The sequence below is a fragment of the Anomaloglossus baeobatrachus genome, chromosome 9, assembly GCF_048569485.1.
Source record: "Anomaloglossus baeobatrachus isolate aAnoBae1 chromosome 9, aAnoBae1.hap1, whole genome shotgun sequence".
In the NCBI taxonomy this organism is placed as follows: Eukaryota; Metazoa; Chordata; class Amphibia; order Anura; family Aromobatidae; genus Anomaloglossus; species Anomaloglossus baeobatrachus.
In genome coordinates, this window is record NC_134361.1 from 83,498,035 (window position 1) to 83,642,213 (window position 144,179).

At 48.1% G+C, this 144,179-nt stretch overlaps 1 protein-coding gene across 3 annotated transcripts; it reads left to right on the top strand.

Annotated features, from left to right (window-relative positions):
• The first annotated feature begins 33,758 nt into the window (after positions 1-33,758).
• LOC142251235 (LHFPL tetraspan subfamily member 1 protein-like) lies at positions 33,759-101,694 on the top strand. 3 transcript variants are annotated; one of them, XM_075323851.1, is made up of 6 exons: positions 33,759-33,965; positions 39,169-39,358; positions 43,503-44,177; positions 89,165-89,263; positions 92,837-92,944; positions 100,856-101,694. In XM_075323851.1, exons 3-6 carry the CDS (start codon positions 43,796-43,798, stop codon positions 100,972-100,974), a joined length of 708 nt encoding a protein of 235 aa, XP_075179966.1. In that variant the 5' UTR covers positions 33,759-33,965; positions 39,169-39,358; positions 43,503-43,795; the 3' UTR covers positions 100,975-101,694. The 3 variants fall into 3 exon arrangements, with proteins under 3 accessions (XP_075179966.1, XP_075179965.1, XP_075179967.1); XM_075323850.1 differs by lacking the exon at positions 39,169-39,358; XM_075323852.1 differs by lacking the exons at positions 39,169-39,358; positions 92,837-92,944 and having other exon boundaries at positions 33,777-33,965.
• Positions 101,695-144,179: the final 42,485 nt, after the last annotated feature.

Genomic DNA, 144,179 nt, shown 5'->3' on the forward strand with positions numbered 1-144,179 from the left:
AGGAGCAGGCAGAAAACAAACAGTTCGGGGCCTGTTGTCAGGAGCTGGAGGCTTGACCCTGGTTCTTAAGAAAAAGAAGGGAAATCCCAGGGTTCGCGGGGAGTGCAGCAGGCACCCGTGACCTGTTCCACAGCCCAGGAGCTGCATTGCTTATGTCGTCTTGTTACTGCCGGCGCCCTCACCATCGCGCCCCCAGCGCTGTCAGCGTCCGAGAGACTATCACCATAATCATCCTCCCTGGGGCCTAGCTCTACCTGTGGAGAGCTACAACACCCGAGCTGCGTCACCATCCGTTCCAGCACCCGCAGCAGCGTCCGATATTGGCCATACACCACAGGTGGCATCACGAACAACTACCCCCATCATCCCCATCCCCCTGCTTTATTGACACCGCCGGGGTCACGGAACCGCGCAAGGCCACCGTGTGACGCCCTGGGCAAGCCAGGGGTCACAGGTCATCACACCGCCACACCCTACATCCCAGTTAGGAACACCAAAGCTACTCAAATCCTTGTTGCCTTCCTCCAGGGGCTGATGTTCACACCAGGGGGTGGGCCAGGCGGTTGGCTCCGCCCACCGAGGAGTACACAGCCCTGAAGGCGGGAGGAACCAGTCAGTCTAGTTAGGGGAGTGAAGGAGTAAACAGCTAAGTGAAAGTGAAGTGGTAGTGGAGCAAAGAAAAAGAGAGTAAAAGTGAACGTAGAAAGACCTGAAGGTAGTCCAGCTAAGTGCAGGACAGTGTCAGCAAGGTCAGCAACAACGGTGATCGTCTGGAGGGGGACTGCTCGGAGGTTGCTGGAAGGACCACGGACGGGTAGTGGCCCGGCGGTCTGGAGCAGTATACGAAGGACAGTCAGCACCAGGGCAGGGGCCTCTCGGACCCCGGCAAGGCTAGGAGTCGCCATAATTTGCCGAATCCATCAGTGAAGGGGACGTCGATCCCCCAACAACCAAGTCCCGACTGAAGGCAAAAGTCCAACCATTAAGGAGGAACACCGCCACCGCCAGGGCACCAGTTCCTCAGGGCCAGCGTCTGCGGGCAAAGCAGGGCTCCTCCGGCCCATATCCAAGCCGGGGAGCGGGTTACCGGTGGGAACCCATCGCTACCAACACAGAAACACTAGGTGCAGGTCAAAGGGACATCACCGTTACCTACTGGGAGAGCAAGTGCAGCCATCCGTGGGAACCGTCTTTCCAGCCGTGTGGTTTACCGTAAAACTGTGTCAACGTCTCAGGCTGAGTGAGTACCACAGTGCCGCAAGGCACAGCGCTGCCCCCACGTCCCTGCGCCCACCAGGCCCTGCACCTTCCACACCATCACTGGGCCCCGGGATCACCAACCCCTACCCACGGAGGGGCAACACAACACCTGGCTGCTCCGCATCACCACTCCCGTGATCCCCATATTGAGCAGCGGTGGTGCTACAAATCACCACAACCGTGGGTGGTGTCATGGACAATAAACAATCCCCACACCCAACAAACCCCCTTTCACTCACGGGCGAGGAGCGCCGCTAGAGTCCCCGGGATCCGGCCCATCGCTCGAGCCACTGAGCAGCAGCAGGCCGCAGCAGCCGCGGCAGCCGGACCCGAGCAGCAGTGGGAGAGCGCGGCGTCCCCTCCTCCGCACGCGACAACCGCAGCCCGGTAACGAGTAACCCCCGACCCCGTAGGTCCATCACTAGAACTAAGGAAGAAGTGGTGACCTCCAATAAACTGGTTCCTGAATTGGTTTACAAGAGACTTGTGTGTGAATTATGTGACTCCCCATGTCTACTACGAGGATCAGCAACTGAACAGGAAAGAATATTATATGTTTTTGTCAGTGTCGCACTCCCCATTGGAAGCACATACATTGACTGAAGCAGGGGAGTGAGTTACCCTCTGCTGGGATAGGGCTCCCCTCTACGAGTGTACAACCCCTTTAATATAACGTCCATGCCCTTGTGACTCTGATATTTCTGCTCTCTCTGCTCCGGTTCCAGACCTACTTTTGGGCTAAATGTAAATATTGATGCCTTGTCCAGTATTTATAGCCCCAGTACCAGGCTGGCCTGTGCATATAGATGTGCGATCTTGCCTGGGAGTCTTTGCAGGACTTTTACCTCCTCATCTGTAACCATCTGAACTGTTTAGGATCATGTCATCACATCGCTGAGTAATACGCAGTCCGTACTGCAGCGTTGTGTGACCGTACAATAGGCTGAGACGTCATTTCACTATATCCTGGTGTTATCCAACTAAAACACTACTTAGGTAAAGAGACAATGGTAATGCAGTGATGATGGGGGTTATTTGAGGTGGGTGCAGAGAGAAAACCTGATGTGCATTTCATCTGCTCCAGTAATTCAGTGGAAATCACCACAGGATGTTTATAGAGGAATACCGGCGAAAAGGAATGTAAACAGGAGCCGGAGACGTAAACTCTTAGTGTCTTCCAGTACCTGGCACTGTGCGCTGTCAATGGAAGCCGCACTTTACATGTTAGTACGTGGAGTCTCTACTAACTTTCCCATACGTTTCACATAACACCACATAAGATCAGATGAGCTCATGATACTCTGGAGTTTATTAAATTAGATTATAGATTATATGATACCTATTATTACATTATAAAACAATTTATATCCAACCTATGGAATGTGAGTCTGGACATAAAGCTTTTTAGTTGCTACAAATAATATTTCTTGCTATTTGTCTCCCTCTAGTGGTAGGTTTATCTAAGTGCAGGACTAAACCAAAAGCCCTGTACTTAGTTGAAACCCTGTACTTAGATAAACCTAGTGTAAAACACTAAGGTCGTACCAATGAAAGGGCCCTAATAAATGTAGGACTAAATAAAAAACCCTTTAAAACTTATACTTTATTAGTTTATATTTCAAAAACAGGTGTACAAACACAAACAGAGGCAAATAGTATATACATTGAAGAGTACTGCATAAGGGCAATCAGGGGAGCGGCTCTGACCCTGAGAGATAAGCCGCCATATTTATATCATGGCGCGCTAGTCCGGAAGTGTATATCTGGACACTTTGCCCTATTCTGCTGACCCCATAGTGAGGATGCCGCTGATGAACCCCTGAAAAGTAAAGGAAGGGTGGAAATGCGTCAGGCTGTATGCCATTCAGCTGAATATAATTTTCATGTATTACCATTGTCATGCTAGATACAGGGAAGTACCTAGCATCGGGATAAGGGAAGGGAAACCCTGTGACTAGGAAAGGGGAAGATAGTGACCCCTGACCAAACCAACCACTGGGCCCTGGGTTCCCTCACTGCCCTAGGTTTCGCACCTATGCGCCGAGCAGGATACCTTACCCTAGGCTGACCCTGTATGTTGACCCTAGATAGGGAGTTGATGCAATGAGCTCTTCATCAACCCCACTGAACGCTAAAGGACACACAGGGATAACAAACAAGGAAAGGAAACAACAACTTATCTCCAGATGTCTCAGGAAAGGAACTGCAGACAAAAAGAATGAAGCTGACTGCTTGCACTGAAGACTTGTGAAGGGTAGAGGACTTATCACCAGCACTGAGTATGGAGAAATGGGGGTATACATGGACACCAAAAAAGTGGTGATGGAAAGCAGCTAAAAGGGTGAGGAACTCCACAGGGTTCTAAAGGGAAAGGGATTAAATCAAAGCAGAGCAGAGATGTAGGATACGAAATACATCAGGCAAGAATGATAGAAGGTTAGGGAGCAGTTTGCGCAGCCAAACACTGTGACCTTTTATTGCCGGACACCACATCTGTCACCTGTGAACAACCATCTGTCGCGGGTGGAGGAGGGGATGCTGCGATCTCCCACTGCTCGGGTCCGGCTGCCGCTGCTGCGGCTGATGCTGCTCGATGGTGGCTCGAGCAGTGGGCCGGATCCCGGGGACTCGAGCGACGTTCCTCGCCCGTGAGTGAAAAGGGGATTTTGATCGTGGGGGTTTTGATTATTGTCCGTGACGCCACCCATGGTTGTGGTGATATTGGTGACACCACCGCTGCTCTAGACGGGGATCCCGGGAGCGGTGACAGGGAGCAGCTTGGTTGTTATTTCTCCCCTCCGTGGGTAGGGGGGTTGGTTGTCCCGGGGCCCGGTGATGGGATAGGGATGGATGGCAGGCAGGTTACGGGGCCTGGCGAGGTGCAGGGTCGCAGGGGCAGCGCTGTGCCGCACGGCACGGTGGTACTCACTCAGCCAATGATGAGGACACAGTTCTCGGTAAAACACACGGCTGGATGGACGGGTCCCACAGACAGCTGCGGTGTTGTTTTCTCCCGGCAGGTTGATGGTGACTGCCTTTCCCTGCACCTAGATACGGTAGATGGTTCCAATGGGTTCCCACCGGTAACCCGCTCCCGGGCTTGGATATAGGCCGGAGGAGCCCCTTTTTGCCCGCAGGCACTGGCCCTGAGAAACGGTTGCCTTGGCGGTGGCGGTGTCTCCCTCACTTGGTTGGACTGTTGCCTTCTGTCGGGACTTGGCTGTTGGGAAACCCAGGAGGTTCCCTTCACTAATGAATTTGGCAACTTCACGGCGACTCCTAGCCTTGCTGGGGTCCGTAAGCCCCTGCCAGATGGTGCTGACTTCTCTTTGTGTACCGGTCCGGTACCGCCGGGCCACCGCCCGTCCACGGTCCTTACGGTAGACTCCATTCGGTCACTCCTGCAGACGGTCACCACTGTCTGCCAACCTTGCTGCTCCGTCCGGGCCACACACTCGGACTCACTTCAGATTGCTCGACTGCTACTTTACTTCCTCACTCCTGTAACTCCTGAACTAATCTGTCTGTTTTCCCTCCTCCAGGACTGTGAACTCCTCGGTGGGCAGGACCAACCGCCTGGCCCACCCCCTGGTGTGGACATCAGCCCCTGGAGGAAGGCAACAAGGGTTTTGTGTTCTGACTTCGGTGTGCCTGCTGGGAGTGTGGGGTGTGTTGGTGTTGTTCTCTGTGGCCCCTGGCTTGTCCAGGGCGCCACATTCCCCCTTAGTTAAATGCAGACCGTCCGCGGGCTGCCTGTCCATCACCGGTTTTATTTTCACCAACTGAAAAATATGAAAAACGGTAACACACATACAATTATAATAACTTCTTCCCACATCGGGAGGTACTCTTACTTAAACGTTACGGTTACGGCTTCCGCGCTCTCCCACCCAAGGAACCTGGCCCTGATGCTGCCCCTAAGCAAACAGGCAGCACCCCTTGACCCCAGTCCAGCACAAGTTGCCCGAGCGGGTTCTGTCCTTTTCAGGGGACCCACGTCCATGGGGACCCCCTGAAACCCCCAGAGGATTGCCACCGGTTCCGGTGGTGGCTGGGCCCCAGCCTGCTCCACTGCGGACCCTTCCTCCAATCTGCCTCTCCGGAGGCGGTCACGGTAGAAGCCATAAAACATATTTTATTTACATGCCACTAGTTTGTGGTTGCCCTGCTAGTTCTCGGGCCTGTTCATAAGGAGTTCCTTATGTAAAATGGTGAAGGGGGTCCCAACGGGGACCAGTTGCCGGCAACGACCGGTTTCAAGCAGGCTGACAATCAGGTAGCAAATCAGATGACTTCATCGGTAGATTATTCACTTATCATTCATTTTCAAAACGCATTTTTTTTTTAACACACAATGTTCGTGGTCCCAACGGGGACAAGGATTCCACTGCCATCACTCCGACTCTTCTGATGAGGCGGCCCCATCCTCCGCCACCAGCATATCAAACATGCAGTGACATGGCTGCTGTGACAGGGGCGCCTGGTATCCGTTCCCACCGGTGCGCGGGGTGTAGAAAACCACCGGGTCTCCTTCATAGCGGGGACTCTCACTTGCCCCCTCAAACTCAGCAGTGGGTTCGGCGCCGGGGCCGGAGTCATCATCAATTGTTCCTGCGTCAGGCGGGTTGCCGCCAGCTGCCGCAGTCCCCGGGTCCCCGGACCTCGGCACATCAGGCTCTACTGCTGTAGCACGGTGCAGCAGATCAGGTCGACCAACACTGGGGTGCGCCATAGGCAATGGCAGTGACGATACAAAAGCCGAAACTGGACCGGGCCCCCCAGCCGCAGTGGCCGGTCCCTGTGGGACATGGAAGCGTTGGTCGCCCGTCGGCTCCATCACGCCGGCTCCCATCGCATACATCGGGACAATCGCAACCAGCGCTTCCACCTCGCTGGTCCACTGCTCCATCATCTGGAAGATCTGACGCTGTTGACGTTGGTTAAATTCAACTACTCTGGCCCTTATCTACGCTACAGTCCCGGGCTCGGGCACGGAACCTGGTGCAATCACTGCCAGGGCCTCCAACACATTTTCGCTAAGGGGCCTCAGCTCCGGTGGCTCCTGGGGACGCAGTCCAGGGCTGCCCCGGGCGTCTGCAGCCGTTCGGTCCGCTTGGGCGGACGGGCAGGGTACTGCTACCGGTTGGACAGGTAGCGGGCCTAGTGGCGGGGCGGCAGCGACTAACGCGGGTAGTGGGGGAGGCAGCAGGGTGATCGGGTGTAGGCCGGGCCCCTCAGCCGCGATGACCGACCCACTAGGGGTACAGGGGCGTGGGTCTCTTACCCGTTCCTCCAACTCTTCCTCCACCTCGCATCCTCGCATGGCAGCCACCACTTCCGCCATGTCGGCCTCCCACTCCTCCAGGAGGAGCTGCATGCGGGCCTGCAGACGATGATTCAGCGGGGCGGTCCGCTCCTCCACCCACGCCGCTGTGCCAGGCGCGGGGGTTTCGTCATTGTTAGTTGGAGCGGACATCTTAGCAATCGTGCTTTCCAGGAACTAGCAACAAGATGGCCGCAGGGTCCTGGCGTCCCTGCTTTTATAGCTGCGCTCACATGCGGCCAGCCGCCATTTCATCCCCTTTAGCCTCTTTCCGGCTTCTCCTCTATCGGGGCGGGGCTTAGGCCTTCGCGCCTTCACTACTCGAGGAGATGCTCGAGTGGGAACTCTTTGCGCCCAAGATGGCGGCTTTCAAATTTTTCGGCCGGACACCTCCGGCGGTCACACAAGGCGCACTTCCACCAGTCGGTAGAACGGTAGGATCCTGTTCGTGACGCCAAGTTGTCGCGGGCGGAGGAGGGGATGCTGCGATCTCCCACTACTCGAGTCCGGCTGCCGCTGCTGCGGCTGCTGCTGCTCGGTGGTGGCTCGAGCGGTGGGCTGGATCCCGGGGACTCGAGCGGCGTTCCTCGCCCGTGAGTGAAAAGGGGATTTTGATCGTGGGGGTTTTGATTATTGTCCGTGACGCCACCCACGGTTGTGGTGATATTGGTGACACCACCGCTGCTCTAGACGGGGATCCCGGGAGCGGTGACAGGGAGCAGCTTGGTTGTTATTTCTCCCCTCCGTGGGTAGGGGGTTGGTTGTCCCGGGGCCTGGTGATGGGGTAGGGATGGATGGCAGGAAGGTTATGGGGCCTGGCGAGGTGCAGGGTCGCAGGGGCAGCGCTGTGCCGCACGGCACGGTGGTACTGACTCAGCCAATGATGAGGACACAGTTCTCGGTAAAACACACAGCTGGATGGACGGGTCCCACAGACGGCTGCGGTGTTGTTTTCTCCCGGCAGGTTGATGGTGACTGCCTTTCCCTGCACCTAGATACGGTAGATGGTTCCAATGGGTTCCCACCGGTAACCAGCTCCCGGGCTTGGATATAGGCCGGAGGAGCCCCTTTTTGGCCGCAGGCGCTGGCCCTGAGAAACGGTTGCCTTGGCGGTGGCGGTGTCTCCCTCGCTTGGACTGTTGCCTTCTGTCGGGACTTGGCTGTTGGGAAACCCAGGAGGTTCCCTTCACTAACGAATTTGGCAACTTCACGGCGACTCCTAGCCTTGCCGGGGTCCGTAAGCCCCTGCCAGATGGTGCTGACTTCTCTTTGTGTACCGGTCCGGTACCGCCGGGCCACCGCCCGTCCACGGTCCTTACGGTAGACTCCAATCGGTCACTCCTGCAGCCAGACGGTCACCACCGTCTGCCAACCTTGCTGCTCCGTCCGGGCCACACACCCGGACTCACTTCAGATTGCTCGACTGCTACTTTACTTCCTCACTCCTGTAACTCCTGAACTAATCTGCCTGTTTTCCTGCCTCCAGTTCTGTGAACTCCTCGGTGGGTGGGACCAACCGCCTGGCCCACCCCCTGGTGTGGACATCAGCCCCTGGAGGAAGGCAACAAGGGTTTTGTGTTCTGACTTCGGTGTGCCTGCTGGGAGTGTGGGGTGTGTTGGTGTTGTTCTCTATGGCCCCTGGCTTGTCCAGGGCGCCACACATCCATGTGGGCTATCATGCTAGAAATGTTTTACACATAAAGCCACACAATGTAAGACATTTACCCTGATTTATTATGATGCATGGTTCATTTTATCCTGTATGAAGGACTTGTAAGGGCATTTCCATGATACCTGTGTGTTGTGTATATTATTGTTTTAGCAGCAGCTATCAGAAATGCCTGTATATTAGTTGAGCAAACCCAATAGAGTACATAAAACTATCTAATGGGCATTAGCTATATCTGTGATTGAATTCATATTCTAGTAAATTTTCTTTTACTCGCTAAAGTCTGGCGTAATCTAGAGTATACAGGGACAGCTGTCAAGCAGCGGGGGTGTCATCTTACAATTTTAGGGGGCCATCATCCGTGGATAGGTAGGGGAATACTGTGTATATATATATATATATATATATATATTTATATTTTTAGAGTTCAGTGCCCCTCCCACTATCCTTTTACATCTCTATAGGACTCGTTTAACCCACAAATACCAGAAATTCATGTACAATTGGAGCCAACCTCCGTGGGTGGGGATTATCTCTGAGGGTCAGAGCACTTTCCTGACTGTCCTTCTGGACTACTTCTCTATGTATACTATTTGCATCTATGTTTGTGTTCGTACAGCTGTTTTTAATACATAAACTAATAAAGTATACATTTTAAAAAGTTTTTCTTTTAGTCCTACATTTACAAGGACCTTTCGTTGGCACCACTGTAGTATTTTGCATTAGGTTTATCTAAGTACAGGTTTCAGCTAAGTCTAAGTACAGAATAATTTGTACAATAATTTTGAAGTTTAATTCTAAGGGGTACTTTGCACGCTGCGACATCGCTACCCGATTGTAGCAATGCCGAGCGCGATAGTCCCCGCCCCCGTCACAGATGCGATATCTTGTGATAGCTGCCGTAGCGAACATTATCTGTCCTGCGACGTCGCTCTGGCTGGCGAATCGCCTCCTTCCTAAGGGTGCGGGTCGGGCAGCGTCACAGCGACGTCACACGTCAGGCGGCCAATAAAAGCAGAGGGGCGGAGATGAGCGGGAGATAAACATCCCGCCCACCTCCTTCCTTCCTCATTGCAGGCGGGACGCAGGTAAGGAGATGTTTCTCGCTCCTGCGGCTTCATACACAGCGATGTGTGCTGCCACAGGAACGAGGAACAACATCGTACCTGTCGCTGCAGCAATATTATGGAAATGACCGACACTACACAGATCACTAATTTTCGACGCTCTTGCGATCGTTTATCGGCTTCTAGGCTTTACACGTTGCGACGTCGTTACCGGCGCCGGATGTGCGTCACTTTCGATTTGACCCCAACGATATCGCAGTAGCGACGTCGCAACGTTCAAAGTACCCCTAAGTAGAAGTTAAGTGACCTTGCATACTGTTTGCTTTACGCATCTTGTATGGATTGAGTAAACTTCCCTGTGTGTAAGTGTGGCGCCCCTGAGGCTTCCGTCGCCACAGGTCATTGCACCCCATCCAGCGGTGTGATGCCCCATTCTGGGAGAGGAAGAGAGTGAACTCCGGTCCCCTGGTAAATCCACACTACACCCATTGCTAGGAACACACTGGGACCAGGGAAAGTGGCAGACAACCCTCCCATGCTGCATGCTGGGAGGGGTCGTAAGACCCATCCCTGCTCCTATAGGGTAGAACAGGGCTACTGGGGAGGTGGGAGGAGCCATCTGAGAGCAGATAGAGTAAGGAAGGTCAAGTTAGTAGCAGTCTACCTCAGGGAGTGAGAGAGTGAGGAGCCAGCATGTAGTTGAAGAAGGAGAACGAGAGAAAGTGGGGAAGGAGGAGGAGGCCTGCTGGAGGCAGGCAAGGAGGAGAAGAAGTAACGGAAAGAAAGCTCCAAGTCAGTCAGGAGCTGAAAGGAAAGAAAGAGACGCTTCCTGGTGAAGATCCTGGGGCTCAGAGGGTCCAGGTGACACCACGCAGAGAACAGAAAGGGTCCCAGGGCCACGGGTAGTCCTAGAGGTACCACGGGTAGTTGTAGAGCTGCGGTGGCCTGCTCCACAAGAACATCAGTGGAGGGATCAAGCTGCAACAGGGGACGGTCCCTAGAAACCGGAGGAGTGCAAAATCATCTCCAAACAGTAAAAACCGAGGCCCAGGGAATGTTGTAAACTCCCCGGGCCACAGCCCACAGCAGTACCCCCAGAAAAGGGATAATCAGCCGACAGGTGACTCCCCAGCCTGGAGGCTGTTGTGGAGGCCAAGCCAGGTTCAACCTACCAAGGCAAGGCTAAGGAAGACAGCAGAAGATAGAGACACTTAAGGGAAGGGTACCGGCTTTTACTCTCTGAATCACCCAGATACGGCGGAGGTCCCTGACAGTGGTCCCAGCAGTCCAAGGGTCCCTGCAAGACTGTGACAAGAATTGTGAGTAAAGAACTTGAAACTGTACCCTTGAAGTCGCCTCTGTTACTTCAGCTGCATAGACACTCACAAGCACCAACTGTGCCCCGGGGCATTGCTCCACCTGTGGGGAGTAGTACCACCATTGCTGCCATATCATCCCCCGGAGGCCTCATACAGCAGTGGCGGCCTATTAGCCGCATACCACAGGTGGCGTCACGAACACAATCTTTATTCACCAAGCCACATATTCCACTGACACCCACCAGGGCCACGGAGCCGGGCCCAGCCACCACTGACTATCACCGGACTAGTCCGGCCCGGCACCGGGTGTCCCATAGCCCTGGGGTGGGCGAGTCATAAGGGAGCAATAACAATTTATCTGGCCATTATATGTCTTGTATCCTGCTTTTTTTTATCAGTTTTCCCCTCTGCAGGCTCTAGTTCTTAATTTGCAATCGACTCTGAGCTGTGGGGTGGAGACCAGCTAGTGTGATCTCCTACATACCCAGCACAACACACAGAGAGATGGTTTCCTGCTCTTTTTTTCCTTCTTTTTTTTTTTTAGACAGATGCAGCTGTAGCATGAAGGATATCATATAGCAATACTGGTCTGTCTGAATACAAATCCTGGGTGAAGTAAAAGACTTGTTAGAAAGTTCAAAACAATCTCTTTGTCTCTCCCTCTGCCTGTTTCTTCCCTTTGCTCCTCGCTCCTGCTTCCCTGTACAGTACAACACAGATAATCCAGAAGGCTGACCGGGGTGTGGTTACATAGCCACATAGTAACCAAGTCTCCCACATTGACCTTTGAAGGGACCCCTGGGAAATCCAGATGGGGGCGTGGCCTCCCTCTCCACTCACTCCACTCCACTTGCGGAGGCAGGCACAGAGGGGAGGAAGCAGTGAACCAGTCAGTCAGTGAAGCTCAGGGAGAGCAGTCGCAAGGAGGGAACCTGGAGGCTGTCACTAGTCAGACACCGCAGGTGCAGTGGTTGCTGGCGGGGGAGAACGGTCACCTGGTAGTGCCACCCGAAACCCACCTAAGGCCGGAGTGCAGAGAGGTGGCTGAGTACGGGGACTGCCAGGCGAGGACCAGGCCCGCACGGGGTTACAGGTCCCCAGAGCAGGGGCCCATTCAGTTGGCCTGCTCAACCTGCAGGTGGGGTACTTCATACCATTTACCAAAACACCACAGAGTCTGCAGCCACATAGCAATGAGAGGGCCCATAGATCACAAGAGGCAAGCAGCCGGAGTGACCTGGTCCAGGCTACAAGCAAACGGGCCGAAAAAGGGGAGAACAGGCGGAAGCAACTTCCCTGGGTGACCCCGTAGGACTACAAGTCTGGGTCACCACAAAAACACGTGGGCTAGGAAGGCGAGTCAGCAGCCACTCCCTAAGTCAGCCTGAAGGAGCCTGGTTCCCACTTGGAGTATCACAGCATCGCCCGGGTTACTCACCCCTGCCACCTGAAGTGAGTAAAAACCCTGAAAGACATTCCTGCTGTGCGTGTGAGTTCTTCTGCGACCTGTGGTACTACACACATCCACCGGGCCCTGGGGCCAGCCTGACTCTCGGGAGGCCACCACATCTAACTGCATTCAACATCAGCCCCAGGAATCCCCTAATCTGCAGTGGCGGTCGCCCTGACCGCAATACCGAGAGTGGCGTCACAAATCCTATAGAAGTCAACCTACCTGTGACCAGAAGGACCCAGGATGCGCTGTCCCTGAAGACCCTGAGACGACCTGAAGGTAACGGGGCGACACATAACCTTATAGCTCATGGCGCTTAGTCAAACAAGACAGAGTTGAGTTGCTTTTTTCAGAGTGGATGGTAATTTCAGGATGTGGGGGAGGGGAAGAAGTGGCATATAAGTGCAGAAAAAAGCAGATTTCTCTGATAAGGAAGATTACAAAGTTTCTTATATTCACCTTTATGCAAAGTTAATTGAAAACACACTTTTCAGGAAAACTTAGGACAGACAGACATTGGTATTGCTCTTCCTTAGGGGCACTTTGCACACTACGCCATTGCAAGCCGATGCTGCGATGCCGAGCGCGATAGTCCTTTCTCCCGTCGCAGCTGCGATATCATGGTGATAGCTGCCGTAGCGAACACTATCGCTACGGCAGCTTCACATGCACTCACCTGCCCTGCGACGTCGCTCTGGCTGGCGAACCGCCTCCTTCTTAAGGGGGCGGGTCGTGCGGCGTCATAGTGACGTCACACGACAGACTGCCAACAGAAGCGGAGGGGCGAAGAAGAGCGGGATGTAAACATCCCGCCCACCTCCTTCCTTCCGCATAGCTGGCCGGGACGCAGGTAGGAGATGTTCCTCGCTCCTGCGGCTTCACACACACAGCGATGTGTGCTGCTGCAGGAACAAGGAACAACATCGTAACATCGGTCTTTCCCAATTCATGGAAATGACCGACACTACACCGATGATACGATTACGAGGCTTTTGTGCTCGTTAATCGTATCAAAAATGCTTTACACACTACGATGTCGAGAACGACGCCGCATGTGCGTCACTTTCGATTTGACCCCACCGACATCGAACCTGCGATGTCGTAGTGTGCAAAGTGCCCCTGAGTGTGTGTAATGCCACAAAGTTGGAGATCATCATTAATGTTTTATTCATGTTATTTGTTCTTGAAATATGCCTTGATGTACAGTTTTATTTTGTAGTTTGCAGCACACACTAATGAATTAACCCCACCACTTAGCTGCCAGATAGTCACGCTAGGTATGAGGAAGTTCCAAGTGAGCCGTGAAAGGGAAGAGAAACAATGCATCTAGGGAGGGGGAGATGGTGACCCCTGACCAAATCTACTGCTAGTCCCTGGGGTCCCTCACCACCCTAGTAGATACCATAGGTTCCGCACCTATGTGCCGAGCCAGATACCTGTCCCTAGGTATCCCTAGTGCTGGGCCCTAAATAGGGAACCGATGGCATGAGATCTTCGTCAACCACACTAAACACTATGGAAGACACAAGCAGGACACAAAGGGGAAAAGCATGAATTCCTTATCACCAGTGGAAGTTCAACAAGTTTTCATCGATACCACAAAGGAATACAAGCCACCTGCTTGCAACCAAGACTTGAATAAACGGAAAAATATTACCAGCACCAGTCTAAGGAAGGAAGGGATATTTAAGCACCACAAGAATGCTGATGATCAGCGAGTGGAAGGCGAGCTCCTGCTGTGTCCAAAAAGGGGAGAGATGAATCCAGCAGAAAAGCTACCTATACCAATGAATCAGACAGCAGGAACAATAGAAAGTCAGGGTGCATTCTGCACAGCCAAACTCTGTGACCTTCTATGGCCAGAAACCACACGACAGTCTGTCACTTGTGACACAGATAGGAAATTACTACGGGAATGGAGTTTAGTTCATAAAATGCAACAACCATGGCTGATGGTTTAGAGTAGTAACAGTGAGGAAGCCACATCAAGGACGTAGGAGAGCAGCTCTCTCCCTATTCCATACCCAGCAGAACTATCTGAAGAAAATGTAGTGCAGTTTCGGTTTCTTTCCCTTGATACGAGGTATTCCTTGTTCCACAGAAGCATCCAAGCGTGCCAGGATTCAGGGAGGCTCCTGTTGTGTAGCCAAGGATGGCCAAGAAGCAAATGATCAAACTGATCACCAACCTACATGTCATGATGAATGAAGGGTACTGGGATCTAGAGACCCATTGGGGTGTGGCCGCCATGCATAAGGGTAGAAGATGTTCCGGGAATAATAGGCCAGTCTTCCAGGTTAAGCAGCAGCTCCTACGGACAGTCCTGGAATATACTCTAGTGCATTCCCATATATTCCCAGTTTGTCCGCCTCTGCTGATGTTAATGATGTCTCTAGAACATGTCTCAAGTAAATGTGTCTCTGTGATGATAAAGTATGTAACCGTCAAGCTTTTGTGCCATCATTGTTGCCTTAAAAGTAAAGTTTACTTTTGTTTAACATCATGCCTGTTGCTTTCTCCTGTTTCCTCCCTACAATCACCATCATGAGGTATGCCACTGACCATCCAACCGTGAGAGAGCAGTAACTAAATAAAAAAACTGACAGCACTTCCAAACAGACAAATGTGAACAGGTGCATACTGAACATGAAATATACTCTAACAAATATATAGCTACACTCTTTTTGGGCATGCATTACTGCTAAGGAAATAAATTTAAAAAGGGACACTTAGAGCATAAAAAGGCCAGTTTCATGTGAGCCCAGCACCAACGTCAAGGCGTATCTCTTTTTTCTTAGTCCCTACCGAATACTTCTACCTGGACTGAAAAAGCCTACAATTCCTTGGGAGGGCAAGAGCCTGCTAATAGAAATTAAAAATAGCCTTAAGCTGCTGGGAAAGGAGTGCTCAGTAACAAGGTATTACCACTGTAATCTAAAATGAAAAAACTGATGGCACTTCCTAACACACAAGTGTGAACAGGTGCATATTGAACATGACACATACTCTAATAAATGTCCAGATAGAAGCAAGTGGACCTGTGAGCAGCCCCATAGGTTATAATGGGTTATAATGTATGCATTTGAATCTACTTTACAGTATACATGTCCTTCTTCATATGATATGATAAAGCTACTGCTGGATGAGTTCCTATCAAATAAAGTAAATCACCTCTGTGGATTATATTGGGAAGTTCTTTGGTGTGAAGTGCAAATAATCAGAGAGCCTTCTACAGTAGCTTAGTAATTGTCTTCTGCCATGTGCTTCCATACAAGACAGAATAATACATTCTATACTGTTAATTTAGAAAAAAATCTGTCAGCAGGCATTTGATTCCTCATCTGAGAGCAGCATAATGTAGGAAAAGAGATCCTGATTCCAACGATGTATCCCTTAGCTTACTAGTTGCAGTAGTTCTGATTAGTGATCAGTGAGCAATAGCATGCTCGGGTGCTCGGTACTCAAAAAGAGCAGGTCAGACGCTCTGGCCGCCTTGGCTTCAATACCTAATTTACCCCTTCCCTCTGGCGACTTTCCGTTTTTTCTTTTTTTGCTTCTCTTCTTCCAAGAGTCGCAACTTTTTTATTTTTTCCGTCAATTTTGTTTTTTGCGGGACGTTTTACTTTTAAATGAAACCATGAGTTTTACCATATAGTGTACTGAAAACCAGCAAAAAAATTCCAAGTGCGGAAAAATTGCAAAAAAAGTCCAATTGCACAATTTTTTTGGGGTATTTTTTTCCGCCGTATTTACTATATAGTAAAACTGATGTGTACAGTGTGACACCTGAGGTTGGTAATAGCTTGCAGATACCAAACATGTATAGTTTACTTTTATCTAAGGGGTTAAAAAAAATTCAGAAGTTTGTCCAAAATAGTTGTGCACTTTTTGTGCCATTTTCCACGACCCATAGCGTTCTTATTTTTCGTGATACGGGGCTCAGTGATGGCTTACTTTTTGTATCTTGAGCTGACATTTTTAATGGTACCATTTTTGCGCAGATGCTACGGTTTGATCGCCATTGCATTTTGCATAAAATTTGCAATGACCAAAATACGTAATTTTGGCGTTTGGAATTTTTTTGCCGCTACGCCATTTACTGATCGGGTTAATTGATTTTGTATTTTGATAGATCGGGTATTTATGAATGCAGCGATACCAAATATGTGTACATTTTTTTAACTATTTAATTTTCAAAGGGGCGAATGGGGGGTGATTTGAACTTATAGGTTTTTACTTTTTTAAAACTTTTTTTTTACTTTTTTTATTTTACTAGTCCCCCTAGGGGCTATAAGGATCAGCAGTCTGATCGCTTGTTCATTTCTGTTGATCAGAGCTGCACAGCTCTGATCTGTAGAAATGCAGCGTTCCTGTTATAGCTGCTGCTCTGTTGGCTCTAACAGGAACTGTCATGATAGTGACAGGAGTCTTCACATGATCCGTTGCTACCATGGCAACCATTGGCTCCCTGTCATCGCGTCACGGCCACGGGGCCTTCAATGGCAACGGGAATAGGTGATTTCCCCGCTGCAGCCATTTTAATCATGCTGTCACATATTGACAATGTGATCTAAGGGCTTAACAGGCGCAGGTGGACCGCAGATCCACCTGTGCCTGTTAGGTGCACATGTTTGCTGTTCAAATCAGCAGACATGTGCAGGGATCGCAGCCAGCTCACCGCAACAGCCATTGGTGCTTACCCTTTCATGAGTTAGGTCGTACTGGTATGTCCTTGGTCGTAAAGGGGATAATGGAAGTCAATGGGAAATGCGAGTATTTTTCCAGAGGATCTTAAGGAAAAATGCTTGAGTTTTCCATTGACTTCCATTATACTCAGTACTTGAGTTGAGTCCGTCTGAGCGTACGACCTGCTCGTTTTGAGTACTGAGCAACCGACCATGGTAGTGCTCACGCATCACTAGCTGTGACACAATCAAAATTCTTTGATGTATGAAGCAGAGCTGAGAAAGCTAAACCCACTCACACCAGACTCTCTATGTACATAATCTATAGACAGTGAGCTGCTTATCACAGGAAGAGTATGGTCAGACTAGCACACCCGCACTGGTGTAGCTGATGTAGTCCAAGCAATGATAAAGTCCTGGTGCGGCACACAGCTTAATAAGAGACACATCTCTGAAATCTGTGGTTTAATCCCTACAATATACTGACCTCAGATTATATACCAAAAACCTGCTGACAGATTCCCTTTAAAAAAATGTAGTGCCTCCATTATGTCACTTGAAAAACTCTTTTTGATGGTGTGGAAGAGTTATTGATTTTTTTTATTACAGTCATTAAAGTGCTTTCAGTTGAAAGGCAAATGTCGTGCATTCCCGTGCTGCAGCTGACATAATAATGTGCATGTAATTAAATATATGGCATATGATGTATTGACGTTAATATGTAGATAATTAATCTTGTAAAGTAACATTATTCGTTATTACTCATCTTAAACATCAAAATGTCAACATATTTTTCCATCTGTGTCCACATTTAACACCTTAACGACCACCAATACGCCTTTTAACGGCCGTCGTTCAGGGGACTTATGGGGGGCCTGTATATACAGGGGGTGCATATGTAGGTACACAGTGTCTATTCATATTATTTTCTTATTATGGTAAGTGGCTATCTAGACGAGGTTTACTTGGCTCAATGGCCACAGTGGTCACCAGACCTTACCTAGATGGACTTTTTCTTCTGGAGAGCTATCAATGATTAGGTATATTTCAGAAAACCATGCACAATTGATAACATGATTATAATACAACTAAAAGGTGGCCCGATTCTAACGTATCGGGTAGTCTAGAATGTGTATGGAGGTTAGCAGATTGAATAATAAGGTAATGAATGGACTGGATGGGTTAGGTTTAATTTAGTATTCTTATCATTGTTTATTGGTTTTAAAATGACAAACAACAGAAGGAACAGTTTTAATAGATGAGTCTAATGTTTAATGATGTCCATGGCTTGTAATGAAAGAAGGCCATGAACAGTGTAAATGTCGCGGGCGGGGAGGACGCCGTCGCTGCTGCGCTCTCGCTAACGCTCGGGTCCGGCGCTGCTGCGGCTGCTCGGTGGCTCGAGCGGTGGGCCGGATCCGGGGACTCGAGCGGCGCTCCTCGCCCGTGAGTGAAAGGGTGGTTGGTTTGGGGGATTTAGTCCGTGACGCCACCCACGGGTTGTGGTGAAGATGGGTACCACCGCTGCTGGTGGCGGGGATCCCGGGAGCGATGGTGGGGAGCAGCTGGGATGTTGTTTTCCCCCTCCGTAGGTAGGGGTCGGTGGTCCCGTTGCCCGATGGTGAGACGGGGGGGCAGGGTCGGTGAGGTGCAGGGTTGCAGGGACAGCGCGGCGCGGTGCCGGATGGCATGGGTGTACTCACTCAGCAAGAAAGGTACAAAGTCCTCGGTAAACCAAACGGCTGGATGGACGGGTCCTGCAGCCGGCTGCAGTGTCTCTCCCCGGACAGGTGATGGCGGCTGTCTTTCCCTGCACCTTGATGTTCTTCTTCTGACTACTATGGATTCCCAACGGTAGTCCGCTCCCCGGTGTATGGGTACCGGAGGAGCCCGTTTGCCCGCAGGCGCTGGCCCTTGGGTCTCTAGCCTTAGGCGGTAGCTGTATACCCTCACAGTGTGGGCGGTTGCCTTCAATCGGCACTTTTGCTGTTGTGAAACCCTGGGGTTCCAGTCACATTCAGATCTGACTATTGTTGGCGGCTCCAAGCCTGGTTGGGGTCCGATGGCCCTGCCTGTGTGTGCTGGCTTCACTTCGCTCCCCGGTCGGTACCGGCGGGCCGTCGCCCGACCCTGGTGCTACGGTTCCGCGTCGCTCCACCACTCCTGCAGACGGCCACCACCGTCTGCCAACCTTGCTGTCAGTGCCTGGGCCACAAACCCAGACACCCAAGTGTTTACTCCTCTCCCTTCAAACTCCTCAACTGTTCTGTCACTTTTCCCGCCTCCAGGCCTGTGCACTCCTCAGTGGGGGGAGCCAACCGCTTAGCCCCGCCCCACCTGGTGTGGACATCAGACACTGGAGGGAGGCAAGAAGGGTTTTGTGTTTGGCTGGTGTCCCTGTCTAGTGGGGGTGGGGTGTGTGAGTGTTATCTGTGACGACCTGGCTAGGCCAGGGCGCCACATTCCCCCTTAGTGAAATACAGACCGTCCGCGGGCTGCCCGTCCATCACCGGTTTTATTTTTCTTTTCAAAACTGTAAAAACATAAATTAACATGTAAACATTTCAAACATAAGCATTTTTGTTAGGACACTTGAACGTTGCACATATAAACATTTTTAATACAAACGGACGGACGGGTGTCTTCCGCTCTCCCACCCAAGCAACCTAGCCCTGATGCTGCCCCTAAGAAGTAGGCAGCACCCCTTGACCCCAGTCCAGGTTCAGGCTGCCTGAGCGGGAACGGGTACGGTATCTCGCACCCCGCTGTCACTTCAGGGGACCCCACGTCCTTGGGGGACCCCTGACCCCCGGAGGATGGCCACCAGTCCAGGTGGTGTCCGGGCCCCAGCCTGCTCTGCTGCGGGCCCTTCCTCCAATCTGCCTCTCCGGAGGCGGCTCCGACGGAAATCACCCCTCAACTTATTTACAAGCCCACAAGTTCGTGGGTGGCCTGCCAGTTCTCGGCCATGTCCATGAGTAGTCTCTCATGCAGGGGGGTGTAAAAGCACACAGGGTCCCTCCGGGGACAACTTGCCAGCAACGGCCAGAATAATCACATGGACAATCAGATAAAGGTTCACGGTTCATTAAAGTCATTCAATCAAACTGCTGAGGGTCCCAACGGGGGACAACTGCTTGCAACGGCGAACCGCTGCCACTACTTGGGGTTACCATCACCACTCACTTCCTCCGGATCCGCCCTAGGACTGTATGGCGGGGGAGGTGACGGGGGCTGCTCGTGGTCGTCATGGCTCACCCTTCTATGGACATCCAGGGCGAACCAGCCCCTCTCTCCCAGATGTCAGGTATAGGTAACCAATTCTCCCGCACAAAGGTCACGCTCCGGATGGCCCAGAGGCAGCTGACTGTGCACGTCCCGACGGGAGAAGAACGCTTCGACTCCCAGGCAGGGCTCATGAATAAACCCCCATCCTCGCCGGGGGTAGAACTGTTGGACTTGGCCTTCAAAGATCGGGCCCCGAGCTTCAGGAGAGGCCCTCCGGAGAGCGTCCTTTGCTTCTACAGTACGGGCCAGGATTGCAGCCTTCTCCCGGGCCTCTGCCTGTCGTCCCATCAGGTCTAGCCGCCGCTCCCAACATGGCGGCTCCTCCAGCGCGGGGGTTGGGCCCAGCTGGTACCCCCCGATGCGGGCTACGACCGGCACCTTCTGGTTAGGGGGGCACCGCTGTGTCGCGGCCTGCTTTGCTGCCTTGCAGCGGCAACCCTCCGCAGCCTCAGCCAAGGCCTGGAGTTTGGGAGCGGTCAGCGTCACCTTACGGGCTTGAGGCGGGCTACCCTCCACCTCTGTACTGGCCGGGGCCTCTTCAGGTGCGGCCGCCTTCGGGCAGGATGACTCCCTTTGGGAAGCGGGTGCCTTCCAGGGGAGCGGGGTCGGGACTGGCCGGGCAAGTTGTCGTTTGCGGGCAGCACCTGCAGGTGGATCTTTGCAGGCGGGGGTGATGTCATCTGTTGTCGGGTTCAGGAGCAGCTGGCCGGACGACAGGGTGGCGCCGACCAATACGGGCAGCGGGGAACGCAGCTGACTGAGCAACGGCAGACCGGGCCCCTCGGCCGCAGCGACCGGTCCCTCTGGGACACAGGGGCGTGGGTCACTCACCCGCTCCTCCGATTCGGTTTTCGCCTCACGGGCCTGCATGGTCATCACCACTTCCACCATTCCAGCCTCCCATTCTTGCACCAGGAGCTGGAGCCGGGTCTGCCGCCTGCGGCTTAACTGGGCCACCCGAGCCTCCATCCACGCCGCTGTTCCGGGCGTGGGCCTGCTGGACGGGACGGACATCCTACTTGCTCGGCCTCCAGGAATGGGATATCTTGCAGAGTCCTGGCCTCCCCGCTTTCTATAGCCTCGGCTACATCAGGCAGACACACTCTCGCGCCCCCTTGGTACTCTTCAGCACTTCTGTTTGTTGGGGGCGGGGCTTCGCTTTCGCGCCTTCCCTGCTCGGAGAAGACGCTCGAGCGGGAGATTTTCGCGCCAAGATGGCGGCGCTTCAAAATTTTCGGCCGGACACCGCCGGCGGAGATCACAAGGCGCACTTCTACTGGTAAGTAGATGGGTTCAATCCTGTTCGTGACGCCAAGTTGTCGCGGGCAGGGAGGACGCCGTCGCTGCTGCGCTCTCGCTAACGCTCTGGTCCGGCGCTGCTGCGGCTGCTCGGTGGCTCGAGCGGTGGGCCGGATCCGGGGACTCGAGCGGCGCTCCTCGCCCGTGAGTGAAAGGGGTGGTTGGTTTGGGGGATTTAGTCCGTGATGCCACTCACGGGTCGTGGTGAAGATGGGCACCACTGCTGCTGGTGATAGGGATCCCGGGAGCGATGGTGGGGAGCAGCTGGGATGTTGTTTTCCCCCTCCATGGGTAGGGGTCGGTGGTCCCGGGGCCCGATGGTGAGACGGGGAGGCAGGGTCGGTGAGGTGCAGGGTTGCAGGGACAGCGCGGCGCGGTGCCGGATGGCACGGGTGTACTCACTCAGCAAGAAAGGTACAAAGTCCTTGGTAAACCAAACGGCTGGATGGACGGGTCCCGCAGCCGGCTGCAGTGTCTCTCCCCGGACAGGTGATGGCGGCTGTCTTTCCCTGCACCTTGATGTTCTTCTTCTGACTACTATGGATTCCCAACGGTAGTCCGCTCCCCGGTGTATGGTTACCAGAGAAGCCCGTTTGCCCGCAGGCGCTGGTCCTTGGGTCTCTAGCCTTAGGCGGTAGCTGTATACCCTTATGGTGTGGGCGGTTGCCTTCAATCGGGACTTTTGCTGTTGTGAAACCTCTGGGGTTCAAGTCACATTCGGATCTGACTATTGTCGGCGGCTCCAAGCCTGGTTGGGGTCCGATGGCCCTGCCTGTGTGTGCTGGCTTCACTTCGCTCCCCAGTCGGTACCGGCGGGCCTTCGCCCGACCCCGGTCCTACGGTTCCGCGTCGCTCCACCACTCCTGCAGACGGCCACCACCGTCTGCCAACCTTGCTGTCAGTGCCTGGGCCACAAACCCAGACACCCAAGTGTTTACTCCTCTCCCTTCGAACTCCTCAACTGTTCTGTCACTTTTCCCGCCTCCAGGCCTGTGCACTCCTCGGTGGGTGGAGCCAACCGCTTAGCCCCGCCCCACCTGGTGTGGACATCAGACACTGGAGGGAGGCAAGAAGGGTTTTGTGTTTGGCTGGTGTCCCTGTCTAGTGGGGGTGGGGTGTGTGAGTGTTATCTGTGACGACCCGGCTAGGCCAGGGCGCCACATAAAGTGAAGTAAAAATATGCTGATGCTGTGATGTGGCCCAATGCTGGTATGTGGCCCCATCGTGGTGCAGCCACCATCTTGACATGTGCCCCCATCCTGCGGGGTACTGTGTGCGGGGGGCGGAGTGCGGGGGGGGTGGAGCCAAGCGGGGCCATGGCACTGAGGACGTCAGTGCCGGAGACTGCATGGCTGGGGACAGGTGACTATCCAGGTTTGTGTGTGTGTGTTCAGTGTATACATGCGGAGGGTGGAGTGCAGGGGGGGCAGAGCCGAGCGGGGTAATGTGTGTGTGACGCTCTGGACCCCAGGGGTCACAGGTCACTACACAACATCATACACCCCCCTTCCCCGGACAGGTCACACCAGTCACACATTAAACCCTTGTTGCCACCCTCCAGGGTTGATGTCCACACCAGATGGGGCAGAGCCAGGCGGTTGGCCTCACCCACCGAGGAGTTCATAGACCTGGAGGTGGGAAAACACAGTAGTCAGTTGGAGAGTCCCGTTGTGGGCAGTAGTGAGTGAGGAGTGAAAACTGTGGGTATCTGGGTTGCAGCCCAGGCACTTCCAGCAAGGTCGACAGACGGTGGTGGCCGTCTGCAGGAGTTGGTGAAGGTCAGTGGAACCGTAGGAGCGGGATCGGGCAGTGGCCCGCCGATACCAAAACGGGGAGCCGATTGGAACCAAGCACCAGGCAGGGTACTCAGACCCCGACTAGGCTTAAAGCCAACCTTTAGTCAAATTTTTTAATTGCGGTCTGGACCTCAGGGGTTCATTCCCACCCAAGTCCCGATTGAAGGCAACAGCCCACCCGTTCCGGATAAGTGCCACTGTCAAGGGCCAGAGATCCAAAGGACCAGTGTCTGCGGGCAAAAGGGCTCCTCTGACAAGTATACGTCGGGGAGCGGGCTCCCGATGCCCAGGTATTGGAGTCAAGACACAAAACAGAGGTACAGGGAAATGACAGCCACCATCAACCCGTCCAGGGAGAACACCGCAGCTGGCTGCGGGCCCCTGTCCATCCAGCCGTTTGGTTTACCAGAGACTCTGTCCATCTGTGTCTGAGTGAGTACACCAGTGACATCCGGCACCGCGCTACGCTGCACCGCAACACTGCACCATGCGAACCCCATCCTAAGGGAACCCAACCCCCTACCGGGCCCCGGGACCAACCGCCCCTACCCATGGAGGGGTCAACACCTGGGCGAGGAGCGCTGCTCGAGCCCCGGGTCCGGCCCGCTCGAGCCACCGAGAAGGCACTGGATCCCAGCGCGATCTCCCCGAGCAGCCCCCGCGATGGGAAAGCTGGCCCCCGCCCCCGACATGTGCGGGGGTGGAGTGCGGGGGGGGTGGAGCTGAGCGGGGCCATGGCGCTGAGGACATCAGTGCTGGGGACTGCATGGCTGGGAACAGGTGACTGTTCGTGTGTGTGGTCAGTGTATACATGCGGAGGGCGGAGTGTGTGGGGGGTGGAGCCGAGTGGGGTAATGTGTGCGGGGGCGGAGGCGAGCAGTGGGTATGTGTTGGCTGGGTAGCCGATGTGGGCTCCCGGGGGTGCAGTACTCACTGGGGAGTCGGGGCTCCGTGTGGGTGCGGGGAAAAGTGTCGGGGCGTCGTCCTATTGGCCTGTAGTTCGGGCTGTTCAGTTAGCTGAGCCGCTGGTCGCAGGCTCTTTAGCACTCGCGGTGTGGCGACGGTTGTCACTGTAATTACGTCATATTGGAGCAAGACAGACAGACAGAAAAAGGCAATTATATATATAGATTATTATTTAAACTGCCTGTCTCTTTCTGTATGTTCTTTTGCTCAATATAATTGAGTACACCCCCTTTGAAAAGTAATGTTTTATCAATATCTCCTTGAACACAGAACAATTTTCCAAAATTTGACAAGACTGATTTTCATAGAATATTGCTTAACATGTAACATTAACGTAAGGTTGATAATATAACTTTCCTTACAAAATCTTCAGTTTTGCTCAAATATTTGTTGCAAAACTGACAACACCCCACATCCAAAGCACTGCATCTGGTATTTTGTATGAGCTCCAAGAGTTTTAATGATTACACCAAGTCTTCTCGGAATTGAATGAACAAGTTGGTGGCATAGTACAACATCTATCGGTTTCCATTCTTCAAGAATTGACCACTGGTCAGTATGGACAAGAGAATGGGCAGGAGGCAGCAGCTCCCAATGTTCTCCATTGCTGGGGCCTCGTACTGACTGCTAACTTCTGCCCTGTGTCTGCTGTGCTGGGATGAGGCAAGTGATGAAGGCTCAGCTGCAGCATAGGAGCTCAGAGGAGGATCCACCTCACCTGGAGTGTGTGGAATCGGTACTAGAAGTGTTTTCAATGACGACACCATGACTGTGCTGTGATTTTTGTACTGATATACCCTGCTGAAGCCTGAACCATCAGATGGGTGAAAACATTAATTTTTTTCACATATTTTACTATTGCTACTGCTGAATTACTTGTGCACTGTATGTCGGTATTATTTGGGTATTGTATATTGGTATTATTTTGCAGATATTATTTGAGCACTTGTCAAACGGCGTGTTGCTCAAAATATGCCAAGTGTCATGGTGGTATTTGGCACTGTTCTCACCACAGACTCTGATACTCCACACTGTGGTTTCTGTGAGGCTTTTGAGTTGCACAAAGGCTCAGGCGTTGACCAGCTGTGTGCTCATTAATGATTGGGCTGGCAGGGCTTAATCTCTTCTACCCTGCTGGTTACCTCTAGGATCACATGTTATGAGAAACCTATCACAGCTTCACCCCACCTTTTTAAGATGGTGGAAACTGACTTCTTGTGCCGATTATAGCTTTAAGCGATACTGGTCCACGTGCTGTTGTGATCCAGTTGCTGGTGAACTATGGAGTGCCGTTTGGTGTGTTGTGGGAATTCTCTTATCGTCTGTTTATTCCCTCCCTGCTCATTATTTCCTCCTTATCACGTATTGTCTTATACTTCTGTTTGTGATTGCTGTGAGTTAGAATTTTATTATCCCCATTTATCTATTTGTGTGGGTGCAACCACTCCTGTCCCAGTCCTCCCCTGTGGTGGGGAAGAGGGGGTATTAGAGCAGGGATGGCCAGGAGCAGGGCTAGGTTGGCAGTTCAGACCTCTTCACCATCAGAAGTACCTCTGGGATAACAGCTAGGGCCCCCTAGCCTAAGGGCCAGTCTAGGAGCACTGGTCCCTGGTAATTCCTGTATACTTCATAACAGCACTCTATGCATTATTTGGTTTGTAATACTTGGCAACTGTAAATTGGTATTATTTTCAGACTATATATTAATATTATTATTGGGCATTCTATATTGGTATTTGTATAGGTGGTATTATATTGACACGTTGCATTAGTATTATTTGGTTTGCAATATTTGGGCACTGTATACTGGCATTATTTGGTTGGTATTATGTAAGCACTGAATATTGATATACTATTTGGGCACAATTTATCAGTATTTTGTTTGTATTATATAGACACTATAGGTCAGTTTTATTTTGCTAGCATTACGTTTGCACAATAATGTTTATTTTTGCTATTTTTGCAATAATCCTCATGCAAATATTCAATAAGTGTAAATGGTATATACAAGGACTAATATGGAAACCCTATTAAAATCAAAATTTGAAATCAATGATGAGAAAATGAGCGGCGCATACCCTCAACATTCTTCCGCTGTGTCTGCGCTCTGACATGTCAGCACAGCGGAGCGTGATGACATCACTACTGTGCGGTGTGCTGAGATGTGCAGAGTGGCAGAACAGTGGACACGCTGAGGAGACCGGAACAGTGGGGAAAGAAGAAGGAGAAGTGAGTATATGTATTTAATCACAGTGGCCAGACGACTATGGGGGTGCATTAAATGATATGGGAGTTATATGTTACTATATGGAGCAATATTGGGGCTGTATAATGGTATATGGGGGCTGCATAATACTATATGGGGCTGCATGATACTATATGGGGGTTACATTATACTATATGGAGGACTATGAGGGTGCATTAAACTATATGCAAGACTATGGGGAGTGTATTATAATATATTGAGGGCTATGGGGGTGCATTATAATATATGGAAGACTGTGGGGAGTGTATTATAATATATGGAGGTCTATGGGGTGCATTATAATATATGGAGGACTATGGGGGTTGTATTATAATATATTGAGGGCTATGGGGGTGCATTATAATATATGGAAGACTGTGGGGAGTGTATTATAATATATGGAGGTCTATGGGGTGCATTATAATATATGGAGGATTATGGGGGTGTATTATAATATATTGAGGGCTATGGGGGTGCATTATAATATATGGAAGACTGTGGGGAGTGTATTATAATATATGGAGGTCTATGGGGTGCATTATAATATATGGAGGACTATGGGGGGTGTATTATAATATATGGAGGGCTATGGGGGTGCATTATAATATATGGTGGACTATGGGTAGTGTTTTATAATATATGGAGTTTTATGAGATGCATTATATGATATGAAGGACTATGGGGGATGCACTATAATATATGAATGACTATGGGGGTGCATAATATCGGATAATATATCGGGATATCGGAGTATGGGAAAGCTAGGTGCTGAGGTTAAGAGCGAAGTGTCAGCGTAATTATCCTGGAGGGGTGGGGAAGGGGGGGGGCAGGTCCAAATTTTGCACCAGGGCCCATTGAACTCTAGTTACACCACTGAGTGTGACTATGTTAATGTGTCTATATCTGTAGCATAACATATTTCTCCTAAATTTAACTACATTTTGAAAATTGACATAGTCTAGTAAATCTGCTATTCTGGCGTCTGACCAAAGTCAAGAGGATTACTGTATTCACAGATAGAATAGTTTCAAGTATTGCGAGATGCCTTTTTAAAATTGCAAATCTTTCAGCAAAACAAGAGCCAGTGAAGATAGTTAAATCTTCTGTCTCTGAGATGAGATGTATATAAATCTCGTACTCTTCTTCTCAAGTCTTATGAAATATTAAGCAGCTCTTTAAACTTTTAAGCCTTTACGACAATAGTTGTTTGCACAGAGCTAAAATAGATTATCATTCTCAGCCATTAGCGGCAAAATCAATACCTAGAGCTTAACATACTGTGTACTTAGTGCTTTCAGACAGAGAACCAAATCTAACCACTAAGGGGCAGGAAATGTTATGGTTCTGTCAATTGCAAGCTCCTTTGATCCATGTTGACAAAATACAAGCAGTAACTTATATGAATGTTCGTTTTGGGGTTATTAGAATGTTTTCTGGAAAAATGCTTGAGTTTCCCATTGACTTCCATTATGCTCTGTACTTGATCCGGCCTGCTCATTTTGAATACCAAGCACCAGACCATGGTAGTGCTGACTCGTCACTAAAAACTACATTTTTCATCAGCACCTACTTCTCCTCAGTGCTGCAGAACCTCCCCCCTCCTGTGTACTCCGGGCCAGCCACAGCTCTTTGAATTATCACAAAGCTGATATAACTAATATTCACCTTATGCTTTTGCGCACTCTCTGCTCCTGAGCAGTGCCCTTTCTGATAGATTTTATTTTCTGGCATGTACATTAGAATAGACGCAGTGTGGTTTTACACAATTAGCTGGTTTTAGCAAGATTCAACTTTCCTCCCCAATGCTAGTGCAACATTGTGTTTGCTGCCTACTGCATACAGATTAGTGATGTGAAGCTACAAATGCTGCTATGCTGATGCATATGTCAGAAGATAATCATCTGCCATATTCATCATGAGGTTTCACATTATTAAACTTTCAGCAGCAGGCAAAATTCACTGCTCAACTAATTTCAGCCCCTCTATACAGAGCCTGAAGGGTGCTTTACACGCTGCGACATCGCTAGCAATAGAGCAAATGAGCAAATGAGCGTCCAGAACATGCCGCCAACCTCCTTCCTTCCTCATTGCCGGTGGACGCAGATAAGGAGATGTTTGTCGTTCCTGCGGTGTCACACATAGCGATGTGAGCTGCCGCAGGAATGACGAACAACATCGTTCCTGCAGCAGCAACGATATTATGAAAAGGAACGACGTGTCAACGATCGACGATTTTTGACGCTTTTTCAATCATTAATCGTCGCTCCTTGGTGTCACACGCTGCGATGTCGCTTACAGCGCAGGATGGGCGTCACTAACGATGTGACCCCGACGATATATCGTTAGTGATGTCGCAGCGTGTAAAGCACCCTTTATACTACAGTATATCTCTACTCTTATCCCCCTGTATACAGCCTTTCTGCATTATATCTCTTTCCTGTCCCCTCTATATACAGGCCATCCTGCATTATATCACTTGTCTGCCTCCTGTGTATATAGTCCATTCTGCAGTGTATAACTACTTATTGTCTCCTATGTACATTTGATGTTTCCTGCAATAATAGAAACTTACAGTCTAAAAAGATTCCTAGTGCCCAGTATGAAAATTGCAAGACCTAAAATTTTAATTTTTAGTGCAGGTTGTGATCTGAAAAAGAACGCTAAAATATTTTAGAAATACACTTAACACATAAAAATTATTTAAATAATGTCTCATTTTCTGATGATACAATAGCTTTTCCTTAAAAGCCTTTAGAATTTGGTGAACTGGTACGTTATTATTTACTAATAGATAGTACATGTAGAAGGATCAGAGTGAAGCTTCCATCAATGGGTTCAGATTCTTTTTACTTATTATAATAGGTGATACATTTTGATTCAGGGAGAACTTTAAGGGAAGCCTGTCATGTAAAATCCAGTGCTAGTAACCTGCAGGTATGGAGTTAATGTGCAGGTAATGGTGTTCTAAAACTGCCAGGCCACCACGCTGAAAGCCTGGCTACCTGTAAGAAATGAACTTTATTCCTTCCAGCAGCCTTGGGCTTTCAGTAATAGAGTCATGTCCAGAGCAGTTTCAGTCACTGCTCAGTACATCTTGAGTGATAGCTGTAACCACTCCCTGACTGATAGCTGGCTCAGCATTGCATCAGAACAAAGCTGGCTGTCAGTCAGTACCAGGGTGTGGTTACAGCTGCCACTCACTGTATATTGAATGGAGACTGAAAATGCCTCGGGATTCTATTCGGTGACCCTGTGCTATATGATCGGCTTCATTATCCGCTGAGCCACAGCAGGTTCTGTCCCTGTCCATGTGCTGATTATCTTTTACTTTTGTTTCATTCTTTTTCAATCACCAGGTGTTTTCATTTGTTCATTTAGTCTGCTCTATCCCATTGTAGGTGCGGCTATTTTTACCTTCCCTTTACTGGCATGTTTCTAAGTGAATCCTGCTAGGAGTTCCAGCCACACTGCCAAGTGTTTATGCCTGCCAGATAGAGACCAGCTAGGTTTAACCTCTTTGCTGTCACATATACAGTATCTCTACTCCTCCTTTCCCTGCCAATAGATAGGTAGTAGAAGGCTATTCTGTTTTGTTGTCATTACTTCTCCTTTGCCACTGTGTATTTGTCTTTTATGTTTCCTTACCTTGAGCTCTCTTCTATTTCTGCATGTTTTTCCTATTATGAGTTTTAGTTCTGTGTTTAAAGGCCTTTTAGGCACTCAGGTCTGAGTTTTTATCTCCTTGTTTTGCGGTCAGGGTTATTCCAGCTTGTTTAGTAGCTGCTAAGGTCTGCGGGTCTAGAAACGTCAGTCTGTACAGGAACCAGTTGGGCCATCTGAAGTAGTTTAGAGATAGGCCCGGGTTTCCCTTGTCAGAAACCATGTGTGAATAACATTATAACCAGCCCACCCCTTTGTGTGTGCTGAGACGTCATTATGGACACTGTAGAAGTCTTGGCCACACAGCTGTGGTCGCTATCGTTGGAAATGGCAGATATCATTGGTAGTGGCAGAGTTGCACCAACAACATGCACTTTCGTTTAGGGAAATCATATAGTGGAGGGCTACTGCTCTCAGTCCAGATATTGGGTAGTGGAGACCTTCTAGAATGATGCTTAAAGACACTAGACAGGCCCGATGCAAACTTTTTTCTTGCTCAGTTTGATTTTTTTGTGATTTATCTCCCTGGATCTAAGAATGTTAGAGGGAATCTGCCACCACATTTTTGCTTCCCCATCTGAGACCAGCATAATGTATAGACAGAGTCCCTAATTCCAGCGATGTGTCACTTACTGAGCTGTTTGCTGTCATATTGATAAAATCAATGTTTTCTCTGCTGCAGATCTAGCAGTTGTGCAGAGCTCATGAATATGCTGGACTATCTGCAGCACGCCATGTAGTCCTCTAATGATAATCTACTGCTGATTAAACTGTGAATTTATTGAAGCTACACTAAGCAGCCCAGTAAGTTACACATTGCTGGAATCAGGATCTCTCCCTCTACATTATGTTGCTCTCAGATTAGGTGGGAAAAAACTGATGAAAGATTCCCTTAAAGGCTGATGCTTTGTTTCATAGCTTCATTCCTTAGTTGAGGGATGAAAATGCTGTCAATATTCTTAGTGAAGGTGTACTGGTGAGTCCTTTGGGGATAGTTCGCAGACAGCGCATTTAGGATGCTCAGCATAGTGTGCCGGAGGGCTTGCCCCTGAACAAGCTTTTTGTGCATTCTCTCTTTCTGAAAGAGGTTTGCGAGCCACATCCATTTTTTGCCCACTCTCATTGTAGTGACACCCAGAGCCCCCATTACCAGTACAATAACAGCCAAAGCTTTTCCATAGAAAATGACACACCAATCCAGCATACCAGTGGTGAGGAGAGTTTAAGCCGCAATTCTGGGAAATATGCAACTTGTCTCTTCAGTAAGGAAGTAGACAAATTCTAGTCCCTCCTATTGGAAGTAGCAATCCTAAAAGTCAAAAATGACCCTTCAATGAGTCATATGACATAGGATTTATACTAGATCAGAATCTCAATTTGCAGACACAGTGTTTCGGGGTAATTGCCCCACATCAGTGCAAAGTATGAGATCTAGCTGTATGAGAGGCTAAGGGGCACTTTGCACACAACGACATCGCAAGCCGATGCTTGCGATGCCGAGCATGATAGTCCCCGCCCCCGTTGCAGCAGCAATATCTTGTGACAGCAGCCGTAGCGAACATTATCGCTACGGCAGCTTCACATGGACTCACCTGCGTTGCGATGTTGATCTGGCCGGCAACCCGCCTCCTTATTATGGGGGGGGCGGGTCGTGCGGCGTCATAGCAACGTCACACGGCAGGCGGCCAATAGAAGCGGAGGGGCGGAGATGAGCGGGACGTAAACATCCCGCCCACTTCTGTCCTTCCGCATAGCCGGCGTGAGCTGCAGGACACAGGTAGGAGATGTTCACATGTGTGCTGCCGCAGGAGCGAGGAACAGCATCGTACCTGTCGCAGTCACGTAATTATGGAATTCCCAGACACTTCACCGATGATACGATTACGACGATTTTGCGCTCATTAATCATATCATCTAGGATTTACACACTACGATGTCGAGTGCGACGCCGGAAGTGCGTCACTTTCGACATGACCCCTCCGACATCGCACCTGCGATGTCGTAGTGTGCAAAGTGCTCCTAAGACTGGGTCTAAGGGGAACACTATTCTCCTTGTGGAGACTGACACACCAATCCAGCATGCCAGTGAGGAGACTTTGAGTTGCGATACTCCTCTGGGAAATATGCAAATTGTCTCTTCGGTGAGGAAGTAGATGAACTCTAGTGATATTTCCTAGAGGAGCATTGTAGCTTAAAGTCTCCTCACCACTGGCATGCTGGATTGGTGTGTCAGTCTTCGCAAGGGGAATAGCGTTCACTTAGATCCCGTCTTAGCCTCAAATACGGCCAGATCAGATCTCCTACTTTGCACTGACGAGGGGCAATCATCACGTAACACCGTGTCTGCAAATTGAGTTTCTAATCTGGCATAAATCCTAAATCATCTGACAAGGCTCATTAAAGGGTCATTTTTGAGTTTTAGGATTGCTACTATGACGCCCTGGCCTATCAGGTCGTCACAGGGTATTGTGCAATCTGCCCTTCTGTGCAATATCCACCTCCTCCTTGGTTACGGGTCCCCAACTTATGGTGTTGCCAAAAGCAGCTAATCAAAATCCTAGGAACACTCTGCACCACACCCACCAGACGCACCAGTGGATGGTCTGAGTGGAATAGGGTCGCACACTTGGGGGGTTGGTTAAGGGGAGGTCAGGAGAAAGAGAGTGTAGTGTTGGAGGTGAAAGAGAGAAGAGGTCAGGAGCCGGGCTCCTTGGAAGTACTAGGTAGCAGATGTTGGTCTGGGCCTGGTAGGAGCTGGACCCCCGGTCGCAGGGGATCGTGACAAGGGGCACAGCATTGTCGTGAAGGACAGCCGGCAGCCTTGTACCATCACCGGGCAGGGACAAGGGCACGACGGGGTACGTGGACCCTAGGTCAGGGAGTAGCTTCAGGCAACCTGACAATTCACCCAACGAGAACGGAGCCTTCAAGATCCGCTCTCCACCCACACCACAATCGGTGTACTAGCGCAACGAGGGGGATAGGACTTTCCACAAATACGGTCCAAGAAATCCCAAGCGTGAACCCTGAGAGCAAGTTCCCTCAGTTAGCCACACTGGGGAGCGGGACCCGATTAGTTTCAAGTTATAGGGACAAACTAGAAGAGGACAAGGTGCCAAGGGAAAGGTCACAGATCAACAGGCAACACCAGCAGAAACGGGACTCAAACGTGCTCCCCCTCAGCGGCAGCGGTGTCCAGAACTTTGGTTTACTAAGTTGTCGGTGTCAGCTTCATGGACTGAGTGAGTACGCAAGTGACCCTTACCTCCTCAACAGCACGTCCCTCCACCATCGCCGAGTCCCGGGGTATCCCCCCTACCCATGAGGAGGTTGCCCACTCCATCGCCATCGGGTCCTCCCAGCTGCAGCGGTGGTACTCCACTTTACCACACACCATGGGTAGCATCACAAACTCTCAATACACCACCCTCCTGTAAATACCCCCCTTCATTCGAGTGGCTGTGCCACTCCCGTTTCCGGACCCCTCTCGAGCTACCGCGGATCCGGATCCGAGCAGCCCGGCTGCTGACACGGGGGCGGCACACTACCTCCAATAGGTGGCACTAGAGTTGGTCTACTTTCTCCCTGAAGAGACAATTTGATATGAACAAGAATGTTTTAATCTACTGACAACAAAGATCTTAAAATGATAAGGACATCATGCAAAGTGTATAAGGAAGGTGCAGAACTGATGACTAAGCTTTACTTACAAGATTGTGATTAGAGAAGCATGCCTCAATGTTTATTACCTGCAAGGAAGAAGGCTGGTTCCCTGGGGTGAAGATTCGGAAGCACCTTCCAAAATCAGATTTGTAGGTTACTGGATTCTCTTATTATAAACTCCACCTCTCTATGTAAAGTGAATAGACGGCTTCAGGAAAACTCACCAGAAGATCCTGAAGTGTCCAGGATGCCACAGTTCTCCTATCAGCGTGGTAAGAATATTCCTTCACATTCAGAAATTATTCTCCTTTTTTTTTTTTAGAAAATTTGTAAACAGTATATCCAATTAACTCATTGTTGTATGCAGAACAGGCTGAAATACCCAACATAGATAAAGCACCTTGATATATAATTTACAGAAATGTTGCAAAATATAATTTTTCCATTTCAAATCTATTTATTCCATTGCATATTATGTTTTTTTTTTTTTTTTTTTTAAATTGTGATCAATGTAGATGCAATTACCATTATAATCTATACTGCGTAAACGTATGATGTTCTTAGACAGGAAATCCAGGGGGAGCATTGAGTTAAAATAGAAATCAACTAATGGTTTTGGATGAATTTTTTACAAGTAGCTTAAATGCTTCTTTAATGTTTGCTCAATGAGCTAAATCTCATTTTAATAGTGTAAAATCATTAGAATTCTCAGTCGAGTCCTCCGGTATGATAATTGTTATTTTACTAGCGTCACATCATACCATAAAAATATGAGTGAGGAGTTGCAGTCACTTATATAATGCATTGTAATGCAGTACTATGGGATTGTTATGTGTCTATGTTTATTATTCTATATTTATGCACATAAATAATATTTCATTTTTTTGTGAAAAAATAAGAACACTGTGTTTGAGACATCTTTGAGGGTGGGTGCAGATGATTTTGCTCTAAATTGGAGACACTTCAGCAACATTAAAGAATTATATAATTACAACAGCAATCCCCTATTAAAATGTATTTATCGCAATGGCTCCATTTACATGTGGGTGCAACCTTTTAATGATCCTGCAGTGCTGCAAGGAATTTTGTAATAGAGAAATGTCAATAGCAATTACATAATTCACTTATACTCTGCTCACAAAGCAGGTATCTACAGTTAGGTCCAGAAATATTTGGACAGTGACACAATTTTCGCGAGTTGGGCTCTTCATGCCACCACATTGGATTTGAAATGAAATCTCTACAACAGAATTCAAGTGCAGATTGTAACATTTAATTTGAAGGTTTGAACAAAAATATCTGATAGAAATTGTAGGAATTGTACACATTTCTTTACAAACACTCCACATTTTAGGAGGTCAAAAGTAATTGGACAAAAAAACCAAACCCAAACAAAATATTTTTATTTTCAATATTTTGTTGCGAATCTTTTGGAGGCAATCACTGCCTTAAGTCTGGAACCCATGGACATCACCAAACGCTGGGTTTCCTCCTTCTTAATGCTTTGCCAGGCCTTTACAGCCGCAGCCTTCAGGTCTTGCTTGTTTGTGGGTCTTTCCGTCTTAAGTCTGGATTTAAGCAAGTGAAATGCATGCTCAATTGGGTTAAGATCTGGTGATTGACTTGGCCATTGCAGAATGTTCCACTTTTTTGCACTCATGAACTCCTGGGTAGCTTTGGCTGTAAGTATATCCCGGTACACTTCAGAATTCATCCGGCTACTCTTGTCTGCTGTTATGTCATCAATAAACACAAGTGACCCAGTGCCATTGAAAGCCATACATGCCCATGCCATCACGTTGCCTCCACCATGTTTTACAGAGGATGTGGTGTGCCTTGGATCATGTGCCGTTCCCTTTCTTCTCCAAACTTTTTTCTTCCCATCATTCTGGTACAGGTTGATCTTTGTCTCATCTGTCCATAGAATACTTTTCCAGAACTGAGCTGGCTTCATGAGGTGTTTTTCAGCAAATTTAACTCTGGCCTGTCTATTTTTGGAATTGATGAATGGTTTGCATCTAGATGTGAACCCTTTGTATTTACTTTCATGGAATCTTCTCTTTACTGTTGACTTAGAGACAGATACACCTACTTCACTGAGAGTGTTCTGGACTTCAGTTGATGTTGTGAACGGGTTCTTCTTCACCAAAGAAAGTATGCGGCGATCATCCACCACTGTTGTCATCCGTGGACGCCCAGGCCTTTTTGAGTTCCCAAGCTCACCAGTCAATTCCTTTTTTCTCAGAATGTACCCGACTGTTGATTTTGCTACTCCAAGCATGTCTGCTATCTCTCCGATGGATTTTTTCTTTTTTTTCAGCCTCAGGATGTTCTGCTTCACCTCAATTGAGAGTTCCTTAGACCGCATGTTGTCTGGTCACAGCAACAGCTTCCAAATGCAAAACCACACACCTGTAATCAACCAGACCTTTTAACTACTTCATTGATTACAGGTTAGCAAGGGAGACGCCTTCAGAGTTAATTGCAGCCCTTAGAGTCCCTTGTCCAATTACTTTTGGTCCCTTGAAAAAGAGGAGGCTATGCATTACAGAGCTATGATTCCTAAACCCTTTCTCCGATTTGGATGTGAAAACTCTCATATTGCAGCTGGGAGTGTGCACTTTCAGCCCATATTATATATATATATATATATATATATATATATAAAATTGTATTTCTGAACATGTTTTTGTAAACAGCTAAAATAACAAAACTTGTGTCACTGTCCAAATATTTCTGGACCTAACTGTATGTATACATGCAAAAGTTAGTCCTATTAGTAGGAGTTTCTGCATTGATAGACAGGACTACGGTATTGTTGAGAGCACAAAGAATATTGCAGCAAACAAACAAAAAACAAATAGAAGCAAATAAATGTAACTGTCATCGGTTTTTTTTGTGTAATTTAAAGCTATTTTTTCCCCATTTTGTTAAAGAAACATTTCTTGAAAAGATTATTTGATCTATTTTGACACTATTTTGTTTAATTTTCACTTAGTAGTGTGAATTATGTTTCAGTTTGTCAAAGTATTTGATACTTTCTAATTTCCATGTTTCCCCAAAAATAAGACAGGGTCTTATATTAGTTTTTGCTCCAACAGATGCGCTAGGGCTTATTTTCATTATATATATTATATTTTCCCATGAACAACAATCCACATTTATTCTAGAACAAAAAAAAAAATCAACATTTATTTAAATATAATCATGTCATCACATTGTGGAATATAAACATTTTGCATTAATCCTATTACTGGTTCAGATGCACATTTTGTTATCTTATCTGCTAATCTCAGGCCTATAGTGGTGGGTATATACCATATTTACCATCTTTTAAATTACCTGCTTAAATTTACTATTCTCTATGTACTACTAATTTTCCCCCAAAAGAAAGCAGATACCCAGTAAAAAAGAATTGGACTTACCAGATCCCAAACAATTAGAGTTGGCAAGTGAATGGGCTCTCACATACAAATCTGCGTTGCTGTCAGGTCCCCCTGGGTTCTACAGTGGTTGCTCCCCCTGGTAACTGGAATCAGTATCACTCACGCGGAATGATACTGGTACCCAATCAGTTTGTGAGGGCTGCAGTGCAATGCAGCTGGAATGACGAGGGACCTAATAACGATGCAGATCTTTGTGTGAGAGCCCATCTACTATCGGCACTGTAATTGTTTGGGGTCCGGTGAGTGCAATTTTTTTGGTGTGGGGGAGTTGCATGGGGGAAGGGCTTCTTTCTTATGGGGGTGTCTGCTTTCCTTTGAAGATGTCTGTTTTCCTTTTGGGCATCTGCTTTCTTTGATGATGAGTCTTGCTATATTCTTTCACTTTTCTAGTTGCTTGGACACTTCCTTATGGAACCGCTACTAGGGCTTATTTTTGGAGTAGGGCTTATGTTTTAAGTATACCCCCCAAAAAAATAATCCTACTAGGGCTTATTTTCGGGGAATGAGTAGTGAATTGTGAGTACACAAAGTCATGGACGTGACCAAAATAACAGGAACACTTAAAGTCTAAAGTTAATCCAATAAAATAGTTTTATACACAGTAAATTTTTTTAATAAGACACCGGATAATATATAGATTCTGATAATCTGCCTATCATTTTCGGCATAAAATTTCATTACATTGCAGCATAAAGAGGTATAAAGCAGTAATTGGTTTCATGTGAGAGAATTGGCATTTGCCACCATTGGGATGATGCACGTGCAGCAGCATAATGGTATAGTGACAAATAAAACGAGGGTCCCTTCTGCTGCAGGTCTGCGCCATTGCACGCATCATTGAGATAATGAACAGGTGACAACGGATAATTTTTAAATGGCCGTGAAGCCCTATGTGTCTTTTTGTAATTTGGTAGACTTAGGATCTTCTGAGTGTTACTGACGATAAAGAAAGTTGAAGGTAAGGGGTGTGAGCTAATATACTGTGCTATTACCACACCTAAGTTGATGAGGACAACAAAAGCCGTCCCGGGTGTGGTAATGCGTTTCCTTCCAGTTCCCATACCTCCTTTGTTGATGAAGTAACTTGAAACAGAATTAATGATTCTGGGTTTGCTTGGTTTGTGGTAGACAAAACTTTGTAGGTCTGAGTTCTCACCTGCATCGTCACTTCCATTTTTCCGTTCTGTCACAGAAACAGAAAACTGATAGTGATAGAGTACATAATGGGGACTGACCTATAATAGGGTCTATTGAGGTCCTTGTAGGGTCCAGCATTTTGACTCTTCCAATGGAATCTGTTTTGGAGGCTTCTGGCGAAACCTCAGATGCAGATGTGAATTTAACCTAATTCTTGTAAATAAGAACACGAGAATACCATTATTTTCAGGTAAGTAGGTTCTGTACTGAATGTTTCTTACATACCCTTGTTGTGGCAGATCTTGTATATAGCTGCACATTCCCTGCATAGGAATGGCTACATTCAATCTCTCCTAGAGGAAGCTGTATGCTGTAATACATTTAAAGGGGTTGTCCAGGCTTGGGACAAAAGTTTGAAGTCAATGCCACTGCATACACATAACAATGAAAGTTAACTAGCTGGATGATTGCAGTCACTTCTATGCTTGAGAGCTTACTGAATACCATCTTATTTTTTTAATTAAATGGAACCTGTGACCAGATTTGGCAATTATAAGCTGCGGCCACCACCACTGAGCCCTTATATACAGCATTCTTTATAGAAGAGCCCAGGCCGCGATGTATAACGCAAAAAACATTTTTTATTATACTCACCTAAGGGGCGGTCCGGTCCAACGGATATTGCTGCTCTCTGGTCCCGGTGCCTCCTATCTGTGGCGATCGCTGTCCTCCTTCTTCTGAGACCCGTGTGCATAACGTATCCTACGTCATGAACACTAGCTAGCACTGAAGTCCTGCACAGGCGCACTTTCAGATGCTCAGGGCAGATCAAAGTATTGCATTGCGCATGCGCCGGTGGACTTTAACCTTTTCTCGTTCCTGTGCATTACAGTATGTTGATCTGCACTCAACAAGGCAGATCAAAGTGCGCCTGCAAAGGACCAGAGTGTCGGCCTGTATGGATGACTTACGAGCTGAGTAGAATGAGGACAGAGAATGCAGCAAAGAGGAGGCGCCGAACTGGAGAGAGGAGGCGCCAGACTGTAGAGCAGCGACACCCATCGGACCGGACTGCCCCCTAGGTGAGTTTTTTAAAAGTGTTTTTACGCTATACAACATGGCCTGGGCCCTTATATACAGTATTCCAGATTACTCTATAAAAGAGCTCAATGGTGGTGGCCGCAGCTTATAGTCGCCAAATCTGGTGACAAGTTCCCTTTAAAGGGGTTATCCAGGCATGGGACAACAGACATTCTATGTAACTGCAGACTGCTGAATTGTGGCAGCATGTGGTGCGCATTATATTAAGAAACCCTGGTATTTCGCATGCAGGTGGGTGGTCACAAGTCAACTAGACTTCTCTCCATTCACTTCTATTGAGTGATTACAAATATGCCTAGTCTAAATGTGCCCGCAAGTATGCAAATCGAATACATGCTCTCACATGACTTCCAACTATCGTGTGGAATAACGGGAAGTTGTGACAGCATTTACACAGCATGCTGTCCAGATTTGGCAGTCTACAGTAACATAATATGTCTGCAGACTTTCCTCCAAATCCCGGACCACCCCTTTGCTAAAAAATAAGACAATATACAGCTTCCAAGCACAGCATTGACTACATCTTATGTCCAAGCAGTGGGATTGAAGCTTTGTATTATAAAATGTGGCCCCTACTGCTAATGAGCACAGAATATTAGATGTTAAAGCAACGTTTTCTTAAAAGTTGGAGATTTGCTTTAAGCTATGTAAATTAGATAAGTGCTGCACATGAAGATCTAAGAGCATGGTGAATTTTTTATATTTCACTGGAGGTATGCTTTTTTTTATTATTTCAGATCTTTAAACAAAACGTAATAGAAGGTAAAGATAACCCGCAATAAAAGTGAAGAAAAAATATGTAAAGCTTAAATTACTTATGTGGAAAATCAAGAGAAGAATACAAGAAATCTGGGCTATAAAGTGTTCAGCCGAAGAGCTGACATTTGGGTAATAAGGGTTGTGGGCTTCCGACTTGCTAAGAATTCCACTTTGGGACCACTGCTATGTCATAGCAATTTTAACTCTTAAAGGGAACCAACACCAGGTTTTGTCCCTCCTGCCTTGCTTCCTTTTCTGTATTTAAATTCTGCGCCGCCATTACTGCTGTTGGTGGTGCATGCGCATTGCTATTGTGACGTTGTCTTCAATAAAATAACACTGCAATCAGCTCATGTGACAATTATGATCTTTGGCGCCATTTCACTGAGGACACTAGAGATGACTATGAGTAGTGGCGGCGCATGTGCTAATGAAAAAAAAAATTCAATCTGCCCATGCGCCGCTGCCACTGCTCATATTCGCCTCCACAGTGTGTGCCGCCCCAGGAGCGCTGGTCCTGTCCGGGGACGCCACAGTGTAAGGGAAATCTTCCGGCCATGGGTAGGTTAACTTTTATGGGGGTTGTGACGCCACTCTCGGTAATTGCGGTCAAGGGGTGACCGCCACTGCAGTTTAGGGAACGCCTGGGGCTGATGTTAAATGCAGTCAGATGTTGTGGCCTCCCTAGAGTGAGGCTGGCCCCAGGGCCCAGTGTAAGTGTGTAGTACCACAGGTCGCAGAAGAACTCACACACAAGCAGCAATGTCTTTCAGGGTTTTTACTCACTTTCAGATGGTAGCTGTGAGTCAACCCGGACGATGCTACGATGAACCAGGAGGAACCAAGTATCCCTTCGGCTGATGTAGGGGTGACCGCTGACTCAGGAGATTAGGAAAGAAAGGAATGGGCCCATCACCAATTCAATAAAATATATAAAAAAAATTTTTCTTTTATTGGTATCCAATTAAAATAATGTCGGGGAACTCACTGTACAAAAATATATATAGCAGGTGAAACTTTACGCGTTTCGGACGAAAAAATTATCTAAAATCAGAAGAGTCCTTAATCATAAGTTCTTATGATTAAGGACTCTTCTGATTTTAGATAATTTTTTCGTCCGAAACGCGTAAAGTTTCACCTGCTATATATATTTTTGTACAGTGAGTTCCCCGACATTATTTTAATTGGATACCAAGAAAAGAAACATTTTTTTTTTATACTTTATTGAATTGGTGCTGGGCCCATTCCTTTCTTTCCTAATCTCCTGTTACACGCACCGGTATGGACTCGTGCACCTTGGAGGGGAGTATGGACTCTAATAACAGGTGAGCTGGATACACTTTCTGCCTTTCACGTGACTGCTGACTCGCCTTCCTAGCCCTTCTTGTTTTGAGGTGACCCCGACTTGGAGTCTTGCGGGGATCACCCAGGGAAGTCGCAACTGCCGTTCTGCCCTTTCTGGCATGTTTGCGGACAGCGTGGACCAAGGTTAAGACTGCTCCAGGCTCTGTCTTCCTTATGGGCCCCCTCGTTGCTGCTGTAGCTGCGGACTCTTTGTAGGTTGGTGAGGCACATAAAGAGCCCTCACCAGCGGGTTTAGCAGGCCAACTCAATGGGCCCCTGCTCTAGGGACCTGTTTCCCCGTGCGGGCTTGGACTACCGGCAGTCCCCTTACTCAGCCACCTCCTGCTACTGTCCTAGGTGCATTTCAGGCGGCACCACGGGGTAGCCTTTTTCCCCCGCCAGCAGCCACTACAGGTGCAGTGTCTGGCAGGGCCCTGCTCCACTCCTCTGCCCTGCAGATGCGGATCCACCACTCCTACTCCTTCGGCTGCCTCTGCAGAACTCCCTGTCTCCAGTCCCACACCCAGCACTAGCTGGGATGAGAGGGCCACGCCACCTCCCTGGATCCACCCAGGGGTTCCCTCTACAGTGTGTGTTCCTGGTTACTAAGTGTCTGTGTGTCCACACCCTAGTCAGCCTTTGGGATTACCTGGAAGTACTGCCACCAGCATGGTTGCAGTACTCTGTGGTGCCTGACCAGGTCAGGGGCGCCACAAGTGCCTTCAATAACATGGCGCTGGAGATTTCGGTACACGCATGCGCTGATTCTGGCTCCATGTTATTGAATACAGCGTTGCAATAGCAATGTGTATGCGCCACCAACAGCGGTAATGGCGGCGGTGCAAAATGTTTATATAAAAAAGGAGGCAAGGCAGGAGGAGGAATCATTACGAAGGGCCCGACCCATAAAGTCCTACCCCAATGCTCAAGTCTGTGCACAAATTACCGTATTTTTCGGCTTATAAGACGCACTTTTCCTCCCAGAAATTTGGGAGGAAAATGAGGGGTGCATCTTATAATCCAAATGTAGCTTCCAAATGTTCACAGGAGGCAGGGGAGATGCTGCGGGCGCTGTGCTGCAGGCATACTGCAGGCGGCGGGCTGTGCTTTGGGCAGTGAGGCAAGGGTTGCCATTCTGAAAATGTCAGCGGTGCTGGCTTCAAATAATGGAGCCCAGAATCGACGCGTGCGTAGATGGAGGGCTAGGTTCAAGATATCATCTGTGCATTCGCTGCCTCTGGCCCATTGATTCCCTGCACCGGACTTAAGGAAAATGGTGCCTGGAGGTGGCTTCTGGATGCTCCCCCTTCCTCACAGTGCCTGCAGCGAGCATCTAGTACAGCCGCTGCACCGCCCGCAGCATCGTCCTACTCCACCACTGCCCCTGCCTCCTGTGACCCCACTCCACCATCGCAGCCACCTCACCCTCTGGTAAGACAGTACTGGATTAAAGAAAGACCCCGTATTTGCTTTCCTTTTTTTCCTCTAAATTTGGGGTGCGTCTTATAATCCAGGGCGTCTTATAAAATGAAAAGTATGATTTGTCATTTTGGGAAATTTGGACAAGGATTGCTCTGCAATAAAACCTCGGATTTCTCAACTAAAGGTATCATTTTAATCAGCAGCCTAGCGCCATTATGGCACTGCCTCTAATTTATAGGCTAAAACCTGGAGGTTGGTTCCCTTTCAAGAATATTTGAGGGCACTGTGAGGCAGGAGGAGCATCCAGAAGCTGTCGGCAGTGCAGGCTTTAAAGAAATGGCGCTTGGAGTCGGCATGTGTGCAGATGGAGCTCTCGGGTCAATCACATTTGATCCAACTTAATCATTTCAATAGGAAGAAAGGCAGTAAATAGTTAAGTTACACAAGCCAAACAATCCATGGTGATTCCCCTCGGAGTATTAAAAAGAGTATACAGTATATTAGTATGACTGCGCCTATAAAGACTGCACCTGTGCCTAATGTTCCTCTGTGTGACTAAGCAGTCATTTAACCCATTGTCCTTATATTTCCTCTCAACAGGAAGAGTCTGTTACTGGTTACAATAAAACAGTTCATAGGAGAGTGCTGCGAAGAAGATTCCACCAGAGTCTCGAGATTGTGCTGAAGAGGCAACCATCAGCAGGTGAAGAAGACTATTATCAGTTCTTTGCAAATTCTTCAAGACCTGACATTAAGATGAAGAAGCAAAAAAGTGGAACAGAAGCTCGTTGTGTAACACTAAGAACAAGCAAAGACAAATGATTGCGGATCAAGTTCTCTCACAATGCCAAACCTTGTTCGAAGAATCTGAATTGCTAATACAGCTGTGAACGATGGCCAGCAGTCTGACACTACTTGGTGCCCTCTGGGCTCTTCTGTCTTTTCTATCGGCTGCTGCCAGCTGCACCAGTTTCTTCATGCCTTACTGGCTCTACGGCTTCCAAATGGGAAAACCAGTTTCCTTCAGCACCTTCCGGCGGTGTACTTACCCTGCACAGGCTGATGAGAAGAGCTTGGTGATGGTGGAAGAATGCGGAAGATATGCCAGCTTTAGTGCCATTCCAAGTCTATCATGGCAGATCTCTACCCTTGTGACGGGCATTGGTTGCGCTTTACTCCTTTTAGTGTCTTTAGCTGCAGTTCTTGGCTGTTGTATCGGTGACCTCATCTCCAGAATGACCGGTAGAGTCCAAGGAGCTATACAGTTTATTGGAGGTAAGTGAACTGCCTACTATACTTAAATGAGGCAATTCTCTATTGACTGAGTTAATAAATTCCAAGACTAATTTTTAAGCAGGCTATACATATAATTTATACATTATAGGTGTAGGGCTACATATAGACGTAATTTAGCTGATACTAATATGAGGACTGCTAAACATGCAGGTTCAATAATTATAACATTTTTAAGAACAAAAAATTGAAAAAAACTGATGCAAACTTAAATTAAGGCTATGTTCAGATGTAGTATTTTTTTCTATGTTTTTTTATGGAAGTAAGTACCAACAAATCTTGGAGATTTTAGGAATTTCATGCACACCCTTGCAACATTTTTTCACCCATAGAAAGGCAATGAGAAAGTGCAAAAATACTGCAAAAAATGCAGCAAACATGTTTTGTTGCATTTTTGTGGTGTTTTCTTTATTTAACATGTGCAGCAGCTGAAAAACAGCACAAAAACACACCACAAACCACCACATAACCGGAATAAAACTTTTTGAACATTTTCAATATAGTTTTTTTATTCCCAAGTAGTGATGGGTGGATTTGCAGATATCTGGGATCAGTGGGACTAGCCAGACTTAAAAAGAATCGGATCCGACCCGGAATTGATCCTAGATATCTGGCCGGAAGCCAGTCCCCATATAAGTCAATGGGGACCAGAATCTGGGCTTAAAAATAGTGGTAGAAGGGATAGTGAGATTAGCGCAAGCACGCTATACTTACCGAGTCTCCCGCATGGCTGTAGCTGCTTTCGGGCTGCTCTCACTGGACATTTCAGGACCAAATTTGCACCTCCTGGCAGAAAGCGGCATCAAAACGTTTTTTTTTTGCATTTTTGGGTCAAGAGATGCAAATTTGGTGCTGAAATTTTTACACCATATTCATGCACCCAATCTACTCCTCCTGGCAAAAAAACCCACACCACAGCCGCATCATAACGCATGCGGTAGTCATGCATTTTTTTGCCAGAAGGTGTAGATTGTGTACAGGAATATGGTGCTGAAATTTCAGCAACAAATCTGTATCTCTTGGCAAAAAAACCCCCACAGTTTTTTGCCCAGAGATGCAGGTCTGTAAACCAGTAAAGTCAGTGTCCTTTATTTTTAATTTTCCTTTTATTTTTTTTTATTTACGGAGTTGCCGGACCTTGATAAGTAGCCAGAGTTCCCTGAGAATCTGGGTCCGAGTCCGCCACACGGATTCTTTTGAAACTACGCAGATGCGAACTTTTACCATACGGGTCAACCCAGCAATACTCCCAAAAGAGCAGGCTTTGGTTGCAAAATAATAAAACACTGCAAAAATGCTGCATGTGAACATAGCCCAAGTTTCATTCATTAGGTTGATTTTCCTATAGAACAAATTCAGCGTGTATTTGTAGTGGACTCGATGCCAGAAAGCCAAGGGTGATCCTAAGGGGTACTTTGCACACTACGACATCGCAGGTGCGATGTCGGTGGGGTCAAATCGAAAGTGACGCACATCCGGCGTCGCTGTCGACATCGGAGTATGTGAATCCTTTTTACTACGATATATGAGCGCAAAAGCGTCGAAATCGTATGATCGGTGTAGCGTCGGTCATTTCCATAATTTAGGAAGGACCGATGTTACGATGTTGTTCCTCGTTCCTGCGGCACCACACATCGCTGTGTGTGAAGCCGCAGGAGCGAGGAACATCGCCTTACCTGCGTCCCGGCTGCAATGAGGTGGACGGGATGTTTACGTCCCGCTCATCTCCGCCCCCCTGCTTCTATTGGCCGCCTGCCGTGTGACGTCGCTGTGACGCCGCACGACCCGCCCCCTTAGGAAGGAGGCGGGTCGCCGGCCAGAGCGACGTCGCAGGGCAGGTAAGTGCATGTGAAGCTGCCATAGCGATAATGTTCGCTACGGCAGCTATCACAAGATATCGCAGCTGCGACGGGGGCGGGAACTATCACACTCGGCATCGCTACAATCGGCTTCCGATGTTGTAGTGTGCAAAGTACCCCTTAGATTTCTGCTGCAGATTTCAATGAGGCAAAGTCTTGTGACCACTCGAAAAGCATGGAAATCACTTCCAAAAAGTACCATGTCACTTTTTGAAGCGATACCTTTAAAACAATGGGAGGTGGTTTGGGGCATATTTTATAAAAAAAATCCACTAAATAAAAATACTCTTATGCATCATTGATCCTATCAATATAGATCAGTTGCACAAAAAATATTAAGGTGGATGCATCCTATTAAAAAAAAATTACATTTCACATAAGGTTTTTGTACTAATTAATAAGAGGAATGTTAGAGAATGCCTGACGCTATAAAGGTTTTCCCTGTATAGTAATAATATTTTATCATAAAATGCTAACAGCCACCATTAGATGAAATTATACAGCTGCCACTGAACTTATAATAAATGTCTACCATACGCAGACACTACAAAGGGCGATAGAATTTTATCATCGGGAATCTGTCAGCACAAAATGACTGTTCAGACCAAGCACAAGACATTGTAGAAGACATAATGAAAATGCCTCCTCTATTTCTGCTTCAGTCGCTGATGCTGGGTGATGCAGGACCAAAACACTACAGAACAATGACATCTTAAACAGGGAACTAGGGAATAATTTCCTTGCTTTGGTTCCTAACTACTTCCATCTGTGATCCTAGGGTAGCATTGCTCACTAAATAAACCCGAGTCCCTGTCTCCTTCCAAGTAATAATTGCATTTTAATCTGGTCCATACCTTTGCTCAGCATTGGTAGGTCTGCTCTCTTGTCCTATTTGGGACCTCAGCCCATTTACTGACCATTCTACCAACTTACGATTTTGCCCCTTGTGTATTCTTCATTATTCATGGCCTGGCAACCTGACCTTTTCTGCCAGCCTGCTCCACTGGTCAGTGGCTACTTAAAGGACTCTACCCAGAGTGCCGGTGTAACTTTACAGTCTTGCACAGGGGTTAAAGGGTGAAGGCCAGAATTCCCCTGGGACCTGAAAGTTGAAGTAGTAAATACAAAGCCTGTCCATGGAAGCCAAGGACAAAAAACTTTCGTGACACCCTGGCCTATCAGGTCGTGACAGGGTATTGTGCAATCTGCCTTTCTGCACAGTATCCACTCCTCCTTGGTTATGGATCCTGGTCCTTTGACGTTGCTAACAGCTTAGCCAGTCAAGATCCTAGAAACACTTGGCACCGAACCCACCAGACACACCATTGGGGGGCCTGAAGGGAATAGGGCCGCCCATATGGGGGGTTGGTAGGGAGAAGTGTGAAAGTGACAGAGAAGTGAAACAGGAGTGAAAGGAGGAGGTGAAAAGTGACTCTCTGGGAGAGAGAGGTCACTGGTCCAGAGCAGGGATCCTGGAGTTACTAGGTGGCAGACGTTGGTCTGGGCCTAGTAGGAGCTGGAACCCCGGTCGCAGGGGATCGTGTCAAGGGGCACGGACTGCCGAGGAGGGCAGCTGGTGGCCTTGAGCCATCACCGGGCAGGGGCCAGGGCATGACGGGAAATAGCCGGGAAGTAGCTTCACGCGTCCTGGTAATTTACCCGACGGGGGTGAAGACTTCAAGATTCATCCCCAACCCGCTTCAAAATCGGGGTACTAGCGCACCGATGGGATAGGACTTTCCCAAATACAGTCCAAAGAAATTCTACGCATGAACCCTGAGAGCAAAAATTCTGGTTTAGAAGCTGTCGGTGTCATTATTCCAGGATTGAGTGAGTACGCTGAAAAGCCCCTTTTCCTCCACCCAACAGCACCCCAAACACCAACACCCAACGGGCCCCGGGGCACAAACCCCCTACCCATGGAGGGGTTAAACATCCTGCTGCTGCCCCATCGCCACTGGGCTCCCCCAACAGCAGCGGTGGTCTCCTACATTACCACACACCATGGTTGGCGTCACGAACTTTCGATCCCCTTGTAAATATTCCTTTTTTTCTGGCCACACGACCCCCGGGTCCGGAGACCCTTCGAGCCACCGCGTATCCGGATCCGAGCAGCATTGGCTGCTGGCACGGGGGCGGCACACTTTCACGGGACCTTGGACTACTTTAGGCCCCCTTCACACCTCTGTGATAAGAACGCACGTTTTTTCATGGTCCATGTTGAAGGTGCGTTTGGACATCTGTGTGCCATGATTTTCGCAAACGTGTGTTCTCTGTGTGTTATCCGTGATAACACATGGAGATCAGGTAGTTTTTACTCACCTGTTCTAGGCGCTGCTGTCTTTGGCGCTGCTGTCTCTGGTGCTGCTGCTTCCGTGTCTGCAGTGCAGTGAATATGCATTAGCATAATGAGCAGGGGTCGGAAGTGTGTCGCCCAGAGTTATAGGGTACTCGGTCCTGGGCTGTATAACTGGGGAAAATGTCACTTTGGTGGCCATTGTCCGGTTCTGTGCCCTGGGTGCTTTATTTAAATGGGATATATTTACAAGGGAATTAAATGAAAGTTTATCACGTGACGCCACTTGCGGTTTGCGGCTATGTGGATGGAGCCGCCGCTGCACAGTTTTCACTACTGGGGCTGGTGTTAGTGGCAGCCCGGATGTTAGGCCATCCGCAAGCAGGGCCAGGCCCCAGAAGATAGGTGATGTAGATGGGGGTTGAAAGGAAGTAGGACACACAAGGGGTTGCAGTAAGGCGATTTGGTGCGTTTTTGGCTGCGTTTTGGATCTCTGCGTTTTTCTGCGTTTTTCCAATGCATTGCATGGGGGAAAAACACAGAAAAACGCAGGAAAGAATTGACATGTCCATTTTTTTTTTAAGCTCAAAAACGCAGCTTAAAAAAAAAGTTGTGTGCGGACAGCAAAAATGAAAATTCATAGACTCTGCTGGGGAAGCAAAGTCATGCAGTTTTGAGGCCAAAAACGCACCCGAAAAAAGCGCAAAAACGCCGCGAAAAACGCACTGTGTGCACATAGCCTTACTGGTTCCTTTACTTACAGTAAGCTGAAAACTGGTCACCCGAGGCCGGCTGGTCTCAACCGCAGGTCCCCTTAGTCCCAGTGCCGGTTTAGTGACCTGGTGACTTCTTTCCCCTGCACCTGTCTTCAGTTGGTGGGTCCCCGTGGCCTGGAGCGGCTGGGGGTCCCCTCCTGGTAGTCTCTTAAGGGTAGTCCATATGACAGTAGCATGAACCCTGTGGGGTCAAAGTCTCTGGTACTGAACCCCGGTTCTCCCATTGCTACTGTGTCTTGAACTTCAAGGTCAGTGAGGTCCTTGATGGTCCCCTCACTGTGCAGATTTTATCAGATCTGCCTGGAGCGTTTGCCTGATCTAAGATTCTGTAGCCCATTGGTGCGTGGTTCCTGGAGTACTCCAACAGCAACCAACCCCCTGGGCCCTCGGGTCACTGTTCACTCTCGGCAGTCCTTCCTCTCTCCCTGTCACCAACTCACTGACTGACTGTCCACTGTCTGCCCCTCCCACCTGGTCGTCTAGTGGACTGGATTGGCTCCACCTCTAGGTGGCCATCCATTGGTCCAACCCTAGCCTGGTATCAGTCTATGGGGAATTTGGGGAAAAACAGGGATTAACTGGAGTGTTTGGTTGTTACCGACACTGGTCTTTTGGGTCCGTAGGGGGTAGGCCCTGCATCCTGGTGGGGATGCAGTACCTTGTAGCTCCCTGTTGGCTTCAGGGGCGCTACAGAAGCAAGTGACAGCAGCGCCAAAGACAGCAGCGGTGGAGACTGGTGAGTATAGAAAATAATTTTATTTCAAAGGCACGTCTTGTTTCCGGTACGTATCACACGGATCACACCAATGTGTGGTCCGTGTGACATCAGTGGTGTTAGAGAAAAATGAACTTGTCTCCATGCAAAACACACAGACACGCATGTGCACCACATGGACACATCTGTGGAAAAAACACGGATGTGTGCGCAGTCCCATTGATTTTAATGGGTCTACACGTGTTCGTATCTCCGGTACGTATGAAAACGGACGTCATACGTACCAGAATAATGGACATGTGAAGGAGGTTTACATAAAGCATAGAAATGTACAATTTATACTATATACAAGAGTATACTATATTATACTATAAAACTGTATAAGGCTATTTTCACACGTTGTGCTCTCTTGGTAGTAAAGAAACTGCAGCTAAAAAGAAGTGTTGGCTGCGTTTTTGCTGCATTTTTTTCCCAGTTTTCATGTGTGATTTATCTACAATACATGTTTAAATAAAGTTAGTTTTGTTCACCACAAAAGCAGCAAAAACACCATAAAAACTTAGCTGTTGTGTTTTTGCCCTTTCTCATTGCTTTCAATGGTGAAAAAACACTGCAAAATTGCTGCGAAAAAACTCTGAAAAAATTGACATGCTGATCCATTTAAAAACGCAGCAGTTTTCCGTTTCAGTTAGGAAAAAAAAGGAAGTGTGTGTGCATGAGATTTCTGGAACCTCATAGGTTTTTCTGGTGCTGTACACCGTGTGCAGAATTATTAGGCAAGTTGTATTTTAGAGGATTTTTTTTATTATTGATCAACAACTATGTTCTCAATCAACCCAAAAGACTCATAAATATCAAAGCTTAATATTTTTGGAAGTTGGAGTGTTTTTTTTTAGATTTGGCTATCTTAGTTAGATATCTGTTTGTGCAGGTAACTATTACTGTGCAGAATTATTAGGCAACTTAATAAAAATCAAATATATTCCCATCTCACTTGTTTATCTTCACCAGGTAAACAAATATATATGCACAAAGTTTAGAAATTAACATTTCTGACATGCAAAAACAAAACCCCAAAAAATTAGTGACCATCATAGCCACCTTTCTTTATGAAGACACTCGACAGCCGACCATCCATAGATTCTGTCAGTTGCTTGATCTGTTTACTATCAAAATTGAATGCAGCAGCCACCACAGCCTCCCAAACACTGTTCCGAGAGGTGGACTGTTTTCCCTCCCTGTAGATCCCACATTTTATGAGGGACTACAGGTTCTCTATGTGGTTCAGATCAGGTGAACAAGGGCGCCATGTCATTATTTTTTCATCTTTTAGACCTTTACTGGCCAGCCATGCTGTGGAGTAGTTCGATACATGTGATGGAGCATTGTCCTGCATGAAAATCATGTTTTTCTTGAATGATACCGACTTCCTGTACCAATCCTTGTCTTCTAGAAACTGGCAGTAGGTCTGGAGTTGAGCTTCACTCCATCCTCAACCCGAAAAGGTCCCAAAAGTCCATCTTTGATGATGCCAGCCCAAACCAGTACCCCACCTCCACCTTGCTGGCGTCTGAGTCGGAGTGGAGCTCTCTGCCCTTTACTGATCCAGCCTCTGGCCCATTCATCTGGCCCATCAAGAGTCACTCTCATTTCATCAGTCCATAAAACCTTTGAAAAATCAGTCTTAAGATATTTCTTGGCCCAGTCTTGACGTTTTATCCTATGTTTCTTGTTCAAAGGTGGTCGTTTTTCAGCCTTCCTTACCTTGGCCATGTCCCTGAGTATGGCACACCTTGTGCTTTTTGATTCTCCAGTAACATTGCAGCTCTGAAATATGGCCAAACTGGTGGCAAATGGCATCTTGGCAGCTTCACACTTGATTTTCCTCAATTTATGGGCAGTTATTTTGCACCTTTTTTGTCCAACACACTTCTTGCAGCCCTGTTGGCTATTTGCCATGAAATGCTTGTTTGGTGATCACACTTCAAAAGTTTGGCAATTTCAAGACTGCTGCATCCCTCTGCAAGACATCTCACAATTTTGGACTTTTCAGAGCCCGTCAAATCTCTCTTCTGACCCATTTTGCCGAAGGAAAGGAAGTTGCCTAATAATTAAGCACAGCTTATATAGGATGTTGATGTCATTATACCACACCCCTCCTCATTACAGAGATGCACATCACCTGATTTACTTAATTGGTAGTTGGCTCTCAGCCTATACAGCTTGGAGTAGGACAACATGTATAAAAATTATCATGTGATCAAAATACTTATTTGCCTAATAATTCTGTACACAGTGTAAAAAGCAGCTTTTAATTTGCGTAAACTCAAAAAATAAGCTGAAAAAAAACCATTGTTATGGTGCTGAGATTTCTTCAGTTTTATAGCTTTGAAAAAGTAAGGATGGGGCAGTTAAAGCCTTGAATGATAAAAAAAAGTGTTAAAAAATGGAAAAGAAAAAAAAAATATCGTGATCATTGCAAAGGAAACTGAGCGTTTCTGCAATTTTAATTTTAAAAAGTGACATAACATTTTCTAAAATTTTAGCAGCTTTATTTTGCAAAATATATCAAGTGATAAATGAACCCTAAAGTGTCCGATGTGCATGTTTCAGTCTTTTGCATCCAAAAATCCTAATTTATGCTTATGATAATGAGGCTGAATGTGCGACAGTTTAAAATACGTTATAGTGTAACAAGCAAAACTAGGTCACTTACGAAACAGGTCTGGGAGCAATACATTCTCTCAAACATCTTGGCTTGAACTTAGCCTTTCTGTGCTTGGATTATCCTTTGTCAATGTGTAGGTGTACTGTAGAATTTCAAAAGAGGACAAAGAAAATAATAGTGCATTGAATAGCTTGTTCTGGCGCCTAAAAGAACATTTCCATGTATCCGTACAGTACAGTGATTTAATCTGTCCCTGTGGACACTATTCTGTGCGCATTTTTGGAATTGCTTCCTTGCTTATCAAAACCAAAAAGAAGGTAAACCAATACTTTTTGAAGGCTATGAAAATTCCTTTTGCTTGTAACTGGAAAAGCCAAGCTGGCTCCTAAAGCAGGGTTGGAGAATTATTTTTCTTCCAGGGGCTATTTGTATATTTATACCATTATTAGTGACATATAAATGATTAACTTAAAAATGACCCTGCTATATTTCATTAAACATTTAATTAACTTACCCCTAATGTGATCTCTTTGGTGAGGCATCATCAGAATGTTTGGTGATTTTGATGAGGATACTCCTAGCAACTGCTTTTTCAGGTTTGTGTCGGTCAGTCGACTATTTGCGATAAGTTTTGAAAGAATTACTCACGGCAATAAGATGTTCTGGACACAGATGCATATTCACATTCATGTCTCCTCAAAGCAGGAAATTCATCACTGCTCACATAATATTTATAGAGAGGAGGTTTGCAGTATACATCACATAGGAGACACTGAGAGTCAGCTGTATACATCACATAGGAGACACTGAAACTGATATATATCCCATAGGAGACACCGAGACTGCTGTAAACATCACACGGAGACACTGAGGCTGCAGTAAATACACCACATAGGAGACACAGTGAATGCTTTATATACTTCACATATAAGACACTGAGACTGCTGCATTTACATCACATATGAAACACTGTGATTGTTGTATACATCATATAGGAGACACTGATACTGTTGCAAATACATCACATAGGATACACTGTTACTAATATTTGCATCACATAGGATACACTGGAACTGCTGCATACATCACATGGGGGACACTGTGACTGCTGTGTATAAATCGTATTGGAGACACTGTGACTGCTATATACTATATATATAACATAGGATACACTGAGGCTGCTGTGTATACACCACAAAGAAGACACAGTGACTTCTGTATATATATATATATATATATCACATAGGAGGCACTGTGCTGTATATTCATCTCATAGCAGACATAGTGACTGCTGTCTACATCACATAGAAAACACCAAAACTGCTGTAGATACATCACATAAGATACTCCGAGACATTGAAATAAACATCTCATAGGTTACATTGAGACTGCTGTATACATCACATAAAATACCCTTAGGATGCTGTATATATACTTCATAGGAGACACTGTGACTTCTGTATTTACATTACATAGGAGACACTGTGACTGCTGTTTATACATCACATAGCAGACACAATTACTGCTGTATACATCACATAGGAGTCACTAAGACTGCTGTGAATACATCACATAAAATATATTGAGGCTGCTGTATATATACCACATAGGAAATATTGTGGCTACTGTATATACATCATATAGGAGACACTGAGACTTCTGTATATACATCCCATAGGAGACACTGAGATTGCCGTATATACAGTTAGGTCCAGAAATATTTGGACAGTGTCACAAGTTTTGTTATTTTAGCTGTTTGCAAAAATATGTTCAGAAATACAATTATATATATAATATGGGCTGAAAGTGCACACTCCCAGCTGCAATATGAGAGTTTTCACATCCAAATCGGAGAAAGGGTTTAGGAATCATAGCTCTGTAATGCATAGCCTCCTCTTTTTCAAGGGACCAAAAGTAATTGGACAAGGGACTCTAAGGGCTGCAATTAACTCTGAAGGCGTCTCCCTCGTTAACCTGTAATCAATGAAGTAGTTAAAAGGTCTGGGGTTGATTACAGGTGTGTGGTTTTGCATTTGGAAGCTGTTGCTGTGACCAGACAACATGCGGTCTAAGGAACTCTCAATTGAGGTGAAGCAGAACATCCTGAGGCTGAAAAAAAAGAAAAAATCCATCAGAGAGATAGCAGACATGCTTGGGGTAGCAAAATCAACAGTCGGGTACATTCTGAGAAAAAAGGAATTGACTGGTGAGCTTGGGAACTCAAAAAGGCCTGGGCGTCCACGGATGACAACAGTGGTGGATGATCGCCGCATACTTTCTTTGGTGAAGAAGAACCCGTTCACAACATCAACTGAAGTCCAGAACACTCTCAGTGAAGTAGATGTATCTGTCTCTAAGTCAACAGTAAAGAGAAGACTCCATGAAAGTAAATACAAAGGGTTCACATCTAGATGCAAACCATTCATCAATTCCAAAAATAGACAGGCCAGAGTTAAATTTGCTGAAAAACACCTCATGAAGCAAGCTCAGTTCTGGAAAAGTATTCTATGGACAGATGAGACAAAGATCAACCTGTACCAGAATGATGGGAAGAAAAAAGTTTGGAGAAGAAAGGGAACGGCACATGATCCAAGGCACACCACATCCTCTGTAAAACATGGTGGAGGCAACGTGATGGCATGGGCATGCATGGCTTTCAATGGCACTGGGTCACTTGTGTTTATTGATGACATAACAGCAGACAAGAGTAGCCGGATGAATTCTGAAGTGTAACGGGATATACTTTCAGCCCAGATTCGGCCAAATGCCGCAAAGTTGATCGGACGGCGCTTCATAGTACAGATGGACAATGACCCCAAGCATACAGCCAAAGCTACCCAGGAGGAGTTCATGAGTGCAAAAAAGTGGAACATTCTGCAATGGCCAAGTCAATCACCAGATCTTAACCCAATTGAGCATGCATTTCACTTGCTCAAATCCAGACTTAAGACGGAAAGACCCACAAACAAGCAAGACCTGAAGGCTGCGGCTGTAAAGGCCTGGCAAAGCATTAAGAAGGAGGAAACCCAGCGTTTGGTGATGTCCATGGGTTCCAGACTTAAGGCAGTGATTGCCTCCAAAGGATTCGCAACAAAATATTGAAAATAAAAATATTTTGTTTGGGTTTGGTTTATTTGTCCAATTACTTTTGACCTCCTAAAATGTGGAGTGTTTGTAAAGAAATGTGTACAATTCCTACAATTTCTATCAGATATTTTTGTTCAAACCTTCAAATTAAACGTTACAATCTGCACTTGAATTCTGTTGTAGAGGTTTTATTTCAAATCCAATGTGGTGGCATGCAGAGCCCAACTCGCGAAAATTGTGTCACTGTCCAAATATTTCTGGACCTAACTGTATATCACATGGGATACACTGAAACTGCTGAGTACACCACATAGGAGACACTAATATAGCTGTAAATACATGACATAGGAGACCATATAAGTACTGTACAGTGGAACCTTGGTTAACGAGAACAATCCGTTCTGGAGTATGCTTGTTAACCTAAGTTACTCGTTCAGCAAAGCAAGATTTCCCATAGGAAATCATTGCAATGCAGACAATTCGTTCCACAACTTGTTAAACGTCCCATCCTGGTGCCCTATTGTGCCATTCCACACAGATACAAACACGTACAAACACACACAAACATGCACAAACACGCACAAACACACACAAACACACACAAACACACACGCACAAACACAGATTATGCTCACCTTACCTTCCGTTCCCTCGCCGGTCTCCTGGAACTTGCAGTGCGCCCATACAAGACGTGTATCGGGTAACCAAGGCGACCGATGCCGGACCTTCCACTGCCTTTGAGTAGCGCCTGACAGGGGAAGTTCCTCCCTCATCGCGATGGTTACCGGATACACATCCTGTGGAGGGAGAACCTTCCCGTCAGCCACTACTCAAAGGCAGCGCGGTGGCCAATCAGAGGCAAGCGGCTCCTGCCTTTGACGTCAGCGTGCTGAGTGCGGAAGGTCCGGGATCGGTCGCCTTGGTTACCCGATACATGCAAGTTCCAGGAAGCCGGCGAGGGAACGGAAGGTAAGGTGAGCATAATACGTGTGTGTGGATGCGTGCGTGTTTGTTTGTGTGTGTTTGTACATGCTTGTGTGTGTTTGTGTGGACTGCAAGAGCGGGTTAGAGCGCGGTGTATGTACGGAACCGGAAGTGTGTGCGGTGAGTATTTTGCTCGTACAGCAAGGCTTTCTCGTAAACCGACTTACAAATTTACAGAGAGCTTTGCTCGTTAGGCGAAATACTTGCTAACTGGGTTACTCGTTAAGCGAGGTTCCACTGTATATATATATATCACATAGTAGACACAGTGACTGCTGTATACATCACATAGGGGGCACCAAACTGCTGTATATACACCACATAGGAGATACTGTGATTATTGTATTCATTACATAGGGGACATTTAGACTGCTGCATATATCACATAGAACAGAGGTCCCCAACTCCAGTCCTCAAGGCCCACCAACAGTGCAGGTTTTTGGGATTTCCTTAGTATTGCACAGGTGTTAATGTAATTACCTGCCCAGGTGCTGGTTCCAACAGCAGTGCAATGCTAAAGAAATCTTGAAAACATGCACTGTTGGTGGGCCTTGAGGACTGGAGTTGGGGAACCCTGACATAGAAGACACTGCAACTGCTGCTTACATTACATAGGAGCTAACTCCGCTAACAAATTATGTCCTGATGCTGGCACCAGCAAGCGTCGGGACATAATCCAGCATTATGTGTGCTGCAGTGATCACTAATGACTACTGCATGTGTGTACATACAGCTTAAGGAATAATTAAAGAGCCATCAGTTGGAAAAAAAGTGGACAGGAGCCCATGCATCGCAGCCCCTGTGAATCTGCTCGAAAGACAGAGAAAATTAAATATCCGACTCTTTCCTTTAGAGTTATAACCAGTCTCTAGCTTCTACAACTCTTTACTGTTGTGGTATTTATCTTTACCCCCTGCACATGGTAGCTGGGGGATGTGGATAAAATGCTATATACAATGGCAGATTATAAGGATTTTTGTGTTTTGCTGTAGAACTTCTTTAACTGCAAGAGCGGTAACCCTTGATGGCATCAACATTTGTCAGCAGGCACGTATATTGAGCTTGGTAGTCATTGGCTCAATGTGGTGTCAGCTGATTTCTGCTGATGTGTGCTGCCCCCGTGGAAGCAGTCGAGCTGCTCGGATCCGGGTTCACTGTGGCTCGAGGGTCGTCAGACCCGGGGGTCGTGCGGCCACTCAAATATAAGGGGGGGTATTTACAGGGGAGTTGTTGTATAGTTTGTGACGCTACCCGTGGTGTACGGTAATTTGGGGAGTACCACCGCTGCCGTTGGGAGTACCCGGGGTGATGAAGTGGGGCAGCAAGGTGTTGTAACCCTCCACGGGTAGGGGGGATGCCCCGGGACTCTGTGAATGGGTACCGTGGGATGCAGGGGTCACTCTCGTACTCACTCAGTTGATAAGCAGATGCTGACAACCGGGTAAACCAAGTATCTGGGTATCGCTGCTGCTGAGGGGAGCTTGTCCGGGTCCCGTCTCCAATGGTGCTGCCTGGTGATCCGTGACCTGCCTCCTGGCACTTATTTTGACTTCAACTTGATGGTCCGGTAGCATGGAACTATCCGGGCCCCCGCTCCCTACTATGGCTAAGTATGGAAGCTTGCTCTCAGGGCTCAAGCTTGGGATTTTCTGGACCGTTTTGGATTTGGAAAGTCCTATCCCCCTCGTTGCGCTAATGCCCCAATTCTGGAGCGGGTGGGAACAGATCATAAAGGCTCCGTTCTCCTCAGGTAAATTATCGGGTTGCCTGAAGCTACTCCCCGACCTAGGGTCCGTGTACCCCGTCGTGCCTTCGGTCCAGGACCGATGATAGTGCTAAGCTGCCGGCCGTCCTCCTCGACAGGTTCGAGCACCTCGCCACAATCACCTGCGACCGGTGGTCCGACTCCTCTAGGCCCAGACCACCGTCTGCAACCTAGACAGTGACTTCAGGAGTCACCACTCCCGACTTCCTCTGAGCTCCTCACAACTCGAGGGCTACCTCCCAACCTCTCTCCTTCAACTCTCAAAGTCTACTCACTAAACTACACTCCTCACCTCCCCTCCCTGACCCCCCCAGGTGGGCGACTCTATTCTACTCAAGCCGTCCACTGGTGTGTCTGGTGGGTGTGGTGCAGGGTGTATCTAGGATTTGATTTGCTGTTGGAGGCAACACCATTTAGATAGGGACCCAGAACTAAGAGGGAGGCAGAATACTGCACGGAAGGGCAGCTTGTGCAGTACCCTGTGACTACCTGATAGTCCAGGGTCATCACAGATGCCCTTAGCAGTCACAAACTTGCAGATGTGGACATTCACATGCTCTGTTTATTTTAAGGTAGATAAGATGTTTAGTGAACATGTTTTAGGCGTTCAGGGTAACACATATTGAATGTCACTGAAGAATCAGTGAGCCACTATTCTTCATCCTTCCTGAAATTTTTGCCAATAGTCACAGTGCACAAGATAAAGATGCGTGAAAAGATTTACGCTACAATGGTCCATCTTCTACTTTGGTAATCTGTGCCAAACCTATATTCAAAAGAGCAGGGAACCAAAAAAGCAAAACATGTTCATATAAAACTGCACTTTATTGAGAATAATAAAAAATAGATAAAAGGAGAGGAGGGAGGTCACACAACTAACTAAAATCTGAGGTTTTTGTCCACAAAAAATGTGCCAGCTAAACCAATTACATGCACATTGCAGCAATATTCAGAAATCCACAAATCCACAAAAAGTTAGGAATCAATAGTAAATCAGGAAAAAATATTTTGATCAATGGAAATGAAAAAACGGAAAAATATAATGACGTAATAACACAAATGTCCACTAGATGGAGAATATATGAAAGCAGATGATGACATTTTCTCTTAATGCACAAAATATATTGCTATACATCTATAGTAGGATGAACCAGAAGACAAATGAGTAAACATTGATGTTCTTTTTAAATGGTACAATTTTCCCAAAAGTTATTGTACAAATTAGATGGTCATGAAAAACCAAGGCATAAAGGGAAGAAAAGAAAAGATGTCACTGCAAAACACACATATATACACACAAATGTGCATCATGAAGCAATTGCTTACTACCATTCAGGTGAGTAAGTGCTGATGCATAAGGCATATGTAGTATGCAGTGTAGAAGACATCCATTGGCAGATACTTAAGTGTCCATGATGAAGTGGAACAGGGAGATGAAGTGGAAACCTACAGGTCAGATCAAAGGGCAACTGGAGCAGACCATTAGGATCCTCCTCAGAAGGCATTTGAATGCCAGCATCCTGGGTGCCTCTTGTGATTAGTACGCCCCTTTAACATTGTGATACTTTATTTCTGTTCATGTTACAGGGTATGAAATGACTGCACCGGGGCTCCTAAACTGACCCTCAAACTAGAGACCCTATGCTGTCCCTTATCTCAGAGGTACGCTTGATGGTAACAAGGTCTGAACCCCCAGCGTGACCCTGACTCCTGTCCAAGCTCTGATCTTACTCACCCTCTCCCCCACCCTAAAGGCCACGTCTCATTAAGCAACATCGCTAGCAACATTGCTGCTGAGGCACGATTTATGTGACGCAACAGCGATCTTGATAGCGATGTTGCTGTGTGTGACATCCAGCAACAACCTGGCCCCTGCTGTGAGGTCGCCGGTTGTTGCTGAATGTGCTGGACCATTTTTTAGTTGTTGCTCTCCCGCTGTGAAGCGCACATCGCTGTGTGTGATAGCGAGAGAGCAACAACTGAATGTGCATGGAGCAGGGAGCCGGCTTCTGCGGACGCTGGTAACCAAGGTAAACATTGGGTAACCAAGAAGCCCTTTCCTTGGTTAGCCGATATTTACCTTCGTTACCAGCGTCTGCCGCTCTCACGCTGTCAGTAACGGCTCCCTGCTCCCTGCACACGTAGCCGGAGTACACATCGGGTAATTAACCCGATGTGTACTCTGGCTAGGAGTGCAGGGAACAGGGAGCCGGCACTGGCAGCGTGAGAGCGACGGACGCTAGTAACTAAGGTAAATATCGGGTAACCAAGAGAAGTGCTTTCCTTGGTTACCCGATATTTACCTAAGTTACCAAGCGCAGCATCGCTTCCACGCGTCGCTGCTGGCTGGGGGCTAGTCACTGGTTTCTGGTGAGATCTGCCTGTTTGACAGCTCACCAGCAACCATGTAGCGACGCACCAGCGATCCCTGCCAGGTCAGGTCGCTGGTGGGATCGCTGGAGTGTCGCTTAGTGTGACGGTACCTTAAGGGAGAAATGGAAATGAATTAGCTGATGCCCGGCTCTGCCTGAGCAACTAGGAGACATCAGGTTCCTCAGCATGACAGTTCTTTTTCCAAGGCTTCACTTCTGTGCATTCACCAAACAACATTTGTGATTAGAGATCAGTGAATCATTTTGTGGAACTCCAGGCCAGCATCCAGGTCAGTGATACCTGACAGCTAAAAGGAAGGCCTGCCATTGTCTTACTTTCTGGTGTCCCTAGCACGGCTTTATATAGCAAGGGATAGCACGTCATTTTTATGTCACATTTCATAGACGATGTTGCTCCAGTCCTGACAAAATCAAATGCTGCACCAGGGACACAGGTAGGTAAGACATTAATGGGTCTCCCATCTAACCGCCAGGTACCACTAACCTGGAAGCCTGACTGGAGTCCTGCAAAATGATCCACTCATCTCTATTTGCAATGTGCATTCATTTAATTCAACCTACTTGGATCAATGATCACTCAAGATGCAATGATAACACCAAAAGTCAATACGAAATTAAGTATGGGTAAATCAACAATGAAGTCACTAGACATGGTCTTCAAATCAAGAAACATTTCACTGGCAATGAAGACATGGATCATACATAGTCTGGTCTTCTCTATGATAACATCTGGATGCAAAACCTGCACAATAAAGAAACAAGACAGAAAAAGAATCAACGCCTCTGAAATGTGGTGCTGGAGAAGGATGTTATCATTATCATGGATGGCAAGAAGAACAAACAAATCAATTTTGGAACAAACCAAGCCAGACATGTCACGCAAAGCAAGGTTCACTTAAGACTTGCCTACTCTGGACATATTATACGAAGGGAGCAATCACTGGAGAAGGACGTAATGGTTAGCAGAACAGAAGAAACAAGGCGAAAAGGAAGATCTACAATCCGATGGCTTGATACCGTCAAGACCTTGGTGGACCTATTTAGGCTTTGCACAAAATCGATGCTCCTTCAGCCTGTTCATCCAACAGGTTGCCATGGCTCGAGATTGAGCCTAAAGGGTGGTTTACACACTGCGACATCGCTAACGATATATCGTTGGGGTCACGTCGTTAGTGACGCACATCCGGTGCCGTTAGCGACATCGCAGCGTGTGACACCAAGGAGCGACAATCAACGATCGCAAAAACGTCAATAATCGTTAATCGTTGACACGTCGCTCCTTTTCATAATATCGTTGGTGGTGTATGCCGCTGGTTGTTCGTCGTTCCTGCGGCGTCACACATCGCTATGTGTGACGCCGCAGGAACGACGAACATCTCCTTACCTGCGTCCACCGGCAATGAGGAAGGAAGGAGGTGGGCGGCATGTTCCGGCCGCTCATCTCCGCCCCTCCTCTGCTATTGGGCGGCCGCTTAGGGACGCCGCAGTGACATCGCTATGACACCGAACGCACCTCCCCCTTGAAGGAGGGATTGTTCGGCGGTCACAGTGACATCGCTGAACAGGTATGTGCATGTGACGCTGCCGTAGCGATAATGTTCGCTACGGCAGCGATCACCAAATGTCGCACGAACGATGGGGGCGGGTGCTATCGCGCACGACATCGCTAGCTATCGCTAGCGATGTCGCAGCGTGTAAAGCACCCTTAAGGCCTTTAGCATATATTTACTTTCCCTAAGTTAGAAGCTGTCCTTATTAACAGGAAGTTTTTATCATTGTTCGCTATGTTACAGATACAGTGGACCTGGAGCCCGATCACTATCTCTGCAGTTCCTTGTCAGATTGCCTGCATGGATCAGTTCCAGTTCTAGTTCTACGGTGATGACAGAACTAAGTTAGCTTTGGCTTTACAGAATCACAAATCTCTTGTAATTCCATGTTCTTCCCCCTACTCTGCCTAAAATTTGGCAAGAGTGTGCAAGGTAAATGCAAATAAAGAGATCAAAAACAGAAAATTTTAATTGTACATTTATAAAGTAATTTATACACTAAGATACATATCACTTGTAAAACTACAAGTTTTTTTTTGTGAAGCCTCTTCTTGTACCAGTGTGACACCCTGGTAAAACCAGGTAGTCACAGAAAGAGTTAATCCTCCTTGGCAGCTACACAGTCCCCACACAGATGTACAGCAGCCAATCAGGGCCCTACTCACCCCCTCCCCAGGAAAATGGAGGGGGCGAGAGGAGCTAAGGAAGTAACAGAGCAGAATTCAAGTGAGTTGTGCTGTAGTCAGTGGAAAGCTGACAGGGGAGGCTTGCAGCTCCCCGGAGAAAGTGGTAGCCGGGGTTGGAGCCCTGGACTACCGGACTAGGTGGCTGTGAGGGCCACAGGCAACGGAGATCCGGCAGCGGGGAACCTGATGCGACCGGGACAGGGTTGTAGCCCGCTGGTGCCGGGAGAGGGACCCAATCCAGAGGACGTTCAAACGGCCCTTTGCTGTACATCTGGGTGTGGGACCCGAAGACACCCGCCAACGGTGACCGGCCACTTGGCAAGTTGGTTTACAAAGAACTCTGTGTTTTCTGACCACACACATCAGCCTAGCTTCATCCAACACCAAGACAACCGAACTGTGAGTTTCCTGCTCCCTGCAATCCCTGCCATCCCTGCCACCACCACAACTCCCAATTGGTCCCCGGGACTACAACTCCCCTACCCGTGGAGGGGATCCCACCTTGCTGCCCCACACCATCAGTCCCGGGCATGGTCCCCAGAGGCAGCGGCGGTGCCACCATCTCATCACCGCAACCCACGGGTGGCATCACAGACAATCCCCCTTTACATATTCCCCTTTTGTTGTGGAGCCTGGGATTACAGACCTGGTCATGCCACCATGATACTTCTAGAAGCGACCCCATTGGCCCGGCTCTGAGTACCCCCTATCCCTGGGCGACACACCTATATCTCTATAAGGAGGCTTGTTTACTACTACGGTAGCATTAGTTTGCTTCTAGTAACATGGTGTTAAAGAACCAGCACTTAACTATCCCAGGCGTCATTCGCTACAGCGAAGTTCACAGCGATGATTGGTTTTCTGGCTTTTCAGATGTTGCAGGTGCAGTTGATAATAACACATTACAGACTAATAACCTTGTACTTTAGGTTTAACACTTTTAATTTGTCTAAATATTACTCATTAAAATAAAACATTGATGCAGAACTGGCTAAGGCATCATTATATCAGCTTTGATGGCTGTAAATGCATGCAGTTCCAAAGAAAAATCTATTTCAAAGTAACTTTACCCTGGTGGAGTACAGAAAATTTGTCAACAGAATTTGTGAATCAAATTGGCTGAGGTCAGTTGTTCAAAACATTCAAAATTTTGTTGCCTTCAGAGCAAAAATCTCACAGCATTATTTATAAATGCATTCAACTACAGTAATACCTTGACTTAAGAGTGCACAAACTTCCAAATTTTGCAAGATATGAGCTGTCGTTCTATATCTTTTCTGCTTTAGGATGTGAGCAGAAATATTAGGTACGAGCAGCTTATACTCATGTAGCACCCAGGGATATGGGGTACTCGGTTCCGGGCAGTGTCTCTCTTGGGAATGTCACGGTGGTGGCCGTTACCCGGTTCCGTGCCCTGGGCCCTATTTGTAATGGGGATATTTACAGGGGATGGTTGAATAAAGTCTATATGGGACACCAGGGCCGGATTAAGGTTAGTGGGGGCCCCTGGGCAGAAAATCTGGTGGGGGCCCCATAAACGTTAACAGTTTTAGCCATAACAGTAGAGCACGAACTGTAGCATTTAGATATAAATCCAATGAACATGTATCTTACCCTGTTCTGCCACATTCAGATTTACAGTACTACAATACAGACACAGTCCAGGATCACTCACAGCAGTCACTTATACACACAGTACAATACAGATGCCGTCCATGATAACTCACAGCCGTCACTTATACACACAGTACAATACAGACACAGTCCAGGATCACTCACAGCCGTCACTTATACACACAGTACCATACAGATACAGTCCAGGATCACTCACAGCCGTCACTTACACACACAGTACAATACAGATACAGTCCATGATAACTCACAGCCGTCACTTATACACAGAAAGTAGAGTTACATATTTTTAATTGATCAGAATGTTAAGGCAGCCAGGGTCGGCTCCAGGTTTTTGTGGTCCCCGGTTGAGTCTCAGTGGGCCCCATCCACATGCAGACATGCACATACACATACAGGCATACGTACATATATATATTTGAAGACAAATTCACAAAAATACATTTAAACAGACAAATATATGCACAGTCATATACACTGACATACATGCAGACACAGACGCATTACAGGTGTTAATATGGAGAAGTCACAAGCAGCCTCACTCACCTCCCCCGCTTGTTTCCAGCTCCTCCAGGACATATGGCTGTGTTGCATGATGGCCATCACTAACAGACATGACTGCACACCGTGCACACTGACACAGCACTGCTGTATATACATCACAGGAGGGGCTGGGGCCTACAATATATACATTACAGGAGGGGCTGGGGCCTACAATATATACATTACAGGAGGGGCAGGGGGCATAGACGTTACTGGGGGGGCATAGACGTTACTGGAGTGGCAAACAGCTCTGGTGGCGTACACATTACTGGGATGGGTGGCTTAGCGCTCTAGGGGACCCATATAGTTCTGGAGTGCCGCACAGACTGCTCTGATTCATATATACACACACACAGCTCTGCTTCACACACACACACACACACACACAGCTCTGCTTCACACCACACATCTTTCTTCAGCTCTGCTTCACACATACACACACACACACACACACACAGCTCTGCTTCACACCACACATCTTTCTTCAGCTCTGCTTCATACACAAACAGCTCTGCTTCACACACACAGCTCTGCTTCACACACACACCTCTGCTTCACACACACACCTCTGCTTCACACACACACACCTCTGCTTCACACACACACACCTCTGCTTCACACACACACACACAGCTCTGCTTCACACACACACACACACAGCGCTCTGCTTCACACACACACACACACACACAGCTCTGCTTCACACCACACATCTTTCTTCAGCTCTGCTTCACACACACACACACACAGCTCTGCTTCACACCACACATCTTTTTTCAGCTCTGCTTCACACACACACACACACACACAGCTCTGCTTCACACACACACACACACACACACACACACACACACACACAGCTCTGCTTCACACACACACACCTCTGCCACACACACACACACACATACACACAGCTCTGCTTCACACCACACATCTTTCTTCAGCTCTGCTTCACACACACACAGCTCTGCTTCACACACACACACCTCTGCTTCACACACAGACACACCTCTGCTTCACACACACACACCTCTGCTTCACACACACCTCTGCTTCACACACCTCTGCTTCACACACACACACACACAGCTCTGCTTCACACCACACATCTTTCTTCAGCTCTGCTTCACACACACACAGCTCTGCTTCACACACACACACACACACAGCGCTGCTTCACACACAGCTCTGCTACACACACACACACAGCTCTGCTTCACACACACACACAGCTCTGCTTCACACACACATCTTTCTTCAGCTCTGCTTCACTCACACACACACACACACACACAGCTCTGCTTCACACACACACAGCTCTGCTTCACACACACACACAGCTCTGCTTCTCACACACTCACTCACACACACACACACACAGCTCTGCATCACACCACACATCTTTCTTCAGCTCTGCCCTTACCTGCTCTGACGCCATCCTCCTGCTGCTCCGGTATAGGCCGCCATCCTCCTGCTGCTGTTCCGGTGCCGCGGCCATCCTCCTGCTCCGGTGAGTCTCCTCTCCTGACCGCGGCGTCGGTCTTCTCCTCCATGGCGTCCTGCTGTGACGTCCGCGGCGTCCTGCTGTGACGTCCGCGGCGTCCTGCTGTGACGTCCGCGGCGTCCTGCTGTGACGTCTGCAGCATTGGACGCCGCAGCAGTGCAGGGAGCAGGCACACCTCTGACCCCGGAAATACAGGCTCTGGTACTTCCGGGGTCAATCAGCGTCCTGCGCCCGCAGTTTGTTTTTGCGTCTTAGAGACGCAGATACAAATAAATGTAGGTCCCCCCACCCCCCCCCGAAAAAACAGCTGATTTAGACTGTCTTTACGGAGGGGGAGCGGGTGTGAAGAAAAAAAAAAATTGTTGACGGGTGGCAAGTATGACCCTGGTGGTGGGGGCCCCCTTGGAAGCTCTTTTGGTTGGGGCCCCGGGGCTGAAGCCCTGCCTGCCCCGCCTATAATCTGGCCCTGTGGGACGCCTCTTGTGGTGTTACGGCTAAGTATAGGGAGCTGCCGCTGCAGAATGTCTCTACTGGGGCTGGTGGTATTGGCAGCTAGTATGGTAGTCCCTCCGCAAGTAGGGTTCTGCCCCAGCGGGTGTATGGTGCAGTGGGCGTCAGAAGAAGGGAGTCCACACAGGTATTCGGTGCAACTGGTTTACTCACTTTCTTGAGATGGTAACTGGAGGCCCGAGGCCGTCTGGTTTCGCCTCCAGGTTCCCTTCGTCCCAGTGCCAGTCTGGTTTCTCTGGTACCTTCTTCCCCTGCACCTGTCTCTGGTAAGTGGGTGCCCTAGGTATAGAACACTGGGGGTCCCCGTTCTGTAGTTTGTCCACTTCTGTCCACCTGATGGTTGCGTGAACCCTGTGGGGTTGGAGTCTCTGGTCCTGTCCCCGGTTCTCCCTTTGCTACTGAGTTTTCGGATTCTTTAGGGTCAGCAAGGTCCTTGATGGTCTCCTGTACTGTGCAGGTGTTAACAGGTCGGCTTGAAGCTCTTTCCTGTCCTAGGGTCCTGTACCCCGTTGGTGCGTAGTTCCAGGAGTACTCCACCATACTCCACCGGCATCCACCTCTCCTGGGTATCAGGTTAACCCGTTAACCCGAGTCAGGACATCAGTTTGCTTCCACCTTTACACCTCTACAGTCACTACTCACCTCAACTGATTATTCTCCACAGTCACTGAAGTTCTCACTACTGACTTCCTGTGTTCTCTCTGTCCACAGTCTGCCCCTCCCACCTGGTCAACTAGTGGACTGGAGTGGCTCCACTTCTAGACGGCCATCCATGGTCCCACCCTAGCTAGGTACCAATGTATGAGGGATTGTTAGGGAAAACTGAGATTACCTGTGTTTTTGGTGTTACCGGCACTGGGGTTCTGGGTCCCTAAGGGGGTAGGCCCTGCATCCTGGTGGGGTCCGGACCTTCAGTGCGTGGCTCGAGGGTTTCCGGACCCGGGGGTCCACGGTCACTCCGATCTAAAAGGGATTGGCGGTTTGGGGACGTAGGTGTACGGCCGGAGCTGTGTTTGAGTTCGTGACACCACCCACGGGTTGTGGTGAAGGTGGACACCACCGCTGCAGTTACGGGGCACCCGGGGGAGATGTTGCGCAGCAAGTTGTTAACCCCTCCGTGGGTAGGGATGGTGGCCCCGGGACCCGTTGGGGGAGTAGTTGGGCAGTGCAGGGAGATGGGTGGCCAGAGGGCACTGGTGTACTCACGATTAGTAACACACACAAGTCTCTGGTAAACCAAGGTGATGGTGGTCGGTGCCCGCAGCTGGCTGCAGTCTCGTCCGCCACCCGGTTGGTGGTCTCTGCCTTTCTCCTGCACCTGTTTGTGTGATGGTGGACTACCTGCGCCTGCAACGTCAGGAGTCCGCTTGTGGATGTCGGAAGAGCCCTTTGCTCGCAGACGCTGGCCCGTGGGATCTCTCCGCCGTGGCGTTGGCTTTCATCCCCCTCGTTGGGCTGTTGTCTTCAGTCGGGATTTTGGGTGAGACAGGACCTATAGTCCTGCCCGCAATCAGTTAATTAGCTAGCCCCCAGTAGCTTCTGGACCTAGCTTCAGGGTCTGAGTACCCCCCTTTGTGCTCCGGTTTTCGAGTCGGTTCCCCGGGTCGGTACCGGCGGGCCACTACCCTGTCCCGGTCCACCATGGTTCCACCAAGCCGTCTTCCCGGCTCCTGCAGGCAGAGGCCTCCGTATGCCTCCTAGCCAAAGGTGCCTGGGCTTCTACCCTGGCACCTGTCAGTTAGTTGCAGACCTGATACACAGGCCTGCTTCCACTCTACTTCACCTCCTAAACTCATCTGACTACTTTTCCCGCCCCAGGCCATCCGAACTCCTTGGTGGGCATGGCCAACCACCTGGCTCCGCCCCCTGGTGTGTCCATCCAGCACTGAGGGGGGTGACTAGGGTTTTAGTGTTTACCAGCTGTCACCTTGTTAGGGGACTGGTGTTGTGAGGGGCCCTATCTGTGACTACCTGGCTGGCCAGGGCGTCACACTACACTCACCCTCCCTCTGGTCCCCTGCAGTGCTCACCTGCCAATCAACTGACTGCATGCGATGAGGACTTCGTGCTGCAGGGGACCAGAGGGTGGGGGAGTATAATACTTTTTTTAAGTGTGCGGTGTGATGTGGACCATGTACCAGGATGGGGGCCATGTAACTGCATGGAGGACATATATACCAGGATGGGGGGGACATATATACTAGCATGGGGGCCATGTACCAGGATGGGGGACATATATACCAGGATGGGGGGACATATATACCAGGATGCGGGGCCATGTACCTGGATGAGGGATCATATGTACCCAGATGGGGGGCCGTGTGCCAGGATGGGGGGCCATGTAAAAGGATGGGGGATCATATGTACCAGGATAGGGGGGCCATGTGCCAGGGTGGGGCATCACCAGGATTGGGGGGGTCATGTATCAGGATAGGGGGCATATATACCAAAATGAAATCCATGTACCAAGATGGGCGACCATGTAGATGGTATGATGATGGTATGGCATGGGAGATCGTATGTACCAGGATGGGGGGGCATGTACCAGGATGGGGTATCATATGTAACAGGATGGAGAGCCATATACCAAAATGGGGGGCTATGTACCAGAATGAGGGACATGATGACTTAAGAGGACAAGGATGACTTAACAGCGTCATAAATCAAGGTATTACTGTACTTATTTTGTACTTATTCTGAGTTAGCAGCATTCACTATTTAATCAAAGGTCGGAGCTTAAAGGCTGCTTTACATGCAGCGACATCGCTAGCGATGTCGCTCGTGAAAGTACCCGCCCCCGTCGTTTGTGCGTCGCGGGCAAATCGTTGCCCGTGGCGCACAATATCGCTAGCACCCGTCACACGAACTTACCTGCCTAGCAACGTTGCTGTGGCCGGCGAACTGCCTCTTTTCTAAGGGGGCAGTTCGTGCGGCGTCACAGCGATGCCACACGGCAGGCGTCCAATAGAAGCGGAGGGGCGGACAGCAGCCAAATGAAAGTCACGCCTGCCTCGTTGCCGGAGGACGCAGGTACGGTGTTGTTCGTCGTTCCTGGGGTGTCACGCGTAGCGACGTGTGCTGCCTCAGGAACGACGAACAACCTGCGTCCAGAACAAGAAACGATATTTGGGATTTGAATGGCGTGTCAACGATCAACGATTAGGTGAGTATTTTTGATTGTTAGTGGTCGCTCGGACGTGTCACACGCAACAACGTCGCTAACGAGGCCGGATGTGCGTCACGAATTCCGTGCCCCCCACGACATCTTGTTAGCGATGCCGTTGCATGTAAAGCCCCCTTAAATCTTCCAGCTATTCTTTCAAACTCCAATATTTACACCAGGATTCTAAAAAGAATTTGAAAATGAATAATGAATTAAACCATCACAAAAGAATTCAGCTTTAGGCCGGTTTCACACATCTGACTTCCACAGTCTGAATATGGATTGCAATGTCCAGACTGACCACAGGTCTCCTGACAAACTTGGACCATGAAAGCCGGTTGTGTGAAACCAACCTACTAATTGATGACTGCTTCCAATACTATTCGGCTGAATTGTTAATACAACTTTGGGCACTAATAAAAGCTTTAAATTAAGATCAGTACACAATGGTTTCTCTTCACTGATCGCCTCAAGTACTGAGCATAAGGCTATGTGCGCACGTTGCATTCTGCCGTGACAAATATTCCAATGTTTTGACACCGCATGTGCGTTCCCAAACGCAGCCGAAAAGCTGCGTTTTGGAGTGCAGAATGGATGCAGAATTCATGCGTTCTGGATGCTTGCTCTGCCATAGACAAAGTGGGAAAAGCATCCAAAACGCATAAAAGAAGTGACATATAGCTTTCTAGAACGAAGCGTTTTGGCAAAAAATGTCAGCATCCAAAACACTGCGTTCTAAAACGCAACGTGTGCATGGATTTTGGAAAATTCTCAGTCTTTGCTGGGGACGCAGAATGCATGCGTTTACACAGCAGTTTATAACGCTGCGGAAAAGCATGAAAAATGCACACGTGCGCACACAGCCTAAAAGGTTATATAACAATCTCTGCCCAACGCTCTTAAGCTGGGGCCACACATAGCGACACAGCAGCGATCACGACGGGCGACCTGACCTTATCAGGATCGCTGCTGCGTCGTTACATGGTCGCTGGTGAGCTGTCAAACAGTCAGATCTCACCAGCGACCAGTGACCAGCCCCCAGCCAGCAGTGACGCGTGGAATCTCTTGGTAACTAAGATAAATATCGGGTAACCAAGGAAAGCACTTCTCTTGGTTACCCGATATTTACCATAGTTACTAGCGTCCGCCGCTCTCATGCTGCCAGTGTCGGCTCACTGTTCCCTGCTTTCCTAGCCAGAGCACACATCGAGTTAATTACCCGATGTGTACTCCAGCTACGTGAGCAGGGAGCAGGGAGCCGGCACTGGCAGCGTGAGAGCACACCGCTTAGCGCTGGCTCCCTGCACTCCCAGCCAGAGTACACATCGGGTTAATTACCCGATGTGTACTCTGGCTATGCGTGCAGGGAGCAGGGAGCTGGCACTGGCAGCGTGAGAGCGGCGGTGCTAGTAACTAATGTAAATATCGGGTAACCAAGGAAAGGGCTTCCCTTGGTTATCCAATATTTACCTTGGTTACAGCTTACCGCAGGCTGCCAGAAGCCGTCTCTGTGCTCCCTGCTCGCTTCAGTTCGTCGCTCTCTCGCTGTCACACACAGCGATCTGTGCGTCACAGCGGGAGAGCGACGAGCAAAAAATAAAGCAGGACATTCAGCAACGAGCGGCGACCTCACAGCGAGGGCCAGCTAGTTGCTGGATGTTACACACAGCGACAGCGACGGGACGTCGCTGCTACGTCACAGAAAATGGTGACGTAGCAGCGATGTCGTTGTCGCCGTCGCTGTGTGTGACACCACCTTTAGGAGAGGTGTATCAAAGCTCAGCAAAGAAAAAAAGGATTAGTTGCTCATGGTGGCCAATCATATATAACCTCTCATTTTTCAGTGGGTCAGTGGGCATTTAGAAAATGAAAACAGTGACCTGATTGGTTGTAATATGGTTTTCACCCTCCCATACACTTTAGATAGCTGTTGGGCGGATCATTTGACCTGCCATCTCGGTCGGATCTCCTATACACGGGACTGCCAAGAGCTCCTGCGTTGTCTGAGAGAGCCGCTGTCAGACATCTCTGGTGAAAAAATCTCTCAGAGAGCAAAAGGATTGTAAGTTCTTCTGTCCCATGACATCATCTGTCCAGAACCCCATATACATTAGGCTGTCGGCTGAACCCGTCAATATCGGTGGGTTCAGATGACATTGGTATAATGTGTATGAGGGGCTTTAGACTTCGATTCAGTAGTTATGATTGTAGATCAATATAAATCTCGATTGGTCTGACAACTGTCTACGAGACGCTTGATATTTCTGATTGACCTTTTCTAGCTCTTTTTTATTCTAAGCCAGACATGTGTGATGTCTGGAGTAGCTGGACCCGCTAGCAGATGGATTCTTCATGTTCATTGCCACAGAAGCATCCAACTAATGTACTGCAGTTCCCATATGAATACTCAACACTCCATGTGTTCATGATCATGGCTGCAGGGGAAATTATGGTTCATATAAGTTGTTCATGTGCATTCAAAAACACCATAATGCAAAATAGTAAGAAGGGACATTGAAATTCCTTCAATATGGCACCCAGTCTGGTTATCTGACCTTGGTCTGCAGACTTATTAGAAAATAGAGAAAAACAGTTTATTGACAATTTTTTATTAACACTTTTTGCCGTTTTTATTTCTGAAAGTTCTTTATTATTACAAGTTGTATAATTATTAAAGGAGTTTTCCCACAAATAAAGAAATTTCAGAGTTCATTTTAATCAATTGATCATGGAATAACAATACGTTTCATAATTGGATGTGTTTAAATAAAATGTTCCAGTGCTGAGATAGTCTTATATACAGTGCCTACAAGTAGTATTCAACCCCCTGCAGATTTAGCAGGTTTACACATTCGGAATTAACTTGGCATTGTGACATTTGGACTGTAGATCAGCCTGGAAGTGTGAAATGCACTGCAGCAAAAAGAATGTTATTTCTTTTTTTTTTTTTTTAAATTATGAAAAGTTTATTCAGAGGGTCATTTATTATTCAACCCCTCAAACCACCAGAATTCTGTTTGGTTCCCCTAAAGTATTAAGAAGTATTTCAGGCACAAAGAACAATGAGCTTAACATGTTTGGATTAATTATCTCTTTTTCCAGTCTTTTCTGACTAATTAAGACCCTCCCCAAACTTGTGAACAGCACTCATACTTGGTCAACATGGGAAAGACAAAGGAGCATTCCAAGGCCATCAGAGACAAGATCGTGGAGGGTCACAGGGCTGGCAAGGGGTACAAAACCCTTTCCAAGGAGTTGGGCCTACCTGTCTCCACTGTTGGGAGCATCATCCGGAAGTGGAAGGCTTATGGAACTACTGTTAGCCTTCCACGGCCTGGACAGCCTTTGAAAGTTTCCACCCGTGCCGAGGCCAGGCTTGTCCGAAGAGTCAAGGCTAACCCAAGGACAACAAGGAAGGAGCTCCGGGAAGATCTCATGGCAGTGGGGACATTGGTTTCAGTCAATACCATAAGTAACGTACTCCACCGCAATGGTCTCCGTTCCAGACGAGCCCGTAAGGTACCTTTACTTTCAAAGCGTCATGTCAAGCCTCGTCTACAGTTTTCTCATGATCACTTCTGAGACAGACTGGTTCAAGGTTCTCTGGTCTGATGAGACCAAGATCGAGATCTTTGGTGCCAACCACACACATGACGTTTGGAGACTGGATGGCACTGCATACGACCCCAAGAATACCATCCCTACAGTCAAGCATGGTGGTGGCAGCATCATGCTGTGGGGCTGTTTCTCAACCAAGGGGCCTGGCCATCTGGTCCGCATCCATGGGAAGATGGATAGCACGGCCTACCTGGAGATTTTGGCCAAGAACCTCCGCTCCTCCATCAACGATCTTAAGATGGGTCGTCATTTCATCTTCCAACAAGACAACGACCCAAAGCACACAGCCAAGAAAACCAAGGCCTGGTTCAAGAGGGAAAAAATCAAGGTGTTGCAGTGGCCTAGTCAGTCTCCTGACCTTAACCCAATTGAAAACTTGTGGAAGGAGCTCAAGATTAAAGTCCACATGAGACACCCAAAGAACCTAAATAACTTGGAGAAGATCTGCATGGAGGAGTGGGCCAAGATAACTCCAGAGACCTGTGCCGGCCTGATCAGGTCTTATAAAAGACGATTATTAGCTGTAATTGCAAACAAGGGTTATTCCACAAAATATTAAACCTAGGGGTTGAATAATAATTGACCCACACTTTTATGTTGAAAATTTATTAAAATTTAACTGAGCAACATAACTTGTTGGTTTGTAAGATTTATGCATCTGTTAATAAATCCTGCTCTTGTTTGAAGTTTGCAGGCTCTAACTTATTTGCATCTTATCAAACCTGCTAAATCTGCAGGGGGTTGAATACTACTTGTAGGCACTGTATGTGCCTCTGCTATGTACTGTGTAATTGCTGTGTCTGACCGTACAGGGACATGGACTGATCATACCATATCTCCTGGGCAGGGGATGAAGCAAAAGAGTATAAAGACATTACAGCACAGGATTATAGTTGATTCTTTTTGTGAGGTAAAACACATTCCTGCCTGTTTTTAAAAAATATTTTACATCAAAGAAAGAATTATATGCGATCCCGTGCTTTAATGTTTGTATATTTTTTACTTCCTCCCCTGCCCAGGAGCTGTGGTATGATCAGACCATGTCCCTGTACGGTCAGACACGGCCATTACACACCATCTTTTTGAATGAGGCACAGAAAGGGGCATATTTATCAATTTTTTTTAAAACCTTAATCTGTATAACCAAAGAAATGAGCCGGAGCATAAGTTGGAATATGTGCAATGTGTTCTAGAGCACGTTCACACTTTCACAGACAAAACTCAAGAAAAAAAACATAATGAGCATAAACCCTGTTGCATGTAAATAGTAATAGTAGATGTAACATATTAGGCTTAGTTGACATTATTTTGATCAAAAAAGTATAAAAGCCATCCCACCATGACAAGGTGTACACCATGACAAGGTCCTATCCAGGGGTGGGATTCAGACGATTCTGTCCGGTTCGGGAGAACCGGTTGTTAAAATAGCAGCCGGTTGCCCGAACCGGCAAGAAACAGCTGCAGTTCCCTGTATTCATTTGTGTTAGTGTATTTAAGACTCTAACACAAATGATCCTCGTACCTCCGAGCTGCACTTCCGGGTTCAGTGGAGCCTGTCTGCTGCCTGACCCGGCGTGCAGCGACGTGCTGACGCTGCAGAGAGGTCATGGCAGTGTGGGAAGGTAGCTCCTCCTACTGCCGTCTGTCAGTGTCAGTGTGCAGAGTGCCGCGGAGGAGGACAGAAGACAGAGGAGAGGCCGCCGGTGCTTGGAACAGGTAAGCGCTCAGTGAGCCGAAGATGCAGGGATAGGGGCCGTATAAAGATGACAGCTATATGGGGAAAGGAGAACACATAAAATGGGAGCTATATGGGGAGAGGGGCCACATAAGATGGGAGCTATATGGGGAGAGGAGGCCACATAGATGGGAGCTATATGGGGAGAGAAGCCACATAAGATGGGAGCTATATGGGGAGAGGAGGCCACATAAGATGGGAGCTATATGGGGAGAGGAGCCACATAAGATGGGAGCTATATGGGGAGAGGAGGCCACATAGATGGGAGCTATATGGGGAGAGGAGGCCACATAAGATGGGAGCTATATGGGGAGAGGAGGCCACATAAGATGGGAGCTATATGGGGAAAGGAGGCCATATAAGATGGGAGCTATATGGGGAGAGGAGCCACATAAGATGGCAGCTATATGGGAAAAGGAGTCATATGGGACAGGATCTGCAGTGGAAATGGAGCACATGGGATGAGATCTGCTGGGGAAAGAGGCCATAATGGCATGGGACCTGCAGGGGAAAGAGGCCATAATGGGATGGGATCTGCAGGGGGAAAGAGGCTATAATGGGATGGGATCTGCAGGGGGAAAAAGGCCATAATGGGATGGGATCTGCAGGGGGAAAGAGGCCATAATGGGATGGGATCTCCAGGGGGAAAGAGGCCATAATGGGATGGGATCTGCAGGGGGAAAGAGGCCATAATGGGATGGGATCTGCAGGGGGGAAGATGCCATAATAGGATAGGATCTGCAGGGGGAAAGAGGCCATAATGGGATGGGATCTGCAGGGGGAAAGAGGCCATGATGGGATGGGATCTGCAGGGGGAAGAGACCATGATGGGTTGGGATCTGCAGGGGGAAAGAGGCCTTGATGGGATGGGATCTGCAGGGGGAAAGAGGCCTTGATGGGATGGGATCTGCAGGGGGAAAGAGGCCTTGATGGGATGGGATCTGCAGGGGGAAAGAGGCCATAATGGGATGGGATCTGCAGGGGAAACAGGCCATAATGGGATGGAATCTGCAGGGGAAAGAGGCCATAATGGGATGGAATCTGCAGGGGAAAGAGACCACATGGGATGGGATCTGTAGGGGGAAAGAGGACATAATGGGATGGGATCTGCAGGGGGGAGAGACCACACGGGATGGGATCTGCAGGGGGGGAGAGACCACATGGGATGGGTTCTGTATGGGGAAGGTCGTCCGTTCCAATTTTAGCAGGGCTCCTTTAGCAATAATTTTTAAAAATTGTAGAAAAACCGTTTAATACAATATGAGTGACAGTGATGGGAACAACTGGTACTGGACAGGAGAGTGACTGTAGAAGAAGGGAAGAAGGGGAAAGAGATTATACTTTAAATTACTTGGATTTTTTGGTTGAGGAAAGTGTGTGAAAATGGGTGTGGCTAACAGAATGGGTGTGGTTTTCAAATGGGTGTGGTTTTCAAATGGGCGGGGTTTACAGAGAACCTGTTGTTAAAAATTTGAATCCCACCCCTGGTCCTATCCCTTCATTAGTAATAAAACCTCACCTTGTGTCAGCCGACCTCAATACAGATGTGTTCAGAACAGGACACAGGCAGTTACATAAATGAAAGGCCTAGCTCTAAAAGGGGGCACGGCCCGCTTTGCATAAAGTACAAGACGCTACAACAACGGATATGACTGTCTCAATTGTGTACGCAGTGGATGACTTTCCCGTTTTTGTGTTTTTTTTTTTTAAATCAAAATAGTGTTAGCTATGTAACCTGTGTTATTTACATGTACTATTACTGCTGACTTATTTGTTTATTACAGAGTATAGTATATAAGAAAAGTGAGTACACCCCTCACATTTTTGTAAATATTTTATTATAGCTTTTCATGGGACAACACTGAAGATCTGACCCTGTGATACAATGTAAAGTAGTCAGTGTACAGCTTGTATAACAGTGTAAATTGTGTGAGCCCTCCTAAATAAGTCAACACAGCCATTAATGAATAAACCGCTGGCAACAAAAGTGAGTATCCCCTAAGTGAAAATGGCCAAATTGTGCCCAAAGTGTCAATGTTTTGTGTGCCTACCATTATTTTCAAGCACTGCCTTAACTTTCTTGTACACAGAGTTTACTAAAGCTTCACAGGAGCCACTAGATCCTCTTCTGTCGCGGGCGGAGAGGGGTTTTTGGGGAACGCTGCTCGCCTGGGGCGATCTCTGGCGCTCGGGTCCGGTGCTTCTGCTCCTCGGTGGCTCGAGCATGGGGCCGGACCCGGGGCTCGAGCAGCGCCTCCTCGCCCACGAGTGAAAAGGGAAAGGTTTGGTGGTGGGATGTCGGTTGTGACGCCACCCACGGGGTTGTGGTGATGGTGGGCACCACCGCTGCTGGTGATGGGGGTTCCTGGGAGCGATGGCGGGGAGCAGCTGAGGCGTTGGCCCCTCCGTGGGTAGGGGCTGGTGTCCCGGGGCCCCGGTTGGGGGGACGGATGAATGTTGGTGGGTAGGGGCCAGGTGCAGGTGCCGATGCGGGGAGGCAGCGCGGATGCGGGGCAGCAGTGCAGCGCTGTGCTGGATAGCACTGGTGTACTCACTCAGGTAGTCAATGACAGAGTCTCTGGTAAACCAAACGGCTGGATGGACGGGGCCCGCAGTCGGCTGCGGTTTCTTCACTTTCCCCGGACGGGTTGATGGCGGCTGTCTTTCCCTGCACCTGTGTGTAAGTGTTTGACCCCTATGGATTCCCACGGGTGGTCCGCTCCCCGGCTTGTACATGTCGGGAGAGCCCATTTTGCCCGCAGGCGCTGGACCTTGGATCTCTGGCAGTTGGCGGTGGCACTTATCCGGATGGGTTGGGCTGTTGCCTTCTGACGGGACTTGGTTGGGATTGAACCCCTGAGGTCCAGACCGCGATCAGGTAATTTGACCGTTACGGCGGCTTCCGAGCCTGGTCGGGGTCTGAGTACCCTGCCTTGGTGCGTAGCTTCACTCTGCTCCCCGGTTCGGTACCAGCAGGCCACCGCCCGACCCCGGTCCTACGGTTCCGCAGACGTCCACTAACTCCTGCAGACGGCCACCACCGTCTGCCGACCTTGCTGACTGTGCCTGGGCTCCGACCCAGACTCACACAGTCTCTCCCTTCAACCTCCAACTCCACTCAACTCCTGAACTTGATTGACTACTTTCCCACCTCCAGGCCTGTGAACTCCTTGTGGGTGGGGCCAACTGCCTGGCTCCGCCCCACCAGGTGTGGACATCAGACCCTGGAGGAGGCAACAAGGGTGTTGTTTGACGGATGTTCCCTACCAGGGGAGGGTGTGTGTGTGTGATGTTATTCTGTGACCCCTGGGGTCCAGGGCGTCACACTTCCATCCTCCATGATGACATCATTGAGCTGGTGGATGTTGGAGACCTCACACTTCTCCAACTTCCATTTGAGGATGCCCCACAGATGCTCAATAGGGTTTAGATCTAGAGACATACTTGTCTAGTCCCATTTTTCTCCACAGCTGGCAGCACTCATTCAGGCCCAAACCATGACACTTCCACCACCATGCTTGACTGTAGGCAGGACACACTTGTCTTTGTATCCTCACCTGGTTGCGACCACACACACTTGACAACATCTGAGCCAAATAAGTTTATCTTGGTCTCATCAGACCACAGGACATGGTTCCAGTAATCCATGTCCTTAGGGGAACTTTGCACGCTGCGACATCGCAAGCCGATGCTGCGATATCGAGCGCGATAGTCCCCGCCCCCGTCGCAGCAGCGATATCTTGTTATGGCTGCCGTAGCAAACATTATCGCTACGGCAGCTTTACACGCATTTACCTGCCCTGCGACGTCGCTCTGGCCGGCGACCCGCCTCCTTATTAAGGGGGCGGGTCATGCGGCGTCATAGCGACGTCACACGGCAGGTGGGCAATAGAAGCGGAGGGGCGGAGATGAGCGGGACGTAAACATCCCGCCCCCTCCTTCCTTCCGCAGAGCCGTCGTTAGACGCGGTGACGCAGGTAGGAGATGTTCCTCGCTCCTGCGGCTTCTCACACAGCGATGTGTGCTGCCGCAGGAACGAGGAACAACATCGTACCTGTTGCTGCCGCGCAATTATGAAAATGTTGGACCCTACACCGATGATACGATAACGACGCTTTTGCGCTCGTTAATCGTATCAAAAAGGATTTACACACTACGATATCGACTGCGACGCCGGATGTGCGTCACTTTCGATTTGACCCCACCGATATCGCACCTGCGATGTCATAGTGTGCAAAGCCCGCCTTAGGGTGCTTTCACATCAGTGTTTTTTTGCCGGTCGGCAAAAAAACGCAAACCGTATATGACCGATCCTGTGGATTGAATGTGCAACGCATGCAACCGCAATTGTTATTTTACCGGATCCTTCTACTTTTTATGGCTGCTGTGATGGATGCAGCGGGACACAAAATTTAATCGGCTGGCACTGGAGTCAACAGATTGGAAGTCAGCTGAACTCCTGATCTCACAGCCCTCACACGCTGCGATTGATCCAGGTTAACAGCAGTCACTGCCTGCTGCTGATCACGTGTGACCGTGTGTGGGCTGTGTGGTCAGGAGTTCAGCTGAGTTCAGATCAGCTGAAGACTCCTGTGTCAGATGATTACTTGTTCTGTGTCCTGCTGCATCCATCGCAGTGTGTGCGGGCTGTGGAATTCATCTGAGTTCGGCCGGCACTGGAGTCAGCTGATCTTAACTCCTGACCTCATACCAGCAGAACAAGTAATCAGATCAGCTGACTCAAGTGTCGGACGATTACTTGTTCTGTGTCCCCCTGCATCCATTGCAGCGTGTGCAGGCTGTGAGGTCAGCTGAGTTCAGATCAGCTGACTCCAGTGCTGGTCGAACTCAGCTGACTTCACAGCCCGCAGCTGATCTGATTACTTGTTCAGCGGGCTGTGTGGTCAGGAGTAGGGATGAGTGAGCAATAAAATGCTCAGGTGCTCAATGGGCGAAGCCCATGTCGATTTTTTTAAATTCATTAAAAAATAAAAAAATAGAAACAAAAAAACCCCCAAACACATAACCCTAGGGTTAGGGATAAAAAAAATAAATGCGTGGGCTCCCGCTGTATTTTCTATTGCTAAGGGTAACCCAAGCAGCTCCTGGCGGCTAACCCCCACTACTTGGTGTTAACTTCACTGGCAATAAAAAATCCAGGGAAACCCTTTTTTTTATTTTTTTTGTTTTTTGCCCCAAAACTAAAAAAAAAATGATGTGGGCTCATCCATACTTTTGTATGCTAGCCAGGTACAGCAGGCAGGTATCGGCTGCCCCCAACCCCCAGCTGCCTATTTGTACCCGGCTGGTAACCAAAAATATAGGGAAGCCCTTTTTTTAATTATTTCAGGAATTTCATGAAATAATTAAAAAAAAAAACGACGTGGATTGTGCCCAATTTTTGTGTCCAGCTAAGTACAACTAGGCAGCTGGGAATTGGAATCCGCAGCGCAGGGTGGCACAAGCTTTCTGGGCCCCCCCACTGCGAAGTGCAGTCCACAGCTGCCCCAGAAAATGGCATTTTCATAGAAGCGCCATCTTCTGGTGCTGTATTCAACTTTTCCAGCGGCCCTGGTGCGAGTGGCACATTGGGTAATAAGGGGTTAATACCAGCTTTGTTTTACCAGCTAGTACTAAGCCCGAGATTGTTAATGTCAGGCCAAGTTTGACCCGGTCATTAACAATCTCCAATAAAGGGTTAAAAAAAGACCCCACACAGAGAAAAAATACTTTATTAGAAATAAATACACTGACACACTTAGGGACTCCATCTTTATTACTCCCTCTTACCCCTCCACGATCCTGGTCTTCTGTCTTCTTCAACCGATCTAGCTCTGCTTTATTAGAAAGCACTGGGGAGGAACTACTTTCTGGGCATGCTCAGTACAGACAACAGGATCCTGCCTATCAGAATGCGGTGACTTCCAGTAGAGCAGGATCCGGCGCTCATTGAACTGCATTGCATGTACCGCCGCAATACGAAGGATCCGGTGACATGCAGTATTTTGACCGAGGTCAAAAACGCAACAAGTAGCATTTTTGAAACACGGTTAAATACCGCAAAACAAAAGATCCAGTTTGTGCCGCACGCAACTGTATGTAACCGCAGTTTGCCGCGATTCCATTGCAAATGCATTGAACTGACAACGCATTTGTAAAGGAACCGGTTTTGCGGCAAAAAAAAACATTCATGCAGCATTTGAAAAAATGCTGATGTGAAAGCACCCTGAGTCTGTTTTGCTTGAGGGCTTTCTTGTGCATCATCTTAAGGGTGCTTTACACGCTGCAATATCGCTAACAATTTATCGTCGGGATCACGGTGTTTGTGACGCACATCCGGCGCCGTTAGCAACATCGCAGCGTGTGACACGTACGAGCGACCTTAAACGATCGCAAAAGTGGTAAAAATCGTTTGAAATGGAGAGGTCGTTCTGAAACAAAAAATCGTTGTCTGCTTAGTAGCGATGTTGTTCGTCGTTCCTGCGGCAGCATACATCACTATGTGTGACACCGCAGAAGCGACAAACATCTCCTTACCTGTGTCCACCGGCAATGCGGAAGGAAGGAGGTGGGCAGGATGTTACGTTCCGCTCATCTCCGCCCCTCCGCTTCTATTGGCTGGCCGCTTAGTGACGCCGCAGTGACGTCGCTATGACGCTGAACGCACCTCCCCCTTGAGGGAGGGATTGTTCGGCGGTCACAGCGACGTCGCTGACCAGGTATGTGCGTATGACGCTGCCCTAGTGATAATGTTCGCTACGGCAGCGATCACACAATATCGCACGCACGACTGGGGCAGGTGCTATCGCGCGCAACATCGCTAGCGATGTCGCAGCGTGTAAACTACCCCTTAGAAGAGGCTTCCTTCTGTGTGTGACAAAAGCCATACAGATCAATTTGGTGCAGTGTGCGGCGTATGGTCTGACCACTGACAGGTTGACCCCCCTTTAATCTCTGCAGCAATGCTGACAGCACTCCTACATCTATATTAAAAAGACAGCCTCTGGATATAACACTGAGCATGTGCACCATACTTCTTTGGTCAACCATGTTGAGGCCTGTTTGGAGTAGAACCTGTCTTGTTAAATCACTTTATGGTCTTGACCACTGTGCTACAGTTCAGTTTCAGGATGGTAACAACCCTCTTATAGCCTAATTCATCATTATGTAGGGCAACAATTCTTTTGTTTAGATCCTCAGAGAATGATTTGCCATGAGGTGCCATGTTGAACTTCCAGTGACCACTATGAGAGAGTGTGTGAGCGATAACACCAAACTTACCACACCTGCTCCCCACTCACACGTGACACCTTGTAACACCAATGAGATACATGACACCAGTGAGGAATAATGGTTAATTGGGCACAATTTGGCCATTTTCACTTAGTGGTGTACTCACTTTTGTTGTCAGTGGTTTAGACAATAATGGGTGCGTGTGGAGTTATTTAGAGGTCACTCCAAATTACACTATTTAAGATGTACACTTACTACTTTACATTATATCAAACTGTCATATCTTCAGTGTTTTCTCATGAAAACATATAATTATTGTTATTAATATTATAATTAATTATTATAGCACCATTTATTCTATGGCGCTTTACATGTGAAAAGGGGTATACATAAAAGACAAGTACAATAATCATGAACAGTACAAGGCACAGACTGGTACAGAAGGAGAGAGGACTCTGCCCACAACAGCTCACAGTCTACAATCAATGGGTGAGGCTACAGTAGTTGAGGGTAGATCTGGTCGTGCAGCGGTATACTGGACAGGGGTATGAGTAAGGGTACAGTAGGTGAGAATAGAGCTGGTTGTGCAGTGCTATAGTGGACTGAGTGTTACTGCAGGTTGTAGGTTTGTCGGAAGAGTTGGGTCTTCAGGTTCCTTCCGAAGGTTTCTGTGGTATTCGAGAGTCTGATGTGTTGGTGCAGAGAGTTCCAGAGTATGGGTGATGCGTGGGAGAAATCTTGTATGTGGGAAGAGAAGATAAGAGGGGAGTAGAGAAGGGAACTTGTGAGAATTTGAGGTTGCGTGTAGTTAAGTACAAAGAGACTAGGTTACAGATGCATGGAGGAGACAATTGCGGATGGCTTTGTTGGTCATGGCTAGGGTTTTGAACTGGAGTCTTTGGGCAATGGGAAGCAAGTGAAAGGATTGGCAGTGTGGAAGGGGCCAGGGAATATCGCGGACAGAGGTGGATTAGTTGGGTGGCAGAGTTTAGAATAGATTGTAGGTGTGTAAGAGTGTTAAGGGGGCTTTACACGCTACGATATTGCTAGCGATATCGCTAGCGAGCATACCCGCCCCAGTCGTTTGTGCGTCATGGGCAAATCGCTGCCCGTGGCTCACAATATCGCTAACACCTGTCACACATACTTACCTTCCTAGCGACGTCGCTGTGGGTGGCGAACAACCTCTTTGTTAAGGGGGAGGTTCATGCGCCGTCACAGCGATGTCACACAGCAGCTGACCAATAGAAGCGGAGGGGCGGAGACCAGCCGCATTAACGACATGCCCACCTCGTTCCCAGAGGACGCAGGTAAGCTGTTGTTCGTCGTTCCCGGGGTGTCACACGTAGCGATGTGTACTGCCTCAGGAACGACGAACAACCTACGTCCACAATGACCAACGAGATTTTGAAAATGAACGACGTGTCAACGATCAACGATTAGGTGAGTAATTTTGATCGTTAACACTCGCTTGGAGCAGTTACACGCAACGTCGTCGCTAACGACGCTGGATGTGCGTCACGAATTCTGTGACCCCGATGACATATCGTTAGATATGTGGTTGCGTGTAAAGCCCCCATTAGAAGGAAGGCCACAGAGTAGGAGGTTGCAGTAGTCCAGGTGGAAGATATTGAGGGCATGCACTTGTGTTTTTGCAGAGTCTTTGTTATCGAATGTATGTAAACCGGGAAATATTTTTGAGTTGGAGTTGGCAGGAGGTGGAGAGGGCTTGGATGTGAGGCTTGAAGGAGAGAGCAGAATCGAGGGTTACCTGAGGCAGCAAGCATGTGGGACTGAGGAGAGTGAGCAGCCATTGACTTTGATGGATAGGTTTCTTTGAAAAGTTGAGTGAGGAGGAGGAAAGATGAATTCCATTTTGTCCATGTTAAGTTTTAGAAATTGAGCAGAGAAAAAGGATGAAATAGGGGACAGACATTGAGGGATTCTGGTTAGTAAGGAGGTGACATCAGCTCCAGAGAGATAAATATTCATATCATTAGCATAGAGATGATACTGAAAGCCGTATGTCTCTATGAGCTGTCCCAGACCGAAGGTGTAGGTGGAGCAGGAGTCCAAGAACTAAAATAGGGGGACACCGACAGATAGAAGACAACATAAGGAGGTGGCGTGAGAGTGGGATGGTGAAAGTTCGGTCGGTTAGGTATGAAGAAATCCAAGAGAGGGCAAAGTCTGTGATGCCAAGAAGATGAAAGGAAAAATCTGTAGTAGGAGGCAATGGTCCACAGTGTTAAAGGCAGAGGAGAGGTCCAGGAGGAGAAGGACAGAGTAGTGTCGTTTGGCTTTGGCAGTTCGTAGGTCATTGATGACTTTAGTTAGGGCAGTTTCAATGGAATGATGCGGCTGGAAGCCAGAATGAAGCCGGTCAAAGAGGAAGCAGGTGGGGAGGTGGGTGGACAATTCAAGATGGACATGCTATTTCAGTAGTTTTGAGTCATAGGAGAGAAGTGATATGACACGATAGCTAGACACAGGATAGGTCAAGAGAGGGCTTTTTGAGGATGGGTGTGAGCGAGGCATGTTTAAAGGATGAGGGGAAGACAACAGTTGTTAGTAATAGGTTGAAGAGATGGGTTATGATCAGGATGAAGACAGGTGATGCTGGGGATGAGGTAGGATGGTAGTGGGTCAAGTGCACACAGGTGTTGAGATTTGATTTGGAGAGTAGAGAGGAAAATTGATCTTATGTCATGGTGGAGAAACTGGTTTTGCAGGAAGAGGGCTGAGTAGTTATGAGAAGGGGCTGTGGGAACTGTAGGCCAAAGCTTACTCTGATGTTATCAATCTTTTTCTTGAAGAAAGAGTCAAAGTCTTCATCTGAGAGGAGAGGGAGGAGGAGCTGGGAGACAGAGGAGAAAATTGAAAGTGTTGAATAGCTGTTTAGGGTTGGGATAAAGAGCATTTGAGAGATAAGAAGTAGGTTTGCTTTGCAGCAGTGAGTGTGGACTTAAAATCGGTGAAGGACTGTTTGTATGCAACGAAGTTCTTAGTGAATTGCTATCTCTTTCATCTCCGCTCAGCAACCCTGGAAGCGCACCTCAATTCTTCATGCTGGTGTGCCAAGGTTGCCTGTTGATTGTGCGTTTTTTTTTATCCATGAGGGGAGCGGCCGATTCAAGACCTGTAGTTATTGGGGTGTTATATAAAGTGGCAGCTGCATCTGCATCATATAAGAAAGCTCTATCTGTGAGAGGGAGAAGGGACTTAGAGAGTGAGTACAAATCAAGGTAATTGAGATTTCCTCGAGGGTGTGTAAGTTGTTGGAATTTGGGTTGTGTACTTGGACAGGAGATGGAAGAGAACATGAATAAGTTGTGGTCGGACAGGGGAGAAGTGAGTTTTAGAGGTTAGATAGGGAATAGAAGCGGGTGAAGATGAGGTCCAGCATGTGGTCATCTATGTGAGTTGCTGTGGGGGCCATTGAGTGAAAGGAGGAAGGAGGCTAAAGGAGGAAGTGAATATTAAACATTTAGAGACAGCTGAGTGGAAGGCGTCAATGGGGATGTTGAAATGACTCATGATGATGGTGGGGATATCAGTGGAAAGGAAATTAAGTAGCCAGGTGGTGAAGTGATCAAGAAAGGTGGTGGCTGGGGATGGGGGTCAGTAAATGACAGTTCGTTGTAGGTTAAAGGGATAGTAGATGCAGACAGAGTGCACCTCAAAAGAGGGAAGAATAATGGAGGGTAGCAGTTAAATTGGGGTGAATGCGCATTTATCCTACAGGAGAAAACAAACTGCTCCACCATACTTATTACTGGGGTGGAGTGTGTGAAAAAGATGGAAACCACCATTAGAAAGTGCAGCTGGAGAGGCTATAGGCCCCGTTACACGCAGCGACGTATCTAACGATATATCGCCATGGTGACGGATTCCGTGACGCACATCCAGCATCGTTAGCGATGTCGTTGCGTGGTACATGTACGAGCGACTGCTAACGATTGAAAATACTCACCAAATCGTTCATTTTCTAAAAATCGTTGATTATTGAGGACGCAGGTTGTTCGTCGTTCCCGAGGCAGCACACATCGCTATGTGTGACACCTCAGGAACGACGAACTACAGCTTACCTGCGGCCGCCGGCAATGCGGAAGGAAGGAGGTGGGCAGGATGTTACGGCCGCTCATCTCCGCCCCTCTGCTTCTATTGGGCGGCCGCTTAGTGACGCCGCTGTGACGGCGCACAAACTGCCCCCCTTACAAAGGAGGTGGTTCGCCGGCCACAGCGACGTCGCTAGGCAGGTAAGTCCGTGTGACGGCTCGTAACAATATTGAGTGCCACGAGCAGCAATTTGTCTGTGACGCACAAACGACGGGGGCGGGTGCTTTCACCAGCGATATCGCTAGTGATATCGCTGCGTGTAAAGCCCCCTTAAGTCAGAGAGGGTAAGCCAGGTTTCGGTAATACCGAGGAAGGAGAGCTTGTTAGTGACGCATATGTCATGGATGTATGAAAGTTTATTGCAGGCAAAGCGAGCGTGACCGTGTGCGTCTGGAGACAGAGGATTTTATGGTGAAGAAGAGTTCTGAGGAGGAGGTGAGATGGATGAGCAGGACAGAGGGTGAGATGGCCAGTTCATTACTAGGTGTATTGATTTGGGCATTTCATAAGAAGTGAAGTACTATAGGGGTGAAAGTGAAAAGAATCACACACATAAAATATTTCCAAAAATGTGAGGGGTATACTCACTTTTGCGATATACTGTATATGTTTTTGTGCTTTTTTCTTGGTGTTATTCTGTGACATGGCCACAGTATACAGTACACTGTGAACATCCTCTTAGCACATTTGGTCATGCCCCCTTTCTGCTTAGCCATGCCCTCTCTGCAAAGATTTGTCCTCTCTTTGAGCAAAGTTCCAAAAGTCTTTAAAGTCCAAATAAAAAAAATAAATCTCTGCAGTGCTACTCTAATAAATGTGCGGCAAGACATGCATTTCTTTATTAAATATTTGATATTATTTTTAAAGAAAAAGTGGCATGGCCACAAAAATGACAAATCATTTACAACATTGAGTATTTTGTACCTTTTTTTTCTTTACATATTCTCCTTTTTTATATAAAAAAGGGCTAACAGAATCAAATAGTAGTCTTTCTCGCTAGTCCTGTATCAAGCCCTAGATCTATTACTGACCATACCTAAAAGAGGTATCAAGTCTAGACCCTCCACCTGGCATGGACCGGCACTATTCCAGTTTAAGGCTAGTTTCACACTACGTCTTTTTAACATCCGCTGAAAACGTTTTTTTAGCGGAAGTACGGATCCTGCTTTTACAGCAATAACGTATGCAAACGCATATGTTATTTTGCAGGATCCTGCACTGGATATTTAGGGGCGGGCATTGGAGTCATGTGATCGGGAGTGAGGGGAGCTAGACTGGGAGCCGGCTTCTGACAGCTGCAGACGCTGGTAACCAAGGTAAACATCGGCCTTGGATACCCGATATTTATCTTGGTTACGAGTGTCTGCAGCTGCTAGGAGCAGGGCTGCCTGCACGCGTAACCAACGTAAACATCGGGTAACTAAGAGAAGTGGTTACGCGATATTTACCTTGGTTACGAGTGTCCGCAGCTCTCAGGTGGGAGAGAGAGGAAGGGGGAAAGACAGAGATAGAGAGAGAGGGGGTGAGGGAGGGAGTAGAGAGATAGACAGATCACTGGAGACTGGTTCTGGGCATGCTCAGTACTTTCTGGGCATGCTCAGTACAAAAGCAGGATCCTGTTACAACGCAACTGAACGTATTCTGCTAGGCAGGATCCAGCACTCATTGAAATGCATTGCAGCTCGCGGCGCAATGTGAAGGATCCTGTGAGATGCGTTATTTTAACAAAGCAAAAAAACGCTACATGTTGCGTTTTTGAAACATGTTAAAATAACGCAAAAGGACGGATCCTGCGTCTAACGGACGCAAACGCATGCAAACGCAGGTGGACGCGAGTCCATTGAAAATGCATTGAAGTGAAAACGGATTTGCACAGGATCCGTACTTCCGTTAAAAAAACGTTTTCAACGGATGTTAAAAAGACGTAGTGTGAAACCAGCCTAATATGTATATTTGTCTATTCTTTGTTCATTTTGTGTGACCTCGTATTTTCTGAAGCAGTAAATATACTACACAAGAATATTCTGTATAAATGTAGCAGTGTAATTGGTCGTAATGAATAGCACAGTTTGCTGGGTAGCTCACGCTGAGTAAACAAACATGTCCTTTTTGTCTCTGTGTGAATCTCTGTAGGACTCCTCATTAGCTCCGGATGTGCCCTGTATCCACTGGGGTGGAACAGCCCTGAAATCCAGCAGGCGTGTGGCAATGCGTCCAGTCAGTTCCAATTAGGTAACAAGTGACTCACAATCGCGGATCGTGGCCTGTAGAGTGTGTATGAGAGGCACTAGCTGTGCATCCACGTAAGATTCATTACGGCCAGGAGTGATTTAAATCAATGTATCAGTCTTTTCATATGTACAGTACTCCATACACTAAATACAGTGGGGAAAATAAGTATTTTATACATTGCCAATTTTGCAAGTTTTCCCACCTATAATGTGCGGAGAGGTCTGTAAATTTTAGCATAGGCACACTTCAACTGTGACAGACAGTATTAAAAAAAAGTCCAAAAAGTCACATTGTATGATTTTTAAATAATTTTATGAATTTTATGACATGAAATAAGTATTTGATCACCTACCATTCAGCAAGAATTCTGGTTCTCACAGAGCTGTTATTTTTTTTCTTTAAGAAGCCCTCCTACTCTGCACTCACTAACTTTATATTGCACCTACTTGAACGTGTTACCTGTATAAAAGACACCTGTCCACACACTCAATCACATTCCAACCTCTCCACCATGGCCAAGACCAAAGAGCTATCTAAAGACACCAGGGACAAAATTGTAGACCTGCACAAGGCTGAAATGGGTTACAGGACAATAGGCAAGCAGCTTGGTGAGAAGACAACAACAGTTGACACAATTATTAGAAAATGGAAGACGTACAAGATGACTGTCAATCTTACTTGATCTGGGGCTCCATGCAAGAACTCGCCTCATGGTGTAAGAATGATTCTGAAAAAGGTCAGGAATCAGCCCAGAACTATATGGGAGGACTTAGTCAATGATCTGAAGAGAACTGGGACCATATTCTCAAAGATTCCCATTAGTAACATACTACACTATCATGGATTAAAATCCTTCAGGGCACGCAAGATCCCCCTGCTCACACCAGGACATGTCCAGGTCCAGTTAAGGGTCGTAATGACCATCTGGATGATCCAGGGGCAGCATGGGAGAAGATCATGTGGTCAGATGAGACCAAAATAGAACCTTTTGATTTCAACTCCACTCATCGTGTTTGGAGGGAGAAGGATCAGTACAACCTCAAGAACACCCTCTCAACCGTGAAGCATGGGGGTTGAAACATCATTCTTGGGTTGTGCTTTTCTGCAAAGGGGACTGGATGACTGCACCATATTAAAGGGACGAAGGATGGGGTCATGTATCTCACGATTTTAGCCAATAAACTCCTTCACTCATTGATAGCATTGAAGGTGGGTTGTGGCTGGGTCTTCCCACATGATAATGACCCGAAACACACAAGCAAAGCAACTAAGGAGTGACTCCATAAAAAAAGCATTTCAAGGTCCTGGAGTGGCCTAGTCAGTCTTCAGACCTGAACCTAATGGAAACCCTTTTGAGGCAGCTGAAACTCAATGTTGCCTAGTGACCGCCCCAAAACGTGAAAGATCTGGAGAAGATCTGTATGGAGGAGTGGGCCAATCCCTGCTGCAGTGTGTGCAAATTTGCCCATGAACTACAGGAAACATCTGACCTCTGTAATTGCAAACAAAGGGGTCTGCACCAAATATTAAAGTGCACCAATCACCAGGATTTTCCTATATAAGCTAAAGCCAGTGCTATACTGGCACTATCATGCTGATTCTATACACACCTTTAGATGTCTTCTAGGATGTATAGGTTATAAAATACAAGCAAGTAAAGTTTGTAAATTAGCAGCTTGTTGAGTGACAGCAGCTGTGGATCAGATAATAGCTGGGGGGTATTCATAGTTAGCACCTCCCTCTGTTATATATGCTAATTCTATTATAGAATCGATTTACTTTTTGACTAGCAGGACCTGTGCTGATGTCATACCCATGTGACCAGAAGGGGCGGAGCCTCAGCCAACAAAGCTGATACCAGGGAGCAACTTTTTTCTGCAGATACATAGAAAATTGACCAATACACATCTTGTCTTGCCTATAATTTCATAAACTTAAGCCACTCCATATCAAGCTTATAAAGGAGGGAACATAGGAGCATTATGGCTATATGTAAAATATATATATTTATCAAAAAGGATTTAAAAAATTTACAAACAGTATACAAAATTAATAGAAAAGTGCTAGATGTCAAGCAGGATGAACACCCATATGCATCTAAGGCTGCTTTCACACTACGTCTTTTTAACATGCGTCCTGAACGTTTTTTTAACGCAGAAACGGATCCAGTGCAAATGCGTTTTCATTTCAATGCATTTGCAATGGACTTGCATTAACATGCGTTCACCTGCGTTTGCGTGCGTTATAGTGAGGATCCAGCGACTTGTAGTTTTTTAACATCTTTCAAAAACGTAGCGTTTTTGAGCTGCGTCCAACTTCTGCAAATTGCTGGATCCTGACTAAACAGCACGCAAACGCATGTGAACGCTGGCGTGCTGATAGGCAGGATCCTGCTTGCGCTACTGAGCATGCCCAGAAGCCAGCCTCCGTGATCAGTCTATCTCTCTCCTCCCTCTGTCTCTCTCCTCCCTCTCTCTCTGTCTCTCCCCCTCCCTCTCCCCCACCTGAGAGCTGCGGACACTCGTAACCAAGGTAAACATCGGGTAACCACTTATCTTAGTTACCCGATGTTTACGTTGGTAACGTGTGCAGGGAGCCCGGCTCCTAGCAGCTGCAGACGCTTGTAACCAAAGTAAATATCGGGTATCCAAGCAAGTATACCCAATGTTTACCTTGGTTAAGAGCCTCGCAGCTGTCAGATGCCGGCTCCCAGTCTGGCACGTTTAGTTCCCCTCACTCCCGATCACATGACTCCAATGCCCGCCCCTAAACATCCAGTGACAGGATCCTGCAAAGTAACACATGCGTTTGCATGCATTTTTTGCTGTAAAAGCAGGATCCGCTTTTGCAGCAAAAAAACGTTCAGGACGCATGTTAAAAAGACGCAGTGTGAAAGCAGCCTTAGGGACAATAAAGTGCTAATAGTCAGAAAAAAATAGGAAGTCTCAATGGGCACAATAGCATATAAAGTACCATATATAGCCCTATAGGTTATCCGCTGCAGCTATGATAGGGTAAAAGTTAATTATTATTATTATTATTAATATTATTATTATAATAAAACCCACATAAAGCAAAATAGATAGGGCTTAATTTTTATAATCCCCCTATAATGACCATATTGGTCTAATGCTACAGCGGTAGCAAAAGGGGTCCCATAATAATCAAATAATTGCCCAATAGCTTACCCATAAATCAAGAGTTAATGCTCCAGTCCCTCATAGGTATATAAAAAGGACCCCTGCTGAACAGCTGTTCCCGGTGTCGGCAGCGTTTGGATGTGATGAGTGTGGAGCTGCACAGCTCCATTAACCTCATAGTGGCCAAAGCTGGATACAGCACGTCGCTCCTATTTACATGAGTAGCACATCTGAGCCTTTGAATCAAGTTGGATACATCTATGAATCAAGAATAGCTTATTGAGTGTTTAGCAAAATTCTTAGGTACCATGGAGAACATGGCAGATATCACTACTAATTCAGTATTTAGCGGAATAATGATAGAAGCTGACCTTACACCAAACTGATGTACCCATTTTGTAAATGAGTGGATATCTAAAAATGTGCATTACAGGTAACCTAGGGAAGTTGGCAACACCAGGAACAGTTTCAGTGTGGAATTACATTAGTACATCATCCCTGAGGAGGCCATTTACAAGGTCCGAGTGTTCCAGGCTCCTCGGTAATTATGTAGATGAGGTTTAATGTGTTTCAGGGGATGGCAATAATGTACCTGCCTGGTAACTGCACAATTAATTTTTAATGTTTTGCAATTGTCTTCTGCTTCACCTGTGATTGTGTGTTGAGATCTGAATATATTATAGCATTAAAACAGCTTATTCTGCATAGAAAAACTTCTCGGAGAGGTGGCATTCCCTGAGAACAAGCTTTTTATTCATCCTAATACATCCATATGTGTAGAAGTGTACTAACAATACAATAACTAAAATATTATTTTTATTATGAAGTAATCATTAGTGTCCAATTGAAGGGTTTGTCTCCCCCCTCCAAAAATATTTCATTTATATCCTATTGGGGCAAATAGATGTGACGCCCTGGACTAGCCAGGGGTCACAGGTAACAACACACACACCCCCACCCCCGGCAGTTCACAGCAGTCATCCCCAGTGAGACCTGATTTCTTCCCTCGGGTTCAGACAGACACACCAGGTGGGCGGAGTCAGGCAGATGGGCACGCCCACCAAGGAGTCTACCGTGTTTCCCCGAAAATAAGACATCCCCCGAAAATAAGTCATCCCAGGAGTTTTCAGGGAAGCTTTAGGGTATGTGCGCACGTTGCTTTTTACCTGCTTTTTACCTGCTTTTTTGCTGCTTTTTCTTCTGCGCTGTTTAATGCCAAAATGGATGTGTTCTTCTATTCAAGCAAAGTCTATGGGAATTTGGGTTTCTTGTTCACACTATGTTGTTCAAAATGCTGCCTTTTTGTGGCAGAACTTTGGTCAAAAACTCAGCTTTTCAAAGAAGCAACATGTCAATTGTTTTTGCCATTTGGGTTTTGCACTGCAAAGCTGAGTTTTTGACCAAAGTTCTGCCACAAAAAGGCAGCATTTTGAACAACATAGTGTGAACAAGAAACCCAAATTCCCATAGACTTTGCTTGAATAGAAGAACACATCCATTTTTGGCATTAAACAGCGCAGAAGAAAAAGCAGCAAAAAAGCAGGTAAAAAGCAGGTAAAAAGCAACGTGCGCACATACCCTTAATATAAGACATCCCCTGAAAATAAGACATAGCTGCGGTCAATAATGAAGTGTCATGCAGCGGTGAAAGACACTGCAGGACACTTCATTATAGGCAGCGGCACCCCCAGAAGAGAGAAGACAGAAGAAAGAAGACCCCCGATCATACTCACCAGAAGCCGACCGGGAGCAGGTGAGCGCATCAAGGTCCTGCAGCGGCAGAACACACGCACACACGCGCAGACACACACATCAGATCACACTCACTCACTCTCACACACACCTCACACACACATCAGATCGCATCCACACACTCACAACATCCAGTGATATCGCTTGCTTCTCGGCGGCGATACTGTGCGTGCAGTGACCTTCCAGGACCTGCCGGAGGATCACATGGCCGGAAGCATGTGGTATCTCCGGATGTTGTGAGTGTGTGAGCGAGTATGTGCGATATCGTCAGTGTGTGTGTGAGTGTATGCGATCGGATGTGTGAGTGTATGCGATCGGATGTGTGTGTGTGTGAGTGTATGCGATCGGATCTGTGAGTGTCGGCAGAAGGCGGAGGAGCACGGCGTGCAGCACAGCTGCTGGGACTGCCTACTGGAGGGCACAGGGAGAAGTGGGGTGTATGTGTGAGTGTATGCGATCAGATGTGTGCGTGTATACTGTCTGATGTGTGACTGTGTGTGAACGTAAGCGATCGGATCTGTGAGTGTCGGCAGGAGGCAGAGGAGCACGGCGTGCAGCACAGCTGCTGGGATCGTGGGGTGGGTTTGTGTTTGTGTGTGAGTGAGTGAGTGTGATCTGATGTGTGTGTGTGTGTGTGTGTGTGTGATCTGATGTCAGCCAGACGCAGGGGAGCACAGCTGCAGGGAGATCACAGGGAGAAGTGTGTGTGTGTGTGTGTGTGTATGTGAGATCTGATGTCAGCCAGACGCAGGGGAGGCACGCAGCATACCTGCTGGGAGATCATAAGAGGATCTGGGAGCCATACAGATGCCTGGGGCTAGTAAGTATGACGATCCTGGGATGGGGGGTGGTCTGCTTTTTGTGGGGGGTAAACTTACCCCCAACCATGTCTCCTCGAGAATAAGACACCCCCTGAAAATAAGACATAGTGCTTTTTTCAGGGAAAAAAAAAAAATAAGATAGTGTCTTATTTTCGGGGAAACAGGGTAGCTGGCCTGAGTCAGAAAACAAGTTCAGACAAGTCCAGGCAGAGGAAGAGAGAGGAGGTGTGCAGAGAGGCAGATGCAGACTGGGGCCTAGGTTGGAGCCTAGGGCCCTCGTGTAGCCAGTCAGGCAGACGGTAGTGGCCGTCTGCAGGAGCCGGGAAGACAGTCTTGGTGGAACCGTAGGTAGCCGGGACAGGGTGGTGGCCCGTACGGTACCGAACCGGGGAGCCAGCTGGAAACCGGAGCACAGGAGGAGTGTACAAGAAGGTGCAGGAAAGGACTCACAATACCAACCACAGGAGTCAGAACATTCTAACAGTTGCAGGGAAAGACAGCCACCATCACTGTCCGGGAAGAGCACAAAAGCACTGCAGCCGGCTGCGGGACCCATCCATCCTGCCGTTTGGTTTACCAGAGACTCTGTCATTGACTGCCTGAGTGAGTACACCAGTGCCGTCCGGCACCGCTCCGCGCTGTCCCTGCAACCATGCACCCCGGCCATCCAGCCTCCCCGTTACACCACCGGGCCCCGGGATCACCAACGCCTACCCACGGAGGGAACAATATCCTAGCTGCTCCCTACCATCTCTCCCGGGATCCCCGTCACCAGCAGCGGTGATGCCATCATCCCCACGTCCCGTGGGTGGCGTCACGAACTCTCCCCCAAACAAACCATCCCTTTTCACTCACGGGTGAGGAGCGCTGTTCGAGTCCCCGAGTCCGGCCCACCGCTCGAGCCACCGAGCAGCAGCAGCAGAAGCCCTGGACCCAAGCGTCGCGAGCGCGTCCCTCCGCCCGCGACATAGACATCATAGATGATCAGGACTGGACTGCCCATCTGGCAATTCTGGCAAATATCAGATGGATCAGTTGACAGTCAGCCTCTTGGATACACATCCCTTTTGCTGTGGACACTCACTCGGGCAAGCCACAGGAAGAGCCAAGCCTGTTGTTTGCCATAAGTAAGAGTCATGCACAGAAGGTTAGCAGCGCAATAATGTATGAGGTGGTCAGTGCATGGTGTACTGTATAATGTATATTAAAGCTAATGTTTAAGTGCTGCTGCTAGAGTGTACGGCTGGGGATATAGCAGAGCCAAAGCAGTGCACAGATCTGCAGAAAAATGTATAAAGGAGTAAAAAATAGGAGCATTACGGCTATATGTAAAAAATATATATCTTTATCAAAAAGGATTTAAAAAATTTACAAACAGTATACAAAATGAATAGAAAAGTGCTAGATGTGAAACAGGATGAACAGGGGTGCTGATTGTCACACCCCCAAAAATCTTTCCTGGATGGTCTATACTAAAGATAGTCAATTGACATTAATTACTGGACAACTCCTTCAAGTGCTCTGGTAGTGTCTAAGCACTCTCCAAGCCTCTGCCTCTATGCTTTTAATCAGTGCAGGGAATAGACTTGTAAAGTGCTTTGTCACACCCAGAGCACTTAAGCCTAATTTGCATATAAAATAATACAGTAAAGGTGTAAATGACATTATGTTTCAGAAAGCAATATGACCATGTTAAGTGTTGCCAAATGTGTTGGGTGACAGAGGCCAAATGTTCAGCTATATGTAATATTACTATCTCACCTTGTTCATAAATTTGTCTATGCTTCTACACAAAAAACTGGGTAGTTTGTTAAATGAATGATGAGATGCTGCGTTTAGTCATAAATGATGCATTAAAGATGTTGTCCACTATGTTTACATTGATGGCCTATTCTTATACTAGGTTATCAATATCTGTTTGGCCGGGTCCAACTCCTGACACCACCACCCATACAAGCTGTCCTTGGTCCTGGCAGCGGCAGCAGGCGGACAGGAATGCTCAGTTCCCGAGCTACTCCATCTTCTGATAGCTGTACTGCACATCCCTCTTAATTTGGACGGTACATGGATGTGCAGTTCTCGGCTGCAGACGTTATCAGTTGACGGGGCAGTTCCGGAACTGATCATTTCCAGCGGCCACCCCAGGGATTTAAAAACAGTTGATCAGCGGGGGTGCTGGGTGTCAGACCACAGCGATCAGACATTGCTGACCTATCCTAAGAATAGACCATCAAGGTAAAAGTAGTGGGCAACCTCTTTAAGTCTGCTTTAGCACCACTCCTGCACACTGGCCTACTAGGGGAGTCACCTGTAGTTTTCTGGGGAGAGGGTGGTTGGGATCCTTCTAATAGATTTGTTTAACTAATCTGCAAGTTTTATGAGTGTATATTCTCACATTGCCACTTTTCTTAATGTATTTGCCTATTTAATAGATGTGGCTAGTATGTCTCGGAACCTCAACGAGGTGTATTCGGCTGAAAATGATGTCCAACAGAGCATACACTGATTCTACAGTTAATGGTCCTGTCAGAGCATATGCTGGAATCCTGTTTTCCAGGGATTCAGGCATAATCCAAAATGGAGCCGCTGACTGTACGCTAAAACAAGATGTGAACATAGCCTTACAGAGAGCAGTGAGGTTACCTATACATTAAATTTGATTGATATGAGTGGATAGATCTTCATCTGTCTGCCATTCATCATGAATGATTTATTATGTATCCTATGGGTTATGGGGATAATCTATATATATAATTGCCTTATTCTGTCTGTCTGTCTGTCTGTCTGTCATGCTCCAAAATTGTGTCCTTACGGTGACACAAAGCTGATTGGCCGCTGGGCTCGCCATGGCCCCGCCCCCCCCACGGATTGGCCGCTCGCCCAGGCTGCGCCCCCACACGGATTGGCCAGCCGCTCGCCCAGGCTCCGCCCCCCCCACAGATTGGCCTCTCGCCCCGGCACCCTGCAGGCATTGGCAATTCGGCCACGCTACGCCCCGCCCCCCTCACACAATGCACGCTAGCTCTGGCCCCGCCCCCTCCCTCCCCACGCATTCCCCAAACTGACACGGCTGTCACGGAGGTGAGTACTGTACTCCCCCCCCTCCCCCCCCCGCGCATTCCCCGAACTGACACGGCTGTCACGGAGGTGAGTACTGTACTCCCCCCCCCCGTCCCCCGCTCGCACGGGAGTGGTGTGGATACGTTGGTAACCATGCTAGCATGGTTACAAGCGCATCAAGGTCCTGCAGCGGCGGAAGATCCACACGCACACACATAACAGCACACACACACACATACACACACATCAGATCACACTCACTCTCACACACACCTCACACACACATCACATCGCATCCACACACTCACAGCATCCGGCGATATCGCTTGCTTCTCGGCCTCGATACTGTGCTGTTGTGACCTTCCAGGACCTGACGGAGGATCACATGGCCAGAAGCATGTGGTATCTCCGGATGTTGTGAGTGTGAGCGCGTATGTGCGATATCGTCAGTGTCTCTGTGTGTGAGTGTATGCGATCGGGTGTGTGTGAGTGTATGCGATCGGGTGTGTGTGAGTGTATGCGATCGGGTGTGTGTGAGTGTATGCGATCGGGTGTGTGTGAGTGTATGCGATCGGGTGTGTGAGTGTCGGCAGAGGAGCACGGCGTGCTGGAGGAGGCTGGGAGCAGAGAGGCTGATCTTGGGGAAGGCTGGGAGGGGGAGGCTGATGCTGGGGGAGACTGGGAGGGGAAGGCTGATGCTGAAGGAGGCTGGGAGGGGGAGGCTGGGAGGAAGGAGGCTGGGAGGAGAGAGGCTGATCCTGGGGAAGGCTAGGAAGGGGAGGCTGATGCTGAGGGAGGCTGGAAGGAGAGAGGCTGAGGCTGCGGGAGGCTGGAAGGAGAGAGGCTGAGGCTGGGAGGAGAGAGGCTGATGCTGGGGAAAGCTGATGCTGGGGAAGGCTGGGAGGACGGAGGCTGGGAGGAGAGAGGCTGATACTGGGGAAGGCTGGGAGAGGGAGCCTGATGCTGGGGGAGGCTGGAAGGAGAGAGGCTGATGCTGGGGGAGGCTGGAAGAAGAGACGCTGATGCTGGGGGAGGCTGATGCTGGGGGAGGCTGGGAGGAGAGAGGCTGATGCTGGGGAAGGCTGGGAGGAGAGAGGCTGATGCTGGGGACAGAGAGGAGAGGCTGATGCTGGGAGGAGAGAGGCTGATGCTGGGAGGAGAGAGGCTGATGCTGGGAGGAGAGAGGCTGATGCTGGGGGAGGCTGGGAGGGGGAGGCTGATGCTGGGGGAGGCTGATGCTGGGGGAGGCTGGGACGAGGGAGGCTGATGCTGGTGGAGGCTGATGCTTGGGGAGGCTGATGCTGGGGGAGGCTGGAAGGAGAGAGGCTGATGCTGGTGGAGGCTGATGCTTGGGGAGGCTGATGCTGGGGGAGACTGGGAGGGGAAGGCTGATGCTGAGGGAGGCTGGGAGGGGGAGGCTGGGAGGAAGGAGGCTGGGAGGAGAGAGGCTGATCCTGGGGAAGGCTGGGAAGGGGAGGCTGATGCTGAGGGAGGCTGGAAGGAGAGAGGCTGATGCTGGGGGATGCTGGAAGGAGAGAGGCTGAGGCTGGGAGGAGAGAGGCTGATGCTGAGGGAGGCTGGGAGGGGAAAGCTGATGCTGGGGAAGGCTGGGAGGACGGAGGCTGGGAGGAGAGAGGCTGATCCTGGGGAAGGCTGGGAGAGGGAGGCTGATGCTGGGGGAGGCTGAGGCTGGGAGGAGAGAGGCTGATGCTGGGGACAGAGAGGCTGATACTGGGAGGAGAGAGGCTGATGCTGGGAGGAGAGAGGCTGATGCTGGGAGGAGAGAGGCTGATGCTGGGGGCAGAGAGGCTGATGCTGGTGCAGCATGGGGGATGGTGCACGATGGGGTTGTGCAGCATGGGGGATGGAGCACGATGAGGAGTGCGCAGCATAGGGGATGGAGCACGTTTGGGAGTGCGCAGCATGGCGGATGGACCACATTTGGGAGTGCGCAGCATGGCGGATGGAGCATGTTTGGGAGTGCGCAGCATGGCGGATGGAGCACGTTTGGGAGTGCGCAGCATGGCGGATGGAGCATGTTTGGGAGTGCGCAGCATGGCGGATGGAGCACGTTTGGGAGTGCGCAGCATGGCGGATGGAGCACGTTTGGGAGTGCGCAGCATGGCGGATGGAGCACGTTTGGGAGTGCGCAGCATGGCGGATGGAGCACGTTTGGGAGTGCGCAGCATGGCGGATGGAGCACATTTGGGAGTGCGCAGCATGGCGGATGGAGCACGATGGGAGGTGCACACCTCCCCCAACACACACAACACACCACACACACACTGGGAACCACAAACACCGCCCTACACAGACACCCACACACACAGACAACGCTGGACACACACAACACCCAACACACAAACACCGCGGCATACATAAATATACGCACATATCATGCAACACACACATTGCACAAAACATACCTCCCCCCAAAACACACCACACCCACACAAACCGCGCAACACACACACACACAACGCTACAGACACACAGCGCTCCACAAACAACGCAACACACGCAACACACACACAACACCGCTCTCACCCCCCGCCACACCCAGACAACACCCAGAACATGTACAGCTCCTACACAAACACTTGGTAACTACACACAACAACATCTATATATATATATAGATATATATAACAAAAATCATACATTAACTACACAATACGTAAATTCTAGAATACCCGATGCGTAGAATCGGGCCACCTTCTAGTATTCTAATAAAAGTTCAGACAACATGGACTATATGAGACATACTTACTAACTGTTGTCCACAGAAAATAACATTTTATTCTCTCATCTTTCATTAGGAACCTGCAAGATTGGCTGGGCCTATTACTGCACCGGTGGGGGAGCCGCAGTCGCCATGCTCATCTGTACATGGTTGTCTTGTTTTGCTGGAAAGAAGAATAAGCCATCCCCCTATTGACAATGGCCTATAACTAATATGGATGTTTTGCTTCCTATTATTCCCACACCTGTTACTACAAATGATGGTGAAGGCCTCTATCCCCCTAACAGAAGATGAGGTGCAGAAATTATATACAAGGGGCTTGTTTGTCATTAATATGACCATGTATGAATTTACAATGGTGAAAACTGACAAATGGATTCACTGAAGTAAAAGACTATGAGTGTGCTGGGCATGAAAGTTATTATAGAACTAATGGACATTTTCTATACAAGGCTCCTTATAGCACGGGCAAATTTTTGACTGTTTATTGAATAGCTTACTTCCTATTAGTGCATTATGCCATTTTAGCCTAATATTGGGATAATTCTTGTAGGACCAAATGTGAGAAGCAGTGGCAATGATTAGGGTAGAGTCGGAGAAGGCTGCTATGGCCTAAGATGTCTGGCTCTGTTACTCAGAGGGAGGACTATGGAATAGTACGGTGGATTCCTGGATTTGGGTATAATAGTTCTCCATGAATGTCAAATATTGTTGCTTCACTTTTTCTCAGCATAATTTTTAATAAATCTCAGTCCAATCGCTTTTAAGATATCTGTTGATGGATAATCGTATTGCATCCGTGTTGTCTGTCAACTGTATATTTTGTCTCCTTATTAACCTTCATTCTTCTTGTTTAAATGTAGGTTACCTATCTCCATGCTTGTTAAAATAATAATTTTTCTTGTGTCTTAAAAAGTTGTTGTGTATTCTGATGGATCAAATGTCATTTTGTTTTTTCTGACTCCTATCACAGCATACAGTCTCAAACACACATTGCCATTGCAGGTTCATCCCCTTTTTGCCCTATTAACACTATCTTCTAATTAATGGTTTACATTAAAGGGTTTATCTGATCATGTATCTTCAGGAGCATACCGCTCCCCTGCCTTCTGGCAGCACTCTTGATTGATTGACAATTTGGACCAGGGTGATGGTTTTGCCGCTGGCCCATTTTTGCACTGTCTGATTCTGCAGTGCACGCGGAGGCCGTGTTTTCCTTCTTCAGCATTGCAGAAATGGAAGGGGCTAAAGTTGTCTTTAATCAATGGAGAGCAATATTCTGCAGAGATCCCAGCCAGTTTTGGAGACGTTACTACAATCTCTATGGATAAAGAGCTTGTACGTGCTGCGAGCCATGCCACACCTGAGAGATCAGCAGTAAACCATAGAATAGAAAATCAGGGATGGAAAAAAACTCCCCCAAAACATGGCGAAATGGCAAATTGACAAATTTTTCACTGTGTAAGGGGTTGGTCGGTACGACAAGCTCCTGCCCCAATACACCAACCGTGCTGGTTTTGTTCATATCTTGTGTGACACCCCTGGTCTATTCAGGTCGTCACAGGGTACTGCACGCTCTTTCTCTTCAGTGCAGTATTCAAATCCCTCATGATTCTGGGTCCCCATCTTACAGTGCTGCCTCCAACAGCAAATCTAATTCTAGATACACCCTGCACCACACCCACCAGACACACCAGTGGGCAGCTTGAGCGGAATAGGGTCGCCCACCTAGGGGTCAAGAAGGGGAGGTGAGGAGTGTCAGCATAGAGGAGGAAGTGTGTAGAGAGGAGAGTAAAGCGGAGGAGGCAGGGAGCAGTGGCTCCCAAGAGTAGCTGTCTAGGTTGCAGACGGTGGTCTGGACCTAGAGGAGTCGGACCCCTGGTCGTAGAGGATTGAGGCAATGTGCCTGGACCTGTTAAAAAGAACTGTCAGCAGCCTGGTCCTATCACCGGTCCGGGACCGAAGGCACAGCGGGTTACACGGACTGTAGGTCGGGGAGAAATTTCAGGCAATTAACCTGCAGAGAACGGAGCCTTCAAGTACTGTTCCCACTAGCTCCAGAATCGGGGCACTAGCGCAACGAGGGGGATAGGGCCTTCCATATAAGCAGCCCACTAAAATCCCAAGCGTGAGCCCTGAATGCAGGCTCCCACACTTAGCCATAGTGGGGAGCGGGGCCCGGCAAATTCCAGACTACCGGGCCACTACGGTGAATTTAAACTTTGTGCCAGGAGGCAGGTCACGAACCATCAAGCAGTACTGCAGGGGACGGGACCCGGACGAGCTCCCCTTGAGCGGCAGCGGCACCCAGAGACTTGGTTTACCCGGTTGTCAGCGTCTGCTTACTGGCTGAGTGAGTACATGAGTGATCTCCATGTCATGGCACCCCGTATCATCATGCAGAGTCCCAGGGCATACCCCTACCCGTGGAGGGTAACGACACCTTGCTGCCCCATTCCATCACACCGAGTACTTCCAACGGCAGTGGCGGTACTCCCAGTTATCGCACACCACGGGTGGAGTCACGAACTATAACTCCCCTGTAAATATCTCCCTTTTACCTTAAAGTGTGGCCCCTAAGCCCTCGGGTCCGGAGACCCTCGAGCCATGAACGGACACTACTCCCCGATCCGAGCGGTTTGATCCGCTGCTGGGGCGGCACACTTGCATAGAGTGATAAGATTATAGAGCATAAGAATGTATGTATTTATGTGGCAGAGTCAGTAATGTTTGCATAGAAATATAAGGGTTTTTATTATGAAAGCTATAGTGTGAGATAAGGCTTTAGATTGTTTTACAAAGTAATGCCGCCCTCCAGTGGTCGGTTATTTTATTATGTTTTTTTTATAGGATGAAAAATAGTTAATGGGGGCGGAGCCAGAACAGAGGCTGCAGGCAGCAGCCATCTTAGAAAGTCAGTCAGCGTATGGAGTAGATGCAGAGAGACTTGTTGTGCCTGGGAAGGAGAGAAAGTTAAAACTGACTTATCAGGCCACGTGTGTCCACTTCTGGTGGGCAGGACCCCAAAAATTATGGGTGTTAAAACTTTTGGACGTCTGGAGCTTAAGGCTTGGGGCTGGTGTTAAAAGAGCCCCTGAAAGCCCCCTTATGTACACTGGAAGTGAAACTAGAAGTTGCTGGGTAAGACAGTCATGGGGCCCGAAGCTACAGAGAGACTGGGTTGGGAATTCCTCAGGCAGCAAGCAGGAATAATCCAGGAGGTATACAATAACAATATGAATGTACACTGTGCCGTGAACATAGTTGCTGAAAGATGTTATGCCTCATATACTAAGATGATATATGGTAAAACGGGAATGTTGAGTAATGTTCTAGTTGAAGAGAAGTGTTTGATGTCTGCTAAATTTTGTGCGAAAGCTACAGAAGCTGAGGAATGGAAACCAGCTGCAGCCAGCAGCCCAAAAGTGGCCAAGGAAATGGAGATAGTGGAGGCTTCTGGCCTATGTCTGAGTACCATGCACCACATGTCCCCAAAACTGATTCCTTGCTCTGTGGAGGTGGCCAAGGCACAGACTAATACTGTAGGGTTGCTCAGCAGCCGGGGTTCGCCCTCGCCCGTTACTACAACAGCCCCATGCCACCCCTACAACAACTATCTGAAGTTCTATACCTATCTTACAATATGAGAATAAACTTCTAAATTACATTATACAACCCCTGGCAAAAATTATGGACTCGCCTGGCTCTGAGGATGTTCATTCAGTTGTTTAGTTTTGTTCCATGTCTGTGATCTGGTTTTTTTTTTAAACAAAAGTAAAGTAATTTCAAATGTCAACTTTCTGGTTTTAAGAAACACTAAATAAAATCATGAAAACATAATGTGCTAGCCAGTAATGGTTACTTTTCAAGAACAAACAAGGGGAAAAATTATGGAATCACTCAATTCCGAGGTAAAAATAATGGAATCACCCTGTAAATTTTCATTCCCAAAACTAACACCTGCATCAAATAAGATCTGCTCATTAGTCTGCATCTAAAACGGAGTGATCACACCTTGGAGAGCTGTTGCACCAAGTGGACTGACATGAATCATGGCTCCAACATGAGAGATGTCAATTGAAACAAATGAGAGTATTATCAAACTCTTAAAAGAGGGTAAATCATCATGCAATGTTGCAAAAGATGTTGGATGTTCAGAGTCAGCTGTGTCTAAAATCTGGACCAAATACAACCAACATGGGTAGGTTGTTAAAGGCAAAAATACTGGTAGACCAAGGAAGATATCAAAACGTCAAAACAGGAACCTTAAAGTAATATGTCTCCAAAACTGGAAATGCACAACAAAACAAATGAGGAACGAATGGGAGGAAACTGGAGTCAATGTCTTTGACTGAACTGTAAGAAACCGCCTAAAGGAAATGGGATTTACATACAGAAAAGCTAAACAAAAGCCATCATTAATACCTAAATAGAAAAAAACAAGGTTACAATAGGCTAAGAAAAGCAATTGTGGACTGTGGATGACTGCATGAAAGTCATATTCAGTGATGAATCGCAAATCTACATTGGCAAAGGTAATGATGCTGGAACTTTTGTTTGGTGTTGCTCCAATGAGATTTATAAAGATGACTGCCTGAAGAGAACATGCAAGTTTCCAGTCATTGATGATATGGGGCTGCATGTCAGGTAAAGGCACTGGGGAGATGGCTGTCATTACGTCTTCAATAAATGCCCAAGTTTACATTGAAATTTTGGACACTTTTCTTATCCCATTAATTGAAAGGATATTTGGGGATGATGAAATAATTTATCAAGATGATAATGCATCCTGCTATAGAGCAAAAACTGTGAAAACATTCCTTGAAAGAAGACATAAAGTCAATGACATGGCCTGCAAGTAGTCCGGATCTCAATCCAATTGAAAATCTTTGGTGGAAGTTGAAGAAAATGGTCCATGACAAGGCTCCAACCTGCAAAGCTGATCTGGCAACAGCAATCAGAGAAAGTTGGAGCCAGATTGATGATGTGTACTGTTTGTCACTCATTAAGTCCATGCCTCAGAGACTGCAAGCTGTTATAAAAGCCAAAGGTGGTGGAACAAAATACTAGTGATGTATTGGAGTTTTTTTTTGTTTGTTTTTCATGATTCCATAAATTTTACCTCAGAATTGAGTGATTCCATTTTTTTTCCTCCTGCTTGGTCTTGAAAAGTAACCATTACTGGCTAGCACATTATGTTTTCATGATTTTTTAGTGTTTCTTAAAGCCAGAAAGTTGCCCTTTGCAATGACTTTAGTTTTGTGCCATGTCTGTGATCTGCTTTTTTTAAACAAAAGTAAACAACTGATTGAACATCCTCAGGGCCAGGTGAGTCCGTAATTTTTGCCAGGGGTTGTATTACTGTTCCTTTTCCTGATGAGTAAAATGTTTTCTGAACAGAGTGGCTATAGGCAATGAAAGGTAAATTAATTTTTCTAGAAGGTGAGAAATATAGTTAGGTTTACCGTGGGCGATTGCTTTGGAAAAAGCAGCCATGTTTTTCAAACCTTTGAAGTTCATTTTAAATATGTTAAATAAGAGAAGAAATATCCAAATTCCTTTGTTCTGTTATTGATTCCCTGTTTTGCTGATTTTTCAACGCTCCTATTGGTATAAATATAAGAATGGATTCACTTGCTCCACTACGGCAATATTTGTTTACATCATTAGAATGGAAGATGCAGGAATTAATGTCCTTGCTGTCAATATATTCAAATGATTGTTCACATGGATAAGACGTTCTGTTGCTTACATTTCTGCAACAAAAAATGAAAAAAATAAAAAAAATAAAAAAAGTAGAGAAGTTTGTTGAAAGATCTTTCCCTCCAAGTAATTTTTCACAATTGTCGATTGCTTATTATAGCATGCAGTAATGATCAGCATGTACTTTATACAGTTAGAGATCAATAAATGTGTATTGGAGACAGAAAACTTGCATGCATTTTCAGTTATGTCTGACATCTTTTAGGTCTCATTCAGACTTCCTTTTTTGTTTTCTCTCATTCGTTAGAAAGATGATGGATTTTCACCTGTATTGGAACAGTTTGTTTTTACTATCAGTATTTTTCCCGAGAAATCATTGTTTTAACTTATATGGAAATGAGGTAATAAATGCTCTGGGCATGGTATTGTTCTTAACTATCCTCTGCCTGCCCAGGTTATTTCCACGCTCAGCATACGTTCTTAAACTTTCTTTGATAGTTCACTGTCTGATTTCCTTGCTGTCACAATGACTATGTTACTGTGGGGAACTGGGGCTCCTAAGGTGTCCTTCAAACAAGGGGGCCCTATGCTATCCCTATCCTCAAGAATACTCCTGATGGTGGAGAGGTCTGAGCCTCTTTCCTGGCCCTGCTGCTGTCAAGTCTTGATCTGATTCCCCTCTATCTACCTCCAGGGATGGATAAGACAGGAGTATGATAAAACCTCACAGATAAAGACAGACAAGGGAAAACAAAAACGCTGTCACACTGCACACACACACATAGGTAAAAACAATAAAAGGTTCAGTAGGAAAAACAAAAGCAAGAAGGAATCTACAAAACAATAGGGGTAAACTCCACAGCAGCACCAAGCAATCAGTGCAACATTCACCAGCAAGTGGGACACCACACTTCACAGACCAAAATAGAATAAACTATTGCTGGAATCGATGGAGGTTTCAACCAATATAAATAGGAGAGGAGCAGATGTGATAGGCCTCCCCACAACCTGTGACCAATGGAGAAAGCAGACCAGGAGAGATTAACTCTTGCTAGCCTACCTATGAATTAGCACACGGTGGGTCAATACCTGAGTCTGCCTGTGTCGATCCCAGACACCTGAGAAATCATCGGTGGAGTGTCAGAATCTGCAATCTGAACAGGGTCGAACACTGCCATGACAGCCGGAGAATTTGTGCAAAACTCTGTGACACTTGCCTGATGTGACACATACAGTAAGCTATAAATCCTATTACAGAGCAGGGACATAACTTAACGATCATGAGTTCCAATTCAAAAGCTCTAACGAGGCCCCCAATTATTGCAATTCTATAATAGTTTTAGTCTCTTCATAAAAGCCAAAATAACTTTTTGCAGTCCTAGAGCCAGGGTGCAATTGAAACTTTGGCACCTATTGTCATTATGTAGCGCCCCAAACTACTTATCAGGGCACTAAAAGGTACTGCATCCTCATCAGGATGCAGGGCCTACCCCCCGGGACCTGGAACACCAGTGCCAGTGACACCAAAATCCCAGTTTCCACTACACACCAGGGGTAATTGGCTAGTCAGATACCAAAGGGATGACCACCTAGAGGGTGGAACCAGTCCAGGGGACTAGACACCCTGGTGGGAGGGGACTGAAAGCAGTCTACAGTAGAGAGTGAAGGAGAGAGATGTGCCGAGAGCTGGGTCGTGTCACGGTGACCCGGGGGCACAGGAGAGTGGTCGCCAGGGTAGGTACACCAGGACCAGAGCACCGATTGGGCACAGGGCCCTGGGTGAGGCGACAGCTTCATGCGGCCTGGCAATTACCTGCCCAGTGAGGGGACCTTCACGGACCTCACTGACCCACAGATCCGGGGACACCAGCAGTAAAGAGAGGATCAGGGTTCGGAACACAGACCGGTCCTATAGGGTCAACACTGCCCGCCATACGGACAAAAAGACTGCAAAAAGACAGCCGTGCCCTAAATCAGCTCCAAGCTACGGGGATCCAACCACACTGAGGGTACCAGGGACAGAGCAACTGAGTCATCAAACTGGCACTGGAAATACAGGGACTTGAACCAGCCGTCCAAGGGTACAACTGTGTGTAAAGAACTGTTAAACTGCAACCCCCGGTGTGGCCTCCCTTCTTTGGCAAAAGTCTCCACCATACATCCCCCTGGGCTCAGCCCTACCTGCGGTGGGCCTACCACCACAGCTGCCATTACCACCAGCCCTAGGGATAACAAACTCAGAAGCGGCGGTTCCACCATCTTAACCGCAACCCGCAGGTGGCGTCACACCAATGACTTTAATCTCCCCTGTAAATACTCCCCATTTAAAAGCATCCCCAGGGTCACGGAACCGGGCAATGGCCAGCATTCACCCGTGACACAGCATCCCCGTAAATATACGGCCCGGGACAGAGTACCCCATAGCCCTGGACGACACAGTTACACCCTTGTAAAAGAGCCTGGTGCTAGATGGGGAAACAATCTTGAGAAGCAGAGGCTCGGGAATTGCTTTGTCACAGCAAGAGCACTTACAGTAAATGACTCAAATGCATATAAGTTAAACAGCTGGTTTATCGAGAATGCAGCAACGGATAGAATGATATAAAGGTGTGGATTGAGTTAGCCTTCAAAGACCTGCGTGTGATTTTCGGGGTTGATCTTACTTGCAGATTCCCTTTAAAATCATAATGGGTAGAAGTTTTTCACTTTCTTTTTTGACAACAAAAGTCAATCAATAACAATTATATGAAAATGGAAACATATTTCCTTGAAAAACAGAACATAATACGTAGTTTGTACTTTTCCATAGTTTTCAGAATTATATAAACTTGGAACTGTCATTCTGGCAGGTGGGTTTACAGCTGCCGCTCTCAAGACACAAAGCTGTGTCGGCACCGCCCCTATGACTACAAGCTTACTTCTGCTGGGAGGAATAATGCTGATTTCCTCCTGGCAGCAGGCCTCTAAGAGCCGATGCCGCACGGTGTCAGAACATTATTACTTTGCTGATTAACCCCTTCACAACCTTTGACGGATCTATCCGTCATGGAGCGTGTCCCGTTAAGCCCCGCCCCCTGCCGCGGGCAGGGAGCGGAGCTCGGCGCACATATCAGCTGTTTTCAACAGCTGACGTGTGCCTGCATGTTACGAGTGGAATCGCATTCCACCCGTAACATTAACCCCTTACATCTCGCTGCAAAAGTCTGCAGATTTAGCAGGTTTGATAAGATGCAAATAAGTTAGAGCCTGCAAACTTCAAACAAGAGCAGGATTTATTAACAGATGCATAAATCTTACAAACCAACAAGTTATGTTGCTCAGTTAAATTTTAATAAATTTTCAACATAAAAGTGTGGGTCAATTATTATTCAACCCCTAGGTTTAATATTTTGTGGAATAACTCTTGTTTGCAATTACAGCTAATAATTGTCTTTTATAAGACCTGATCAGGCCAGCACAGGTCTCTGGAGTTATCTTGGCCCACTCCTCCATGCAGATCTTCTCCAAGTTATCTAGGTTCTTTGGGTGTCTCATGTGGACTTTAATCTTGAGCTCCTTCCACAAGTTTTCAACTGGGTTAAGGTCAGGAGACTGACTAGGCCACTGCAACACCTTGATTTTTTCCCTCTTGAACCAGGCCTTGGTTTTCTTGGCTGTGTGCTTTGGGTCGTTGTCTTGTTGGAAGATGAAATGACGACCCATCTTAAGATCCTTGATGGAGGAGCGGAGGTTCTTGGCCAAAATCTCCAGGTAGGCCGTGCTATCCATCTTCCCATGGATGCGGACCAGATGGCCAGGCCCCTTGGCTGAGAAACAGCCCCACAGCATGATGCTGCCACCACCATGCTTGACTGTAGGGATGGTATTCTTGGGGTCGTATGCAGTGCCATCCAGTCTCCAAACGTCACGTGTGGTTGGCACCAAAGATCTCGATCTTGGTCTCATCAGACCAGAGAACCTTGAACCAGTCTGTCTCAGAGTCCTCCAAGTGATCATGAGCAAACTGTAGACGAGCCTTGACATGACGCTTTGAAAGTAAAGGTACCTTACGGGCTCGTCTGGAACGGAGACCATTGCGGTGGAGTACGTTACTTATGGTATTGACTGAAACCAATGTCCCCACTGCCATGAGATCTTCCCGGAGCTCCTTCCTTGTTGTCCTTGGGTTAGCCTTGACTCTTCGGACAAGCCTGGCCTCGGCACGGGTGGAAACTTTCAAAGGCTGTCCAGGCCGTGGAAGGCTAACAGTAGTTCCATAAGCCTTCCACTTCCGGATGATGCTCCCAACAGTGGAGACAGGTAGGCCCAACTCCTTGGAAAGGGTTTTGTACCCCTTGCCAGCCTTGTGACCCTCCACGATCTTGTCTCTGATGGCCTTGGAATGCTCCTTTGTCTTTCCCATGTTGACCAAGTATGAGTGCTGTTCACAAGTTTGGGGAGGGTCTTAATTAGTCAGAAAAGGCTGGAAAAAGAGATAATTAATCCAAACATATGAAGCTCATTGTTCTTTGTGCCTGAAATACTTCTTAATACTTTAGGGGAACCAAACAGAATTCTGGTGGTTTGAGGGGTTGAATAATAAATGACCCTCTGAATAAACTTTTCACAATTTAAAAAAAAAAAAAAAAAAGAAATAACATTCTTTTTTGCTGCAGTGCATTTCACACTTCCAGGCTGATCTACAGTCCAAATGTCACAATGCCAAGTTAATTCCGAATGTGTAAACCTGCTAAATCTGCAGGGGGTTGAATACTACTTGTAGGCACTGTATTATACGCGCGGTGAAGATTTTCAATTACCGCCGCCCCCACCGGAAGTCACGTGAGTGATCACGTGACTTTCGGTAGTTGCCATGGTAGCACAGGGTCATGTGATGACTTCTGCAGCTATGATGAGTCACTTTCATTTTCACCCGGCCCGGAGGCCAGTAAAGCAGGAAGTGACCGTATCTGCTGTTTACAGCTGTATAGCTGTGATCAGCAGATACATCAGAGCGATCGGATTGCTGAGCGCTATAGCCCCCTAGGGGGATTAGTAAAATAAAAAAAAAGTAAAAAAAAGTTTTAAAAAATTTAAAAAAAAAACAAAACTAAAAGTTCAAATCACCCCCCTTTCAACTCATTGAAAATTAAAGGGTTAAAAAATAAATATATATACACATATTTGGTATCGCCGCGTTCAGAAATGCCCGATCTATCAAAATATAAAATCAATTAACCTGATTGGTAAATGGCATAGTGGCAAAAAATTTCCAAATGCCAAAATTACGTTTTTTGGTCGCCGCAAGTTTTACGCAAAATGCAATAACAGGCGATCAAAACGTAGCATCTGCGCAAAAATTGTACCATTAGAAACCTCAGATTGAGACGCCAAAAAGAAGCCGTCTCTTAGCCATAGATCCCAAAAAAAAGAACGCTACGGGTTTCGGAAAATGGCGCAAAAAGTACGCCACTTTTATTGGACAAGCTTGTGAATTTTTTTAACCCCTTAGATACAAGTTAACCTATACATGTTTGGTGTCTACAAACTCGCACCGGCATCATACCCACACATCAGTTTTACCATATAGTGAACACCGTGAATAAAACATCCCAAAAACTATTGTGCCATCACACATTTTTATTGCAGTTTTTCCACACTTGGAATTTTTAGCTGTTTTCCAGTACACCATATGGTAAAACTTATGGTTTCCTTTAAAAGTACAACTTGTCCCGCAAAAAACAAGCCCTCATATGGCAAGATTGACGGAAAAATAAAAAAGTTACGGCTCTCGGAAGAAGGGGAGCAAAAAACAAAAACGCAAAAACGGAAAGTGCCCGGGGGCTTAAGGGATTAACCCCATATTTGCAAGTTAATAGCGTTTTTTCACATGACATGTTCCCTTTAATATCTCAATTCTCTATCTATAGAGAAAAGTCTGTCAACAAAGTTGATTTGGATTGAAAGAAGCTATCAGGGACTGTTCTCTATTCGCCAAATTATTAGAGTAGGTCATCAATATGTACAATAATTGATGGTGGTTCGACACTTGGAAACCCCACGATCAACTGAAATCTTTTTGAGCAGCAGTTGCATGCATGGAATGTTTGGAGTGGAACAGTAAAGCTCTGTATGTTGTTTAGTGGCTGCTGCCGAGCTCTGAAGTTTATCTCCCATTTAAGAAAACGAGACATCTCACACTGATGTATTGGTCACCTATCTGTCGAACATGAATTGGTTAGTCTTACGCGGGCTTTACGTTTTTACACGAGACGATATATTGTGCGATATGTCGTCGGGGTCACGGTTTTCGTGACGCACATCCGGCGTAGCGCACGACGTCGTCTCGTGTGACACCTCTTAGCGACGCAGTATTGCTCACAAATCGTCGTGTACTCGTCGTTAACTTTCATAATATCGTTTATTTTCATGGGTGCAGGTTGTTCATCTTTTCCGTGGCATCACACGTTGCTCCGTGTGACACCACGGAAATGATGAACACAGCGTACCTGCGTCCCACGGCACCCGCCGGCTTAATGGAAGGAAGGAGGTGGGTGGAATGTTTACATCATGCTCATCTCCGCCCCTCCGCTTCTATTGGCCGGCTGCCGTGTGACGTCGCTGTGACGCCGAACGTCCCTCCCACTTCAGGAAGTGGACGTTCGTCGCCCACAGCGAGGTCGTCCGGAAGGTAAGTGCGTGTGACGGGGGTTAAACGAGTTTGTGCGCCACGGGCAGCGATATGCCCGTGATGCAAAAACTACAGGGGCGGGTACGATCGCTCGTGCTATCGCACGATAGATCGACTCGTGTAAAGCAGGCTTAAGGCAACCCCTGTAAGGCACACTTTTTGTACCAAACTAGACACTTTTAGAAAGTATCCAGAAGACTGAATTTTGCTAAGAGTGTTTGCAGAATTCATTAAATTTCCTAAAGGTCAGTTTGACCCCATCCTTTTTTTAATTAAAAAGTGGTTTAAAAATAAGCCAAGTAATTCTGTGAGCTTTGAGTACATTTAAAATATATTCCAGAAGCCAAATTTATCATCCAACATGGACTAATGGGATAAATTGTATGTATTTAGGACTATGTATTCTAAGTTAACAATGTCGAACTGCTACAGAGTTCAGGGAGAGGTGTATCAACGAACCACAATGTTTCTTCAGATGGATATGTGTCGCCCAGGGCTATGGGGTACTCGGTCCCGGGCCGTATATGTACGGGGATGCTGTGTCATGGCCGATGCCCAGTTCCGTGACCCTGGGGATGCTTTTTAATGGGGAGTACATACAGGGGAGGTGAAAGCGTTTGTATTGTGACGCCACTTACGGGTTGCGGTAATGGTGATGGAACCGCCGCTACACAGTCTGTTACCTTTGGGGCTGATGGTGGTGGCAGCCTGGATGGTAGGCCCTCCGCAAGTAGGGCTGAGGCCCAGGGAGTGTATGGAGGGGTCCGTCGCAGAAAGAAGGGAGACCACAAGGTGGGGATGCAGTGCAACTTCTGTTTACTCACTGTAAGGTGGAACTGTGGCCCTGAGGATGGCTGATTAAGACACCTGGTCCCTTTTGTCCCAGTGCCGGTGTGGTGACCTGGTAGTCTCTTTCCCCGGCACCTCTCAGTTGTTGGTGGGACCTCGTAGCCTGGAGCGTTTGTGGGTCCCTTAGTGTCTTTTGGCAGTCTCTCGTCCGTACGGCGGGCAGTGCGAACCCTGTAAGGTCGGTGTTCTATTCCGGTCCCTAGCTCAATCTTTACTGCTGGTGCCCCTGGATTCTTGGGTCAGAGAGATCCGTGAAGGTCCCCTCACTGTGCAGGTATTTGTCAGGTTGCGTGAAGCTGTCGCCTGACCTAGGGCCCTGTGCCCTGTCGGTGCACTGGTTCCAGAGGTACCTGCCTGTACCGTCCCTGGCAACCACTCTCCTTACCACCTAGGTCACGATTACACGACCCTGTCTGGAGACATGTCCGTTCCCTTCAACTGTCACTACTGGACTCCTCTGTCTGACTGTGTCTCTGTCTTTTTGTCCCCTCCCACCAGGTTGCCTTGTAGTGGACTGGACTGCCTCCGCCTCTGGGTGGCCATCCATTGGGTCCAGGACTAGTCAGTCATCCTAATGGGGAAGGGGAAACTGGGGATGTTATGTGTTTTGTTGGTACTGGCACTGGGCTTCCACGTCCCTGGGGGAAGGCCCTGCATCTAGGTCAGAATGCAGTACATGGTAGTGCCCTGAGGGGTTCAGGGGAGCTATAGATACAAGTAGACCAACAAAGACTAAGGGGGAATAAGAGGATTTAAGGACACAAAGGTTAATGGTGATGATTAGCAGCTGAAAGGTGAGGATATCAACAGGGTCCTAAAGGGAAAGAGATTAACCCCAAGCAGAGAAGAAGATAATGTCAGGGAGCCATTTGTGTAGCCAAACACTGCGATCTTCTACGGTTGGACACCACATGACTGTGTGTCTATTAGCACACAAGTGACAGTAGCCGAGCCTAGTGAATGGCAGCTGACCACTCCTGCATCCCTGATGAAGTACTGTGAGGAGCTCAAAGTGGTAGCGCTGGAGTTTTGGTACCTTAAACCAGATCCAGCCTTCGGGGCTTTTTTCAATGAAACTAGACAACCACCTTTTTGACACAGAGGTGCATACTGTTGGTTGCATTGAGAATTTAACTCTTAAATTATTAAATCTAGGTTCACAATTTTGTTTTGAATTATTACATTATGTCTGTAACTAGAGGAGCGCTCAGAGCACTGTATGCAATGAGCTACTACTGGTGGCTGCGGAAAACCCCCCATGACATCACTGGCCTCACTCCAACCAACGGCCACGTAGCCGGCATGTGCAATGCTTCTATGGCAGGTACATCACTGGATTGTAGTGATTAGACAGATTCTTGGAAAAAATTTCTTTGCATAAATGCATGAGATATTTATTTTTAGGAAAAGAGAGCACCATTCGCTGATTGCTGCTCATAAAAGAGAGAATTTTCTTTGGATGTATTTGTTAGCACAATCTGAACCCATCAGTTTCACACAAACCATCTTGGAAGGAACAGTGGGGAGCACCATTAGTGAATGTGTGAGTAGAACATAAGGTCATACACAGATTTCACCTTGTAATCTAAGACTCGTTTGCTGATAAAAGTAACCTATATTTTATGCCTCTGGTTAGACAAATCGATGGCGTGTGATTTCACAGCCACAGTTGGGTTTATATAGCAAAAAATGATCACAGATATATTCTTAAATAAGAAAATTTCTAACAAACTACTCTAAACACATAACACTAAATCAAGCTCACTTTATGTTGCCAGGTAAGCCAATGTAAAAGCCTATAGACACCTTTGAACTAAATTTATTTATGGTTCATTTATACAGATTGAAAAAAGACACATGGCCATCATATTCAACCTTTTACATATCAACCACCATGGGCATATCAGTGCGGGAAGGTGGGCAGGTGTGGCACGTGCTCCGGGCACAGTAAGCAGGGGGCACCTTCAGGCTGCCCCTGCCATGAGGTGAGATTAGCATCATACTGTTGCGGGCGGAGGAGGGGACGCTGCGCTCTCCCACTGCTCGGGTCCGGCTGCTGCTGCTCGGTGGTGGCTCGAGCGGTGGGCCGGATCCCGGGGACTCGATCGGCGTTCCTCGCCCGTGAGTGAAAGGGGGGTGGTTTGGTTTAGGGATATTGTCCGTGACGCCACCCACGGTTGTGGTGAGATTGGTGACACCACCGCTGCTCTGGACGGGGATCCCGGGAGCGATGACAGGGAGCAGCTTGGATGTTGGTTTTCCCCTCCGTGGGTAGGGGGATTGGTTGTCCCGGGGCCCGGTGAGGGGTAGGATGCTTGGCAGGTGGGCTACGGGGCCTGGTGAGGTGCAGGGTCGCGGGGGCAGCGCTGTGCCGCACGGCACGGTGGTACTCACTCAGCCAGTAACGAATACACAGTCTCCGGTAAAACAAACGGCTGGATGGACGGGTCCCACAGACGGCTGCGGTGTTTCTCATCCCGGCAGGTTGATGGTGACTGCCTTTCCCTGCACCTGTGTAGTGTGTACGGTTCCAATGGGTTCCCACCGGTAACCCGCTCCCCAGCTTGGATGGGTGCTGAAGGAGCACCTTTTGCCCGCAGGCTCTGGCCCTGGGAACTTTAGCCTTGGCAGTGACTGTGTTTCCCTCTATGGTTTGAGCTGTCGCCTTCAATCGGGTCTTGACTGCTGGGAAACCCCGGAGGTTCCCTTCGCTAACGGATTTGACAAATTCAACGGCGACTCCTAGTCTTGTCGGGGTCCGTAAGCCCTGACGGATGGTGCTGGTTTCTCTTTGTTCACCGGTCCGGTACCGCCGGGCCACCGCCCGTCCACGGTCCTTACGGCTCACTCCAATCGGCCTCTCCTGCAGACGGTCACCACCGTCTGCCAACCTTGCTGTACCGTCCGGGCCACACACCCGGACCGCTTTCTGTCTGCTCCTCTACCACTTCACTTCCTTACACTTCCACTTCAAACTCTCAACTCCCTCCTTTTCCCGCCTCCAGGACTGTGAACTCCTCGGTGGGTGGGACCAACCGCCTGGCCCACCCCCTGGTGTGGACATCAGCCCCTGGAGGAAGGCAACAAGGATTTTGTTTGGCTTTGGTGTGCCTAACCGGGGTGTGGGGTGTGTTGGTGTAGTTCTGTGACGACCTGGCTTGTCCAGGGCGCCACATTCCCCCTTAGTAAAATGCAGACCATCCGCGGGCTGCCCGTCCATCACCGGTTTTATTTTCACAAACTGAAAAGGTAAAACGGTAAAACATGTAAAAACCATAAGCATTCTTTTTTTTCATTCTTCCCACATCGGGAGGCACATTTCTTAAATGTTATCAACATTTTAATAAATACGGTTACGGCTTCCGCTCTCTCCCACCCAAGCAACCTGGCCCTGATGCTGCCCCTAAGCAAATGGGCAGCACCCCTTGACCCCAGTCCAGCACCAAGTTGCCCGAGCGGGTTCTGTCCCTTTCAGGGGACCCATGTCCTTGGGGACCCCTGAACCCCCCGGAGGATTGCCACCGGTTCCGGTGGTGGCTGGGCCCCAGCCTACTCCACTGCGGGCCCTTCCTCCAATCTGCCTCTCCGGAGGCGGTCACGGTTTTAGCCAACAACATTTTTTTTTTATTTACATACCACAAGTTTGTGGTTGCCCTGCTAGTTCTCGGGCTTGTCCGTAGCAGTTTCTACGCATCGGTTCCAAGGGGTCCCAACGGGGACCAGTTGCCGGCAACGACCGGTTCAATCAAGTTGCAAATCAGGTGAACTTCTTCGTTAATCATTGTTACTTATCATTCAGAAACTTTCTAAACAATATTCTCAACACACAAAGCCCCCTGTTATGATCCGGAACCATGGAAGACCACCACAAATCATTGGCAAAAGGTGACAAGAGCATTGGCAACTAATCTGTCCGCCATCCCCTTACTAACCATCCCAACTAGAAGTAGCCGAGGGGTGAACTAACATCCTGTGCACCGCGAACCCAGCCGGAGAACTAACTATCCTAAAGGTAGGAAAGATGAATAACTATCTGCCTCAGAAAATAGACAAGAATAGCAATCCCCCCACATTCAAAGACTGCGTTGATATAGGAAAAACACAATACACAGGTAGATGACAGGATTAGCAAAAGGTGAGGCCCCCGCTGACTAAAATAGGAAAGGACAGGAAAGGGGACTGATGGTGACCAGAGAAAAACCCTGCAAAATACCAACTTCCTGATAGTACAAAAAGGCCCTCAGATCGCTCGATCTGAACTCCGTCCTATACCAGGTGCCCTTGTCATACCAATGAACAGAAAACAAGAATTATAACAAATTTAACAAGCCACAAACACATGGACCCAAAGGAGCTATACTCCACACAGAACTGCAGGGAGTTCCTCAACAATCCACTGAGAGGGAAAATCCCTGGAAGGAAATAAACTGAAACCAACCACAACAAATGACAAACCCAGATAAGCAAAAAAAAAACAGACAATAAATAAAGAGCAAGCACTTATCTGGAGTAGATGTGGTGTAAAGCAGGATTAAGCAGGCTGGAAATACAAAGAACAACTTACATCCGGCAACAGCCTGCAATCAGACCAGGACTTAAATAAGCAGAGAGTTAGCAAAGGAAACACCCACTGCACAACACACCTGGTCCAAGTCCAAACCATTCCTGGCCACCAGAGGGAGCCTCCCAGCAGCCAAAACATAACTAACATTCACAACAGCCCCCCTCTAAAGAGTAGTTTCCCTGTACCTAAGCGGGGGTCTACCAAGGTTGGGACGGGTGGACCTTCGGGGCCCGGTATCGGTGGTGACAGGGAATGGGGCAGGGGTAACAACCAGTTCCTCCTCCCTGCTATCATGTAGGGCAGGCGGAGGCGTAGGGGAGCTGGGTACAGGTTCATCCCTGGGCACTGGCTCATGGTTGATCACTTCCATTACTTCCTCATCCACGGGTTGTGGGAACAGTATCACTGGAAGAATCACTGCGCCGTTCTGCGTAGGCCAGTCTGCCGGAAAATCACCCATCATGGTATGGATTACCTACTTTTCTTTCTCTGCCGATCTGGGAACTGGAGTTTCAGCCGCTACCCTCAACGCGGGGGGGGCACCTCTTCAGATGGTCCCGGGAAACCGTGGCCAGAGTTCCTCCTTGGTCACGGCTGATCTGATAAGCCTTCCCATTCTCCCATCCTGTGAGCTGTATGACATACGGGGTTTGTTCCCATTGGTCATCCAGCTTGTGGGTCCTCATTTTTAGCTTCAGCACTACATCTCCAGGCTGGAAGGGACCAGCAGACGCCTTCTGGTTGAAGCGCTGCTCCTGTTGTTCCCGACTCCGGCTCAAGTTCTTTTCAACATATTCCTGGACCTGTCGGTACTGCACCCTCCGCCGAGTGTCCCATTCAGCTGTCGAAGGGAGTGCTTCCGGGGCTTGAAACCCCATTTCCAAATCCACTGGTAGCCGGCCGGGGCGAGCCCTCATCAGGTATGCTGGGGTGCACTTCGTTGAGCTGGAAGGGATGTTGTTATACATATCGACCAGGTCAGGTAGCTTCTCCGGCCACAGGTTCCGCTCTTCTAGCGGCAAAGTCTTAAGGAGGCCCAGGACCAGGTGGTTCATCTTTTCACACATGCCGTTGGTTTGGGCATGGTAAGGCGTGGTCCGGATTTTCTTGCAGCCGTACAACTGGCAAAATTCTTGGAATACCTCCGCTTCAAAGGCGTGTGGTATCCATGTGGTCGGCAGAAATAAGCCTGGAATGCTCTAGCAGCGGTACGGCCGGTTAGGTCTTTGACTGGGACAACCACCATGAACCTTGAATAGTGGTCTACAATGGTTAGAGCGTAGGTGTACCCACTTCGGCTGGGGGTGAGCTTTACATGGTCCAGGGCAACCAGCTCCAGCGGTTGATGCGTAATGATCGGGTGTAGGGGCGCCTTCTGGCTGGCCTCGTCTTTCCTTCTCAGCGCGCAAGGACCACATTCTCGGCACCAGGCCTCTACAGATTCCCGCATTCCACTCCAATAGAACCGCTCTCTCAACAGCATCTCTAGTTTCTTCCACCCGAAGTGCCCAGCACCATCATGGTATGCTTGAAGGACGGTGGGCACGTTAGCTTGGGGAATCACCAACTGGCGGATCTTCTCATGAGTCTTCGGGTTAATCAGCTCGCGATAAAACTTCCCCTGGTGTAGGTACAGCCGGGTCCGTTCTCGCCACAGGCGTTGGGCTTCAGCCGGGGTGGCAGGGTCTGTCCCAGCAGCGCCTTATTCCACCAGGATCTTGACTAGGCGGACAGCGGGTGCCTGGGCTTGAGCTTCCTGCCACTCCTGACTGGGCAGCGGGTCCAGGTTCACCTGTTGTTGATGGACATGCACCTTCTCAGTTGGCAGCCGGTGAAATGCAGGCAACTCAATCTCTTTGAGGTCGTCATCCTCGGGCCCTTCTTCCGACAGGTGGGGCATCCGAGAGAGTGCATCAGCATTAACGTTGGCACGGCCGGCCCTGTACTTGATGGTGAAATTGTAGTTGGCTAGCCTGGCCACCCACCGCTGCTCCAACGCGCCCAGCTTGGCTGTGTCCAGGTGGGTCAGCGGGTTATTATCCGTGAAAGCGGTGAATTTAGCTGCTGCCAGGTAATGGCAGAACCACTCGGTGATAGCCCACACCAGCGCCAGGAGCTCGAGCTTGAAAGAGCTGTAGTTCTCAGGGTTTCCTCTCAGTCGGTCGGAGCTTTCGGCTAGCATAAGCAATCACTTTTTCCTTTCCGTCTTGGACCTGGGATAGGACTGCCCCCAAGCCCACATTGCTGGCGTCGGTGTAGAGGATGAATGGGTGGCTGTAATCAGGGTACGCTAGGATTTCCTCTCCGGTCAGGGCCGCTCTCAGCTGGCGGAAGGATTCCTCATGCCTTTCTTCCCACACCAGTGGGGCTCCTAGGGGTCTACCACCCTTGGTCTGTCCCACAAGGAGGTCTTGCATGGGGGCAGCCATCTTCGTGTACCCCTTGATGAAGCGACGGTAATACCCCACCAGGCCCAAGAACTGCCTCACTTCCCTCACCGTGGTCGGCCTCGGCCAGTCCTGGATGGCGGTGATTTTCTCAGGGTCGGGGGCGACACCCTCCGCACCCACCACATGTCAAAGGTACTGCACTCTGGGCATCAGCAGATGACACTTGGAGGGCTTCAACTTCATCCCATACTTAGCAAGGGACGCGAACACCTCAGCTAGGTGCTCCAGGTGGGCTTCATATGTTTGTGAGTACACAATCACATCATCCAAGTACAGCAAGACGGTCTCAAAATTTAAAAGTGTCCCAGACAGCATTCCATCAGCCGTTGGAAGGTCCCGGGGGCATTGCACAGCCCGAACAGCATGCTGTTGAAATCGCAGAGCCCCATAGGAGTGGTGAAGGCAGTTTTCTGTCGGTCTTCAGGCGCCACGGCCACCTGCCAGTACCCGCTGGGGAGGTCAAGGGTAGAGAAGTAGTTCGCGGTTCTCAGCGCGGCCAGGGACTCTTCAATACGGGGCAGAGGGTTAGCATCCTTATGTGTTATCTGGTTAATCTTCCGGTAATCCACACACATCCGCATGGTGCCGTCCTTCTTCTTAACCAGCACCAACGGGGCAGCCCAGGGACTACAGCTGTCCCTAATAACCCCCGCCTCCTTCATGTTCCTCAACATGTCTTTGGCGCATTGGTAGTGTGCCGGGGGAATGGGCCTGTACCTCTCTTTAATAGGGGGGTGTTCCCCGGTGGGGATGTGGTGTTGGACCCCTTTAATCTGCCCAAAATCCAGAGGATGTTTGCTAAAACCTCGCTCATACTCCCGTACCACCCGGTATACCCCTTCTTTGTGATGTGTAGGGGTATCGTCAGTGCCTACGTGTAGCTCTCGGCACCACTCATCTAGCTCCCCTAGGGATGGGTGAGGACTGGCAGTAGGTGGTGAGATTGGGGGCACGGCCTCATGGATGGTGTGGGGATCTAGAGTGAGCAACTTGGCAAGGGTAGCGTACCGGGGAAGCCTAACCTCTTCCTCCCCACAGTTCAGCACCCTCACAGGCACCCTTCTTTTCTTGACGTCCACCACCCCTCGGGCGGCCATCACTGTGGGCCAGTGTTCAGAGGGCATGGGTTCTACCATGGCGGGATAGTCCCGCCCTTGGGGACCTACTGCTGTCCTACACCAGATCATCATCTCACTCCTGGGAGGCACAACCAAAGGGGCCGCATCCATCACTCTCACTCCCCGAATCTCTCCTCCTGTCGAGTTCACATGCTGGCGATACATCAGGGCCCTGATCTCACGCTGCACCGCTCTCTGTCGGCTCGCCGCCGCTGTGGAGGCCAGCTGCTGCAGTAGGGTCAGCACATCACTCATGCAGTGCTCCATCACATTGGTCCCTAGCACAACTTTCGGGTCATGATCACTGGGTTCATTCATTATCACAATCATTCCCTGGTGTTGCAGTTCAGCTCGTCCCACAGTCATGGCCACTTGTTTGTACCCCACTTGGGTCAATGGGAGCCCATCAGCGGCAATCAGTGTCATGCTACCATCGGGGGGAGCAAGTTCGTCCTTCCCCCAATACCATTGATACAGTGTGTATGGTATTGTGGTTACCTGAGATCCAGTGTCCAGGAGAGCCATCACCGGTATACCGTCCACTGCCACGGGGATGATGGGTCGGGCTCCGATGTACCGGTCCCGCCAGTCTGGGGGGCCATGGGGTTCTACTCCTGAGGATTGGCCCGTGGCCCCAGGGGTTGCTCGTTTAACGGACACCGTCGGGAGTAGTGGCCGGGCTTGCTGCACCTGTAACAAATCATTGGTCCATACCGTGAGTCATTGGCCCTTCTCCGCTGCATCCAGGGGACGTCCTCGGGGCTGTCGGCGAGCTGCATCTTCGCCGGGGGCTGGGACCTGGTCGGAGGCTGGAGTGCGGCAAGGATCTTGGCGAGGTCCCCATCCATGCGGCGGACTTGGGCAGCCAGTTCCTCCATCATGCCGCTTGGGGTTGCAGGTACCGAAGGTGTTGGGAGAGCAGGGGCCACCACGACGGGAGCCGTCTCAGCTGGCTATGGGGCTAACTCAGGGACTTCCAACGCTGGAGGCTGCAGAGCTTTAATGGCCCGTTCCTTTAACACGGCAAAGCCCACATCAGGGTGTTCTAGGGCCCAGAGCCGAAATTGCTTGCGGTCCTCCGAGGACCTCATCCCCTGTACAAACTGCTCCACTAGCATTTTGTTGCTGTCCGCATCGTTGATGGTGTCTACCCACTTCAGTGTGCGGAGGGCGGTTTGCAGACGCAAGGCGTAGTCCCGAATGCTATCCGCGGGCCGTTGTCGGCATTGGTAAAACTGCATCCGCAGCTCGGCTTCAGTACGGGTCTCAAAGGTACTCTGTAACTTCTCAAAAATGGTGGCTACAGAGGACCGGTCCCCCTCGGCCCAGGTCTCCGCCTCCTGCTCAGCCGCACCGGTTAGCTGCCCCAGCACTACCGCTGCACGTTGCTTATCAGTTAGGGGGTACAGTTCCAGTAGCGGGTTAAGCTTCTTCCGGAAAACCTGCAATGCATCAGGTTTCCCATCGTACTGCGGCAGCCAGGTAGCTCCGGGCACATAGGGCAAGGAGAACGGTATCACCTGAGCGAGAGCTGGGGCCATGGCACCTCCCGCCAGTGCGGCCGGGACCTGGGCAGGCCCATTCCCATCCGCGGGTGCCGCTGCGGCTGCGACCACCGCTCCTCCAGCGGCTCCGTTGGGCGCAGACATCTTGTTTCCGTCCCCCTCAGTCTTTTTCCGGCTCCTCCTCTACAGGGGCGAGGTTTAGGCCTTCGCGCCTCCACTGCTCGAGGAGACGCTCGAGCGGGAATTTTTCGCGCCCAAGATGGCGGCTTCTCCAAATTTTCGGCCGGACACCTCCGGCGGTCACAAGGCGCACCTCTACCAGACGGCAGAGCGGTAAGATCCTGTTCGTGACGCCAAGTTGTCGCGGGTGGAGGAGGGGACGCTGCGCTCTCCCACTGCTCGGGTCCGGCTGCTGCTGCTGCTCGGTGGTGGCTCTAGCGGTGGGCCGTATCCCGGGGACTCGAGCGGCGTTCCTTGCCCGTGAGTGAAAGGGGGGTGGTTTGGTTTAGGGATATTGTCCGTGACGCCACCACGGTTGTGGTGAGATTGGTGACACCACCGCTGCTCTGGACGGGGATCCCGGGAGCGATGACAGGGAGCAGCTTGGATGTTGGTTCTCCCCTCCGTGGGTAGGGGGATTGGTTGTCCCGGGGCCCGGTGAGGGGTAGGATGCTTGGCAGGTGGGCTACGGGGCCTGGTGAGGTGCAGGGTCGCGGGAGCAGCGCTGTGCCGCACGGCACGGTGGTACTCACTCAGCCAGTAACGAATACACAGTCTCCGGTAAAACAAACGGCTGGATGGACGGTTCCCACAGACGGCTGCGGTGTTTCTCATCCCGGCAGGTTGATGGTGACTGTCTTTCCCTGCACCTGTGTAGTGTGTACGGTTCCAATGTGTTCCCACTGGTAACCCGCTCCCCAGCTTGGATGGGTGCTGAAGGAGCCCCTTTTGCCCGCAGGCTCTGGCCCTGGGAACTTTAGCCTTGGCGGTGACAGTGTTTCCCTCTATGGCTTGAGCTGTCGCCTTCAATCGGGTCTTGACTGCTGGGAAACCCCGGAGGTTCCCTTCGCTAACGGATTTGACAGATTCAACGGCGACTCCTAGCCTTGTCGGGGTCCGTAAGCCCTGACGGATGGTGCTGGCTTCTCTTTGTTCACCGGTCCGGTACCGCCGGGCCACAGCCCATCCACGGTCCTTACGGCTCAGTCCAATCGGCCTCTCCTGCAGACGGTCACCACCGTCTGCCAACCTTGCTGTACCGTCCGGGCCACACACCCGGACCGCTTTCTGTCTGCTCCTCTACCACTTCACTTCCTTACACTTCCACTTCAAACTCTCAACTCCCTCCTTTTCCCGCCTCCAGGACTGTGAACTCCTCGGTGGGTGGGACCAACCGCCTGGCCCACCCCCTGGTGGGGACATCAGCCCCTGGAGGAAGGCAACAAGGATTTTATGTTTGGCTTTGGTGTGCCTAACCGGGGAGTGGGGTGTGTTGGTGTAGTTCTGTGATGACCTGGCTTGTCCAGGGCGCCACAATACCTCATACGGTGGTCTGCAGTGGGATACAGTGGCTCTTGGAGATGGTTGTTAAACTGACAATCAGCTCATTAAACAGGTAAAAGGCCTACTCCCTGCTGTCAATTATATTTGTGTCTGTTAGAATTGAATCCAATTGAAGCTCTGACCGCTAGCACCTTCAAGGTCAAGGTGACATACAGCAGCCTAATGAGGCACCTGATCACACAGGTCACTCTTACACTGAAACTGAGTAAAATATAATGTAGCTACATAGATGGACAGTGCAAGGGAGAGTATGAAGGGACAGTGTGAGAAGTGGGCACAATATAGAGATTGAGCAGTACAGGATGGACAGACTGTGAGGGGACAATATGAGGCACAGTATAGAGATTGTAGAAGGAAAGTATTTGGGAAAGTATATAGAGGAAGGACAGTGTGAGGATGGGCACAGTATAGAGACTGGACCTTATGGGGAGAGGTCAGGGTATAGAGGAGGCCCAGTATGGGCTTGGAGTGAGTTGAGACTGAAGATAGGGACAGTGTGGCGATTATATCTTTTAAAGGCAGGCATTTTTTTTAATTGGTCATAAGGGGAATAGTGTGGAGGTTATAGTTCATAAGGGGGATGGTGTGGAGACAATATTGTATAGCTGAGAATAGTATGGAGGCCATGTACCATAGTGTGGGGGTCATATTTTGTGCACCAGATGTATCAAGAAGTAAAGAATCTGTTGTCACACATGCTCCAAATTGACATGATATAAGAAAGACAAAACCCCTGGGCTGCGACCATATTGTTGGGCTTGGAAGAAGGATGAAACTCTGAGGTTCTGTGTGGACTATTGGTGGTTCAATGCCTATACAATTCGGTATTTAAACTCTCTGTCGAGGATTTAAGAATCTATGTTGGAACTAGGGAAGGCTAGATACTTCTTCTCTATCAATTTGCCAAGTGGCACCTGGCAAGTCCCCATGGCCTAGAGAGATAAGCTGAAGATGGCTTTCATTCTCCCTAAGGGACTGTTTGAGTTTCATAGGAAGCCATTCAGACTAACTAATGCCACAGGGACATTCCAATGATTGATCGAGAGGTGTCTTGGAGACTTGAACTTCGAGGAGACGCTAATATACCTTCATGATGATATGATATACTGTACACCACCACGTTTGAGGAGCATCTTGCTAAACATGGGTAGGTGCTAGAGCGGCTTCAGAGGAATGGAGTGAAGGTAAAGTCTCAAAAGTGCCATCTCTTTCAGAAGGAAATAGAATACCTAGGGCATACAGTCTCCATTTAAGGTATATGCCCAATGCAGGAGTAAGTGGCAGCTGTAGGAAAGTGGCCTACATTCAAGACATTGAGAGAGCTAAGAGCACTTTTGTGTTTATCGGAGTATTATAGAAGGTTCATCAGGGATTTTGCAAAGAATGCAGCACCAGTGCATGAATTGAGAATAGCTGGGAGTCATAACAGCCAGCTGATCCAGTGGCGGCATCCATTAGATGCGACAATTATAGGCTTTACCCGGCTCATCCCGATTGCGCTAGAGTGGTGGCAATCGATGTAATATAAAGGGTTAAATAAATTCTCTATTAAAACTACAAGGTGTAGTTTAATGTCGTGAAGAAGAAGCCTCATGCTTTTGTGCCGCCCCTGCAGTGTATCGAACCACTGGGATCTGGGGGTGGTGATTACTCGTGGCTCGAGGGTCTCCGGACCCGGGGGCTATGGGCCACACTCAAATGGAAAAGGGGGTATTTACAGGGGAATTGGTACAGTTCGTGACGCCACCCGTGGTGTACGGTAATTAGGAGTACCGCCGCTGCCATTGGGAGTAGCCAAGGTCATGGAGTGGGGCAGCAAGATGACATTACCCTCCACGGGTAGGGGAAGGCCCCGGGACTCAGGATGGTGGTGTGGGGTTGCAGTGCAGGGGTCAGTTGGGTATTCACTCAGCAATGAAACAGACGCTGACAACAGGGTAAACCAAGTCTCTGACTGCCTTTGCCTCTCGAGGGGAGCACATCCGGGTCCCGTCCCCTGCAGCACTGCCTGGTGGTCCATAACCTGCCTCCTGGCACCAATTTAGATTGTCCGTTGTGGCCTGGTAGCTTGGAGCTTTCCGGGCTCCGCTCCCCACTATGGCTAAGTGAAGGAGCCTGCTCTCAGGGCCCCACACTTGGGATTTCAGTGGGCCGCTTGTTTGGGAAAGCCATCCCCCTCATTGCACTAGTGCCCTCGATCTCTGAGCTCGTGGGAACAGTCCATAAAGGCCCTGTCCTCCGCAGGTTAATTGCCTGAAGCTTCTCCCCAACATAGGGGCCATGGCTGCTGACCATCCTCCTTGACGGGTTCCAGGCATCTAGTCTCAATCCCCTGCGACCGAGGGTCCGACTCATCTATGTCCAGACCACCGTCTGCGACCTAGTCTGCTTCTCCCCTGTGAGCTACAACTCCCAGCTTCCTCAGATCTCCTCACAGCTCGAGGGTTCCTACTCGACTCTCTTGACACCTCCCACCTCCCTGTCTGACCCCTAGGTGGGCGGCCCTATTCCTTTCTTAAGCAGCCCACTGGTGTGCCTGACAGGTATGGTGCAAGATGTATCTAGGATTTGTGAATGCTGATGAAGGCAGTACTGCAGGTTAGGTTCCCATAACCATGGGGGGTTTGAGTCCTGCAAGGGAAGGGCAGATTATGCAGAACCCTGTGATGACCTGAATAGTCCAGAGCGTCAAACTTTGAAACACGTAGACTTAATATACCACTTTATTCATCCATCCCGATCGCCTCCATTGGCAGTAAGGATTTAATCCTTTCCTTCCTGCTATACTGTCTCCGCATTGTCTGTGCTGTTGCAACCTTATACTGGTTTACAGCAAATTTGTTACAAGCCTCAAAATTTTGTGACCTGTATAGATGCAGTCTGTACATAAACAAAGTTATTAACACCTTCATGATCTTGGAAGTATATACGTCCTAGGACATGTCCCCCCGGTAACTGGTGGCTCTGGCACTGAGCCTGCGGTATTCCCCACACATGTCTGCTGATCTCATCACCAGACGTGCAACTGCTTGGCATTTAGATCTCGCTGTCAAAATATGACAGCACAATTTAAATGGCTGCGACCAGGATCGTGGCTTTCCCTGCTGCCATCAGTGGCCCCGTGACGTGATCACAGGGTGCCAATGGGTTGCCATGGTAGTTCGGGGTCAGCTGATGACCCCTGATGCTACCATGACGTATTTCTTGTGAGAGCCAACAGAGCACCGGCACTCACAGGAGCACTACTGCATTTCTGCTGATGAGAGTGATGCTGCAGCATCGCTCTGATCAACACAAGCGATCGGACTGTGGAGTCATAAAGTCCCCTAGGGGACTAGTAAAATCAGTAGAAAAAAAGTTTTAAAAAATATGAAAAAATTAAAAAAACCCCCGAAAATTCAAATCACCCCCATTTTGCCCCATTGAAAATAAAACAATATAAAAAAATACACATATATGGTATTGCTACTTTCAGAATCGCCCGATCTATAAAGATATAAAATCAATTTACCTAATTGCTTCACAGCGTTGTGATAAAAATTCCAAACACCAAAATTAATTTTTTTTTGGTTGCCGCAATGTTGTATTAAAATGCAATAACAGGTCATAAAAATGTTGCATTTATGCAAAAATGATATAATTAGATAGTTTACTTTCTTATTTTAGAAGAAAATGTATGGCCTTTATAGTTCAGTGTTCTGAACCCTGCAAATTTAAAGGGAACCTGTCACCAGATTTTTCACTATTAAACTAAAAGTATCCCCTTTTGCAGCTCCTGGGCTGCATTCTATGAAGGTGCACCTTGGCCCTGACTTCCCTTCCAGACCCCAAAAATAGCTTTATAACACCTGGCCGTTAGGTATGCTAATTACCTGTGTTGGCCAGATAGGCGGGCTCATTTTCTGCTCCTGTCCCCCTTCCCGCCGCTGATTGCCGTCCTCCTTTCTTGATTGACGTGATGAGACCTCCATCATCATCCTCGTCACATTTTCAAATCTCGCGCCTGTGCAGTTATGTCAGTTCATGCAGGCGCAGTTCGCTCTGCCATATCGCGGGCAGAGCAAAATCACAGCTGCCCTCACTCGAGATTATGAGCGGGTACGAGGATGGCACTGGTGAGGTCATGCACAGCGCCGACCATAATCTCTCGCCTGCATATTTAGCTCACCGGCGCGTGCGAGGGCAGCTATGTTTTCTGCTCTGCCCGTGATATGGCAGAGCGAACTACGGCTACGCGAGCCGCCATAACTGCACAGGCGCGAGATTTGAAAATGCAACGAGGAGGATGACGGAGGCGTCCTCACGTCAATCAAGAAAGGAGGACGGCAATCAGCGGCAGGAGGGGGGACAGGAGCAGAAAATTAGCCCACCCATCTGGCCAACCAAAGTAATTAGCATACCTAACGGCCAAGTTTTATAAAGTTATTTTTGGGGTCTGGGAGGGAAATCAGGGCCAAGGTGCACCTTCCTAGAATGCAGCCCAGGAGCTGCAGAAGGTCATTCTTTTAGTTTAATAGGGAAAAATCTGGTGACAGGTTCTCTTTAACCTCTTCACCCGCCTGTGATTTTTCATGTATGTTTTTTTCCTCCCGTTCTATCAAGAGCCATAACTTTTTTTATTTTTCCATCAATCTTGCCATATGAGGTCTTGATTTTTTGCAGGATGAGTTGCACTTTTGAATTAAACCATTAATTTTACCAAATAGTGTACGGGAAAACGAGAAAAAAAATTCCAAGTGCTGAGAAATGGCAAAAAAAAGTGCAATTGCACGATTGTTTTTGGGGTCCTTTATTCACCATGTTCACTATATAGTAAAACTGAAATGTCAGTGTGATGCCTCAGGTCGGTATCAGTTCATAGATACCAAACATGTGTACTTTTTACTTTTATCTAAATGGTGAAAAAAAAATTGGAAGTTTTTCCAAAAAACAGAATAGTGCTTTTGTCGCCATTTTCCGAGACCCGTAGCGTTCTGATATTTCAGGATCTGGGCTCAGTGACGGCTTATTTTTCGCCTCTTGAGCTCATGTTATTAAGCTTTACCTTCTTTTCTTGTTTCTGTGCTGATTCATTATTCATTAGCTAATAAACATGAAAAAGAAATCATACATATTTGTGTTCCTACATCTGTCTTGGTAAATGCTTTTCAGTCTCACAGCCAGATACATTACCTCACACTTTGCAGTGGTGTTGGTAACAGATGGTTAAACGTATTAATATGTATATATACGGCTGTAATCAGGACATTTTCAGAAATAATTTACCAACATGAAAGAAAATAGCGCCCTCATGTGGTTCTGTTTAATTACTACAGAAGATGTAAAATGGGAAAATATGTTGTCCTAAAAGGTGTGTAAGAAGGCAAGTATAACATTTAGAAAAAGAAGTGTTGATCAGAAAAGAAATATATTTCAAAACAAATGATACTAAACTAAAAGCATCTACTTACAGCATTCTGCACTCACTATTAGTTCTTATGACGGAGCTACGACATTGTGGCTCCGATTTCATAATTGTGCATCTGTACAGTCTCCTTACACATGGCACGTATTCACACAGAGCAGCAAGAACATACTTCAATCATTCCTGTGCATTATTTGTATAATATTCATCATGGCAGCTCCAGTTAAGAAATATTAATTAAAACCATATCATTATAATGTTATATTGATACATGTAATTACAGTTTGGGGCAAAAAATTACCATGCCATTGATTCCATGAATCAAATACTCGAGTTGCCTCCATTGGAGACTGATTTGGGCATCATTGCTAATAACTTAATGATAGCATGCTATGACAGTTTGCAGTGTTAAACCCCCTTCACACGTCCATGGTTCCGGTACGTATGATGTCTGCTTTCACACGTAACAGAGACACACGCCGACCCATTAAAATCAATGAGTCTGCGCACACATCCTTGTTTTCTCATGGACATGTGTCTGTGAGGATCACGTACAGTTAGGTCCAGAAATATTTGGACAGTGACACAATTTTCGCGAGTTGGGCTCTGCATGCCACCACATTGGATTTGAAATGAAACCTCTACAACAGAATTCAAGTGCAGATTGTAACGTTTAATTTGAAGGTTTGAACAAAAATATCTGATAGAAATTGTAGGAATTGTACACATTTCTTTACAAACACTCCACATTTTAGGAGGTCACAAGTAATTGGACAAATAAACCAAACCCAAACAAAATATTTTTATTTTCAATATTTTGTTGCGAATCCTTTGGAGGCAATCACTGCCTTAAGTCTGGAACCCATGGACATCACCAAACGCTGGGTTTCCTCCTTCTTAATGCTTTGCCAGGCTTTTACAGCCGCAGCCTTCAGGTCTTGCTTGTTTGTGGGTCTTTCCGTCTTAAGTCTGGATTTGAGCAAGTGAAATGCATGCTCAATTGGGTTAAGATCTGGTGATTGACTTGGCCATTGCAGAATGTTCCACTTTTTTGCACTCATGAACTCCTGGGTAGCTTTGGCTGTATGCTTGGGGTCATTGTCCATCTGTACTATGAAGCGCCGTCCGATCAACTTTGCGGCATTTGGCTGAATCTGGGCTGAAAGTATATCCCGGTACACTTCAGAATTCATCCGGCTACTCTTGTCTGCTGTTATGTCATCAATAAACACAAGTGACCCAGTGCCATTGAAAGCCATGCATGCCCATGCCATCACGTTGCCTCCACCATGTTTTACAGAGGATGTGGTGTGCCTTGGATCATGTGCCGTTCCCTTTCTTCTCCAAACTTTTTCTTCCCTTCATTCTGGTACAGGTTGATCTTTGTCTCATCTGTCCATAGAATACTTTTCCAGAACTGAGCTGGCTTCATGAGGTGTTTTTCAGAAAATTTAACTCTGGCCTGTCTATTTTTGGAATTGATGAATGGTTTGCATCTAGATGTGAACCCTTTGTATTTACTTTCATGGAGTCTTCTCTTTACAGTTGACTTAGAGACAGATACACCTACTTCACTGAGAGTGTTCTGGACTTCAGTTGATGTTGTGAACGGGTTCTTCTTCACCAAAGAAAGTATGCGGCGATCATCCACCACTGTTGTCATCCGTGGACGCCCAGGCCTTTTTGAGTTCCCAAGCTCACCAGTCAATTCCTTTTTTCTCAGAATGTACCCGACTGTTGATTTTGCTACTCCAAGCATGTCTGCTATCTCTCTGATGGATTTTTTCTTCTTTTCAGCCTCAGGATGTTCTGCTTCACCTCAATTGAGAGTTCCTTAGACCGCATGTTGTCTGGTCACAGCAACAGCTTCCAAATGCAAAACCACACACCTGTAATCAACCCCAGACCTTTTAACTACTTCATTGATTACAGGTTAACGAGGGAGACGCCTTCAGAGTTAATTGCAGCCCTTAGAGTCCCTTGTCCTATTACTTTTGGTCCCTTGAAAAAGAGGAGGCTATGCATTACAGAGCTATGATTCCTAAACCCTTTCTCCGATTTGGATGCGAAAACTCTCATATTGCAGCTGGGACTGTGCACTTTCAGCCCATATTATATATATAATTGTATTTCTGAACATGTTTTTGTAAACAGCTAAAATAACAAAACTTGTGTCACTGTCCAAATATTTCTGGACCTAACTGTATATGTCCATTTTTCTCCAGCAGCACTGATGTCACACGCACTGCACAACAGAGGAATTATGCTAGGCTCAACCACTGTTAGTCACACGCACTGCACACTGATGTGATCCGTGTGACATGTACTGGAGAAAACACGTGTCTTTAAAATAAAATGATTTTCTAAACTAACCTGTCTCCAGCCCTGCTGTCTTTAGTGCTGCTGTTACTTTCTTTCAGGCCGGCTCATTATGCTCATGAATATTCACTGAACCGCGGACCCAGAAGCAGCAGCAGCTAAAAAAAAAAATTACAGCATGCATTGTTCTCTTGTGAGTATTAGGTGAGAATTGCCTATACATTTCGATAGGGCACTATAAAAAGAATCACATCCCATATGGATCATCTGTATTGCACCTGATTGTTACAGATACATTGACATTATTGACCTACGAAAAATTCCTCCGCTCAATGTGTCTTGGGCGCAGTGAGTGACAGTTTTGTTGCCCTATAGAATCAGGGCTGTGCTGAGCTGTGAGTTTGGTGATTGACAGCCCAGTTGTTCAATCTTTTATAGGGCCACGCTAAGCTGTCAGTATCTTGATTGACAGCTCAGCCATCTAATCTGAGACTGGGAGGTGCTGGGCTTCTTCAGGTGTTCCTTGTTCTGAGTGATTTCTGAGTTACTTAGCTGAGCAGTCAGTCCAAAATCACTGCTGGTTGTAACATTTGCTGTATATATCGGACTTGTTTATCTATTTATCTCTGTGTTTTGATCTATTGCTGCCAGACCTTGGACCTCCCCTGTCCATCCGTTTGCCTTGACCGTTTGCTTCGATCAGCTATTCTCCTGGTATTTTGACCCCGGAGAGTGACCTGACTATGCCTTTGTCTTTCCCCTTATTTTACAATATGCTCTCTTGGTGTTTTACCCCAAAACATTTCACTATCCTGTCTCATGGCTTGTCCTTGAGTATTGATAAGCATCACATTACGACCGGCCCTATATTTCTTCCCTAACCAATGAATCCAGTTCATACACTTTGTGTTCAGGTGACAAATCTGCCTCAGATCGTTCAGGATCTGCACAGGGAATATTAGAAGCTAGAATCCTCACAGTCCCAGCTGCAGGGTCAGTTTTCTAGTACTATAGGTACTTCACAAAATTCTCTGCTATCAACAGTAGTTATGACTTTGGTATCTTCTGACATGCAATTGGTCTCTCCAGAACCAGTAGTGGCACTTACTGATACATTTTCAGGGGAGAGATACCCGTTTAGAGTATCAGGGAGTCCTGTAGACTATTTTTTACCTTGCAACCCCAGCCGATGAGAATAACCATGTCCCAATTGCATACCTCCCAACTTTTAAAGAAGTGAAAGAGGGACAAAGTTTGCGGGGCGGCATTTTTTTAGGCCACACCCCTAACCACACCCATTATACAAACGGCCACACCCATATCCACTCCCCATCTACACCCATCCAGCAAACTGAAACTCCAGAAGCTGTCCGTGATCGCTCTGAGCCACCACAGATCAGCAATGTGCAGAACAGGTAGGGAGTTAACTACAGGGTGTGCAGGCGGCTAGGACCCAGGAGGAGAGCTGAACAGGGTGTGCAGGCAGCTAGGACCCAGGAGGAGAGCTGAACAGGGTGTGCAGGCAGCTAGGACCCAGGAGGAGAGCTGAACAGGGTGTGCAGGCAGCTAGGACCCAGGAGGAGGGCTGAACAGGGTGTGCAGGCAGCTAGGACCTAGGAGGAGAGCTGAACAGGGTGTGCAGGCAGCTAGGACCCAGGAGGAGGGCTGAACAGGGTGTGCAGGCAGCTAGGACCCAGGAGAAGAGCTGAACAGGGTGTGCAGGCAGCTAGGACCCAGGAGGAGAGCTGAACAGGGTGTGCAGGCAGCTAGGACCCAGGAGGAGAGCTGAACAGGGTGTGCAGGCAGCTAGGACCCAGGAGAAGAGCTGAACAGGGTGTGCAGGCAGCTAGGACCCAGGAGGAGAGCTGAACAGGGTGTGCAGGCAGCTAGGACCCAGGAGGAGGGCTGAACAGGGTGTGCAGGCAGCTAGGACCTGGGAGGAGAGCTGAACAGGGTGTGCAGGCAGCTAGGACCCAGGAGGAGGGCTGAACAGGGTGTGCAGGCAGCTAGGACCCAGGAGGAGGGCTGAACAGGGTGTGCAGGCAGCTAGGACCTAGGAGGAGAGCTGAACAGGGTGTGCAGCTAAGACACACATCAGGTTTTTGCTGTGCGGCACAATCCGGCGCCTTGCGGGAAAAACGCATCTGGGTTTTTTTTGCCGCAGGGTGTGGTTTTTCCTCATAGACTTTTATTAGTGCCGGATTGTGCCGCATGTACTTGCGTTTGATCCGGTTTTTGCCTGATGCGGCAAAAATCGTCACTCGGCGGCCGCACAGGACGCAGAGAGGAACGTTTTTTGCCAGCGGCAAAAAAATGCCTAGCGCCGGGTGCGGCATGGTGCATAATGAAAGTCTATGCGAGCCGGATACGGTGTCATGCTTCAACTGCCGGAAGCATGTACCGTATCTGGTTTTTACTTCTGAGCATGCCCAGAAGTGATATAAATTCATTGCTTGTCAGAAAATCAATCAATCACTCACTCTCTCTCAAACTCACTGACTGACTCACTGACTCATTCACTCACTCTCACCCACTCACCGATCACCGGAGCAGGGCTGCACGGCTGTCACACTGCTCCGACGGCTTTTCCTGATTTGAAAATGCCGGCCGCTCATTATTCAATCTCGTATTCCCTGCTTTCCCCGCACACTGGCGCCTATGATTAGTTGCAGGCAGACACGCCCCCACGCTGAGTGACAGCTGTCTCACTGCAACCAATCACAGCCGCCGGTGGGCGGGTCTATATTGTGCAGTAAAATAAATAAATAATTACAAGAAAAACGGCGTGCGGTTCCCCCCCAATATTGATACCAGCCAAGATAAAGCCACACGGCTGAAGGCTGGTATTCTCAGGATGGGAGCTCTACGTTATGGGGAGCCCCCCAGCCTAAAAATATCAGCCAGCAGCCGCCTGGAATTGCCGCATCCATTAGATGCGACAGTCCCGGGACTCTACCCGGCTCTTCCCGAATTGCCCTGGTGTGGTGGAAATTGGGGTAATAAGGGGTTAATCATGGCAGGCGTCTATGAGACACCCCCAATGATTAACCTGTAAGTGAAAGTAAATAAACACATACACCCAAAAAAATCCTTTATTTGGAATAAAAGACAAAAAAACACCCTCTTTCACCATTTTATTAAAATCAGCAAATACCCCTCCAGGTCCGACGTAATCCACAGAGGTCCCGTGACGCTCTCAGCTCTACCACATGAAGCTGACAGGAACGGCAGTAGAACACCACCTCTCTCTATCAGCTCCACGCAGCAACTGAAGGGAGTCGCGCTGTCAGCGGTGACGTCACTGAGGTAATGCTGGGTTGTGTGCGGTGATGATGCGTGCAGGGTAGTGCCTGCATGTGCGGTGATGATGTGTGCTGGATAGTGCCGGCGTGTGTGGTGATGATGCGTGCGGTAGTGCAGGGGTGTGCGGTGATGATGCGTGCTGGGTAGTGCCGGCGTGTGCGGTGATGATGCGTGCTGTAGTGCAGGGGTGTGCGGTGATGATGCGTGCTGGGTAGTGCCTGAGTGTGCGGTGATGATGCGTGCTGGGTAGTGCCTGCGTGTGCGGTGATGATGTGTGCTGGGTAGTGCCGGCGTGTGCGGTGATGATGCATGCAGTAGTGCAGGGGTGTGCGGTGATGATGCGTGCTGGGTAGTGCCTGCGTGTGCGGTGATGATGCGTGCTGGGTAGTGCCGGCGTGTGCGGTGATGATGCGTGCGGTAGTGCAGGGGTGTGCGGTGATGATGCGTGCTGGGTAGTGCCTGCATGTGCGGTGATGATGCATGCTGGGTAGTGCCGGTGTGTGCGGTGATGATGCGTGCGGTAGTGCAGGGGTGTGCGGTGATGATGCGTGCTGGGTAGTGCCTGCATGTGCGGTGATGATGTGTGCTGGGTAGTGCCGGCGTGTGCGGTGATGATGCATGCGGTAGTGCAGGGGTGTGCGGTGATGATGCGTGCTGGGTAGTGCTGGTGTGTGTGGTGATGATGCGTGCTGGGTAGTGCTGGCGTGTGCGGTGATGATGCGTGCGAGGTAGTGCCTGCGTGTGTGCGTGTGGAGTCTCTCTCAGCATAAAAAAAACAAAAAAAATGGTTCCGTCGCATCAGTTTTTTCACAATCTGAGACGGATCCGTTGCATCAGGCACAAAGCAGATTGTGCCTGATTGGGAAAAAACTGATGTCTGAACAGCAGCTCTGCCAGGCAGGGGACCATGTGGTCGGTAGCTTTGCATATTACCGGCCAGTGCTTTGCACCTGCAGGAGAGGACACAAGTCAGTGGTAAGTCCACACTGTGTCCTCTCCCCAATGTCCTGATCTACCGTGGTGTGCCTGCAGCATTGAGAAGCAAACACTGTATGATTCTCAATGCTGCAGGGCAGGCACACACGATAGATAAGGACACAGTGAGTCATAGAAACAGCTTGAGGATCTCACGCTCCGGGCGGGGGGGGGAGGGGAATCAGCGCTGGGGAGATTCAGTTTTCATACCTTAGCAGCAGCACAGAGCAGACAGAGACTAGTTTCGGGCAGCGCGCTCTGTTCTGTTATACTCACGTCACGTGTTAGGATGGTAGGAGGGAAAAGCAGTGAGGCGGGGAGAGAGTGGGTGGGCGGAGCCCGGGATACGGCCCTCCCGCCCGTGGCAACGGGACAAGCAATGCAAAGCGTGATAGTCCCGCTGTATCCGGGACGGTTGGGAGGTATGCAATTGCGAGGGGGCTCTCAGACTGTTACACAGAGCTTTGCACAAACTTCGCTGACTGTCATGGTGTCATCGGGCTCTGTTCAGATTTCAGATTCTGACTAGAGATGAGCGATGTTCGAGGTTCGCCAATTTCATGTTCGAGTGATTTTGGGGGGTGTTTGAGTCGTTCGGCGAACTCGAACGATTTGCTAAAAGTTCGGCAGTTCGAGTTACGTTCGACAACAGTTCGATCACCAAAAGCGTGGCTTTTTACAGCTACGTGTGCAGGGAGCCATCGCTGGCTGCCTGCAGTAAGCTGTTAACCAGGGTAAATATCGGGTATCCAAGCAAAGCGCTTTGCTTAGTAACCCGATGTTTAACCTGGCTACGTGTGCAAAAATCCCCAAAAGTCACACAGAAGCACCTCCGTTTGACTTCCGTCGGATGCCGCTGCAGTCTGTGTCCCATTCCAGCCTCAGCCCCATCCCGGCGCTTGCCCGCTCAGCAGTGTCCACAGCTGCCGCACTGTATGGTGTCCGCAGCTGCCCACACTGCAGTGACTGTCAGGAGGTTAGTGAAGTTCCTTACCTGCGGTGATGAAGTCCTGCCCTCTCGACGTCAGCGCTGTCACTGTCTTCCATGGCCGCCACTTGTTACATCTCCTCTCACTGCCGACCCCAGACACACACTAGCGGTGACATCACAGGCACCCGCGATACTTGGTTGTGAAGGCAGCGGTCATTGAACTCAGTGACAGCTCTGCTATCAGGAGTGCAGCGATCACCGCAGGTAATGTACCTCGCTAACTTCCTGACAGCAGCGCTCCTCATGCCCTACAGTGACAGCTCTGCTATCAGGAGTGCAGCGATCACCACAGGTAATGTACCTCGCTAACCTCCTGACAGCAGCGCTCGTCATGCCCTGCAGTGACAGCTCTGCTATCAGGAGTGCAGCGAACACTGCAGGTAATATACCTTGCTATCCTCCTGACAGCAGCGCTCGTCATCCCCTGCAGTGACCTGGGCTGAACTATTGATGTTAGCTCAGGTCACTGCATTGCTCTCCCAGCCAATATGGAACATTCTGTTCTTCATTGACTGGGACATTGACTATGGTATGGATCATCATGGGACCCCCTTGGATTACACCAGACCTGGATTTGTTTTTCTTTCTAATAAATTGGTGAAAGAGGAAATGTTTTGGGGAGTGTTTTTTCAAATAAAAATGTGTTTGTTGTCTATTTTTTTTATTACTGACTGGGTTGGTGATGTCGGGTATCTGATAGACGCCTGACATCACAAACCCCAGGGCTTGATGCCAGGTGACATTACACATCTGGTATTAACCCCATATATTACCTCGTTTGCCACCGCACCAGGGCAACGGGATGAGCTGGAGCGAAGCACCAGGATTGGCGCATCTAATGGATGCGCCACTTCTGGAGCGGCTGTGGCCTGCTATTTTTAGGCTGGGGAGAGTCCAATAACCATGGACCTCCCTAGTCTGAGAATATCAGACGCCAGCTGTCCACTTTACCTTGGCTGGTGATCCAATTTTGGGGGGACCCCCACGTGTTTTTTAAAATTATTTATTTAATTTAAAATAACAGCGTGGGGTGCCCTCAGTTTTGGATTACCAGCCAAGGTGAAGCTGCCAGCTGTGGTTTGCAGGCTGCAGCCGTCTGCTTTACCCTAGCTGGCTATCAAAAATAGGGGCAACCCCACGTCATATTTTTTTTTAAATGTATTTATTTTTTTGGCTAAATACAAGGCTAAGCACCCCTTAGTGCCACATGAAAGGCACCAAAGGGTGCAAAATTACAAAATGCAGGAGAGTGGGACATTATGTGTCTTTCTGCCATTATAATGACAGAAAAGACTGATATGAAGTGTACAAGCACAAGAAAATCACCAGAGCGCTCTACGCTGTGAAAAACAGTAGAAAATGGCACTGGAGTGAACATGTGACAGCCTCATGTAGGTTGAAGCAATGGATCCTGGGTAAATTTATGTATTTTCCCTCCTTCAGTTTTTTTGCAGTAAGCAAAAAAATGGAAGGCACACGGATGACAAACGGATGACATATGGACCATATACGGAACGGAAACGGATGCCACACGGATGCATTCATGAAAAATTGGACCGTTTATTGCGGACCGCAAAAACGGATCGGTCGTGTGAATGTAGCCTTATTCTGATCTGTCGTTTAAAAACAGCAGGCAGAAATAAGTGAATAGCGCCCCCCAGCGTCAGAAAATCTCCGGGGTTTCAGGGAGTAGCTGGGACCCTGGAGATCATGATTCAGGGCGGTTTTTCTGGTCCACGCTCACGTGATCACGGGTATACACCGTATACCGATGATCACGTTACAGTAAATGACAGCGCCGGTAAAAAATTATTTATCTCCCATCTGGCATGAACAAACATGTCAGATGGGAGATAAATCTCCTCCCCGGTCCCCTCCGGTCCCTCGGTGTCGCCAAAGTGCCCCCTCCCCGACCCTTCCTGGAAATCCAAGATGGCCGCGCGCCGGCCGCATTCACCCTACTCCTCTGATTTCTGTCGCATGTGCCATGACACATGCGACAGAAAACTCCTCCCCAGGCTCTGCCAGGTCACCCCCTATAACCCCACCGGTGTTCCCCGGTGTCCCACGGTACCTGTGCAGCGTTGATCCCCCGTGGCCCCCTCCTTCACAATAGACCCTGCCACATGCATAGAGCGGCTGTCAGCTCAGCTTCCTGTGTTCAGACACAGTGAGTGGCGGTAACCATGCATCTGTAAGCTACTGCAATGCCCTGCTCATGAGGTAAGGAACATAGTTGATTAGGAGAGCTATACTACATTTCCAAATGGAGGTATTTGATTTTATAGTTGCCCTGCTGAACGATTACCAAACATGAGAGTCCGTTATACGCCACAAGAAAACATGTCTAAATAGCGAGCTCTGTTGTTTAGTATTCATTCAGCTGGATAACTGGACTTAAAGGGGTATTCCATCTCCAAGATCCTATCCCCAATATATAGTAGGTGAGTAGGTGGAATAGCAATAATATCAGCAAATACCAATATTTGGAAATGTAGAATAGTTCTCCTGATTAGGCATGCCCTTACCTCATGAGCAGGGCATTGCAGCTTTGGTAGCAACAGTTACGACATGGACTCTGCTGCTGTGGACCCGGGGAGAGTGGGTGCAGATTCATTGCACCCACACTCCTCACATGGAGGGTCTGCACTCCTAGAATATGGGGGGATATGTTCCCTGAGCATGTTCCCCCATATTCTAGACGGTCCAGAGTCGTCGTGGGACCCCCTTGGTTTTTTTTCCTTACAATAAATTGGTGAAAGAGGGAATGTTTTGGAGAGTGTTTTTTCAAATACATTTTTTTTTGTCTAATTTTTCTGTTAGTACTGACAGTTTGTGATGTCGGGTATCTGATAGACGCCATGACATCACAAACTGCTGGGCTTGATGTCAGGTGACCTTACAGCTAGTATCAACCCTATTTATTACCCCGTTTGCCACTGCACCAGGGCACGGGATGAGCTGGGGTGAAGCGCCAGGATTGGCGCATCTTGTGGATGTGCCACTTCTGGGGCGCCTGCGGCCTGCTATTTTTAGACTGTGAAGGGCCAATAACTATGTACCTTCCCACCCTGAGAATACCAGACCACAGCAGTCCGCTTTACTTTGGCTGGTGATCCAATTTGGGAGGGACCCTACTTTTTTTTTGTAATTAATAATATTTATAAAATAATTATAAAAAAAGAGCCTGGGGTGACCTCCACATTGGATCACCAACCACAGTAAAGCTGCCAGCTGTGGTTTTCAGGCTACAGCCGTCTGCTTTACCCTAGCTGGCTATCAAAAATGGGGGAATCCCACATCATTTTTTTTTAAAACTATTTTTTTAAATAAAAAAATGAATGGGCTTCCCTGTATTTTGATTGCCAGCCAAGGTAATGCCAGGCATATGGGGTGGGAACCCGTAGCTGTCTGCTTTATCTGCGCTGAGAATCAAAAATACCGCAGAGCGCTATGTCATTTTTTTTAAAGATTTATTTTTACAGTACTGTGATGTCAGGCAATCAAAATACAGGGAAGCCCATTTTTTTTTAGTTATTTAAATAAATAATTAAAAAAAAATATATGGGCTCCCGCTGCATTTTTTGTATTGCTAGCTAAGGGTAATCCAAGCAGCTACTGGCTGCTAACCCCCACTGCTTGGTGTTCCCTTCACTGGCAATGGAAAATCCAGGGAAGCATTTTTTATTTTTTTTGCCAAAAAACTAAAAAAAAAATGACGTGGGCTTCGCCATATTTTTGTATGCTAGCCAGGTACAGCAGGCAGGTACGGCTGCCCCAAACCCCCAGCTGCCTATTTTGTACCCGGCTGGGAACTAAAAATATAGGGAAGCCCTTTTTTTAATTATTTCATGTATTTCATGAAATAATTAAAAAAAAAAAATACGTGGGCTTCGCCCCATTTTTGTGTCCAGCCAGGTACAACTAGGCAGCTGGGGATTGGAATCGGCAGCACAGGTTGGTCCGAGCTTTCTGGGCGCCTCTGCTGTGAATTGCAGTATGCCGCCGCCCCAAAAAATGGCGCTTTCATAGAAGCGCCATCATCTGGCGCTGTATCCAACTCTTCCAGCAGCCCTGAAGCCGGGTGGCTTGCTAGGTAATAATGAGTTAATACTATCTTTGTTTTACTAGCTAGTATAAAGCCAGAGATTCTTAATGTCAGGCAAGTTTGACCCGGCCATTAAGAATCTCCAATAAAGGGTTAAAAAAAGGCACCACACAGAGAAAAATACTTTAATAGAAATAAATACACAGACACACTTAGAGACGCCATGTTTATTACTCCCTGTCATGCATCCACGATCCATGGTCTTCTGTCTTCTTTCTCCTTCAACCCATGCAGCTCTGCTACATCAGACAGTACTGCATGGGAGGAAGAATTCTGCTGCTCCCATGCAGTCTATTCACTCAGTGAGTGAGCAGAAGCTGCCGGCTGTAAGCGGTGATGTCACCGCTGACAGGCGTGTTACTATAGCAACGGTGTTCCGATCACCTGATTCCCCGTGCTGCTATTTACCGGCTGTGACAGCTAGTCCCTGCATGTGGGCTGACTCTGTAAAGAGCGCACACATGCAGGAATGGGGAGTCGACCATGTGCCAAAGCATTTTGTCGGTACACGGACATGCTTGAACGATCACCGTGTTCCGGAGAGATGCACTGACAGGACCTAGCAATGATGTCTAGCCATGTGACCAGTCTGTAGCCAATGAGATAATAGACATGTGACTGGTCACATGCTATTTTGACGCCACGATAGGTCCTATCATCAGTGCTGGTTACCGGGAGGACGCAGCGATTATCGGGGGCCTCTGTTCGACGAACCGAACTCGAACGCCAGGGGGGTGGCTCATCTCTAATTCTGATACTGCCCCCCTTTTTTTTCTTTGGTGTTTAGGATTGACACAGGCAGACTTGGGCATTAACCTGCAGCGTGCTGATTCATAGGCAGGCTAGCAAGAGTTAATCTCTGCTGTTCTCCTTGTTCCTTTGATCATATGTTGTGGGGAGACCTATCACATCTGCTCACCTCCTATTTATGCTGGTTGAATCCTTCCACCCATGACAGATGAGTGTTTAGGAGTATGTTTGTTGTAATTTAAAGGGGAAGCATCACCCTTAACATTCAAGTTTATTACAACGCATATCTTGTACTTTTATAGAATACTAGCTGCACTACCCTGCTTCGCCCGGGTTAATAACTGCTGTTAACAATATAGAATTTATTAACAAAAATGTATTCTGCACACAAAAACCACAAAACGAATAGATATAAATGTAATTATAATGTCTGTCTCCCCCTCTGTATATATCTCTCTGTCTCTCTCTCTATCTCTTTGTCTGTCTGTCTCTGACTGTCTCTGTCTCTTTCTCCGTCTGTCTCAATCTCTATCCCTATCTGTCTATCTCTTTCCCTGTCTGTCTATCTATCTCTGTCACTTTCCCTGTCTGTCTCTTTCCCTGTCTGTCTCTTTCCCTCTCTTTCCCTGTCTGTCTCTTTCCCTCTCTTTCCCTGTCTGGTTCTTTTTCTGTTTCCCTCTGTCTCTTTCCCTGTGTCTGTCTCTTTGTCTGTCTCTTTACCTGTCTTTGTCTGTCTCTTACCCTGTCTGTCTTTTTCCCTTTCTTTCCCTGTCTGTCTGTTTCCCTGTGTCTGTCTCTGTCTCTTTGTCTGTGTCTGTCTCTTTACCTGTCTGTGTCTGTCTCTTAACCTTTCTCTCTCTTTCCCTCTCTTTCCCTGCCTGTCTCTTTCCCTGTCAGTCTGTCTCTTTGTCTGTGTCTGTCTCTTTGTGTCTGTCTCTTACCATGTCTATGTCTGTTTCTTACCCTGTCTGTGTCTGCCTCTTTCCCTTTCCCTGTCTGTGTCTGTTTCTTTCCCTGGCTGCATTGTGACACACACACACACACACACACACACACACACTCAGCTTTATATATTAGACTAGCTGTAGCACCCGGGCGTTGCCCGGGATAGTAACTGTCTCTCTGTCT

Excerpts from the sequence above, each read along its gene's own strand:
- LOC142251235 (XM_075323851.1), top strand. The coding sequence starts at position 43,796 with ATGGCCAGCAGTCTGACACTACTTGGTGCCCTCTGGGCTCTTCTGTCT. Across the intron at positions 44,178-89,164 it reads AGCTATACAGTTTATTGGAG|GACTCCTCATTAGCTCCGGA; the intron begins GTAAGTGAACTG and ends GAATCTCTGTAG. Across the intron at positions 92,945-100,855 it reads CGAGTGTTCCAGGCTCCTCG|GAACCTGCAAGATTGGCTGG; the intron begins GTAATTATGTAG and ends ATCTTTCATTAG.